This window comes from Haliotis rubra, unplaced genomic scaffold, assembly GCF_003918875.1.
Source record: "Haliotis rubra isolate DU_JTF1 unplaced genomic scaffold, ASM391887v1 Scf18, whole genome shotgun sequence".
NCBI lineage: Eukaryota > Metazoa > Mollusca > Gastropoda > Lepetellida > Haliotidae > Haliotis > Haliotis rubra.
Genome location: NW_025765780.1, coordinates 1,863,092 through 2,007,270, shown reverse-complemented (window position 1 = coordinate 2,007,270; position 144,179 = coordinate 1,863,092). Strand labels below are relative to the sequence as shown.

Genomic DNA, 144,179 nt, shown 5'->3' with positions numbered 1-144,179 from the left:
ATGGTTCCGTGCACACGTTACATCATTTCATGATGGAGAATGATTTGATCTCGTTTAAGGTGATGCTGCTAGCACCAGACCAAAATGATTTGCAAGACATGTTAGATTGCTGTCTATTGTGTATGTATTGTATGTGTGAATCATGGGGTTTCACTAATTATTTTTGGGTAGAAAATATTCATCCAGAACTTCTAAAGGAAACCGTCTCATTAAGAAAAAGGACCCAATCATACATGGTTTATGGGGAACGGGGGAGATATCCACTGAAAATTGAAATCAAGTCACGAATGAAACTCTTTTGTAGAAAAGTGATTTTACGAAGGGCTTCTAAAGTTTTTCTCTTTATTTACAAATTACTCTATAATGATGATCTGTAACGCATCTGGCTATAAATGGATTGCCTGTATTAAGGACACTTTTGACAAAATTGGGCTACATAGGCATATCCTAATAACAATAGCCTCAAAGCATTTGTTGAAAACAGACTGAAAGAAATTAATCTGCAGGCTATGATATCAAACACAGAAAATCTTTTAAAAAAATTCTGAGTTGAAATACAAAGCCTATCTCAGTTAAGTACTCTATAATAATGGGAGGGGGTTCTCAATTTCAGAACCTCAAACAACTACTTCCAGTTGAAACTGGGCGGTGGATTAAAACACTCCCAAATGAAATATTATGTACCCTTTGTAATTCAAACGATATTGGCGATGATTTTCACTTTCTCTTTATTTGCCCTACCTTGGTCCCAGGAAGGAAGAAATATACTAGAAAGAACTATTACTGTATAACCCGAATATTGACAAAATGAAGAAGCTTTTGTACTCAAATAAACTAGGAACGATTAGGAAATTAGCAATATTTTGCACAATAAGAATGTCCCATTTTGATAAATATATACACAATATATGTTCTGTATAAGTTTCCTTTAGTGATATATTGCCTTTGGTGTTCGTTTGTAATCTAACACTGCGTCAAGCAATATCCCGTCTATATGATGGCGGTCTATATTATAAGAGTCTTGACCAATCAGTGCAGTGGCTGTCATTATAAGCATCGTTCTAAGATGCCTAGCAGTTAGAACAATCGAAAAAACAATACTTTATCAGACAATAAAGGTATAGTTTTTTGATGACGTAACATTTGAATGACGTTATCCCGTCAATGCGCCATTCTAGTGTGCCCCCTGGTAATCGAACCATGTTACATTACGTCACAATGTAAGCGACGTCACGATGCATGTCAGTTGTCATCGCCTCGTACGGCCTCCTACAGTAAATTACTCCGTTGCATCCCGTTTTCTTGGTTTGCAGTTGCTTCACGCAGCTAACATCACTGGTGGAAACATTACGTTTATGTTTTACGGCGGTTAAAATGTGTCAATTCGACTCACATGTTTTCAGCGACACGGTAACGTTCGCAATGTTTACATTCCCACAATGCAATCGTGGAATGTCGCTTGACTACTCAGCTTCATCTGGATGTAGTGATCTAAACTTACGTTGGTAGTAGAAATGCGACGTTCATATTGCCCCATATGGTTTACGTTAATGACAGATGTAATTAAAACAATTCAGAGGAGATATTTAATCCGAACGTAAACCGTCATCAAACTGTTATCATTTGTTTTTTTTCTGGTAACTTTCGTCTTAACGTAGGGGGGCAGACACATCAATAGAACAGCGCGCCAGTTAGCCCTGTGCGAGGATGCTTAATTTATGTCACCGACACCGTCGTTTGTTTTCTGCCTTAAATTAATCGTAATTATCCTTAGAAAGTATTATATTTGGCATCTTAGAAAAGAAATACAGTTCGCTCTACCACCATGTATAGTGTAATAAAGCACAGTTTCGCCCTGAACTATTAGTGTTAATGTACGAGGACGCTTGCGTCAGTGGCTGTCATTATAAGCATCGTTCAAAACAAATGGGATACGTGAACGAGCCTGACCAACCAATCCTGTAACCCATGCCTTACGACAATCATGGGTTGCTGAAGACCAAACTCAGATCTTCACAGGGGGTGTCTTTGTCTGTCAATATCCCGATCGTAAATATTCTCTTCACTATTACTTTCTTCATGTCTTACTGCATTAGGTAATGTTAAAAAATGTTTTGTCAGCTGCATCAGTCAAACTATAGGAATATAATCATTATTAGTTGTAAAACGTTCATCAAGGTTGTTACGTAAGCAATCTCCACGAAAAAAGCAAACGATTCATCACACCATATGAGAAAATCTAAATTGGAGATGACGGTTCCTGTAAAAAGTCACCAAAAGCAGTAAAAAGACATCTTTTGAGTATTCTATTTGAACAGCAGAATAGCCTGAAACTATGTGTGTGTGTGTGGAATTAATGGCCATGGCTGAGGCGCTCTGTAAACGTTCCAAGGAGATGGAATACTTTATTATTAGGTGAACGCAGCAGATCAGTAATGTAATCGTCAACTCATGTTGTGTTCTAAACGGAACCTTGAAAAACGAATGCTTCAATCCATATACTATTTACTTATTAGCTGACAATATATGAACATCCTGATACCAAGTTGAATAGCTATAGATACATGGTTGAACATGCATATAAGCACTGTGTTTCCTTTGGTAGTCTGAAATGTCCCTATGCCTCGTGTGTTTTTTTATTAAAACACACCGTATGTTCACATGATGGTCTGTAACACAACAGTTGTCTTTGTAATAGTCTGTTACACAGCGAATGTTCCTAAGTGAGCCTGTAACACAACGTATGTTCCCCAGATGGCCTGTAACTCAACCCAATTTGTCTAGTAATAGTTCCTGTAATATATATATATAAAGAAAGTGATGAGAATACCGAGCGTACAGTAGTACATATATAAGAAGAAGTTTCTGAAATAATTACACAACACGGATCTTCTCCAACATAATAATTCAGACACATTGCGTTACCTATTTAACGATGGACACAATTCTTTGATGAAAAAGTTTTCTTTAGCTTTACGCTGCATGGCGTTAGCAGTATTCATTTTATAGAAAGGGAATATTTTAAATTTTATTTCCTTTCCTGCTGCGCAATTGTCAATGTGAGCGCTTAAGGGGATGCACCTTGTTTTGGGGTCCTTAATCTGTTGTTTATGGACGCGTATTCTGTCCCTCAAGCACTCCGTTTGTCCAATGTATTCTTTATGACACCCTTGGCATATAATAACATAAATAATATGTTTTGCGGAGCAGTCCATGTTAGAGCGTACATGAAATAATTGTTTCCTGTTTTTGAACTTTATACATGAAGTTTCAAGTATATATTCACAAGTTCCACAATTTCCCCGTTTACATTTTGAGACACTGAATTCTGTAGGTTTAATACATGAGTCGAATGTGGCACGTGTCAATATGTGTTTTAAGTTACGGCTTTGGCGTTTACTCTTTATCATTGTTACATGATAACAATGATAAAGAGTAAACGCCAAAGCCGTAACTTTTTTGTTCTCTTTCCATTTGTATTGGAGTTGTGCATATTCTCAAAAAGAATTGTGCATTTATCTCAAGTCATTTTTAAAATATATTGAATTTAACAAAGGTCGTATGTAATCATGCACTGTTGAACGAAGTATTAAAAAGGCGTAAGTGACACCCAGAAATCAGTTACGACCTTCTGCTGTTAGGTTTATGATTTAGCGGAAAAACGAGGTGTCGTAAGTGGTACATCCGACAAAGTAGGTGACATTATGTCAAATTTGAAGTTCCATGAAAGTACAGTATGAACAGGATGGACCTAATATTACATTTCATTGACCAAAGTATCCATGTTTTATTTTTGATTCATTTGCAATATCATACCGCCGAAACTACATCATCACGTGACCCTCGAGCCCAGGAAACACGCAATGTGTGAACTATGACAGAAATTAGGTATGTATACAGTCTACATGCAATGCAGGGACTTAAATAACTGAAATATAATGCTGTGTGTATGGTTGCTATTGCACATTTACACAAACATGTGGAATATAGTTTGATATTATTGTACAGTTTGTGAGGAAAGTTGTGATAAATAACAAGGTCGTAAGTGTAAGCCCTATGCTGATTCTCATATATCATTTCAGGGTCGTAACTGACACTTGCGACTCTTTGTCACCTGATTTGGTAGTCATATAACAGTTATTTCATCAATACATTTACACTAATAATTTCAACTTCTTTGTTGCAGGACAAAGCAAATGAAGAGTACGATATTCTAGGACACTGGTCTATGGGAAGAATTTAAATATTTTCCCAAACGGACGTTGTAGGAAACACATGAAAAACAAGTGGCTCTTGCTTTTTGTATTCAACAGATCTGAAAGATTTAAAGTAGGCATACAAACTGTTGAATGTAATTACAGTTACGTTTGTGCAGTCAAAAGGTTGTACGTTCGTCATCCTTATCGTTTTGGACGTACTGAGTGCTAATCCATAATAGGTGCTAGTTAACAGATCAAAACAATGGGTCGGCGACGAAATGGAAAACAGTTACGTGAGAAGGTTGAAACTAGTGTCATGGGTGAAGATGATATTTCAATGAATATTACTGATACCAATAACGGTGATACTGAAATGTCAAATGGCAATTGTGACGAAGCTAGTATCTGCATTCAGAATGAAAAAGTTGACGTCAACATTAGTGAAACTTCACCAGCCAATCTTCCACTACTGAATGACACTGTTGCTGCGAGTCATATTAATGAAGATGAGTTGTCAGATGATAGTTTTATTGAAGCACTTGTCTCAAGTTTTGAAGAAATTGAAAACAGTATTTCTCAGGCTCTTGCCCGTAGAGTACAGGAACCCAATGGAGAAGAGAAGTGTCTTGCCTGTGATGAGCAGCAGTTGGAAGACAGTGGAACACAGACGATTCTTACCAGTAAGGACCATCAGATGGATGAGAGTGCAGCAGAGAGGATTCTAACCTGTGAGGAACAGCAGGTGGATGACTGTAGAGCAGAGAGGATTCTTACCTGTGATGAGCAGCAGGTGGATGACAGTAGAGCAGAGAAGATTCTTACCTGTGACGAGCAGCAGGTGGATCACAGTAGAGCTGAGAAGATTCTTACCTGTGATGAGCAGCAGGTGGATGCCTGTAGAGCTGAGGAGATTCTTACCTCTAAGGATAAGACATTCAGTAAATATTGTATCCAAGTACACATGAGCATGCAGAGCGTCCTGATCTGACTGAGTCAGTTTCCAGTGCTTCATACCAAGGCTGGTAACATACCAAGCTTTTCTGAGCAGAGTAGAGAAGTGGATCAGCATTCTCTACCATTGGACAATCTGCAAATCCACACTTACTCCAGTCTCTCAAGCCATAGTCAGACATCTACATCAAAGAGTGACTTGATGAAAACCAATCCGTGTACTTTTGACATCAACCAGATCCCAGTTTCACATGTCATAGAAGTTTCCTCAAATAATGTTAATCTTCGGTCATCTGATGATGGAGATAACGCTTTTATCTGTCATTGTACACTGATGAAGCTAACCTCAAATAATGCTGACATCCAGTTTGACTCAGATGATGACATACCCCTGAGTCATCTGTTGTCCAATGCTCTATTTACATCCAACAATGATAGGTATCCTGTAACTTCCATAGAGTTATACAGCGGTACATCAACACATGAATACATGTTTCAATTCCGATCTTCTTGAATCTAGTACTTGTGATCAAACACTTCTTTCCAGCAAACTCACTTTGCTATCATCGTTTGATAACAGAACAGAAGGGGACACAACCGGCATTGTAAAATGAAATCACTCCAGGATATCAGTGACTCATATTCACAGGACGAGTATGAATCATTTGGTGATGAGTACAGACTACCAGATTCCTTATCTGATTCTACGGATGACAGTGACACAAATCTGAAAGAATACCTGAAGCGTAAACGCCAAAAGACATCCAAAACCAATACAAATCAAGTTTTGTCACAAGTAACTTCCGAAAACACAGAAAAACACTTTGATACAAATGATAGAGATGACGGGGGACCACAAACAGGCGATGAAGATCCTTAAAGGAAACTGATAAGACAAGGGCAAAACCCAACAGTGCAATAACATTAGTAAATTTTGATTTGCAGAAAGTTCTCATCACTCCCAAATCTACAGTTTCCGAGTTTTATTACAGTAGGAAACTTGCAACTTATAACTTATCTGTCTATGACATGGCGACGCACAATGTTAACTGCTACATGTGGGATGAAACTAACGACAAAAGAGGAAGTTGCGAGATTGCTTCTTGTCTGTTTGAATATAACAAAACCTTGGGACCTGTGGACGAACTTATCTACTACTCAGACTGGCCAACAAGGAAACATTCAGTTTTCGACAATGTTTTTGCTTTCAGTTGCAAATCTTCCAATCAAGATGATAAGACATAATTACTTTAAAAGAGGACATTCACAAATGGAAGGGGACTCTGAACATGATACCATAGAGAGGTACACAAAATATGCAGAATTGTACACCCCAATGAAATCGATGGCTGCTGTTCGAAATGCAGAGCAAAAACCTCCTCAATACAAAGTGATTGAGGTTGACTGCAGGAGTGTCTACAACTTCAAATCTATTGTTGATACTCTGGTGACAAACAGAAACAGAGCCACTGATTGAACCAAAGTTGAGTGGACAAGGGTTCACTCATTTCAGTACAGAAAGGATGAACCTGAGAAAGTTTTCTTCAAATATGATGAACACCGCTCTTTATCAATCAACAGAACCAATATCAGACATGCAACTGGACAACGTGCTAAATCCCTCAAAGGTGTTGAAGTTAGACCTTTGTATTCTGCAGCCATATCTATAAGCGATGCCAAGTAAAGAGATTTGTCAAACTTGTGTTCCAAAGGCCTTATTCCAGATAATTGCAGGCATTTCTACACATCACTGGCACATGGTGACCACAGCAAAGACAGACTTCCCGAGCCAGACGAAGAAGAGAGCTCTGATTCAGATATTTGAAATAAGTTGTTGATATAACTTCTGTTTCTCAGGAAATATGTTGTTGAAGTGCTGTTCTTTAATCATTTGTTTAATGTTTGAAAGAGTCTACCGTTATTTGAACAGAAAATCGTGTAACTTGATTTAATTGGTGTGAGTGAAACCATAACCATGTCCATGGCCAGTTTCCTTAACTGAGTATCAGTTTGCATATGGCTAGGTATTTTCCAGAAGAAAAAAGTATTTAGGATATTTTTTTGCTCATGGATATTGAGGTTGGGAAGTCTTCTCGTAATCATGCATTTATGTTCAGTTGTGATTGCTCTTTTTTAAAGTAATTGATGTTATAGATTGATATTGCTCAGTTGAGTAAAGATCCCTGCAAATACTAACCTGGAACTTGTTTTTCATCATAGGTTTGCAAAACATCAGCAAACATGCCTTCCGTTCATCAAATAAGCTTTACAATATTTAAAACCTACCAGAGAAGAGATTTATTTGCAATTACATCATTAAAAGTCATGCACAGAGATCCGCCAATATGGCGTGCAAACAGGAATGCAAATCTGGACGTATCTATGCGTATAGGGTAGATTATCATGGTCACCTGAAAGGACGTAAGTGCCATTTACAGTCTTAGCGTAGATTTCTACAAAGTATCAAAAGGCAGCATGTGTCACTTACGACCATTCTTTGGGCGAACTTCAAGACAAATGTCAGAAGAAGAAAGTAATTAAACATTAAAAAGTGAATAATTCATCTTAAAATGGACATACAATAAGGTACATAGTATTAAGATACTCCTTCCTTACGGCTTTGCTGATATGAAAAACGTCAAATCATCATCTCAAGAAGTACGTGTTTAAAACAGTTTTTCTTGATTATCTCAGAAGTTTAAAAAATTCAAAATCTGCAGATACAACCTTTTAATTCTGCGACGTCGATATATATATATATATATATATATATATATATATATATATATATCGGTTTCCACTTTCATTGTTTGTTCCAATCGTATGTCCGTGCACAAGTTTGAAACACCCTGCAATATCCCTCTGTCCCTCCTAGTTACAGTATACACTGGTAGCTTTACTGTTCCTCTTTAACAGGCTTTTAATTTCTAGCTTTATTGAACTTTAATATCATTATAAATTGTTCTCGTCACGAAAAGGCTGAAATATTGCCGATGTGACGATAAATATGACCTCACTCACTCCTAGTTACAGTATCGTAATAGTCTGTAACGCAGCATCTATGACCTGAATTGTCTGTATCACAATGTATGGGCTGTATTTGTCTGTAACACAGTATATCCGTTTAAGTACCTATAACAGTCAGTATCACGATACATGTCCCCGTGAACCTCAATATATCCAGTTTTAGGTTGCCAAACAACAAACGTTTAGCATTATATATGATGACAATAATGTGTGGCCACGTTTTCACTGGGAACATTCAAAACTGAAACAGACACTTTAAGTAAGTTCCTGCAGCACATTAAAGAACATCTATATCTTTACTACACAGCTGCACGCACTCTGTCTACACAGTCTTGGCGGTTTGGATTATATGGCCACCTGTGGCTAGGTTATTTGCTCCTGGTTAGAGCCATCATTCTGTCGGAGTATCAGTTTCGTCAGACGCTGCAATTTCGTTGACAGAGCCTCTCTTATTTCCACAGCGTTGTGAGAACACACACACGCCACTAAATACTATTATGTTTCAATTAATTTATATGTGACGTACGAGTCTGGTGTTTTTATACGAAACATATCTTGTGTATTGCAGTGAATCAATGCATGTAGATAAAACACACAGCATAATCAGACATAATAATATATCAAGCCATGTTCATTCCACTGCCTGAAGACGTACCTACAAATTACTGTCTTATGAGATTGTGCATTGTTGTTGGCCTGTTGCACTTTGTTGTTTTATTGCTGATATTCATGCATGGATATGACCGCAAATCTCTATTCAACTGTTTCCCCAATCATACGAATATCTTCCGCTTGTAGTCAGGAAATAACATGCAATATATTCTGGCATTTTTGATACTATCTCACTCCTCCTGTGCAGATTGAATCCTGCTTGCACAAGAGTTGTAGGGTTTGGGTGGCTTAATGTCTGTCTCATCATTTCATTGTTGAAACGTTTGATCTTCAGGTTCGCTTTTTAAATATTTTTTTTATTTTTCTGTTTCATGGTTATAGAATTATGTAGGAAGCTTCGTGCTCTTAGTGGCAGATTCACTTAGATGGCTTTAGGTCTTGTGAGTGGTGCTCGCTCATGTAGTTACCGTACGAATACGTTTAACACACACTCTACTCTCTCGCTTTCTCCCCCCCTCTCTCTCTCTCCTGGAGTGTATCTCTCTCTCTTTCCACATATCTCTTTCTCACATCAGATAATCTCTAACTGTCTCTCCCCAATTTAATCTCCTGGTAGAGAGGGGCACACTTTATAATGAACTGAAAAGCTGTCATTTATCAAACTCTCGGTCCAAACACACGATACATCATACAACATTGAAGATCAGCCATCTAATATTACGTGATAAGATAAACATTAAATTTTAACACAAACTGAAACTAGACACAACTACTACAGATCCAATTCACCTTTTTTTGCGGCGTTACGTTCGATTACGTTAAGTAGATTTATACCACGGCATGTTTTCCCTTTGGGTCAGTTACGTCTAATGACAATGACACAGGTGATGTGCGTAAAAGATAATAGCTCCCGGGGAATAGACGAAAAAACGTCGGATACCGTCAGACTATGGTCGTAATATTCCTTAATAGAATCACAGTTCATCATGCTTTCTGCACAACAAACCCCAACATGTAATGGGGAACAGCCATAGGCAGGATGCGTTGTCCTGCATGAAGGGTGAAGGCCGAAAGCCCACTCATGAAATGTTTGCAGTCTGGGTCATAGGTCATGGGTCAGAGACGGTGTTATGACGTGTATACGACGTGTGTACGACGGCAGAATGACGGGGATAATTGCATGAGTTCCTCTGAGAGTGGTCTGAGTAACGTAAACCATCGTGGAACATACACCGGCATGAACAGAACTCCCCAGAGTTATATTAAATTGCTTACAATGGTATGAGTTCGGTTCGAGGGAGATGATGACCAGTTGCCAATCTCTTACAGCAATCAGCGCTATGTGGCCATATGTGGAAAGGGGGAAGACTGAAGAACAGAATCACGATTTGCAACCGAATATTAGGAGATACATTCAAGTGTTCTGTATGTGGAAATATGGTTGCTAATTGCTGAAGTCCTTGTGACAGAAGACCACCAACTGTGTTTGTAGAACTCATTTCAACGACAGCCCAAGTTCATCATCTTTAATCATAGTTATTCAAACTTTGCCATCAACATTAATAGATTATAACAGCTTTGACCATTTGAGGGCACTGGATTACTTCAACGTGCTAGTTGCCAAGCTGATCGACAAGGCGGAAATTAGCTTCACGTTTTGCATTTGGGCAGTGTTAATTGACTGACGGAGAGGCTTCCGGAACCAAAGCCAAAGCAAAGTTCAACAGAAGCGTTGTATGCTGGTGATTTGTTGGAGAAGCACATCGTCTAGATGGAGCGATGATGGCCCAGCAAGTCTAAACATAAGTGCTTATCACACCAGGTTGCAGACATCTTGGTGACAGAATCACCACTGGTCTCGGAGGAAAACCGACCAACAAGCTCTCTAATGACATTTACTTGGGGCTGACAAGTTAACAATTAACGCAGCCGTATACACTCTGGCTATCCCTCGTGGACGAATGGAGATGTTATAGGAATATGTTCTCGGAAGTTGAGGTAGACATAACACTTCACAACAAACAAAGGGATTATTTTTGATCATCTTAAGAACTGGATTTGTGTGAACAATCAAAATAATATTTTAGGATATTCCACAAGACGGCCTCCCTCCTGTGTCGTGATCGATAATGAAAGCCGGCTTAAGTGACAAACTGATTTATGGCCGCTCAATGCACCATGGGATAATGGTTTGTTACATTCCACTTAACATGAGAGGTTTGTTTGTCTCATATACCAGTGTCCAGATCTGAATGAAAATTCCATGAAAATATCAGGTTTCTGTAAATTGTTCATATCAACGAGTGCAATCATCGTTTGCAATCATCGATAAAGCAATTATGATTTTAACGCACCAGTGATGAGCTCAGTCGTCTAGATTATGTAATATCCTTCGTTAATTCATCCTTGATAAATATTGCTCACGATGTACCCCTTGTGGAAAGGATGACTGGATGTTTTAGAGTCCATTTGGATACAAATAGCATTGGCTGTGTCCCCGGTCTAACTAGTGTATGTTTTTATACCGATACCATTCTGCACACATATCATGATATCCTGAGACTGGATATACACAAGCTGGGTACTAATACTTGACATTTGTCTAATACATTATGCATGATGCAATCTGTATAGACCCTTAGTGAATACCATCACGAATGCTATGAAACCATTGTAAAAGACGTAAACATTGGATTGCCACAGCAAATTCAACTATGTTGTCTCATGTGAATGGAGATATGATGTACATTTAATTTGCCAATTTCTCCTAAACCAAATTCTAAATGGCAGATTCATAGCAAGTCGCTTTATGAAACATGCACCATTAAGTAGGACCAAGACAATTATTTCCATGTGAAACTGAAATCTATATCTGCATCTAGGGCAACGATTCCTCTTGTGTGAACAACTGTATTAAGTACATAGTGTCGCCGTGTTCAGCGCAAGAGGACATCGAACAATAACATGATGTCAAAGATGGCTCTTCGTCTAGAATCCTGAACGCTGCGTAGATTAGGAATTAATCATCCATATGCTTCATTTGGCGTGTTGAACAGCACGAAGGCACTTGGAAACCTGAAGTAGGCCCAGCCAGCCAATTCATCTTTCAGTATAAAGTTCCATTAGAAAGACTTCGCTACTCTGTACAGCGTTTATCAGCCCATCTACACGGTGTTCGGAAACAATCGCGGCAAGATGGTGTTTGGCAAGGGCTATGAGTGGTGTCTCACTGGAATCTGGTAAGTATCTTTACTGCCTTTGCTTACGATAATTTCTCGTTCATATCATGTTTGGTCTAACACTGTTTGCATGCAGTATATATTACGATAAAGACGATATGGAAGAGCCTTTTCAGATAGCTGTTCATTTCGAGACTAACTGTCATAAAGCAGAATGTGTTGGTATTTTCCAATATTCCAATAGGCTCCTGTAAATTCATAGAAGATGATGGAGGCTGTTATCCACGTATGCCATCAACCCATCGTCATCAGGGATAACAGAGGGTTTTTCGAGCATTTACTGTTGCTATGACAACATTTCTTTTGTTTGAACAGATTAAAACGTTTCGATAATCATTGCTGAGAAATTGTCTTGTTTAGACTACTCAATGAGTTGGAATGGAATTTCCCTCTGGAATATATTAAAATTTTATAGTTGAAAATAATAAAAAAGGTTCAATGTTTGTGTTAGTCTATGCATACGGCCCATGTGTAATACGCGCTTATTAACTGGGCGTCCAGAAATAACACATGTATGTTATTATCGTTTACACGATAGTGGAGTGCTTGAAACAATTTATTTGGTATAAGCGCAATAGAATCTGACGTTTTACATCATCGACTTTTAAAGGAATGACGTAATGATTATAAGTAATAAATGACAACTGAAATACAGTTTCCCTCGTTTTTGAAAGCGTTGTTGTTATACGACCTGCATTAATCCATTTATGAAGAAACATCGGCCGGGAAATTACATTTTGACATGTTACATTAATAATTCAATAATTCATTCTTATGTCTACAATGTACTTCGTATCCGCGTCAAATTTAAAATAAATAAGGAAGGATGTAAAAATGGATAAAGCAGAGTGAGAGTTGGGGTCATCTTCACGTAAAGCCTACGACCGCAGACCTTTTCCACGTTGGAGGAACACGTAAGAATGCTATTGATCTTTAAAGCATCATTGGGGCGAATCTGTATTCGAACAACACGATCATAGGTTCCTGGAGTGTCCAAGTGAATTGTGGCAAGTTTGAAAATGTTGCAAGACATTATTTGTATCTCATACGACCCAAACCTCAGACGTCTTCAAGCACGGTCACGGAAACTTGCTGTTGTCTCATCGGAACTGTTTCCAAAATTGCCCAAATTTGTGATACATCTCTGCTCCGTAAGGGTTAAAAAACCACACCCCACACACACACACATATATAAATATTAAATATCTTAGGCTCATCTCTATTTTAAAAAAAATGATTGCCACATTTTCCCGATTGCCGTTTGCCAAAGGCGATTCCATGTTTTAAAACACTGAAGGTAGTACTAGCCTGACCTTGTATCTTTATCCGCATAAGAACCCGTGGAGTACTGTTTTAGCCACTGGCTTTATCCTGGCGAGAGGTCAACCCATTTATGCGACAAAAGTACGAATTAGGCATTTTCATGCACATATTTAGAAGCACGGTCAGTTGATACCGCTCAATATAAACTATCTCTATACCGATTTAGACGTCAGCCATGATAGTGTGGCTTCATGGAGCTTCTCTTCAGCACCGAAGACGCTCGTTATTCTTTGAGAGTCTTTGAAGAAATGTCACTTAATTAGAAGGAACTCCACTCGTCACAAATTTGAAATCCTATTGAAAACCATAAACCTGGTCTTGTGGCATGAATGTTGATGGTATTTTCAGATAAATTTTCTATTTTTCTACATCTAGAACTAAGGAACTCCGAAAAGGAATATAAGCCTCAATATCGAGAATATATGGCAGATGCATAATGAGCTGATATTTCAGGACGTTGACAATATGGATAGATATGACATTTGTAAAGGACCGGTCTGATCGATGGAGCTATGAATTAACCACATCTGTGCCTCATCTGTCACTGCTTTTAGCATGAACTCATTAGGGGCTCTTTCCGAAAAAAAATATGCTTTTCGAACAGTAGAGTAAAATACCAAACCTTTAAAAAATATCCAACTTCTTCCACAGCCTGGAGAAGGCAGTGCATAAGAGTATCGTTAAGGTTTTAATATCGGTTTCAAACGTGTTTTTAATCCGTGTTTCGATCTTCCTTAAGATGAAGGAATGCTTCATCCAGGAAAGAGAGAGTATCATAATATCATATATAATGAAAGCTAGCACCATGAAACGTACAGCTGAGGAAAATAAATTTAGATTGATAGAGTGTTACATTTTGGATTACACTTTGTTAGTTAGTACATGATTCTAGTAATCTTTGGGTTAAGTTCCCTCCAGGATTCGAACCCACACCCAGAGTCAGGTACCTAATCGCCAGCACACAAAGTCATCGCGGCTTCCACAAAAATGAAAGTCGCACAACTGGTAGTCTAGACTGCGGACTTTGTGTACCCCTCTGATATCTGATAAGTGTCAATTGGCACGGTTCAGAGGGATACACAAAGTCCGCAATACTAAGAAAGTGTAATCCCAATATAACATATGTTACATTTGACCACTTTATTAAATGGCATTGTGTATTTCATGATAGAGTCTTGTTATTTGAAGTAAGTTACTGGCTACTGTTATCAGTAGAAAGATACATCCAGAAGTTAAAACAATAAGATTCTGATTCTACTCCAAGTGTAATCAGAATGGACAATATCTTTCGAAACGCTGTGATGTTCGTGATGATATCATGATCTGAACAGCGGAACTGTAATATTTCAGTTCTATGACCATTGCATTTACACCTGATAGATATTCTTAGAACATCTTATCGCCTAAATACATCGATATCAATATGTTGTACAAAGTATTCATAAACTTCTGGACAAACCCATGTTGCTGATCATTCTAAAGATAGTCAAATCCGTTCGTTGACTTTGTGACTGACTGTCTAACAATAGTTTCCTCCGGTACTTTAAAATGTTTACAGTTCTTTTTAATTTTCATTACATTCTTCTCTTAAATTCTTCCCAATTCCAGGATTGTATTTTCCGTTGAATCAGAAATGTCCAACTTTCTCTCGTGTCGGAAACCTATGTGCAAGTGTTTGAGCTTCACGTGGATTGAGGTTTATCAAGATAATTTTCAGTCCGATATCAGTTTAAACAAAGGGACACCACAACAAGGTTTATACTCACCATTTTGGGTATACTATTTTGGGTATACTCTCACTTTGTGTGAGTTTGTGAGTTTGAAACTAAATTAGTGCCAGTGAACCGAGTGAGCTTCACGCTATAAACAGACGGCACCAATTGACAGTAAATTCTCACCCGTTCTGTTACTCACAAGGCCTATTAGAATACTAGGTGTCTCGAGTATGTGACATCTCAATAAGAACCCGTTCACATAATCACCAGCTACATCACTAATGAGATTATCAAAAGAGGAATCCTGAGAAGGTTTTAATGCCAATACCTAATAATGTAAGCAATTATAAATATATATTTTACTGCAGGTACCAAGCCTGTGTCCATTCTTTGTTCACTTGTACGTGTCTTAGTGGTGCTACCACGTAACTGACTGACGATATAGCGGTGTCAGCGGCATATGTTACTCATTTCATGACTTCATGTTTACGAGCGATGAAGTGCGAACTGTTCTATTACTGCATTCACTTTACGTGTGTGAAATGCACAATTCTGGGCGAAATACATGGCTATGTTGCCATGGTAAGTAACAGTCGCATTTGACACTGTCAGGCTACTGATTTCACAATGAACAGCATACAGGCACACTGTTTGTTCCAGCCAAGGCAATATCAAGTGTCTCTCTCGAGAGAGAACATTAATCGGAGAACGGGTCTATGCCTATGGACGTCAGTTTTTTTGGTTATTTTTCTTGCAAAGTTTAAGTTTGAACAATACTTGTGTAATTCTTCAAGATCTGATCTCCTTCTTTGGAATCGGTAAGCTCATACGACAAATCAAATAATGAGACAACTCTTCCATGGTGTAATATTGTTATCCTCGTACAAGACACCCAACCACAACGATGCCGTTCGACACATGTCACAGAACTTTCTTATCTTCCTCATATCACTTGATGTCATTAACTAGTGACTTATGACTTTGTCATCCACGTCATAAGGGTGTGATGTCATTAACTAGTGACTTATGACATTGTCATCCACGTCATTAAGATGTGATGCAATTAACTAGTGACTTATGACTTTGTCATCCACGTCATAAAGATGTGATGCCATTAACTAATGACTGATGACTTTGTCATCCACGTCATAAAGATGTGATATCATTAACTTGTGGCTTATGACTTTGTCATCAATGTCATAAAGATGTGATATTAACTAGTCACTCATGACTTTGTCATCCACTTCATAAAGATGTGATGTCATTAACTAGTGACTTATGACTTCATCATCCATGTCATAAGGATGTGATGTCATTAACTAGTGACTTATGACATTGTCATCCACGTCATAAACATGTGATGCAATTAACTAGTGACATGACTTTGTCATCCACGTCATAAACATGTGATGCCATTAACTAGTGACTTATGACTTCGCCATCCACGTCATAAACATGTGATGCCAGTAACTAGTGACTTATGACTTTTTCATCCACGTCATAAAGCTGTGATGCCAGTAACTAGTGACTTATGACTTTTTAATCCACGTCATAAACATGTGATGCCAGTAAGTAGTGACTTATGACTTCGCCATCCACGTCATAAACATGTGATGTCATTAACTAGTGACTTATGACTTTTTCATCCACGTCATAAACATGTGATATCATTAACTAGTGATTTATGACTTTGTCATCCACGTCATAAACATGTGATGCCAGTAAGTAGTGACTTATGACTTCGCTATCCACGTCATAAAGATGTGATGCCAGTAACTAGTGACTTATGACTTTGTCATCCACCATATAAACATGCCATTAACTAGTGACTTATGACTTTGTCATCCACGTCATAAATGTCATGTCATTAACTAGTGACTTATGACTTTGTCATCCACGTCATAAACATGTCATGTCATTAACTAGTGACTTATGACTTTGTCATCGACGTCATAATCATGTGATGCCATTAACTAGTGAATACATGCGATAAGTCCCTTTCCGTAATCAGAAGACATCTCTGTTGGAAGCAGTTACGTGGTGTAGGCAAAGTAAAGTTTCGGTTCGGTTCGAATACAACTAAAGTGTGACATCAGTAATTAGCAAAACAAGAGCAATGAACGAGGTAAGCTTATAGTCACAATCCACTGGTCAACTGTGTGGCCGTAATAGTTATATATCTGTGTACAGATGTTCATGAGGCTAAGGACTGTGATACAACAGAGCAATGCATACGGCTTCAAGAGTCAAAGGTTGTGTTATTTAAAACGCGGTTAGGTTCTTCATTGGGCAACATGCTTGTTATACATATGGCGTTATTTGATATGCGAAAAAGCTCGTTGGTCAAACGATTCATGCAATGATTCTTTAATAGGAAAATTGTGATACTGGAGGCCCTTGTCAGTCGGACCACTACAAACACGTCACGTGGAGCAGCCAGTCCTGTTCATAACGACAACACTATGCACTGACTCAGCCAAGTTCAAGTTTATTGTTGCTGTGAACAATTTTAAAGTCGTTATCCCAGTTGGTAGAAGGATTCTCACGATACTGAGATCTATTACAATAACCAAAGACGTCACCCGTGATTATATGATAAATTGCTCGTTATGAGTCTTGCAAGACAAAGGTAGCGAAGCTTACACCATGAGTCAACCTTACCCTTGGATGAACTGATATTCGTACAAGAAGAAGAACTCGTTCTTGAAAGGCTGGACATTTGGGAAGATTACTTACTGAGAATGTCTCTGAAGATCAGGGTTTTGAATCATTGTTAATTATTATTACAACAGTAGCTGATAAACTTTGCTTCATGTGTCTTGGTGACCTTTTCCATCAGTCTCATTTTGTTAGAATGAATTGAAAGAACAATATGAATAAGTATGGACTTTCTTTGACCGTTGATACAATACCATTTAAAGCCATGTATGGTTACAAAATGAATTAATCTTGTTAGCTTTCCAAAGATTTGTATTGGGCCGAAGTTAAAAGTATGTTTTTGGCAACAAACGTGGTTGAAAAGATATAGTCTCTTCAAAAGATTTGTATTTCGTATAATGTTTGCAAGGAATGTTAAATATTCAGTCTAGATAGGAAAACTGCTCGTATCCAGAACTATTTTTATTAATACATTGCTGCAATGCTCTAAGTTCAGCATTTCTGTATCTGTGATATCTTGACATTAAAACCCCATGGTTAATTTCTTAATAAACGGGTCTCCAGAAGCCATTCACTCAGATCCATACACGTGCAATCACCACAAGGACGCTGCAATTATACCTACAGCATGTACACAAAGAGTTTACATACCGCGTTGATCAGGAGCAGTAGCATGTACATTAATGTCCCATTACCTCAAAATATTGTTCTGGTTGTGTACACACATGAGCATGGATAAATCCGACAATTACTGGGCATCAGCTGCGTGTAATATGCCCTTCTATAAGACATCAGCTGTGTCTAATATGGCCTGTAAGCCCAATTATCACCCACTTTAACCATTGCCGATATCGCGTATCTTTCCATTAAAATTAGAATTGATACTCAGCATATTCAAACATTACAGAATGCCCTAATGATTGGATAAATATGTATCAATTATTATTGTTGCCAATGAATAATCTAAGCGGAAGAACATCAACGACTCAAAGATTGCTTACTTGACAAATCTCATGGCCCAAACAGATTATCATTAAACCGGGTCTAATACGTTATGAGGCATTATACCCCCTTCACACTTGAGGCGGAATGAGCTGGAATGCCGACGGAATGAAAATTCCTGGAGATTCCTGGAAATTCGAACTGCATTCTAAAACTTCTTACTCCATTCCGAATGCCCTCCAACTATTCGTGCCAGTCTTGTAACATGCCCGAATGTTTTGAACATGTTCAAAACTTTCGCGGTACATTCGAAGTGGAAAAATATCGAACAGCATTTGAAGTGCATTCTAACTGCATTCTAAGTATTCTGAACGCATTCGAGGGAGAATCGAAAAGGCAAGCCACTTCAAATCCTGCAAGAATGTCCCAAATGCGCCTTGAATGTACTTCGATTGCTGTTGTAATTTAGGTGGAATATTCCTGAAACGTATCGGAATATTTCGATTTCACTTGGAATACAGCTCGAATGTACATCGAATACACCTCGAATGCTGTCGGAACGTCTCGAATGCTCTTCAAATGAACCCTGGCGTCATGAGAAGACCGCCGAATCCCTTAAAACATAGCCACCTGTCACTGAAACTTCAGATATCATTCACATCTTCAAGCTGCGCAAGTTGTCTCAAGCCTCTTGGCACCACGCTGTGCTGCTCTTCTTCCTCATCCATAATACCATTGTGGAGATTAGGATAACGAGTCCTCATCAAGTTGTGCAGGCAGACACAGCATTCAATGATGTCCTTCACAACGGAAGACCTTGGCAGCATGGTGGCGAGGAGGATTTGCCAACTCTGGGCCATGATTCCAAATGCTTTTTCCACCAACCGTAGGCCCCTGCTGATCCTGTAGTTGTAGTTTCTCTCGTCTCTCTGGAGAGTCCTATGACCATACGGTTTCATCAAGAAGGCCCTTATTCCAAATGCATCATCTCCCAAAATAAAGCATGACGTACGCTCGTCATCTTGGGATAAGGTGAACGGATCAGAAAATCCTATGCTCCCGTCTTCAAGACAATCCTTGAGCTCCCAGTCGTTGAAGATCTGAGCATCAGATATACTTTCGTAAGCACCAACGTCCACCCAATGGAACTTAATTTCCATCCACAAGTGCCATTTGGACCACAAAGAAGAAGCCCTTGTAGTTGTGGTACAAGGAGCCGCTCTTGGCAGGTTTCCCAATGGCCACATGTTTGCCATCTAAAGCTCCTACGGCATGGGGAATATTCCACCTGTTTCTGAATACCTCTTCAGTGGGTGTCCATTCTTCTGGAGTGGTGGGGCAGATGATAACTTCATCCTTGTATTCCTCCACAATGACCTTCCTTACTTCTTGGATGATCAGGCTGATTGTGTTCCTTGCCACGCGGAAGCTGTACATGATGCTGGGATACCTATCACCTGAAGCCAGGAACCTCAATGTCATGACTAGCTTCAAGCCTGGAGGTAGCGCCTTTCTCATATATGTATCCGGCTTCTGTATTCTTGGTCCCACTTTCTGCACCAACATCAAACATCAAACATGGCAGGCTCCATCCTAAGGTAGTTGAAGAATGACTGCGTGTCCTCAACTCTGACCTCCTCCATCAGTCTTGTGTACATGTAATGTCATACAGCCTCCACCTTTCCTCTGGAATCTGGAATCTTCTCCACATCTCTTTCAATCAGGGCTTGCTAGGGGATAGCAATCTTGAGCAACGCAACATGAACCGGGTGGTCCATACTCTATGGGTGTTGGGCAGAGGTTGATGAATAGTCCAGATTCAACAGGTTTTTATACCCTATCACGGGACATTAAGGCATCATTCTTGATGCATTCCGGACATTCGTGTTACATTCTAAGTGCATTTGAAGGACATTTGAAATATTCGAGCTGCATTCTGTTTTAATTCCCCGATCCATATTCGGGGGTTATTCCAAGAGGGTTCTAAATGCATTCTATGTAAATTTGTACAGCATTCAAGGTACCTTCCAACTGAAATTCGACTCGTACGTCAGTCGAAATTCATTTTAAGTATTCTTAGTGTATTCTAACGGCATTCTAATTATTCATACTGTATTCCGATTCATGCGAGCTGCATTCGTTATCTAGTACATTTGGAATTAGTACGAATCATTCGAGGCGGGTTCGAAGTGCGTTCTAAGTATTCCAACAGCATTCTTACAAAGCTTGAAAAAATTGTTTATTTAGACATTCTCTCCCGGATGCGGTTCGAATTTTGGTAATATTTTTTTTCTGGCTGATTTCCCGTGATTCCTTTCAATTTGAAATAAGTGTGAAGGGCCCTTTAAGAAGATGTATTGTCGATAAAGACAGACTTCACTATCAAATGTTTACTTTTATGTGATGTTACAGTACAGGTGTCTGTAACCTTCTCAATCAGGGACCAGATGTAACTAATGTTATATTTAGGATGACACTTTCTCAGTAATGTACATATTCTAGTATTCTATTTTGTTTCAAACCCACCCCCTCAGAGTCAGGCACCTAATCACCAGCACACAAAGTCAGCCGTCTAACTCACTCAGCTACCGTCGCTTCCGTATTTCAAAGGACCAGATGGTTCATACACACAAAGTCGGGTTTGGATATTGTATTAAAAGCTGGGATGAAAGGAGTTATTTGGCTAATGTTGGGTGTGGATCTCTTCCACTGTCAGTTGAAAAAGGCCATACTCGCCAAGCCATCTATTATACTTTAAGTGAGAATATGTTTATATACGGCCTCAACCATACAAGGCCGGACATTAAAGATGAAACACATTTTATGATTGATTGTATATTGTACTCAGATCTCCGATATGAACTGTTTACTGCTGCAGTCTTAAGAAACTCTAGGTATAAAATGCTCGGAAATTAGTTCTTTTTGATACAATGTGATGTTGTGGAGTTTATAAGATTGATGTTTACAGAAGAGCCCTCACTTGATAATCCCTTCATTACTTATTACCTCTCACGCATTCTGTTTGCTGTAAACACGGATTGTACTCATCGAAATTCTGAGCATTTTATGACTGCCTCTGTCTATCACCGTTATTTATTTATGTTGTATTATAGTATGCTAATCTATGTCGATTGTGTCCATGTGTTTTATGGCTGGATACTACCGTTTATATAGTCGTACGATGATGACATACCAAGTAAAATCGAGATTGCTTAATGTGTTCATAAAACCATAAAAAACCTTCCTTATCATCAAAGATTTTTAGATGTGAAGCATGTGACGTCAGCCGTTTTCAGTACAAACCAGTGAAATGTACTTTCTGTTGTTCACCATGTAGATGTAACCACCAACACAAAACATTTCTCAATGAGTTGTTTCTTGCCATAGTTCCTGTGACTAAGACACTGCTTCATTTCACTTCTGTACTATATTGGTCAGTTAGCTATGATTACACATGGAAGTCGCGGTGGCTAAGCGGGTTAGGCGGCTGACTTTGTGTGCTGGCCATTTGGTGCCTGACTCTGAGGGTGTGGGTTCGATTCCTGGATGGGACTCAACCCAAAAAGTACTACAATTTGTACTTTACTAAGAAAGTGTAATCCCAAATATAACATATGTTGGTCAGTTAGCTGTCGATGATTGTTGTCAGTGGAGGTAAACCTCAATAGTTGGATGCTACATATATCGATGGGCTACATGTGTGACCACTGATTTGGTGATTAGGTACTCCGTTATCCTCTCTTTCTTAAATTGGGGCGGTCGGGTAGCCTAGTGGTTACAGCGTTCGCTCGTCACGCCAAAGACCCTGGTTCGAGTCCCCACATGGGTACAATTTGTGAAGCCCATTTCTGGTATCCCCCGCCGTGATATTGCTGGAATATTGCTAACAGCGGCGTAAAACCATACTCACTCACTCACTTTCTTAAATTGCCATGAAGTCAAACCTGAAAGTTATAGGCCAACTTGTAACACTGATAGATATAGTAAACATCCACTTTATCATAAGCATTAAGAAATACGAAAGTAACCTTGAATTGCAGACTAATTCATTCAAATTGCATGTTCTTGAAAGGTTTAACTTTGTTACATAATTCTATATTGGATTGAATATACTTTCTGTGAAATTGCATGAATTTATCGTAAATCGTTGACAACTGACAAAATATTATTTTCCTTTAAGCATGCATGTCATTGGATACATGAAACATATTGTCGTGTCGATTTCTGGGTTGAAAAGCTATAACCTAGAAATATGTACCAACAACATTCAGTGTGAAACCAGCACACAACAATAAATGTCATGTAAATAATATTTATTTTAAGAAAAATTACCATGTGCAAATCAATAGTAATTACTCCAAAATAATTATAATCCCAGTAACATCGGCAACAGAATCGCAGTACACAAAGTAGCCATGCAAAAATCAATGACATAAATTACAGTGTAAAACAAAATATAACAGCAGTGGTAATGTCAATAAAGTTCACCAGCAGCTTCAGTGGTTAAGTTTCTGAAAATAACCTAGACTGGAAATCCAGGCTGAAAAATAACACGATCTGGACACAACCGCTAGTCGTGATGGCATGTGAGACGCCATGGGGACGCCTACCCTTTATATGTGAAAAAGCTTCCCGAGATTTTGAAAAATAATTGATGTTATTCTCAAATCTTCCCTGTTATTATTGACTGCCAGTCTAAATATAGTAAGACACACTCTGCTGAACCTGAGCAAAAACAATGTAATAAATCTACAACTATTTCTCAACGAATTATACTTCCATAAAACAATACATTTAATATTTTTATAACATCGGTTATACTTAACTGTCCTTTATGACCCATATGTTGTTATACATCATTTTACTGTTCTTGTCCTTGTGTCTCTTTTGAAAATATTGAAGGATTATATGTGTAATTTATTTTGCAAGCACATGAGGACACTAAACACCGAAGAATACTGCAGGCTTTTTTATAGGAAATTCAAGAGTCAGACTTCAAGAACCGACACACCCACATCAACTGAAAACCGTGTTTATAGCTCTACCACTAGATCTGCGCATAGATTATAGCAAAGAGAGTCCAAACCTGCTCGTCCATGAAGAATACGTGGTAGTGATGCATCCCAATAGCAGTGCCTCTCTTCTGAGCCAATTACCATCATGGAAAGCTACAGTGCTTTCACTGTGAACATTTCACTCGTTTAGTAAATTGGAATTCTAGAGAGGATATCTACTGATGAAATAATACAAACGAATGGGAAAGTATGATGTAGGGAGATCTTCAAATGACATACAAACGCGGGAACCCATAAGAAGACGTGATAATAGGATACAACTAACAACTTGTCTTTGATTGGATGACTTTCCAGAGGAATAAGTGCAGATATACACAGGAAGACGACACAATTACATGAGTGAGTGAGTGAGTGAGTTAAAATTTATAGTCACTTTGGCAATATTTCAGCCATATCGTGACTAAAACAAGTTATAGATTAACAATATAATGGTAGATTATAAAATCCTGTCAACAAAGGACAGTAAAACAACTAGAACATCACAGATATAAATGTAAAACTAGCAATTAAATCTAAAACATTTTTACTATAACGGACAACACAATATGAAAATAGGCTATAGATCACCAACAACTGAGGGTAGATCACCATACCAGGGACCATGGGGACTTACAGTACCTTTGCTACCTGCATGGACCACACAATTACATGAAGTAATGAACAAACTCATTTGGAGGGGTTGCAATATTCTTACAGTGGACAGATTACTATTTAACTGGGTAGACTGTTTACATTCATTTTTAAGTGATTTTTGAATGGTGTTTTTCTTCCAGTGAACAGTTTTACACGAGATAACAATTTCGTTACAGCTGACAATTTACCATGTTCTAGCTTACACTGTTGCCATTTGTGCATTTTAACGGTAAAGCAATAGTAATAGCTAAATAGCTAAAATGGGGCGTTCCTGGTGATGGTACTGTTATAAGGATGTGTTTTGTTAATTATAATGTCACATTAACTAACTTTTAGTATTATGGGTCACAAAAGTTTAAGGTGCTGAGTGTGGACTTGAACTCACACCTTGTATTGAACTTAGGCTATGTAATTTTACCTGTTAAGAGTAAGCTGAAGAGGTAGTTCCCTCTAGTTTTATTTTTATTTTTTGGTTCCGGTGTCTTCGGTGGGATTCTGGAGGCTCTGAGAAGATGGTGGTGTGGCATAGCTTTTGTCAGCACACTCTAGAACTGTGTAATAGGTATATACGGGATGGTTGCTGATATGTATGAGGGAACAGCTTTGGATTTACCCTCACCTGTCTGCCAACATTGACGTTTCAAGATTGACCACTCAAAAGGCCTCGTTTTCATTGAACTTTCAACAGCTGTCAACAAACTTCAATTAGTATATCTAGAAGGATCAACACATTGGTGACCATAGACCGCTAGTTGATATTTTAGATTTGTGACCCAATCGTATTGCATTAGAAATCAGTACTGTCATTCATTGTAACCTTGTTTATCTTTTATTCAATATGTAATTGAATATTATAGACTCGTTTGTGTTTTAATTTTGCTGGCTTAAAGGGGACTCACAAGCCTTTTATCACCGCAATTTCTAAACCGACACAGTACAGTGAACAATGTGTAATTGTGTTACACTGGGGATACTGTAATGTTTACAGTGTTGTCACCGATAACACGTTGTGATGTTGGTACTGTAGGTAGTTAATGGTGTCATTACAGTTGTTGGTTCATGGTGTTGCTTCAGTGGACAATGTACAATGTTGTTAGAGATGCTGTGATGTTTTGGATGTGTACAGTTCAGGTGGTGTAATAAGTGACACGGTACAAGAGGGCGTTGCAGGTTATAATGTTGTTACTGCAGGTAGTGCATGATGGTGATAGTAGAGAGAGTAGGATTTTGTTTTGCATTGAGAGACGAGGTTACGTCGTGATTCACAATACTGTTACTGGGAATGTGACAGAGACCCGTGAGATATGTTACAGTTAGTACAACATTTATATGTTTCTGCAGTCATCTGTCCGTGATATCGTGGTCCCCTTGCAAAGCGGTTATAGTTGTGCTAGGTTGAGATACAGAAGGTTTAGCGTTTACTTATATTATCACAATAACAATCTAGAATGCATGGATGAATGCATGTATGAATAATGAAGAAAGTAGTTTGTAAATAATAAAATATATTGCTAAAAAATATGCATTTGTCAGGCGGACATTCCTATGGGAACGCTCCGTAATTTACAGAGTTGCAGCCCTTAGAGATACCAAAATGCAGGCTTGTATACCAACACTCGCCAAGACGAACATCCTTGTATTTTAGCACCATACCCATGCTTGTAAATGTCACTGATGTGGTAAACATCTTTGACCTGCAGCACTAGCACATGAAAACATGATAAATGCTAAAAGAATAACCATTAACATCCTGTTTTCCAGCACTGTAACCATTTGGCTCCTGCATGCAACTTATTTGCTGTAACAGATGCGTTTTAGTTTCCTTGATATCGATCGCGACCAGTGCAAACAGGGCACATTACTTTTCCAAAATTTAGGAATGACAGCTTAGCAGCCTCATAATTCGTATTCATCATCAGAAGCCCAGCGAAGCTTAATATGACCGGCCCACAAATGTGTTCGTGCATGTACGCCAATGGACAAATGTGTGTGGACGTTGAGTGGATTTTACTTGCGCTGGGTGCAGCTTCAATGCTAAGTGAAGCGTGATATTGTTCGGCCTGATGCTATCAGCTTACATATCTGTTGCATGATGCTTAATTGTGACAGATACGTGCGTCCATATCTTTCCATTGTAAATAATACTTGGGTTTGATCAGGCTTAAATAAAACCACTGATATCAATGGAAACATCTTAATGACCACGTACGGCCATGTTAACAAGTTTTAATAGTCGTGAAACAAACCCTAGTAGTTTGGAGGGGACAGTAAACCTATCTAGCATCTGTGGAAGCTACACAAATGTATCGTTGAATGCAACGATGTTGCACTTTACAGCAAAAAATGTGTCTAAAAAAAAAAGCGCTATGAATTGCTGTCCCGTTAATCATTCAGATGACAAAAATACCAAAGGCACAGTTGCCCAGTGATTGTTTTTAATGGTGAACATCAGGATAAAACAAATGATGCTCTCGATGTTGTTGCTGATGTAGCTGTTTATGGCTTCTGTTGAGTTGAGCACTACAGCAGATTAAACGAGACAACGACATCAGTAGAATACTCGGTGTTGATTGTTTTCGTTACACATTAAAAGTGGATAAAACACATGTTGATGCATTTTGTATGCGGTAGCTTTGCGATGAACTGATTATCAGCTGATAACATGAACAATGTTCCGACACTTTCACCAAACAGGAAGATTACATGTGGCAAAACAGCCACATAAAATATAACTGAGGTTCCACGACGGATAAATACTATCTTAATCTGTCATGATTATTGCTTCAACAAAGCAAGGGAGATTACTTGTGATTTACTCTGAGACCCCACCGTCCAGACAGGCTCCAAGTGGTTTGGCTAGCTGTAGAGTAGTGCTTTTCTATTGATTTGGCATAGGTGATCTAAACACAGAGTGGCATCTAAGGCTGTTGAATGGCGGTAGGGAGAGATATTACTCCTTTGATGAACATCTGAGAGATGATATTGGGTTTTCATCCAGTCTCATGAGAAGTATTTGAAGGCGGCACACCGTGGCATGATAGTACTGATACAGACATCTTCACGTGATGTTGAGTGAAGCTCCACGTTGATTAAATAGGCACGCTCTGTCGAATAGCTTCAATGTTTCAGGTTCAATAGGTTTGGTTGCAAGGTGTTTAACGCCGCACTAAGAAACATTTCAACTATATAACGATTGTGCGAAAAATATTTACAAGACAAGCTTGTGATTGACATCATGAGCACAGTTTCGTGCAGTTGGGATACGCTGCCATTCATCAAGGAAGTCAGCGAGTCTGACCTCCCGATTTAGTTAGTCATCGTAAAAGGTAACTACAAGACAAGCTAGTGATTGACATCATGAGCACCGATTCGTGCACTTGGGATACGCTGCCATGCATAAAGGAAGTCTGCGAGTCTGAAGACCCGATTCAGTGAGTCATCTTTTACGAAAAGCATTGTCTGCTGAAGATCAGTTCCAACCCGGATCTTCACAGGCATCCACAACGTACAATACACGACACGTTTTCATAGCCATAATAAAGCTATGCTTGAAGTTTTGCAATGTGATACTTCCGCATTTGAATGTGACATATAGCGAGACATAGCATACATATTTATGGGCAAATCAACATCGTCATGCATATTGTTTCAGAGTTGTATTTTGAAATGGAATATGGAATGTTGTTAATGTCTTTTACTTGATACCACGGACGTCAAAATATTAAATTCTTTCGCGATTAACCTGCTTCAAAGAAGGATGGTTCGTTCAATGTTGCGATGTGATGCACGATCGTGCTGATTCCGTGTCATGTAAAGGACATCAGGTTGTTTCTATAAAATACAATCCGTGTAGCAAAACCACATGAAATCTATTCTGAACAAAGTAGATCACAACTGAAAATATCAGACGATCATAGATGTACAAAAGGACGTTCATTTGTTGATGGATAAGAAGAGGCATCGGGAATGATAAGTGCATGAAAATACCCTAAACTACGTTCACTAGATGAATGCTCATAGCTCAAGCAATCAAAGCACATTATTACCCCCGATAGCCCAAGCTGCCTGTAAGGCGCTGGAGGGTTTATAGTCACATGACCTATTCCACCGGGTACCCATTTTCTGCTGGGGGAACAGAGGCAATTTTGAACAAGTCCTAGAAACTCTCAGGAGTCAATCTGCCAAACACGGTCACCCATCCAAGAACTCTCCTCGCCCCACGTTGCTTAACTTCAACTGATTGTAACCTGAGCTCTATGCACGGGACCACACACCTTCCATAGCACTACAATCAACAGAATATGTTGGCGGTGTATTGAAAGTGTGGACAAGGTCAGGTATACAAGACGGAGATTGTTAATATGTGGTGAATGTTTGAGCCGACTTGATCAATAATAGGTATTTCCCCCTACGACTGGTCAAACATTTGTTTATACGCCATGGTATAGTCTGAATCAATCTCTCAATGACAACCTGAAGGAGTCTCGACCAGTCCTCGTCAAAAACCTGGCCTTGAACGTCGGCGAACATGTCTCCCGATCGTGTCCCAGACGTGCTCTCTTTGGTCTACGGCCAGGACCCATTGCTGGTCATTGCCTGCCGGTGATGGTTGATTGCTTGGGGTAGTTAGGTACGATGTGTACAGGAAGGGTAAGAGCGTTAGCGTCTTAAATGACAACGTGGGACCAACATGGTGCGCGATCATGTCTCGGTATCGTAGTGCAGAGCCCCTTCTGTGGGTTTTATGCAGTATCATCCTTGTGTGCTCAGTGATCCCACTCCATATCATTACGAAATAATTCTCAAAGTGAGTGAGTTTAGTTTTACGCCGCACTCAGCAATATTCCAGCTATATGGTGGCGGTCTGTAAACAATCGAGTTTGAACCAGACAATCCAGTGATCAACAGTAGGAGCACCGATCTGCGCAATGGGGAACCGATGACATGTGTCAACCCCGTCAGCGAGCCTGACCAGCCGATCCCGTTAGTCGCCTCTTACGACAAGCATGGGTTACTGAAGATCAATATTCTAACCCGGACCTTCACGGGTAATTCTAAAAGCTGTCATATTACCTTACGTTGACGTTATCACGACGTTCGATGCATGTCCGGAAAGTCGGGGCGGTGGGGTAGCCTAGTGGTTAAAGCGTTCGCTGGTCAAGCCGAATACCCTGGTTCGATTCCCCACCTAGGTGCAATGTGTGGAGCCCATGCCCCGCTGTGATATTGCTAGTTTATTGCTACAAACGGCTTAAACCTAAACTCATTCACTCACTCTCCGGAAAGTGACCCATCTCCAAACAATATACAAGACCATTGCCCGAGTTCTATGCCAAAATACCATTGGTGTCTGGTTGGTATGAGTTGTTTTGTTAAAGCTGACGTAGCAAGTTGTCACAAAGGCTGTAGATTAGCTGCTTTCAGACGACGTCTCTGGTCGGTAAATGAGCAGCGATTTGACCGGCTGTCTGGGCTCCATTTTATAAACCGGACTTCTGATTAATGGAACCTGGAGCGTTGATGACCTGAGGCACCATGCTATGTCCGACATTAACATTTTGTCTACAGAACAATTGAAGATTGACCATACTGAAAACAGTGGGTACTTATTAACCACCTCCACACGTTAGAAGCATGTCAATAGCCCTTAGGGGTTTATCACGTTGCGGGCGACCCATTTACAATCTGACCACGAACCAAACCAAGCATGAAAGGCTTAGAGGTCAGGCGATAATGCTTATCAACAAAACGGACGGGTTAGTGGAACTTGACAACTTAAATATAGAAATAACTCCTTACTCGCGTGTTCAACGCAACGTCATGCTCCACGGCCAATGTGTTTATTGTGATGAGAGTTAGGTCTCGGACCATTCTATCTCTGGTAGTCCGTTTTCTGGCGACCTGTATTTGCATTTTATGACCCCCTACTTTTCTAGAGAGTATAGTTTGAAGTAGCAGCAGGGTACGCTATATTATCTTTTTAGTTTATTTACAGTCGATCTTGTTTTCGTAGGTTAACTCACAATCATATTATATTTGTTGTAAACACTCTGTATCTTGTTGTTTGTTCAACACTGTTAACAGATCAATGTTGGCTTGGCTCATTGAGATCGGCCAACAGCCATTCCTGCAGCTTTGACCAAAAACGGCGATGTGGAAGCATAGGGGGTGGGTGAGAGTGATATATTCTTGTCCACTGTCGCGATTTCGTGGATACAATGTGAGCTGCGAGTGGTATATGTACACCTCCTATGTGCTGTCATCAGTTCACCATAGCGATCCACAGACTCTGAGAAGGGTCAGCACAGCTTCACAAACGAGTGTGCAATTCTCTGACCAATTTCGAATATAGGTAGGAATAGTACCACCCACAAAATCATTCAAACAATGACAGATCTTGCACAAATACACAGACGATGGACGCCGAACATTTTAGGAGATTGTTTTTTCTACCACCACGATAAATGTTCATTATCAAAACCTTAAAACGCATTTGTAAGGTAAGTTCAGTTCTTGTAATCTGTAGTAAACGGACATTATGACGGTCTATTCAACAGTTACATACGTTGGATACTTATCGTATGTCTAACCGTGAAAATCCGGGCTAGTTAGTGGTCTTCAGTAACCCATGCTTGCCGTAAGAGGCGATTAACGGGATCAGACTTGGATGACACATGCCATCGTAGAACGATGCTCATGCTGTTGATCACTAGATTGTCTGGTCCAGACACGATTAATTACAGACCGCCGCCATATAGCTGGAATACTGCGGAGCGCGGCGTTAAACAACAAACCAACCAACCAACTCATCGTATATCAACTCAATATTTAATTCAGTCCCAATGCCTAATAAATTCAAAGTGGAATGTAAAGTAATGACGTTATCCCGTTTAATCTTCTATGTTGATAACTTGGCAGACAACAGTCAATTCAGCAGTAATGTCGGGAGCATCACCTGTTTGCATCAGAATTATTGGCGGGGTCGGTTTACGCCAGCCTATATTGTATGCGAGGGTTGCGTTTACGCCCTTCTTGAACCAGATGGTGTTGGTAACCTTCTCCCAAGTTCCAACACTGTACCTATACTGTAGTAGGGAATGCTGATGTTAGGGAAAGCTGATATCAATACCCGTCATGACGTCCATATCATGGCTGATATCCTGGAGTTAGTGAAAACAAAGCGCGTGATACTGCAATCCAATGTCTTCTCAGTGTAAGCACCAGGGGAAATATGCATATTATGTGGAATATAGATTCCACCTTGATTTAGCCTCAGTCATGTCATGACGATATAAACACGTTTATTAGATTATATTTGCTAGGCTGTGGGATAACAGTTAATCATGAAACTTAAAGTTTGTTAACGTATCGTGTACATGTCAGTTGTTGATACCATGTTGCAAGACTGTAGGATAACAGTTAATCATGAAACTTAAAGTTTGTTACCGTATCGTTTAAATGTCAGTTGTTGATACCATGTTGCAAGACTGTGGGATAACAGTTAATCATGAAACTTTGCTACCGTATCGTTTAAATGTCAGTGGCTCATACCGTGTTGCTAGACTGTGGGATAACAGTTAATTATGAACCTTTGTTACCGTATCGTTTAAATGTCAGTGGCTCATACCGTGTTGCTAGACTGTGGGATAACAGTTAATTATGAACCTTTGTTACCGTATCGTTTAAATGTCAGTGGCTCATACCGTGTTGTTATCAAGAATTGAGATTTCAAGTCACTCGAGGAGGTCGAGTGAGTAAGTGAGTTTAGTGTTACGCCGCATTTTAGCAATATTCCAGCAATATCACGGCCGGGGACACCTAACACGGGCTTCACACATTGTGCCGATGTGGAGATTCGAACCCGGGGTTTTGGAGGGACGAGCGAACGCTTTAACCACTAGGCCACCCCACTAGGCTACGCGGAGGTTAAATGGAAGAAATGCAAAGTTATTGACCCTCTGACAGTGAAATCACGGAAACCTGGTTTATTGCCTTGATTGTACTTTAGTTTTGAAAAACATAACAAGCATTTCGTGCTACCATTGGTGACCAAAGAGGAGGCATACATCCTGCTGCTTGGATTCAAACAGGAAGCATAGAAGTTACGATTTTCTCCAGTAATGAGGTCTGGTTTTAATTTACGCTAACTAAACTACGAAGGAATGGGTTTTTTAAATTTTTTATCTAATCCTCGCTGTGTTACTGTCCTTTCACAGCAAATACTGTGTTAGAAGATTGTGTGATATTGGGTTCTGAATACTTTCTGAACACAAATTCAGTTGCCATAAATTGAAGTATGTTTACACATTTCATGAGTTTAGAGATTAGCCAGAGCGCTTTGCCAACGTCATATATTACACAACGTGATGTCACGAACGATTAGTCTGGTGTTTGTTACCCGCATGTTTACGCGTGCTATCGGAGCAATACCCCAGCAATCGTCATTATTTGTGGATTGCTGTATCGATTATTCAGATTGCATAACAGGTTATTGACATGCAGTTAACTCGAAAACACGTGCCATCCAAACCCACCCATATAATGCAGTTTTCGGCATGTCGTAAACACCATGTGCAATGCACTGGCCGGGCAGGTGAAGAATTCTGTGCACAGATTTCTTCCGTGAGGCCTGAATCATGAAACGAGTGTTTACTCAGTGCCTTGGTGTTTTAAGGTATGTTCACGGTTTTTACGATATTTGATAAAGTGAAAATATTTAGCTTTTATTGTTTCTGAATGTGTAGAATGGTGCGAGTCTGTAAGTAATACACAGTGGATGTTATATATAGTTTTGGTTATCGTTGTTGATGAAATAGTTGCAGAATACCCTTTAGATATATAATAGTCCGTGTTGCTATTTATTTTATCTGGAATTTTGCATCGAGTATTTGTATCATTTTGTTGAAAAAGTTGAATCTCTGAATGAGTTACGGTGTTGATTTAAGTTTATTCGTTTAAGGCTCAAATAAATCAAATAAGTACATTTCGTAACATTTTTGAGTGGAGTGAGATACAGTCGCCACCTCCATCCATGAAATATCCTCGTATGTGCTCCAAATAATGCAATATCAAGATTCCCCATCTATCATAGACGTTTATCTCCAAGGTTTACAGCGGAAGGTAACATAATCTGTGTTAAATGACGATGTCACCTTGTGGCTATCCTAATGTATAACCAATATTTTCGTTATGACTGTCAAATCTTCACAGCATCACATTGTCCAGTTATTTCAGAGTCTACAAAGTCTACATGGAAATGATATGGTTTGGTTCATAATTATTGGGAATTTTTCATGTCAGTTAGAACTCCAAGGTTTATTCATGAGCTGCACTGATGATGAAATTCTGCTATCAGCCAAGGGAGGGAACTCTTCTTACCTTTCTAGACATGTCAGATTAGAGTTACCTCCCCTGTATTTTAAGCAGACGACATTTTCCAAAACAATGTCCAAAATGGCTGCTGAAGAGAATAGAAGGTTGATTTGTTGAGTTGAGTTGTACAATGGATGTATCACTGATGTGTCTACACTGTCAGAAAGAGCAGACACTCCTCTTTCAACTGTGTACAGGGCTGAGAAGAATATTGAGAGTGGAACTGGAATTGAGCACAGGAAAGGAGCAGGGATGCTGAAAAAATGGGAATTTGGAGATCGGGTCAGTCTTTGAATTTTGCCTTCCACTAATAAAAGAGAAAGAAGATCCACCATCAGATATGAGATGCTAATAGGGGGTCACCTTGTGTTTCTAAATCCACTATCAGACGAAGTTTATGTGATCTTGGATGGGAGAAAAGAGAGGAACGCCGACTCCAGACATGAAAGACAAGTATAAGGAAAACTGCGTTTTATGGTGTCAGCACCATAAAAGCTTTGATTGGAGCAACTTAATTTTCACTGATGATAGCTCGGTCTTAAGTACTAAAGCTCGGTCTAGGTGTGTCCTAATAATGTTAAGATGTGGACAAAATCTGATTCAGCACATGAGTACCACAGGCCGAAATACAGTCCCAAGATTCATGTGTGGGTGGAGTGTCGTTACTGGGAACGACTCCCTTGTGCGTATTTGAGGGAATTTTGACTAGTGAACAGTACACAGATATTCTTGAGAACTTTCTTCTTCCAAATGCATGAGTATTTTGTGTAGGAATGGTTGGACTTTGCAACAGGACAATGACACACAACACACAGCAAAGCACGCCAGACAGTGGTTCCGAGACAAAAACGTGATGTTGTTCCCATTTTACAGCTACAGTCCGGATCTGAATCCAATTGAGAACATTTGGTGGATCATGAAGGAGACTTCTAACCAAAAGGGTATCACCAAACCTAAGACAGGAAAAGAGAGGTATTGCGATATTGGGACAGTATTCCCCCATGACACTCCAAACTCTCTGACTGGGAGTATGCCTACCCATATTAGATTGTGCCTGTAATGTAACTGAGATCTCACAAAATATTAATTTCATACCTGCAGAAATCCATAGGGTATGTACAAGTATTGAATACCTAGTAATTTCAGATTTGACTCATTATTTGCTTTGTAGTAATGTTCATGGGATTCTCAAGAATTATAAACCGAACTGTATATAAGTGATTCTCGCTAATTTCACTTGTTGTGCATTTAACGCTTATTTTAGCCTCACACATCAGAAAACTTCATGGATAACAGCAATTGCCACCTCCACAGGTATCATTATGGTAACAAGGAATGCAATGTTCCCTAGTAACGTGCTATGCTACACGAACGTCCGTTGCGTTGCACGGCAGGAAACATTGATCGTAGTTGGTTCTTGGTTTGTCAGCATCGAGCTCGCAGGTTTTACCAAACTGCTATCACCTGCATGACATCGGGCTTGCATTTCATATCAAGTCGACCCACCCTGATATATTAAACAACCGAAAACTGTCACGAACGGCGTTTAACACAACCTCTCTGACGAATGTGGAAATAATGAAATAACACTAGATACAAGTATTTCTTGGACCAATGGTTAACATGTAAATACATAACGTCAGTGCCAGAGAATCCAGTCGTGACGATCCTCAGAAACAAGTTCTGCTTGGTGTATAGGAGCAAAATGACTGAAAAATATATGAAAGTCCGACTGAAAATCACTGTTGACACTAGTTGTTTGCGTTTTGACTTGACAACTTAAATATAGAAATAACTCCTTACTCGCGTGTTCAACGCAACGTCATGCTCCACGGCCAATGTGTTTATTGTGATGAGAGTTAGGTCTCGGACCATTCTATCTCTGGTAGTCCGTTTTCTGGCGACCTGTATTTGCATTTTATGACCCCCTACTTTTCTAGAGTATAGTTTGAAGTAGCAGCAGGGTACGCTATATTATCTTTTAGTTTATTTACAGTCGATCTTGTTTTCGTAGGTTAACTCACAATCATATTATATTTGTTGTAAACACTCTGTATCTTGTTGTTTGTTCAACACTGTTAACAGATCAATGTTGGCTTGGCTCATTGAGATCGGCCAACAGCCATTCCTGCAGCTTTGACGAAAAACGGCGATGTGGAAGCATAGGGGTGGGTGAGAGTGATATATTCTTTGTCCACTGTCGCGATTTCGTGGATACAATGTGAGCTGCGAGTGGTATATGTACACCTCCTATGTGCTGTCATCAGTTCACCATAGCGATCCACAGACTCTGAGAAGGGTCAGCACGAGCTTCACAAACGAGTGTGCGAATTCTCTGACCAATTTCGAATATAGGTAGGAATAGTACCACCCACAAAATCATTCAAACAATGACAGATCTTGCACAAATACACAGACGATGGACGCCGAACATTTTAGGAGATTGTTTTTTCTACCACCACGATAAATGTTCATTATCAAAACCTTAAAACGCATTTGTAAGGTAAGTTCAGTTCTTGTAATCTGTAGTAAACGGACATTATGACGGTCTATTCAACAGTTACATACGTTGGATACTTATCGTATGTCTAACCGTGAAAATCCGGGCTAGTTAGTGGTCTTCAGTAACCCATGCTTGCCGTAAGAGGCGATTAACGGGATCAGACTTGGATGACACATGCCATCGTAGAACGATGCTCATGCTGTTGATCACTAGATTGTCTGGTCCAGACACGATTATTTACAGACCGCCGCCATATGGCTGGAATACTGCGGAGCGCGGCGTTAAACAACAAACCAACCAACCAACTCATCGTATATCAACGATCAATGATTTTAATTCAGTCCCAATGCCTAATAAATTCAAAGTGGAATGTAAAGTAATGACGTTATCCCGTTTAATCTTCTGTGTTGATAACTTGGCAGACAAAGAGTCAATTCAGCAGTAATGTCAGGAGCATCACCTGTTTGCATCAGAATTATTGGCGGGGTCGGTTTACGCCAGCCTATATTGTATGCGAGGGTTGCGTTTACGCCCTTCTTGAACCAGATGGTGTTGGTAACCTTCTCCCCAAGTTCCAACACTGTACCTATACTGTAGTAGGGAATGCTGATGTTAGGAAAGCTGATATCAATACCCGTCATGACGTCCATATCATGGCTGATATCCTGGAGTTAGTGAAAACAAAGCGCGTGATACTGCAATCCAATGTCTTCTCAGTGTAAGCACCAGGGAAATATGCATATTATGTGGAATATAGATTCCACCTTGAGTTTAACCTCAGTCATGTCATGACGATATAAACACGTTTATTAGATTATATTTGCTAGGCTGTGGGATAACAGTTAATCATGAAACTTAAAGTTTGTTAACGTATCGTGTACATGTCAGTTGTTGATACCGTGTTGCAAGACTGTATGATAACAGTTAATCATGAAACTTAAAGTTTGTTACCGTATCGTTTAAATGTCAGTTGTTGATACCGTGTTGCAAGACTGTGGGATAACAGTTAATCATGAAACTTTGCTACCGTATCGTTTAAATGTCAGTGGATCATACCGTGTTGCTAGACTATGGGATAACAGTTAATTATGAACCTTTGTTACCGTATCGTTTAAATGTCAGTGGCTCATACCGTGTTGTTATCAAGAACTGAGATTTCAAGTCACTCGAGGAGGTCGAGTGAGTGAGTGAGTTTAGTGTTACGCCGCATTTTAGCAATATTCCAGCAATATCACGGCGGGGACACCTAACACGGGCTTCACACATTGTGCCGATGTGGAGATTCGAACCCGGGTTTTGGAGGGACGAGCGAACGCTTTAACCACTAGGCCACCCACTAGGCTACGCGGAGGTTGAATGGAAGAAATGCAAAGTTATTGACCCTCTGACGGTGAAATCACGGAAACCTGGTTTATTGCCTTGATTGTACTTTAGTTTTGAAAAAATAACAAGCATTTCGTGCTACCATTGGTGACCAAAGAGGAGGCATACATCCTGCTGCTTGGATTCAAACAGGAAGCATATAAGTTACGATTTTCTCAGTAATGAGGTCTGGTTTTAATTTACGCTAACTAAACTACGAAGGAATGGGTTTTTTAAATTTTTTATCTAATCCTCGCTGTGTTACTGTCCTTTCACAGCAAATACTGTGTTAGAAGATTGTGTGATATTGGGTTCTGAATACTTTCTGAACACAAATTCAGTTGCCATAAATTGAAGTATGTTTACACATTTCATGAGTTTAGAGATTAGCCAGAGCGCTTTGCCAACGTCATATATTACACAACGTGATGTCACGAACGATTAGTCTGGTGTTTGTTACCCGCATGTTTACGCGTGCTATCGGAGCAATACCCCAGCAATCGTCATTATTTGTGGATTGCTGTATCGATTATTCAGATTGCATAACAGGTTATTGACATGCAGTTAACTCGAAAACACGTGCCATCCATACCCACCCATATAATGCAGTTTTCGGCATGTCGTAAACACCATGTGCAATGCACTGGCCGGGCAGGTAAAGAATTCTGTGCACAGATTTCTTCCGTGAGGGGCTTGAATCATGAAACGAGTGTTTACTCAGTGCCTTGGTGTTTTAAGGTATGTTCACGGTTTTGCGATATTTGATAAAGTGAAAATATTTAGCTTTTATTGTTTCTGAATGTGTAGAATGGTGCGAGTCTGTAAGTAATACACAGTGTATGTTATATATAGTTTTGGTTATCGTTCTTGATGAAATAGTTGCAGAATACCCTTTTAGATATATAATAGTCCGTGTTGCTATTTATTTTATCTGGAATTTTGCATCGAGTATTTGTATCATTTTGTTGAAAAGTTGAATCTCTGAATGAGTTACGGTGTTGATTTAAGTTTATTCGTTTAAGGCTCAAATAAATCAAATAAGTACATTTCGTAACATTTTTGAGTGGAGTGAGATACAGTCGCCACCTCCATCCATGAAATATCCTCGTATGTGCTCCAAATAATGCAATGTCAAGATTCCCCATCTATCATAGACGTTTGTCTCCAAGGTTTACAGCGGAAGGTAACATAATCTGTGTTAAATGACGATGTCTCCTTGTGGCTATCCTAATGTATAACCAATATTTTCGTTATGACTGTCAAATCTTCACAGCATCACATTGTCCAGTTATTTCAGAGTCTACAAAGTCTACATGGAAATGATATGGTTTGGTTCATAATTATTGTGAATTTTCATGTCATTTAGAACTCCAAGGTTAATTCATGAGCTGCACTGATGATGAAATTCTGCTATCAGCCAAGGGAGGGAACTCTTCTTACCTTTCTAGACATGTCAGATTAGAGTTACCTCCCCTGTATTTTAAGCAGACGACATTTTCCAAAACAATGTCCAAAATGGCTGCTGAAGAGAATAGAAGGTTGATTTGTTGAGTTGAGTTGTACAATGGATGTATCACTGATGTGTCTACACTGTCAGAAAGAGCAGACACTCCTCTTTCAACTGTGTACAGGGCTGAGAAGAATATTGAGAGTGGAGCTGGAATTGAGCAGAGGAAAGGAGCAGGGATGCTGAAACAATTGGAATTTGGAGATCGGGTCAGTCTTTGAATTTTGCCTTCCACTAAGAAAAGAGAAAGAAGATCCACCATCAGATATGAGATGCTAAATAGGGGTCACCTTGTGTTTCTAAATCCACTATCAGACGAAGTTTATGTGATCTGGGATGGGAGAAAAGAGAAACGCCGACTCAGACATGAAAGACAAGTATAAGGAAAACTGTGTTTTATGGTGTCAGCACCATAAAAGCTTTGATTGGAACAACTTAATTTTCACTGATGATAGCTCGGTCTTAAAGTACTAAAGCTCAGTCTAGGTGTGTCCCTAATAATGTTAAGATGTGGACAAAATCTGATTCAGCACATGAGTACCACAGGCCGAAATACAGTCCCAAGATTCATGTGTGGGTGGAGTGTCGTTACTGGAACGACTCCTTTGTGCGTGTTTGAGGGAATTTTGACTAGTGAACAGTACACAGATATTCTTGAGAACTCTCTTCTTCCAAATGCATGAGTATTTTTGTAGGGAATGGTTGGACTTTGCAACAGGACAATGACACACAACACACAGCAAAGCACGCCAGACAGTGGTTCGAGACAAAACCGTGACGTTGTTCCCATTTTACAGCTACAGTCCGGATCTGAATCCCATTGAGAAAATTTGGTGGATCATGAAGGAGACTGTTAACCAAAAGGGTATCACCAAACCTAAGACAGGAAAAGAGAGGTGTATTGCGATATTGGGACAGTATTCCCCATGACACTCCAAACTCTCTGACTGGGAGTATGCCTACCCATATTAGATTGTGCCTGTAATGTAACTGAGATCTGACAAAATATTAATTTCATACCTGCAGAAATCCATAGGGTATGTACAAGTATTGAATACCTAGTAATTTCAGATTTGACTCATTATTTGCTTTGTAGTAATGTTCATGGGATTCTCAAGAATTATACACCGAACTGTATGTAAGTGATTCTCGCTAATTTCACTTGTTGTGCATTTAACGCTTATTTTAGCCTCACACATCAGAAAACTTCATGGATAACAGCAATTGCCACCTCCACAGGTATCATTATGGTAACAAGGAATGCAATGTTCCCTAGTAACGTGCTATGCTACACGAACGTCCGTTGCGTTGCACGGCAGGAAACATTGATCGTAGTTGGTTCTTGGTTTGTCAGCATCGAGCTCGCAGGTTTTACAAAACTGCTATCACCTGCATGACATCGGTGGAACTATAAATGACAATACAATATAAAAACAGGCTGTAGATTGCTAACGACTGAAACTTCATAACACATAACATATACATATAATCTTTTCTTGAAGGTCTATATGTTGAAGGGAACGCACGTTTTAGTGTTTCAGTGGGATCTTAATTATACACATTAAATCATGGAACAAAGAAGGATCATTGTATGCTTGGAATGAGTACACTTTGTCTTTGTGACGTGGCAGACTACACCAGCACGAGCCTTTCATCTGATGAGGCTCATTAGTAAACAATGTCTGATGGAGTCAATCTCGTAAATATTTCACCACAAAGGAGTCTGATCCCACTTTCATTATAACCGACAAATGTATACCCAGACTCTATTAATTATCATGTCAGCTCGTGTCAATGTGACATTTGAATCATTTGTCCATCAAGACATTTTCCCCGAATGCCAACAGTTGTCTAGATCAATCAGACAAATTATCGTCCTTTGATATGTTATAAAACTACATCAGGACAATGTGTAGCCGTATATGAACCGTTTGCATACTATATTTTTCTAGAATCATCTCTCGTGGTAGTCTCTGTCAGTTAGAAACTCTCATATTTCACCTGTGTAACATTGTTCCTTACACTTCTTAGAATATCATATATCTGATATTGTTATGAATATAATCAAATTCAGAAAGTGGCATTTGATGTCAACTAAAGGTCAGAACAATTATTTGTCAGTACGCTTTGAAGAGAACATAAGCTGTGTGAAACCGCTCTTTCTGTAATAACGCAGCTCCAACTGACTTTGAGATTGAATGGATCAGGTGGTTTGACTTGGTGAAGTGGTTGATAGGGCACTTCAACAGCATAGAACGTTGTTCATAATATGAATCACTGGTCTTGTCTGGTCCAGACTTGACTATTTACAGGCAACCGTAATATAGCTGGGTTATTAGTTTAATGAAATGGATGTACAGCAGCAAATAATTAAGTATATATTATTTTGCGAATTGTTTCAATATACGGAATCTGAATTTCTAAATTCTGGGGATGTTTAAACCAGTCACACTCTGTGAAACGTCATGAAAGTTTATTTCAAATCTAAGATTTTATCTCTCAAACTTGTTTTGACAACAGTCTTTATTCCCATATTTTCATTTTATGGAAGTATATTTTGAGAATTGGTGTCTTACTGGACGTTATAAAGAAGTTTCTTGACACAGTTTCAGCCTTCAGGGCAACTACTGCGAAATAATATATGCCACAAAACCACATTATTCTTTGCATTTCGCAAACTATGAGTGCATTAACTCTAGTGAAACTAGTGTTAAGTTTTCATATAAACTATCATGTAAATTAATTCAAGTATTACTATGAACATAGTCGTATTAGGAATGACCTTATGTGTATAAACTGGACACATTTGTGTCAAACTGGCCATAACAGCCGCAGTTCGCGACGCCACATTGATTTTAATGATGGTCAGGCGGTATAAACATCTACTAAAAGAATTCTTTGGAAAGGATGTCAATATTGAGAGTCATTTCCTGATCATGAATCGACCGTTCTACTACCCATATAACGATGTCCTGGTTATGGTGGCCATGTCTTAATAGTTTATTAACGACATATGGAAACCCCTTTCCTTGATCAACAGAGGGGGAGAGGACTCTCTTCTGCAGCTGTTCAGTGGTTTAGAGCTGTGTTATTGGCCCTCTACTGTAGGTGTAAGGTGTGGCAGGCCGTAAGTGGATCAGATATGGTGTCATGTTTGATCTGTTGGCGAAACGAAGTTGCGACATACAATTGTTTCAAGCGTTGGCACCTTCTGTTCCGGTACCACTTTCTACAATATTATTTCACGAAGTTATGGATTGGAGACACCAGTTTAACTCTTTCATTTGATATATTTCCGTCAGTCTAAAGTTAATCTTAATAAGAATTTTCGATATCTCACATGGGTACAATGTGTGAAGCCCGTTTCCGTGATATTGCTGGAATATTGCTTAAGCGGCGTAAAACCAAACTCGCTCAGTCACTCACTCACTTAATAAGCATTGTATGGACGTGTATGGTTACAAGGCAGGCATTGTTGCCACAACTAAAGAAAATTCGTACTGAATTGAAACCAATTGCCTTTTGATTTGTTCAAAGAAATTCGTCTGTCCCATTTGATCAAGTGGAGTGTCCAGCAAATGTCACAGGAGGTTTGGTACAATGGTGTCCTATTAGGCACATAGACTTCAAAATCACAATTTGCACTTCGTTTTGCTATATAGAAAATGAAACGTGCCAATGAACGTTGCTAACAGGTGCCATACCACCAATGACCACTAACTTACAAATTATGTCTTGTCTGCTCTGTTCGGCAAGGAGTGAGTGAGTTAATAGTTAACGTCACATCGGCAATATTTCAGCCATATCGTGACGAGAACATTTTACATTGAAATGGAATATGTGTATTTTATAAAACCTGTCATCGAAGGACAGTAAAACAACTAGAATGTCACAATTAGATTTAAAACTAGTGTGGAAGGTTAAAACTAATAGCACTATTAGGACAATACAAGATAAAAACAGGCTATAGATCGCCAACAACTGAAGGTAGATCCCCATACTAGGAACCATGGGGACTTACATTACTTTTGCTACCTACATGGAGCCCAGCTGGATTTACACCATCCCTTGAGCCGCTGGCAATTGTGGTCGAATTTAGCCATAAGTTAAAAGCACAGAAATACTACGTTTAAAAAATCTGGTAAGTTGAGATTGACTTGAAATGTTTCGGGACGTACGTACCCTCTCAGGAGGACAATAATTTTACGGGACTTTAACCCCCTTTGAGGGTACAGCCACTAACAGTCGGAGTTACTAATCTAAACTACCAATCATAAAATACAACTATCTACAGAACATATCATTCAAAATTCATCTATCAAATCAATTTCTTTAAAAAAAAACCCAATAATTAAATGAAAATTAACAGTATTAAAAATATCCTTAACTGTTTTCACAGTGAAGTATTTATCCCTTATGATGGTGTTCGGCAAGGACTCGAGAGTAGAATGAAACCCAGTCCGAATCACCATGTTCCTTGTGAGCAACAAATGTACATATACTTTACATAGTGCTGATATTTCATGAAAGGTTTCCCAATATACCTGTCACATGTGTATGACGCGTTCAGCCAATGCCTTTCCTCCTTTAAGCTGAGTTGATTAAGTCCTTAATACTGTGATATTAATTCGTCATGTGAATCGATCTGTTCCCTAACAGTTCGCCGTGGTTCGCACAGGTAACGAGTCTCTGTCGATTATTTCTAGCAATGGGGAATGTTAAAAGGCTTTGGTAAATTTGTTGTGGTTTCAGTAATTACAGCAGGAGGTAATGTACAAAAAATCTTCCAAGCCGTGCCAGAGCCTGTGGCATTGCAGCCCAACATTAACAGTAGTATTTACACCTCTAATGGACCACGACCACGGAATGTAATATCAATAAATGTGGTGAATATCCACCGGATTCCCGAACCTTAAAACGTTTAAACACCAAGTGGATCGATATCAAACCAATGGCGAGAATGTATTTACGTATGGATAATGGATGTTTCGTGGAAAGATATATTTTGTGACATTTTGCATTTATATCAATTTGCTGTTGAAGGTTTTGGTATTGCCATGCCAGTAAACCAGATTTGTTTGTGCGAGTAGAATTTGGTTTCATGGAATAAATACAAAACTGCTGAGTTTGCATTATTGGCGAGACTAGTCCATCGTTCAAGCACCGTGGTTTCAAAGGAACCCTACACGTTATTTCCCTCCTACCAAATTGCCTACCCACACCTGCAGGTGTCCGATTACTCCAGACACAAGAGCCATGTATCCGCGAAAATGTTAAGCGATTGGAATGGATGGTCAGTCTGAAGACCCTAAGGGTTCCTACTAAAAACCACAAACCTTCGGGCAGTGGAGACAAGAGGCAGCGCCGATCTTGAAAGGACAAGTCCATGATCACGATAGGCGGTCGACAGAACTTGTTAAGTGATTTATGAAACAGGACAGACTTAAGTAACTGAACCATTATTAATACTGATTAAGACTGACCGTCAACTCGTGGTAATGACTTTTGGCGATGTCCGTTCTTTGTGAATACGTGCATACTAATACTTTAACAAAGTTGAAGAATTTTCATAAATCTTCTTTATAGATTCATCTAATATCGATTATTGAAAAGTTATTATATTGACTAAAAAATGAAATGATGCATCAGATATCTCATCTTTCATCCGTACCACATTATAACTTTGTTTTTATATTTATTAAGTTTTTAAAATGTTTAAAGCTGTCAGATTTTGGTAACTTGGTGCAGGATAGACACGTGAATTGCGTAACTCATTTCAATAAATGGGCTCGATATGCAGCTGGTAAATTCCCGACTGTCACTGCCGAATGCTTTCATCAACATGCTGAAGTGAACCTGCTCCACTCAAACATTGATTAAGGAGAAATCAGAATAGCAATATTTCTGCTTCGAGTGCATTCTCGCCATCTGTTGTCCTCTAGCAAAACGTGATAACACCACAAGCCTCTTATTCGATTTTGGGAGGTGTAAACCTGATAAAATGGATGGGGTTCAACGCAGGCGTAATGGCGCATAATGAGCGGAGTTTTTAAAAAGGAGCATCTTACCCGCCTCGATCCCTGGCACCAACACTCCTGTAGACTTAAAGCAAGAGTTGAGTTAATTAACACCATGATGTATGTGCACGTAACCCTCTGAGAATGGCATGCGTTGAGAGATAAGAACAGAATGACACCGCCAGCTCTTAATTAGCCGACGCAAATAAGTCAAGGCGATTTCAGAAAGGTGCTTGTAACGACTCCATGGCCAGCCTGATATGATTATTGAATCTGTCATTGATCAGAATTACATGGAGATAGCAAGGTTTGAGGGAAACATGTCAAGTGGTCTCAGATTTCCTCTACACAGTGAATCTGCCTGTTCAACGTACCAGTGGTAAGTGACCTTCAATAATTCACAGTAGTATTTAATAATTGTGATGGAAGTTTCGTGTCCTGCGGAACAGGCGTTTCTATTTCAAAAAACAAAATGTGTTCTATGCTATCAGGTCCCAGTATGTCACGGTAATGGTTCTCTAAGAAATATTTTATTGCAATATAATTAAACAGAGGTAAAAACGCATGCGTAATGACAAAAAGGATATAATTAATGTGTGCTGTAAACGCATTATTTAAACACAGATTGTTATTATTCATCTGTAATGTTGATTACTCGAAATGAGTGGGTCATATATGTATTTAAGACCTATTGTTTTAGGAACAACTGAAAAATTATCATTTCCTGCCACGTACGCCCTATTACATTTGTTATGTGAGTTATCAATTTAATATCTGTTTCTGTAGTACAATTAATCACAGCTTAATGAAGGAAAGTTGACATGATTTCATCAGTTATTCAAAAATTCAAGAATTAGTTTAGCCGAAACATGCAGTGCACCATTGAGATATGTGTACCTATTTAGCTGGTATTGAAAATACCATTCTGTTTTTACAAATATTATATTGCTCTGAAATATTCGTTTGTGATTGACCTCCGAGACTGCGTCAGATAATATACGATTAAGACAAAGTGAGTGAGTGAGTGAGTTAAGATTAAAGTCACATCGGCAATATTTCAGCCATATCGTGATTAAAAAAAAAAGAAGAACCGCATTAACCAGAAATCTGTTGCGAATATGGTGTATTTTCAAACATGTGTAACTCGTCCACAAATAGACTGTAGTACATGAATTTTGCATCAGTTTAAAAGAACGAAATGTCTATACAACTAAGTGGATATTATTAGATAACGAAGACGTTGAGCGGCATGGTGACGACGTAACACGGGCCCGACGTCGGATCTCCTGGCCCTCAGTCCAACCTCTCTCAACCTGTTCCGTACAGTTTGATCGGATATCCTCCAAAGCCCAGGCGACCTGCAGCTGGCTGTTGTGCTCTCACCCGTGGCAGTACGATCACGTAAATGTAATACCCGGATGTACCGATCGTGGGCTACAGTGGTGATTCGAGGTCTGCCTGTACCGGGAGGGTCATTGGTTATGCCTGTTTGGTTGTAACGAGTTGTAAGTCGTGATATCGTGCTCAGACTAACATTCAGACGCCTGGCAACAGAAGATTGGCAATTTCCAGCGTGCATTCCTTCAATGGCGATGTTCCGTGTCGCAGCGTCAAGACGTGGCGTAAAGATTTGACCTTGAAACTCATTCAAAACGAATGCCGATTTCCGAAAGTAATCTGGATTTTTATAGCCAGACAGTCCATGCTCTTTGCTGCACAATTTCAACTGGAAGGTGATTTCTGTTGCGTTTTGGTGATGCCTTTTAAATCCTTGTGAGAAATCTCATCAAAATCAACATTTCCAGGTAAAGTCGATTTTTTACTTGTGCAATTGTGTAAAATCATGTTATCAACACTTTTGTTACATATTTTGACGGTTGTTTGAACACAATAGGTAATTAATATATTTAATAGATTACACAACAATGTAGCAATTATGAATGATATGATTCACATATGGTCACATTCATGAGCTATTGTAAGGTTTTATCACAACACGTTACTCGGGTAATACATATGGACCCATGAAAACGGGCTATGCTTTTTGCATGTACAAATGTATCAGTGAAACCCATCAAGCATTATGTGAACGTAATATGCCCTGAATCTGAACCTGTTGTCATTGCATTATTATATTATAAACTTTTCAACGACTAATATGTTTCAACTTTTAAAAACTGAGACTATTTATCTATTTATTGATTGGAATATATTATGGCTAGCGGTTTGCTTACAATTAAACACGAGCGTTAGATTAGGGCAATTTCCCAGCTGGTACATCCACGCGCTAAAGAACATTTTGCTCTCCCTGTTTGTCTACACGAGAGCGTGGGCGCCGTGTATGATATGAACATTGTCCGTTTTGTTTATAGAACAAGATGACATACATTTGTTGCTTAACCAATATATACATCTTCGGACACTGGTCACTGGGAAATCCATATGCGTACTGGTCAGTATGCTGGGTAATTGTTGTTTTGCTGGTCATCGGAACAAGCTACCTCAAATGCATCAATTACAGAGGTAGACATTTATAGAAAATGGAATTCACTTTGATAACTGCATGTGAGAGGCTTTGGGAGTAAAGTCATCTGCATCAAACTAGGCTTTCCCCTTTATACAGGAGCAGGTAAACGTGTGACTATTTTCCACTTTAAGCAGTGCTTTAAACAATGCCAAGTACAATATGTGACTTTAAAGTGCAAGCCAAAGTAAGATTATTTCAGCTTCCAAGCATAAATCTTTTACATCTTGGATGTGGATGTTTATGATAAGCTCAAAATGTTACAACAAATGAATGTGTTTTTCGGAACATATGTCTTGTGACATTAAAGTAATTTTGAACAGAACGGGGATGGTTCGTCGTCAAACAATACAAACACAATATTCCTCATTTTATCCACTTATCAAGGTTGTATATTTGAATGAAATTATTATTGAAAACTTTACAACAGCTTTGTGTCAGTTTCGTTGCACAGAAAGGGGACGATAATTTTTTCTCCATTATTCCAAAACATGAAAGGATTTGCCTCTGTTGCAATACTGATGTTGTGGAGGATGACTGCCTTTTCAAAAGTGTTTTTTCCTAACTGGAGTGCATCACGGGAATGATATCTAGCAAACTAATTGTTATTCATTCAGCTATGTTTAGATATAATTCGTTCATGTCGTCATCCAAAGTAAACGTAAGTAGAGACCTTGCTTTGTAATTTATCATGCCAATAACCTCAGTGTATAACCAAGCATTGTTCTGTATTTCTTACACTGTGTCTGTACTACACGTGTTGATGAACACATTTAGACAAGTTATATCCTATGAATTTGTGCGAAGGGCCTATTTTCAACAGGCTGACCTAATGTGATCTGTCTCTGGTCATCGGGCAAATTTCGTTCCATTGGTCAACGAGAACATGCTATTTTATATGATATTTCCGTGGCCAGCGGGTAATTTCTGTTTCCTTTGGTCACCAGGGACATAGCGTCAGTCTGGTCGGCAGAAACAATGGTTTCTTTGGCCACAGAAAACATGCAGGTCAACGGGTCAATTATGATTGACTCCATCCAACAATTATTGCCAATATCTCTCCCGCCTTACTCAACAAGAATAAAAGCGATCAACACAGGCGTCCTATTGAACACTGGAGGAAACAATACGATTTTGATTCCATTTAATTTCATATTTTCATTACATCTTGTTTTTACAATTCTGCATTTCTCATTCACGTTGGCGAAGCAAGTGATTTTGAGAATGTTTTCTTTATAAGCAAACGTAATGACGGCATCGTGTTTTAAGCTGTGAGCTTCGTTCGTTACAGAAATAGAACGGAAAATAAAACACCTCTTTTAGACACTTGTCGATGCTTACAGGAAGAAGTCGATGTGCAATATTTGTATAAACCTTGAGTGCCACTATAAATGGAAGATGATAGGTAATTAAATGTATTTACACGCACTCGCTTTGTGCGCGGATACAGATCAATCCCCTCCACCTGGATATGAGATCCTGCATATAACACTAACTAGACAATGTCTCTCACCCACGGGGGATTAGTCCCGTATCGTCTCCTTTAGAATAAGAATATTGTCAGTTAATATTGATAATTGCACGTTTCTTGGATACGCATTGAAACACAAGGGAATAGTGGTATTTTACCGCGTGTGATACTGTCGATGTGTATTGATGAATATTTCGTAAAGGTAGAGAAACAAGACCCTCACTCACACTTATTGACAAAGAGAAACTTGACATTGCGGAATGTTATATCAAACCACTATTCAGGAGGAAGTTCATGTTTTCGTTGCTTCCCCTAATACGTCTTTGATCTGCACTTATGAAATGTTTGTTAATATTTATATCCAATTATCAGATAGTCAATATATCCAATTAATCCAGCTCGTGTAATTACATGTCTGTGTGCAGGTGAGAGATACAAGTACAAAATGTACATATATTTGTCAGAGAATGTACGCGAACATATCAACCTATGTGATCCTTAAGAGGTCAGGCTTTTGGGAAATCTCTGCAATCACTAATACCTTAAAGAAACATGAACGGAACTGTTTACAGGTTATTGAAGGTTGCAGGACAGACTGTTTACGATTTCGTCGCTATATTACACCCATCTGTCCTCATGTAGTTCTTGTTTACAGAAGCATTGAAGAATGCTCGCATGTGTCACGTAGTGCAGAGTTTCATTATGACAGATGCTGTTCGCTAGGGGTCTAAACAAATGTACACAGCAGTCATTTTTAGCTGCTTCATGCGATAACTGCCAATATCCTTTTTGCGTCAATATTCGCATCAGATTATGTTACCTAGTAAAACATCACAGTGTAAGTTGTTTAGTTCACATGGTTGTTTTTGTTTATTCGTTGATCAGTGAGTGAGTGAGTGAGTGAGTTAATATTTAACGTCACATCGGCAATTTCGTGACGAGAACATATTTGACATTGAAATGTAATATATGTATATTATAAATACCTGTCTGCAAAGGACAGTAAAACAACTAGAATATCACAATTACAACTAAAACTAGTGTGGAAATTTAAAACTAATAGCACTCTTTGGACAATACAATATAAAAACTGGCTATAGATCGCCAACAACTGAAGGTAGATCACCATACCAGGGACTCGTTGATCAGCATCTATCACACGTTAGGTATCTTTAGCCAGCTATAGTCAGTAATTAACTAACGTTACATGGCACATAGTATTTCATGCAGACACTGACACATTTATTCAATACAACAATACCAGCTGGTAATAGTTGGCAAGACTAGATTACTGATAATCCTGACAACGAAGATCGTCTCTTGAATATACCTCATGATGTTGCATTTGGATAATTTAACGTCGTCATGTTCTGTCAACAATTCATATGTCAGAGACAAGATGTAGGTCTACATTTTACGGTATGAGTTCACAATCTGATTGGTATTAATCATAATTAAATAACACAAACCCATACATTAATTCTATGTTTACTTACACTTAGGTATGCAATATGAAATCATGGAATCCTCAATGAAATGTATTTTTTTATTACGTTTACTTCTTCAATGAAAAGAAAAGGGTTTAGCATGTTTGTTAGGATTATGAAAATTCGGTTGTTATAATATTCGACCTGTGTAAACTCTGACAATACCACGAATACTGCAAATTTTCACCACGATTATAATTAGTTCAAACGTTATTGGCCTGCAAATACCATATAACTGTATTCCTGTACCAATCAGATAGCTGTACGATCATATACTTCATATGCAATTCGCAAAAACTGTCCCAAGAAGCCAGCTGCAGGTAAAACAAATATCCCATCACTATGTGAGTGTTAGTCGGTTAATAGGAAAAATGCGGATGAACCTGTGCTTCAATTATTCAACCACACATACATTTGTAGAATGTATAATTGAAAGAGTCTGGCACGTGTCTCACTTTCCTTACCATTGGTCATCGTGGCGGACGCATTTCGCCAGTCATCGCCAGTCATTCAAAAGACTTAAAAAACGTATTGACATCATTCTGTTTATGTTCTTATATCATTCCTGATGTCCACTGGCGCGCCCTCTCAGATCTCTAGTCGATAAATGACTGTAAACCATTCATTTTGACAGCCATCTTGCATCACACAGTTGTTAGTGTTTGTTTCTTGCCCGATTTATATTTGTGTTTGAAAATGATAATCTTACATATGCAAATTTTACGTCATACACCAATCATCTTTCAAGTGTGATTACTGTTCTAACAACTATAGTCATAAGGAAGTGCAAAACATTCATTATTATCTTATCAACATTGATATATCTCCCAATTTTTTCAATCGTAAATTAAAGATGAAGTTCCCCTACTTTTTAGGAGTATATATTAAAACGATATACGGAAAAAAATCCGACAGTTAACCTGACATTGGTGAAAGTTGAACAGGTTTGAAGTCGTCAAAGTGTCAGATATCTGAAGTCCATGTTGACTGACTGACAGCTGCTGTTGGATATCTCACAACCAACAAGTGGACTCTTGTGTTGATGTATAGTGTATCGGTACCTATAGCGAGTGTTATTTGCATGTTTGCATTGCGACACATATATTGTCTGTCTACTTCCGGGTTGGCATGTTGTAGGTTCCAATCCCATATTCATTTCACATGTGCTCACCAAATGCATTTGATAAGATTTCATACGGAAATGTCTGCATATAAATACACCATGCCTTATAGAAAGTCGCCAAACGTAACAGATGTAGTATTTGGGATGATATATTTTTAGTAAAGTATGTAATTAGCCGAATCTACACTCTCAGATCGAGTCAACAAACCACCATCACACAAAAACACGATCTGCCCCTTTCAGTCACCAAGGCTACCACACAAAACTAAATCCGATCCCGGACCCCGGATCCCGTACCTTCTATACCCCTGTCACAATTGTAAATGGGCACCTCTCCCAAAACTTTGAATAGACAATAATCTTTAGAAAGCGTTCAAGAGTAACAAATGTCATATTTGGGATGAGTAGAGCACACATTCTAGCATATTGGGTAGTGTTACCTCACTCTGAGAGAGTGGTTACGGGTCTGGACGGGAGTAAACTCAATATGTGCTTGAAATCGCAAGTGTCATCCACAATACAATATTTATTACATTTGACCACTTTCTCTAAAGATGTTCGTTTTGTTTTTCTCGTTATATCCTTATACTACATTACACATGTCTATCAAATAGAGATCTAAAATGAGGCGCTACTGGTAATAGAGAAAGAATATTTCCATAGGTTTCGAGACCTATTGACACAATTGCCTGTATCTGGTCAGAAATACAATCTGGTAATGGACCAACCTTGCTTGAGTAAAACAACCATACTACTAAAGGGTAACCTTTCAATACCATTGTATGTTCTAATAGTTAGTTGCCCAACATAGATTCTTCCAATTCCACTTATTTCCTTTTGTTATAACAAAGCTATCGTTTTAGATTTATTAACTGGAAAATGAAAGTCGTGCACGCACGTTATGTGTTAATGCGAACTGATATAGAATCTACATCATGGTTTAATTATCCTGATAATTCGCCTCTATAAATCTTCAAACGGGAATGCTATTATCAGTCATTATGGGTTAATCGCCATCAGTGACTAATCATTCCAAACTAATTCACCCCGTCTCATGACGAGGGATTAATATTGACAAAGGGCTTTCATTATCGAGACTAACTACAATCTGTGATATATATAAATAAATAAACAAGGAAAGGTTCATAATCAAAAACTTATTTGGAACAGCATGACGCCATCACGTCAGTACTGAGTAGACAGATTAAGATCTTGGTAAACGTTGAAACGGTTTTAGCCATACAATATATTTCAGCACATCCTCTGCTGATAGTAGCATGCTGCTTTGAACAGTTTTGAAACTTGTTTTGGAGGGCGGAAGTGCATGTGGTTATATATTGCTGATAATAACACAACATGATATTGTAATCACTGTGTACGTCATCAAACCTGCACTCTATGAAAGTATTGTCAACTTTATGCTGACTTCGCCGGGTTGTGGTAATTGACATCCATTCATTAACTGTGAAGAAGAGAAACATATTATTGATCCTTGTTATATAATCTCTGATAATGCCCATAGATTGTACCTTCAAACACAAAATGTCTTACACACAAACTGCAAAACTTGATATTATTTTCGATGTATTTTTTTCTACGTTGCTTATGATATTTCATGAACCTATATTTATCGTCAAACACAAAACACAACAATCCAACGAATACTGATATTAGTATTGACATATTAACATAATGTTGTCAAAGTGGATGTTTCCGGTCGAAAATGTAACATCAGCAATATCAGTGACAAGAACTTTATATTGAAATGTTTGCTTTCACCAATGATTCATTGGAAGCGAATTCAAATGCATGTAAACGAACAACCCAGACAGTATTTAATTTCATGTACACCGACCGTGTACTTTTGTAGCTAAGCAAATACAAATAAAGGAAAACTTATTGAAAACCCAGTAAGACTGTTTAATATCAGGAACTTGGTGATTGTTTTCCCGTCTCAGTGGAAACAGTTATCGATTTCAGCCAAGCTACCGAGGGATCGTATTCAAACATTTACAACATACATTCTACCACAACGCCTTGAAAGTGGAAGATCTCCCTCATGTCATGGGCCAGGACGAGGCATAAGCACATATTCTGCCGACAATGTCACGTTTGAGATAAAACAGTTGGAAATTGGCATTTTCCGTCTGCACGAAATCTGATGGTGGTTCAATACTTAGTGCCGAGGTGTTGAAAAGAATATCCACCATCAAAAGCATCTAATTGCTACTAGAACTGAGATGGTTGGTTAAAGTTCAGTCACAAGGATAAATCCTGTTGAAGAGAGATGATAGTAAAATGTTTATGCATTCGAACGCCTGAGATGTTGTCTGTGAGGCTCAGAATGGTGCACATTGTAATTCGGCTTTTCAGTCGTTTTATCTTTAGATGACATAAATATCTCTTCTTCCTTAGAACTGACAAGGCGCCTGGCTCATCAGACTTAGGATGTTTGAACAAACCATGATGGTTCCTTTGGAGCGTCGACAACAATGGGACTTATTGAATACTATACTCAACATATATCTCTTTATTATCTGATATTGACTTGCTTCAAATGAACGCGGAAACTATAGTAGACATTGAAAAGCAAAATTGTGGTTGTGGAATAACATATGTAGACAGGGATGCCATAATGGTCTGAATCGATTCGCTGGACCTGATAGTAGGAGACGTGCCGTCTATTTATTCTGCAGTGTAACGAATTGATATAAAAAACTGTACTGCTTGGGTTGACTCAAAACACTATTTACCATTTGTTTATGTAAAACAATACACCTCGAGTGCAACAATAAACATAGTTTTAGGTAATAAATGATACCATCTTATCATTTCCATAAACAAAGACAATGTTTAAAATCATTTCTGGCGACAAGCATTTGTGTTTCTGCACAAGTCTGTGTTCTCATATGTACATATATATATATTGATTTTAATGTCATGGTCTTTTTCTGTTCCAAGGCAAAACGTTTTTTTACAAAGATTTGTTTCCTCTTGTTTAAATGGTCCGACCCAGTAAGTTCGACCTTCCGAAGGAACATACACTGTTTTACTATAGATACATGCCCCAAATAAGTGGGATCATACACATGTATCGAACTGAAATCAATGTAAGAATGTCTGAATAACCGAATTTCGGTAAGACGAAATGAAGCTCCAAGTACTGCTTAAAATATTTTTCTAAACTCATCGTGATAGCCAAGGAAATCCAAAATCGCAGTGCTTAAGTTTCACAATATGCTATTGTGATAAACAATAAATACGTAAAAAGCTAAATCACAAACTGAATAACCAAGACATGCGAAATGTGAGGTCACAATTCTGTCTTCGGTGCTTTCTGTGTGACATCCGATAACAATTGATGTCAGTGTTGCACATTTAATATTTAAGATTTCGCTTTATCAGTAAAGTACAGATTCTAGTATTTGTATTGAGTCCCATAACATATTTGAACCAACACACTCAGAGTCAGGCACCAAATCGCCAGCATATAAAGTCAGCCATCTAACCCACTCAGTCACCCCAGCTTCCACAAAAACTGAAAGTCGGACAACTGGTAGTCTAGTTCACGTACATTGTGTACCCCTCTCACATGTGTTAATTGGCACGGCTCCCTCGACCGAATGGTTTCATTTTGTCTTTCATTTTGTTGAAGCTGCGGTGGCTGAGTGGATTCGATGGCTGACTTTGTTGTTTGCGATTAGGTGCCTAACCCTGAGAGTGTGGGTTCGAATCCCAGATGGGATTCAAACTAACAAGAGTACTAGAATCTTTACTTCGAAAGCGTAATCCAAAATAGGACGTAAGTTAAGTTTGACCACTTTCTTAATGGCAGTGTATATTCATCAATGTCAGTGTTTTAGCACAGGATGTTAATGACATCAGTGTTTATTGATCATGTAATCAGGCACATGACGGATTTCACATACATTTCATTAAAACATTTCTTGAAACAACCGTAACATGCAGTCGAAACGCAAAGGTGGCAGCGCTGGCGTTAGTGTAAACAAACGAATGTACTTAAGTCTGAAAACGACCCGTGAAGATCCGGGTTCGATTGATCTTCAGTAACCCATGCTTATCGTAAAAGGCGAGAAACGGTATTGAGTGGTCAGGCTCGCTGACTTGGTTGCCATGGTATACCAGTTGCGCAGATCGATGCTCATGCTGTTGATCACTGGATTGTCTGGTTCAGATTCGATTATTTACAGACCACCGCCATATAGCTGGATTATAGCTGAGCGCGTCGTAAAAGTAAACTCACTCACTCACTAAGTGTGAAAACTATTAGAACGTGTATTCATTATATATATGCTTATTTCTCAGGTGAACGGCAAGATTGTCTATTTTGCTTGAAAAATGGTAGATGTTTGCGCTATGCATGATGAATTACAATTTACAAATTCTTAAATGCTTTAAAACAGAAATATTTGAAATTGATCAGCCTTTGTTGCAAGAGTCGATTAATCACAAACTTCTAAACGAACGCGTTTAGAGTCCATTTCATTTTCCAGATGCTTCTACTTCACGCGGCAGACATGATTACAACATGGGAGTTGTTTGAGAAAGGTTTCTGTGAACTAGCTCTTCTAAAACAGCTGCAGCAATTATTGAAAAACGTCTCTAATTCCGCTTGTTTCTGGATCGATCAAGAATCACTGTTCATTTCCTCAAAATGTGTTTTACTTCACGGCCTTCGTGTTTTCAGTACTCGTATACGCATGTTAGGTATTTTGACAATCTTCGATTTACAAAATGTGTTTTGGAAGGACAAATGTCTTCCCGGGCGGCTTTTATAAGAAATTCATCACACTATTTACAAATACAATGAGACACGTTAAACCACTTGACTGCGGCAGACAATATATTGACAAGTAAAACATTCAGAAAACAGAACAAAAACAACCTCGGGTGTGAATTTAATCCCACTGATTTTAATAGAAAATCTTGTTTTACGGTACATGCTTTACAAATGGTTGTTTTGTAACGTCATATGACTCGTTGGTTAACAGGACTGTGTAATTGAGTGAGTGGGGGCGGGGGACACCAGAAATGGGCTTCACACATGGTATCTATGTTGGGAATCGAACCAGGGTTTTCGGCGTGACGAGCGAACACTTTAACCTCTAGGCTACCCCACCGCCCTGATTGTGTAAGTGGAAGTGATGGTGTATTACGTCAACGTATATTTGCTAACACAGTAGTGAACCAAATACACTTTATTTGAAATGAAAGAATATACCTACAATGCTTAGGCAAACATAACAGTGGGTTTCTGACAGGTGTTCTACCATGACTTCAGTAAATACTGGAATGTGATTGGTTAATCAAAGTCATTCAGAGGTATATTATCACGCTATATACCTCTGATTTTCCAACACAGTATGTATTACATACACTTCACATACTCACCAGAAGTTTTCATCAGCTGCTTGATAACGGTGTTAGTACCTACACAGAAACGTCGCACTCATTGCAATAAAGAAATTGACTATCCATAGAACTTCGTTTTCCTTCATCTATACAACTTCCTCTCAAAGACGTTTTCATCTCATCTTAACATTTCATTGACAACATGTCAATAAAAAACGAACCCCAAAAGAATGCTACCCTCGGCGTCTTGCTGGATATACAATTTGGATGTTGTTTACATTTGCAGAACATGTATATTCATCTTTACCCTCCCTCTGCAGATTGCGTGAAGAAAGATAGTATTGTGTGTATGTCGTTATAAAATGAGCATGGAGCTCTTTTTGACGGAGATATCCCCCTCGCCTAGAGGAACTGTCAGGATTTGAACATTGTCCATACTTAACCAACTAAACACATGATTGAAAATACCTACAAATTTCGCACACCCATAGATGTCAGATGAATTTCTTGAATATGTTTTAGCTGTCCTCCACTATAAATTTGGAAGAATTAGAAGGGTGAGCTATTTTAATTGCGTTTGATACTGAATTCCCAATCATATTGCATCGTATGTATATAAATATCATTTATGAAGCAACAATTAACCTCCATTTCCCTCTTAGTATGTTCATGTTTAGCAAGCGTGTGGGTTATACTCTTCTAAATGAAGTAAATGTCGTAAGATTCCAAGTTTGTGACACCGATTATCAAGTACACTATAACGATCATGAATGTGTGGTAGGATTGTGTTTACACAGAATTTATCATCCAAAACAGTGTTCCACATGTTTGCACATAGACTTCCATTGCAACGTCATATTGTCTTACAAATAACCAGGTCGTTATTATAATGTCTGGTGTGTACACTTGATTAGCTACATGCTAATCAATGGCCACTATTTGCAAAGCACTTACATAGAAACGACAACGGATGTTGGAAAGAGAGATATATGGCATTACAATAAAGACAATCTGCTGACACTTTATGACTTGCTAAAGGGGATTCTCACATGCTGATGTTATCTCTCGGCAACAGCTTAGGTATGTGTAACGTATTGATTCCATTCCATAAGAGTGAGTGAGTGAGTTATTATTTAACGTCACATCGGCAATATTTCAGCTAATCGTGACGAGAACATTCCATAAGAACTAAAGGTTCCAGCTTTAGATAGGATCTTAATTACAGTCGCTGAGGAGATGACAAAAGTTCTCACACATCGGACGTCAGATGCGTATTGTGAAAGCATGAAATAAAAGAACAAATCGAAAATACACTTGTAATGTTTAAGAAATAAGTTCGAACTGAATGCAGAAAGATTAGAAATACCTTAAAGGATTTTTCCCACATAGAAAAAACATATCATATTCATTGCGATTCGCATACGTGACATCCCTTTTTCTGGTCGCATTGGTACCAAAAAGTCAATTTTAACTTAACATTCCTTGACATTCGAAATTCGAAAAACATGTACGTTCATTAGCTCGATATTTCTATTCTCATAGTGTCGATTTGGGTTGCATATCACGATATGAATATCATAGAAACCATTATGCTCATAGGATATATTCATTAAGTTTAATTATATGCAACGTTAGACACAAATGTTAATCGATCAAAGCAGATGGTACCACGTGATGAAATTCATGATGTTACAAGCACTTGGTTATAAGTAGAGTCATTGCCATTCCGGTCAATACTTGGGGACGTGTACACTGAATGCATTTCTATTGAAACTATAAGGAGCATGTTCATTGTCAAATGCTGAAAAACCATTATGTAGTCAAATCAGTAGATGTAAAACGTAGATGATATGAAACTGAATACTCAGAATGCACATCACATTGCAATGTAATGGATATAGACAAACATTGAGCAAATTATACTAGTTGGTTATGAATATTCAGAATGTTTATTGAAGTATTTGTTTGCAAACTGCCTCAGAGGTTATTCGATATGTTGTGCCTCAGAATAACATTTTTATAAATGTCACAGGTGCTTTCCACTCCCTTGCAGCTCGTTTGCCAGTTCATGTGACAGTAAGCATCTTGCATAACAGAATTAATCATATGTAACATGAAGATGGACTTTGTAATATCCACAGGTCGAGTATAAGTTGTGAGATCGAAAACATTAATAAATAGTGTTTAGAAACATGATATATTGTTTTCGCTGCAGAAGGTTAATTGTCATCCGACATTAGCATTTGAACTGAAACCATAGTAGTGACATGAATGACAGTAAGCATGACATCTTAGTTAGTGGACACTACGAAGAAGACCTGCTCAGGAGAGATCAAGATCACATAGCAATCAAGAAAAGCCAATAGGCTGTCTTCATTTGTTGGAGTGATAGTATGAAAATATGAACAATAAGAGGTTGTGTCCTATTATGATTTATTTAGGTGGTATGTGTTTGGTAGAAAGCTTGTAGAGATACGCTGTGTATGATGTCCTGGTCTCGCATTGTAAATGGCAAATGAAACTTCTTGCGCAATTTGTTACAGGGCACATTTTCGTCGTGCAGTTAAATGGCTAAAGCATGGACACCTATCCACATTGTCGATGTATTCGTAGATTAATGAACTCCCTGCAGATGAAGTTAAAAACTGCACACACACACACACACACACACACACACACACACACACACACACACACACACACACACACACACACACACACACACACACACACACACACACACACACACACACACACACACACACACACATAAAGAAATAATTTCTGCAGGTGTATAAGCAACAAGTACATAGATGAGACCATATATTTCTTCTTGTCAAAAAACATTTGATCTGCACGAGATCTATCGCCGTTCAACGACTCTTCAGGTGTACAATGAAAACTAAGTGTCGTCATAGGCGACGCACAACGACAGTATATATGTCGTCACCTTGCGTATGACGTTACAGTAAGTGACGACACTTACCTCTGTATGTAAAACATTTTTTCCTCCCTGAAGATAATAATAAAACATGTAGGAGTGAAATTGTCTCTGTATTGTTGCCACTGTAATTAAATATATCTCACTATATACCTTTGAACTTTGTAAAAAAGTTTCATATACTAGTATACGTGTGTAGCACCAGTTAACCACACAGTAACAGATGGTACTACGTTTTTGGCTTTGCGCACTTGTTGCCTGATTTTGTTTACGTGAGAGCTGTTTTTTCCACACACCTATATGTATTGATCCTACTGCAGCATTGCACAAACGTGTGAAATGCATATCTGGATTAACAGATGCCAGCTTGAGCTAACAGCTTCACAGTGTTAGATCTGATAATACTAACAGGATGCGTTTATACGTTATGGGGGCGGTGGGGTAGCCTAATGGTTAAAGCGTTGGCTCGTCACGCCGAAGACCCGGGTTCGAATCCCCACATGGGTACAATGTGTGAAGCCCATTTCTGGTGTCCCCCGCCGTGATGTTGCTGGAATATTGCTAAAAGCGGCGTGAAACCAAACTCAGTCATTCAGTCAGTCAGTTATACGTTATGAAACATACAGATCATGCTCAGCGCTTAAAGCTCAGCAGGTGTTAAAAGATAAACAACCAAAGCACCTTATATGCCCTTTCTTTAAGCAAATTATGAAACTATTGGGGAAATGAATAACTAGTTTGCGAATGCTTACAGTTACGATACATATACTCAGTGATTAAATATCTGACGTGCGACTCATGAAGTATTTGTACTGATTAAATGTGTCAATGTGTATATGCCCCAACACAAATACTTAAAGGGGCAATCTGTATTGAGTAGACAGGCCTGATGACTAAGTTGACTGTGTGTCATTGTAACCTGACGAGTGATTTTGATCATGATATCACTCACTTATTTGCGGTTTAGGCCGACCTCACACAGCAGAACTACCAATAATTGTATATATCAGTAAACACGCATACATAACAACAATTGGCATCTGACAGGTTTATGTCATACATGCGTCACGACAAAATGTCAATAGCCAACATACCTTTGAATATCTGGGTTAGAAATGTTCTTCAGTAACCAATGCTTGTCGTAAGAGGCGACTAACGGGATCGGGTGGTCAGGCTCGCTGACTTGGTTGACACATGTCAATGTATTCAAATCCGGTGCTCATGCTGTTGATCACTGGCATATAAGTGTGGCATGGAACAAACAAACTAATACTTAACAGTCAATCCGAATGAATGGACAACGAGCTATATGCGTACTAGTTGTTGTAAAATGAATTGATTACCATCCACGGGTAGAAAGCGATATTGAATCACAAACAGTTGACTTGTGTTTCGTGTTGATCGCGCCTTCGACAAGGGTTATGGCCTCAACAATGCATTGCCCGTAGACCGCACTAATTCTCAGACTAATTCTTCATCTCATAATATAACATATGCACGAGAAGCCCTTGCATAAGCTACCACTTTAGTGAGTGAGTGAGTGAGTGAGTGAGTGAGTGAGTAAGCATCACCATAGGCACCAATCGTGCTCCCTTCCTTGCAGATATGTTTCTTTACGCTCGTTGGTTAAATCAAAACAAGGTATTTTGGCTAAGATGTTGAGTGAGTGAGTGAGTGAGTGAGTTGGCGTTTACGCCGCTTTTATCAATATCCCAAGAATATCACAGCGTGGGACACCAGAAATGGACTTCAAACACTGTATCCATGTGGGGAATCAATCCCGGGCCTTCGACGTGACGATCCTGAGACGTTGAGCCTTAGCTTCAGGTATACCGATAATCGAAATCCGTTTAATTATCATCAAGTATCATCAAATAACACCAATTGCATAGATGGAGGCACATTACCAGACTCGATTACTTACAGACCGCCGCATATAGCTGTAATATTGCCTAGTGCGGCGTTAAACAACAACCAACCCCTTCCACTGATGCTTCCATCGGTGGGTCATCATACCATCACCATTTCCCGAACACGTGGTTTCATTGCTATTTGATAGGAATCCAAAATCTTATGCTATGTCATCGTACCGTGTCGATCACTGGAATATCTGGTCCAGACTCATTGCTATCATTGTTCACAGACCGCGTCGTACAGGTGTAATAATCCTAAATGTGCGTCAAAGAAACACAGACTCATGATAGGGTCAGAATTGTACAATCGACTGCTTTTAGCTCCGATTTCTTACGGATGTGGAAAGGGGTTTGTCGTTTCTATTTAAATAGTATAATTAATATATTGTAAGAAATCTTCAGTATGTTAATGGAAAGCAAATAAATCTTAACACCAAGCGATAGCCCGTCACGACATTAACAGCCTAACACCGTGCGGATAAATTGCTCCTTAAAAGACAAGCGTGTGGCTGCTGTCAATTTATCGGACTACTTTATTCTCATTGGTGGCACGAAATGAATCCAAATACAAACACATAGCTTGTGCTATTGACTAAACACCGAGTGATAGCGGCACGAGAGGTACGCTCTCACTGACACGGTAGCGTCAATACAAGTCCGGTATTGATGCGGTGAATACGTGGAGATGAATCAACACCATAGCTGGGTACCTTTCACCATCGGCTTCTCGAGACTATATATGGAGTAACTACCATCGATGCTACCAGTGGTTTTCCCCCAGGGTAAAGGGATGAAAAAGCTGGACCTAAGATATTTCCGGCTGTTTTCTGTCACGTTGGTTTATTAATGAGGAGGAGTGTGGACTTCGAGAAGTTATCAGTTCACCAACTGGTTTCCGGAAAGAGTTGGCATATGTCATTGAATCATGCACGAGTGTGATTAGATAATATCTCGAGAACCCTAATTGTCCGTCTTAATCGAAAAGTGACAATTCTGTCCATCATTCGTCAAACATATTTCTGTATCATCGTTGAGTATAGTTATACTCTGAACTGACCTCGTAAAGTACATCGTAGGACGTACACAGGTAGTCCAGCTTTAAAGTCACCACACTGCAATAAGTGAATGTCCATGGCTCCTGCCGTTTGAAGAAAACAGCCAGACTTTTGTACTGTGAGAAAATCCTTAAACTGCCACATGAGTGGACATATGGTGGCCTACTTGGGATCACCCCACCAACCATCATAGACCACAAGCCATTGATTGTGAACTTGCCGGTACGTCAACATGCACAAGGCGTCTCAGAGAGACATTGAAGGTGAGTCTTAGCACCAACAGATTCTTAACATAGATCAACATTTGGGACTCTGTGTCACTTTATTGAATGAAACTGACATTCAATGCACCCAGTGTTACTTCAGTTGCGTTGGTTAAGATGCCGTAAGAGGACATATATGGTCAGTTATTTGTCATCCTTATTGGTCAGAAATTTGTTTGACCACATGGTCTGCAGAAAGATAAAGCGATGGAATAATGTTTGTATCCTCTGGCGTAAACAAAGGTTCGTTCTTTTCTCGTGCTTAAAACTGCCTCCAGCACATATGCCGTGTACTTCTATATACAATGCCGCTTCCAAGTAGCAGTTTGTCGAGGATATAAGGCGTGGTCCGTACAACGTAACCTCGTCTCTGTGTTACTGTTGGAGGGTCAATCTGTATACAACGGTGTGTATATATTGCAGCAGGCAAGTGTTAAAAGCCTGGAATGACTGACTGACTGAGTTTGGGTTTTACGCCGCTTTTAGCAATATTCCAGCAACATCACGGCGGGGAACACCAGAAATAGGCTTCACTCATTGTACCCATGTGGAGATTCGAACCCGAGTCTTCGGCGTGACGAGCTAACGCTTTAACCACTAGGCTACCCCACCTCCCCGCAGCTTGGAATGAACCAGTTGTACTTGCCGTTTGTATAGGCATGACTCACAATACAGCAGAAGGTGAACTGAACCTTAGCGGTTCACTAAGTGACCTCGGGGCTTTTTTGTTGTTGAAAAGATGAGTAAAATATCATTTAGACATCGAATTGAATATTGAAAGCAGCATGTGTCGCCGAAAATACGTGGCGTTACAATACAGGTGAAGTGCAGCATGCATCGTGACGTAATCAATGCCAGCAAAAACTGACATGTAAAAAATACTAAATTGACTATTGTGATTTTGGAGCAGTTTACTTACATATTTTCAACTCAGATTTATCTGGGAATTTCAGCATCGACAACTTAGGCACCTAATTTTTCAATAACATTTCTGAAACATAATGGTTAGAATCGATGTTAGTTTGTGTCTTTGATCTGAAAGGGGTTAATGAAATCGATAGGAATGAATAGATTCACTTCAAGATTTACTCTTCCAGTAAACAAGCATGGAACTTCTTGATGTGTGCATACAAGGAATGTTGTTAGTTTTTCAGCTTATTTAAGCCGTAAGCTTATTTAGGTAAACAAACACACAGATGATCAATGATGAACACCGACGGGTATTGGATAATAGTCATGTGTATCGGCATGAACAGTGGTAATACATTGGAAGGGAATATTAAACATAACCCAAACTTCCATTATCATATCACAAACATGAAGTTAATGTCAGACATAACAAAACCATATTGATTTCCATGAAATGTGAACAGAAACTAATATAATTACAGCTATAGCAAATACCCGAATGACAATTGATGTCAAGATGAAGTTGCTTGTACAGTGATGTTCTGAATGTTTTAATTTAATGGGTTTTGGTTTGCGAACAGTACGGTCGGTGTATAACGCTAAACTTTAACATGCAATGGAGGCTTTTTAAAAAAAATTATAAAGATGAGTAAAATATCATTTGGACATATAATTGAACATTGAAAGCAGCATGTGTCGCCAAAAATACGTGGCGTTACAATACAGTTGAAGTGCAGCATGCATCGTGACAAATATGCATTACTATTGAACAGTTATACGTAAATAGTTTCCGTTCTTCCCTTCCAGTGTGCATGTGTTCATGAAGGTGAACGTGGTCATTAGCATCTGTTCCCAACAATCCTGTGGTCGGACAAGGTTCAGGCTCCATTTTTAAAGCTAGACTTAAAGTAATAACAGATCTCAACACTGTCTGATTAGTCCTAAATGGTGTGCGAAATAATCTCTGGCCCGCTATCCTGTGGCTAGTAAAATTCCAGTCGGGCCAGTAAATCTCCATAGTCACTGGCCCGACTGGCTAGTGAATTTTCATTGGGTCATATTTAGATATATCACTCTCTCCGACTTGTTAAGTTATAATACACATTTAAATCATGGAAGATTATAGTCTGATAAATGATGGTATTTTACCTTTTCCAATATTTTGATTAGTTTCTACATTCAAATTCCTGGCTAGTGAATTATTTTGTGGGCTAGTAACATTCAGGCTTAGCTAGCCCGACTGCCTTGCCAATTTTGGAAACTATTTCGAACACTGGTCCTACATCCAGGCCATCAGTTTCCAAATTTAATGTATGTACTAAATCGTGTATCAGTGTCAGATGTTGATCTTGAGTTTCTTAATACGATGCTTATTGTCTGTTGTGGTAAGACACATTCCATTATCTGAAGCTAAATCATTATTTACATGTTACTTCCCCCGGCTGTTACTAATATACATGGCAGTTTGTGGATATGGATCGGACACAACAATAACCAAATATTCATACGCTTCACCTATTCACGACAAATATACATCGCTAGTAACATATCCAGCCAGCTGTTCTACCAATCCAGGTGTCGCATGCCTCTGTTGGTTCTCCAGATATAAATAATATATCTGACAGATGTTCAAGGCTGATTTCTCGTACAGTCCCAGCAATGTACTCGCGTATATCATGATGATACTGATGGCGAAATGTCATCCTCCTTTGATGTAACTTTGCCCGTCTCAATACAGTCTTCCAAGATCCTCGTGTGTTAAGATCCACTTTAAAACCTTGTACCCTACGCTTCATAGTTGCATGCAATCTATCTATGCTACGCCTGAGATGTGAAGACACAAAGAGTTGATGTAACACACGTGTAGGGCGGTTCAATCGATGCGTCAATACACTTGTATAATGTGCGTGTGGCAGGTACGTCATTTCTGAGTATAACTGCAAGGTAAGAAAAGTCTATAGAAACGGTGTCTTAGTCAGGATATCATGTCTTGACAGACAGTATTGCACATATCAGATCAAAGGTAAACGCCATAGATTACGACATAAAGTGTAATTCGGGATTGTTTGCACCAAAAGTGAACTACATCAGATTTTCTTTGTAATGCGAACAGAGCGAGTCTTAGTCAATGAGTCGAATTGATCTTCAGTAACCCATGCTTGTTGTAAGAGGCGACTAAGGGGATCGGGTAGTCAGGCTGACACATGTTGGTTGACACATGTTACCGGTGCCCAATTGCGTAGATCGATATTCATGATGTTGATCATTGGATTATCTGTTCCAGACTCGCCGCCATATAACTGGAATATTGTTGAGTGTGGCGTAAAACTAAACTCACTCACTCACTCGCTCTTGAGTCATGATTTGATCATGTTTGATTTGAAAGTCTGTTCAATAAGTGCATAATACACAACTGCTAATGGCTTATAGACTAATCTTATCTTTGAAAATTTTTTTCGGCACAAACGTACACCTTTTCGCACATGGTAATGGCCATGCAGCTTGACATTTATGTTTTAGTCCAGACCTGAATATATTAAGTTACTATTGCACAAAATTACCCAGCCTCAGATTACTTTTTCAATAATTTCAGCATTTGCAAGAATGAGTGAGTGAGTGAGTGAGTTATTATTTAACGTCACATCGGCAATATCTCAGCCATATCGTGACGAAAACAATTTAAACAATTGCAAGAATGATGGATGGTCAAATAGATATTAAATAGACAGCGTTTGCTTTCAATTTCCAACTTCAATGCAAAACAAATTCAGTATCCTGCGAGAAGAAGTGGAAACTAATTATTTGAATTTTCATTGTGGTCAGCAGATATACATATTAGTACAGTGTGTAGCTTTACACACGTCTATCATATTGCCTGGGGTGTATGAAGCTGATGAAACTGTTAAATCATGAAATCAATCAAGTCAGAGATTACTTAACACAACCAGTAACAGTCACCATGATGCAATCAACTGATGCCTTCTCTTTACAATGTACGAAATATGGCTCACATGTTCATACAAAAGCGTTCACCTGGATACCGTTTAGTATGATAAAGAAAATGTAAACGTCTGCTCTTGTTAATTTACATTGTTCACGAGACTAAACGACCGACTGTACACATAAGAAAAATACAAATACATTCGATTCTCCAGGTGTTGCACGTTATGTTCACCATCTTTTCATTAAACCCTCTAACACAATAAGCGGCAAAATCCGTTGCGTAAACGAGTATCTGATCGCCATGTTTTACTAATTGTCCCATTAGTCCAGTGGCAAGGAAGCTACATAGCAATGACCCCACGCTGGTTACATAATTCTCCCTCTAATTAATTTAAAAAATCCATTGCATGCTACTAACTATCTCATTATGAGACTGCTTCGCAGTTACACGTTCACGCTGGTTTTATTACGGAACAGAATTCATGCCAATGAACATGTCAACGTAGAAATCTTTATGTGGAGGTGGTAATATTAATGATTAATGATTATTAATGATTTAGAAACGTGTGCAGTAACCAGTGAGGTTTTCAAGTAATGCCCATTGAAGTCGCTGACAGTGGACGGTTATTTAGAAACGTGTGCAGTAACCAATGAGGTTTTCAAGTAATGCCCATTGAAGTCGCTGACAGTGGACGGTTATTTAGAAACGTGTGCCAGGAACCAGTGAGGTTTTCAAGTAATGCCCATTGAAGTCGCTGACAGTGGACGGTTATTTAGAAACGTGTGCCAGTAACCAGTGAGGTTTTCAAGTAATGCCCATTGAAGTCGCTGACAGTGGACGGTTATTTAGAAACGTGTGCCAGTAACCAGTAAGGTTTTCAAGTAATGCCCATTGAAGTCGCTGACAGTGGACGGTTATGCTCGTTGAGGACCATACCAAGGATGACTGAACCCCACTCTAAACTAATGACAATAAACCTTTCACGAAATATATAATTTCTCATGATCCTTAATGAATTGTGGTTGTTAATTTGATGAAACCGTTTTATTGCCCAAAATGTATGCCGAGTGTTGTCAAAACAACAATCTCCAATTACCTTTGAGAGAACATTTTGCAGTATTAAAATCATAGAACACGTCTTCACCAGGTCATGCTGGTGAAAATTCTGAAATCTGTGTCATCTTTTCACGTCCGATTATTGCACGTTGACGAATGTCTTAAAACCTGATGACCATAATTACAAAACTCAGTAATATGTGTTAATGGTCTGTCCAGTGTTCTTCTTGTTTCAACACAATAGGATTTCACGTTCATGTCACGGCTCATTTCCTAGCTTGTGTATATTAGGGAAATGTTCGTCCTTCTAGGTTAATGGATTTCATTTTCCACCTCACGACTCCTTGGACGTTTTGATCAGTGCATGTTTTAACATTATCCGGATGGTTAGAATGTATACCTCTTTTCTGCATACATGCATATGTACATGGGGACGTGCACATTGACACCACTTAATGAAAAGCTGGACATATATTTTCACGTGAGAATGTAAATGTATAAAGTGTGCTCTGATGGGGGCTGGTAGGCCTTAACTCTGGCGTAATAAGATGCTAGTGGACATATACCACTAAACTATGAACAGCGTACAGAGTACAACAGAGTACAGAGTTGCATGTGATGTCGTGTGTGCCCTCTGGCCCAGATTTGATTGAACGGATGTCTGGACTTAATGATAACTTGTCTGTTATTAACTATTATTGATCTACACCGATGACTCGTGCAGGTCGCCATGTAAGGTAATTGATTTTGTATCCTTTGTGCTGCTCAACCATATCTCCATTGCAAGCTTGAGAATTGAGACCTGGCCTCCAATATGACCTCAAGCGATGGGGATTCATATAATGATCATATAACTGAATGGACCAGATTTATACATGAACTCTTGACCACGTTCTCTCCCTCAGTGAGCGAGTTCCTGATTCAGCTTAATACCTCTGTACACAGAAATGCAGTTATAGCACGGCTTGGTAGGTTCAGGATGGAAGAGATCTCTCCTAAATATGCCAAATGACAAAATGAAGTCACCGCATAGCAGGACATGAAACCGTCCTTTGTTAGTATAGTGCAACTGTTTACGTTCATATGTGGCAAAGATTATTCAAATAGATGTTTCCATCTGCATCTGACACGCTACCGTCGTCAACACGGCATATACATTTCCAGAGACGCGATGACTACGACAAAAGAAATTAGTGACATATTACAATTGGTATTTACTAAAAGTGATAAAAAGGCACAACAATTATGATTATATACAAATGCAAGAATGTTTCAATATCATTTGTCCACTTTCATACTAGTTCTCTAGAAGGTCATAAGTGTCTGGTAGTTCTGTAACTGCGAATTAAGATTAAGCAGTAATATTTTACTGAGGAGTCTTCAAAGGGCCTGTAAGACTCGCGAGACGCTACTTCCGGTACTAGGGTCATCCCGGGTCCCTTTGCCCACGCCAACGTGCGATATGCGAGACGAGGCACAGATATCAGGTATCAGATTTCCGGTGACAAGCGCATATTCAAGAACCGGTTCTGGTTCCAAATCGCGCGACCGCCGAATATGACTTTACAAGACCGGACCAAGTGTACGCTGTTGGTCACGGGGAGTACTAAGGTCTCGCGAAGTGCTGTGGCCTACTTACAAGTCCTATTGATGTAACGCATAGTGTGGATAACTGGAAACTTAACATGTACACCTTGCATTTTCAGGTTTGCTCTGAAAATGTCAAAGAGAAAGTTGTTTTACATCATCACAGAGAAAGTGGTTAGAAACTAGTTCTACCCTTATAATCCTACAATCAGTCAAGCCACAGAACCAATCTCCCCATTCCGGAACACCAAAACACCTAGTGACATACATAGAAAGTGCTTTGAAACATTTCTTTTGTCAACTATACATAAATTGTCTTCACATATGTGTCTATTATACACATGAAAGTACTAAGTATTGTTACTATGATATGAAATATTTGAAGATTATACAAAAAATTAAAAATCATCTATGACTTTTGACGTTTTGCAAAAAACTGTTTATGACGTTTACCATCCTCGGTTTTACAAAGAATCAGTGATAACACTTCATTGTCATGTCAATCATGTATTGGGCAAGCTATTATGACGGACCCCCACTGGAGGACCCGCTCCTGTCCGTCGTGTGGAGGCACGGACATGTCATCACAAATTAAGTTGTACCCCTGTTAACGTGGTTTAATGTTGAACGTTTGGAAATGAGATTCCAGAGCCATCATGATGGAAGCTGTCAGATGGACATTAATCATTTCCTATTGTGACATGCTTCTATGCATATTTTACGCTCAGTGGGGATGTCATATGTTTAGCCGTGCACCGTATCGTACTTGATTGATGGGAGATGGAGCACAGGGGTTTTAGTAATGATTCGTACATCAAGTGTGAAAGACGAGTGGCAGAGGTTGAAAGATTGAATGCAGTTGATAACGCCAGTCCTTAAATTAAGAAGTACTATATTCCCAAACACCCTAGACTGTGGGGAACGACACACTTTAGTTGTATTAAAAATAACCTCGGGAACAGTATTGCTGATTTATTCATACACAGTAATATAAACCCATTGTATCTTTACATTTCGTCAGTGGTGGGTTGACTTCAAACTTGCATTTTACTTCATCAAAATCAATATACACAATTGCGAATGACGAAAGCCCATTTCTCTGTGAGCATAATATTAAACGTTAGTCATAAGTGTCAAGTTTTTATTTCGGCCTTAAGCTGGATTTATTTCTTCCATCAATTTTGTAACTCTCTTATTGATCTGTTTGTCAGTTTATGAGTTTCTTGCACTGCAGAACTAATGATTGTTATAGTGTATGTGTCTCGTATGAGGCATATTCTACATGTGTGGGGCTGAGTGGTTGTCCCAGCGACCAAAGGTGCCGCAACCTGCACTGGAAATTGTTTTGAAGATGGGTCTGAAGTTGCTCAACCCTACTTCCAACCGCGATGTTGGTGCAGACGTCGAACGTTTAATCATTCCTCTATCACGCATACAGTTCATTAACCAATTACAGTCTTAAGGACTTATCGAGTCGTTTAATAGAAGGATCGTCAAAAGATCGTACATTATTAACGCAGGGCCACCTAACGGAAATAATTCCATATTAATGATTCAAGCATGTATGCCAGAAACCAGTGAGTTCTTCAAGTACAGATGACGCCGGAGCTACTGGCGTGCTGATGACATGCATGCTTTTACAGGATAATTACTTGGAAGACTTTCTAGAATCAAACCCGCCCTCTCCAAACAAGTGACCATAAAACCTTCAGTAAACATTAATTTCCGATCCTGATTGAATTTGTACGTGTTGTACTAGGAATCAACATCAGTCCGCTGCAGTCCTGTAGGGTTGATATAAATATAGAAACTTGATTTGTGGAATTCGTATGCATATAATTTCGTATGGCACAAATGAGACATTCGTCAAATTCCTTGAATTCTAAAACAAGCAGATATCGTTTGAAAAAGATAGGGAGTTCATTGTGAGTGAGTGAGTAAGTGAGTGAGTTAATATTTAAGACAATACAGTATAAAACACTGGCTATAGATCGCCACCAACTGAAGGTAGATCACCGTACTAGGAACCATGGGAGTTCATTGTGAAGGCCTTAAAGAAAATCATGATGTATAGACATTTACACATTTTAAACATATTTTATTCACAATGTGAAAAGGATGGGGGGACAAGTTCTTACAACTTATAAAACCCTTCTCCAAAGATATTTACAATAAATAATTACATCACAAGCAATTATTAGAAACAGAGACAGGGAAAGATTGACAGTTCAGGGGAAATGTTATAATACAAAAGATGTATAGAGAGAAGACTAGTGGAATCGTTTAGATTTGCATATATACTGATGTATATTTTTGAATATGATTTCGTTTTTATGATTTAGACATTTACATAAACCGAATGTAAGAGTAATTGTCACCTCAATTAACGTCAGGGGCGGTAGGGTAGCCTAGTGGTTGCAGCTTTCACTCGTCCCGCCAAAGAAGAGAGTTCGATTTCCCACATCGATGCAATGTGTGAAGCCCATTTGTGGTGTCCCCCGTCAGGTTATTGCTGGAGTATTGCAACAAGCTGTGTAAAATCACTACTCACTTACCCAGTCGACGTCATAATATCCGTCATAATGAAACTGCGGATTTCTCAAATGTAATAATTTTAATGGGTAACAGATATGTTAAAAAGGAATGTTCGATGCCAGAAGTGACATCACGTCAGAATCATGACACTCACTAACGTGGAATGGAAACTAATATCACAATGTACCTGTTTCGCAATCTTTACCCACAGGTACAATAGGTACACCAGACTTAATTTGAGTGAAAATAGTTAAATTCAATTGTGCCGTTTGCTTCCCGACCAGACGGCAACAGGTTTTCCTGCATTTCTTTGATCTCTGTCCAAGGACTTTGGGCATCATTGTTTTTAGTTATTTTCCCTTAACATCGCCAATGCTTAAGTACAGATCAAACAGTTCGATGATTAATGGTGCCAGATTAACATTTTATGACATTCTTTTATCACTAAATCTCTAGCGCTTGTTACGAGTTCCTGGTTTATGTCAGTATTTATAACAACACAGGCGAAATAACGTAGAATTAACATGCAGCGTTCGTTTTAAAGTAACTTAATGGAGCTCCATTTTACAAGAAACGATTGGAAAATAATTATTTATGCCCTTTGTAGTTTGTTTTCCAGAAATCAATACGGTTACAGACCTCAATAACCAACAGGGAAAAACTGGCAGGCTTTCTCGAGACAATATCACTATTGTCATTGTGAAGCTTGCAGAAGCTTAACATCTAGCATACATCCGTCCCAGTGTAACAGATAATAACAGTCATTCAATAATTGTCATGAAACACAAACTCCGAATCCTTTAGCGCTGTATGTTGAAACTATATGATCTTTTACTTTGCAACGTAGCCTTATCACTCAATGACACTTCAGAAATCAGTCCATGCTTAAACAGCATCATAACATGTTATTCTATTCCGTTCTGTTGTTACTTACATGTAACTACTGTCCAGGATACGGTAGCTTTGCATAACATATATGTAATCGTTTGGATTGAATCCAAAACATATCAGTTTTCATGAAATTTTTGTTACGTTACTGTGTTACTTCGACTCCAGAATAAACTTTCTGAAACGAAGAAGTTAACATCAAAGTTTTCCTCCTCAGCTAAGGAGTACCGAGACATGGAATTTGATTGATCACATACTCTAACATTGGTGCGGCTTAAGCGATGGTTTCGAACAGATTTCAACGACACTCTGAACCTATTTAACGCGCAAAAATGTCAAATTATCTGTGGGCAAGAGACTTAGTCCGAGAATCCTCTCCAACAATCTATCACCAATGATTAGGCTACCGTTTTAAAGTCTGTTTGAAATGCCTTTGGTCACCTTAAGGTCTGAGCAAATACCAATCAACCATCACCTTAAGACATTTATTCAATGTTTTCGATTTGCGGAAATGGAAAGATCATCCCCGGTAGTGAAATGTGCTCGATTTGTGTGTAAAAGTGGTCTGACAACGTGTCGCGGCACTCTTGGTTTACACACCCGTGTGTCTTTATCACGGACCGCTCTGAACGTGCACGTCACATTGCTGTGTAATATGTGCTCAGCGTTTGCATCAACGTCTGTTGCTGTAGGCCGATCCGTCTATTCAGATTGCATTGGGATGTAATATCCTGTCCTGGGATATTCACAAGACTGCCCTCAAGAATCTCACCGATTGCTCTGTGTAATATATCTCATCAGCTGTTTTAAATGGATTTTGTTTTGTTTTAGAAACAAATGAAAAAAATATTGAATATAAAGAGTAATACCTCGTTTGAACATGTGTGTAAAAGTGTGTCATGGTGTGTTTGATACATGTGTGTAAAAGTGTGTCATCGTGTGTTTGTTACATGTGATCAATCCTTGATGTTTCTATATGATCCCGTCTTTGTATCGCTAAGCGAAATGGAATGTGTTTGTGACGAAAACGTGTGGGAATCTGTTTGTGTGAATGTGTGTCCATCTTTGTATCAGCTATTGCAATGTTTCATATTTACCTCGACCAGGTAAGATGAATCTGTATTCGAGAGTGTGTTCCGAGCTACGTATCTCTCGTTCTCTCGTCACGCCGAAGACCCGGTTCGATTCTCCACATGGGTACAATGTGTGAAGACCATTTCTGGTGCTCCCGGCTGGAATATCACTAAAAGCGGCGTAAAGCTAAATTCACTCGTGAGCCACCATCGTTTGCTGTATAGTCACAGTAGACTATGTCGCCTCACCAGAGAGAAACGGATTGCTCTCAGGACGTATTGGAGAGTGGAATTCCTAATCTCCCTTCTGTAACACTCTCAGTATAGCCTTGCCAACTTGGATTGACAAAGGGTAAAGAAGTACAAAATGAACACAGCCAAGTCTACGTGTACGTAGCACAGTTACTTATTTCAACGTCCCTGGAGTATCCAGAACAACTCTGAAACAAGTGTTTAACTTGATACACACACTCGGTACATCCACACTGTTTGACCGACGCTAACCTGCGGGATCATTTCGAAGGCTAATTACTTATTTAGAATATTTTTCAGTTCTCGAAAATGTGATATGTTTGTTATTGTTTCCGGTACACACTTCAGAGCGCTTGTATCTGAATTAGTAACTTCAGACTTGATCACCAAACGGTAATGATAGTACCATGTGGGTATGTCTCAAACAAACCATTAGTATTAATTATTCAGTACCCTGAGACATATTGCAACTTCAGTTCTAATAATGTCACAGGTAATTGTTTCAGCACAGAAATAGCATCGTCTTAATGTGTTTCAGTTTCTTGGAAAGCAATTTTCACTAATGATTTTTACCACGACAACCTACTCAGTTGTGTTACTTAGGGTAGTATTTGCCCCAGGGATGCCTGTAAACGACAATATGAAATGAACGCACATAGTCTTTACATGTAGTGTTTACAACGAATGAGACTTAGGGTATTTGCCTTGTTAAAACTAATTAAAATCAATTTTGTTGACTCATACTGTCCTCACGAAAACATATTTACTTATATAATACTATATTCAGCAATGGAAGCAATTGTTAGTTATTATTAAAATTGTGTTGCCTTTCAAAAACGACATCTGAAGAAATACAACCTTTATGTATGTATTGTGTTCTGCACTCCTTCAAGCGTTGTCAGCGGTATATGAAGGCATATGAACAATGTATCATCTACCAGGAGTGTGTTCTTTGTCTTCGGGATTCCACATAACTGGTGTGTTTTCTGGTGTTAACAGCGTGATGCATACCACACACTAAACTCTGTCGTTGGGGGCAAGATTATCAGCACATAAAACTGGATACCTAAATAATCAAAGCATGAAAACTCTATAACCGTATGGAAACAAATGTTTCGTAAACATTACTCACTCCACGAGGGACAACTGTATGCTGTGTTCCATTTGCATATTTCATACGCTGTCGTGGGTTCTGATGGACAAACATTGATCTAGCATTTTAAGTTGTTGGCCCAGACGAAGTACAGCGATCCGATCGTCAGCATTCCGAAGATACTTATGTTTTGTTAGGCGTGGTATGTTCCCGCTTCTACTTTCATCTTATCAGGATCATACTGCGAAGAACAATATCACCTAGTATCACCGTAAAAGCTCGCGTATAATGCTCCTTTGGAGGTGTGATGCCAGCACTGAAGAAGTAACACGCTCATCACGAGGGAATGCCTGTGTTGTATGCCATTCCATAGATCTATGTACATAGTGATTATATTTAGATGTAAACACATACAATCACGCGTATCATTATAATAATATTGGAAACTGCAGGATATGGCTAGTTTTGCCAACAAAAATATGGTTTTGCAATAGCGTCAGCGACAATAAGAATACCAAGTGTTCTGTTCCTATCCTTGTATAGGAAATACGTTGTGAAAGCATTACCTTGAAGAGACACTCCTGCAATGTGTCTTCGTTACCTTGGTTGTGAATAGATAAATGTTAACTAGTAATTCTTCGGAACATCAGCACTGCAGATAACAACCTGATGATGGAGGAATCCAAGAAGTCAGGTTGATGACATGATAAGTTTCGTTCTCTTTACAAAGGGTATCAAAATGTCATGACATCATAACGAATATGCTTGGTGTAAGTTTGTTTGAGTAGAAAGAGTCATGGATTCTGACATTATGCCCTACGTTGTATACATAACAAACATGAAACAATGAGTGTCAGTGTTAACACGTCACTAGTTTCTATTTCTAGTGTGACTTTTCCATCTCATGTTGTAACAACGCACATACGCGTAGCATGGCCTTTTCGCCCCGCTAGCATAGATTATTATGATGTGTAGTGGGTTAACTACAAATGGTATCACGAGAAAGCGTTCCTCTTCCTGATGGGTTCCTAGAATGGTGATCTACCTACAGTTGTTGGCGATCTATAGCCCGTGTTTTATATTGTATTGTCTTCTTTAATTGGAATGTTTTAGCTTTGCTCGCTAGTTTTATATTATACCTGTGATTATCTAATATTTTTACTGTCCATCGTCGACAAGTTTTAATCTGCAAAATGGTTTCACTTTTTATTGTATAAATTGTTTTCGTCACGATATGTCTGAGATATTGCCGATGTGACTTTAAATATTAACTCACTCACTCACTCTTCCTGATGGATGGAACTGACTCATGTATCGAATAGACAGACAGAATATTTAGAGATAGTTTCTCTGGTTTCTTGTTAAACTGGAAATTAATGTTTAGTGTACCAAACTTTAAACTTTCAAACTAGATTGGATACGTCATACAGACATTCCTTGATTATTTCTTGTGGTGTAATTGTAATTGTCAGTTTGTGGTCTAAATACGTCATTCTTCCTGACTAAAAGTGTAAACTGCGTTCTCATGTGGGAGTCAAATCAGTAGAATGCACAATGTGGATGTGGATGGCAACCTTTCTACTGTCAATACACACCAGTGTAATGCCTACCACGAAGGAATGCCATGTCTCCCATAAATGAACACGTGTTAGATTTGACTGCACCTTTTTGCACCAGGCCACTTTAACCATTCCCGCCATTACTGAAGGTCACTCTTGAACTCGCTTGAGTTACGGATATCAACCTTTAATCACGTACACAAAGAAACACGCTAGGGCCTGAAGACGTCACTCCCCTGTCTTTAATGTGGGAGCCTATTTCAGGCTTTCATCTCCACGGGCTTCAGCATCCGATGATGCACATGATACAACAGAGAACACACCCTGAAACTTCTTGTACATGCACTTTGGTCTGATGCTAAGGGCTTAGTATGAACTTACAACAAATATTGCATTAGATAGCACGTTCTCCACATGGTATCGATACAGTAACGCATAAGGAACTAAATTGATCATGTATGCTTACACTGAAGCTCATCTCTGCCCTTCAGAATTGTACATGATTCTACTGATTAGGAATCCATATTCCTAATCCGATGATATACGTGTGTCATTGTGGTTACATTTCAAGGTAGTGAGTGAGTGAGTGAGTTAAAAATTATAGTCACATCGGCAAAATTTCAGCCATATTGTGACTTAAAAAGTTATACATTAACAATAAACACAATTACATTACATTTCAAGGGAAGTAATTTGATTACATTTGAGAAACATTGCTCATTTGATGCTGCTAATGATACATATGTTCACTTGCGCACAATAATGAATTGTTTCTTAAATAAATTATCCATTCGTGCTTTCCACACGTGTGCTTGTTGAAGGAAAAGACAAGCTTCGCACGATATAATGGTCAACGGTCAACGGTGACTACATGTCAGGGGGAAGCAATTTGATTACATTTGCAATACTTTGCTGATTTGAGTGAGTGAGTGAGTTAAAATTTATAGTCACATCGGCAATATTTTAGCCATATTGTGACTTAAAATAGTTGTAAATACATTATTAATGCACAAAGTTTAAAAAGCTGTCGACGAAGGACAGTAAAACCAACTAGTATATCACAGTAACAAGAAATAAAACTAGCATACATGTATATCACTAAAAGAGGATTTCAAATTAGGACAATACAATATAAAATAAGGCTGGGGATCGCCAACAGCTGAAGGTAGATCACCATTCTAGGGACCATTGGGACTTACAGCACTTTAGCTATCTGCAGGGACCCTAGCTTTGCTGATTTGAGGCTGCTGCTAATACATATGCTCATTTGCGCACAATAATGGATTGTTTCTTAAACAAATGATGAATTCGTGGTTTCCGCACGTGTGCCTGTTGAAGGGGAAGGACAACAAACTACGTAGGGTATAATTGTCGACGGACTACCTTCCAGGGCTGCCGATTAGCATCATACACATGGGAAATGCATTTCTGCTTCATGAACGTCCAGAAAATCCGCAGGTTTACGGTAAAGCCAACTGCGTTGTGCCGAGTACCAATTTACCAGATTAGCAGTGGCGGAGGGTCGATATGCATACCGACAAATAGGATAAGCAGGGATTTGATAGGTTAAGCTGAACAAAAAACAATTATTCCTCTTATAAGATGTGTACACACTAATGATTATTTTTGGCAACAATTCTGGCTGCACGGGAGAGGGAGTGTTGCAGTTCAGTCATGTGTATAAGGGGATGGTAATCTTTCTCATCCCATATAGAGAACGTACGGGGACTGAAAACGGGTTGGTTGGTTGTTGAACGCAGCAATACTCCCGGTATATTTCGGCGGTCTGTAACAGACAATCCAGTGATCTACAGCATGAGCATCCATCTACACAACTGGGATACGATGACATGTGTCAACCAGGTCAGCGAGCCTGAACACCCTATCCCATCTTGACTCCTATAGGCAAGCATGGGTTGCTGAAGATCAATTATAACCCGGATCTTCTCGGGTCGCTGAGAAATGGTAAGGGAGCTGGTATTAAACTTACCACTCAAGGTGGAACGTCGGTGATAAATCTATTGTGTTCATATTAAAAGTTTCTTGTATGAACGCATTGGCCTGCACATCTTCTCGTGAGCATGTCAAAATTTCTAAAAAGGATTAATAATCAGATTTCGTAAAAAAGTGATCCATTTCAATATTTATTAGGTTGTATGAACCTTACAAGACATGCAAGAACGATGAGCTGCTACATCAGCATTCTCTAATTGCGAAAAATGGTAACATGTATTATTCACAAGTGATGATTTATTCTGATGTTTAACCAGTTTGGGGAATTGTACAATCGAACAGTAGAGTCAGTGTTTATTGGAGAGTGCAAATATCTTGCCAATGACGAGATAAAACATGTGGAGATGTTATTGTGGTATTTTTGTTTGTTACATTTACATAATGCTACGGTTTGAAGGTCCAGGGGTAAGCGTCAGCTTTGGCTGTCGGTTAGCCCTTGCTCCTATGTTGACTGTGAAATGTTTAGATACATTGTTTATATACAGTGATTTAGCGTTCAGGTATTGTTAACCATGTTAATATAACCTTTCGTTTATCTTTCTGTCATCACAATCCCATTGTCGTTAATCACTTGAGATCACTTGATTTGACCCCTGAAAGCATAACATGCACACCGTGTTCTAGGATAGCCTCTTTAATATGATAATAATAAGATATGCACATAATAAAAGGAAATTGAGTTTCATCCAGCGATATGAAATCCCTAACACATATGCCAATCCCTGAGTAACATGTCGTGTAAATGAGGTACTCTGTTCCATGTTGATGCTCATACTTGTCATGTGGTATTTTCAGAGAGAGCCCTCAGTAGCCCTACTATACCAGCACATGGAACCAGTGATAAAGAGCGCTGTCATTACTGACGCTACGCTTGTATGGTTGTACAAACATTGCTTCATCCAGCAGTTTTAATGACTATAAACGTCAATAGACAGTACCACATGAAACACAATTTCACAATAAAAATGCTGTTCAGTGAGCATGAACGTTACATAAATTACTACAAGGGTTTTCACAGTCACTGTTAGTGGCATACACGTATTGATATTCGCCATGCAATTGAATACAAAACAACAAGCTTCGTTTCAGTCTATGTTTTTGCTGTATGTACAGAAGCTACTTTCAGGATTGAGTTTTGTTTATTTTGTCTGTAGGAAAACTGTTTGAAATCATAAAAGAAGTAATTGTTTGCATATTACCTTGAAACAAAATCCGCTCAATCCTGCTCAAGAACCAACTGTACATAAAAATGAACACGTGTGGTGATAGAACAAGGGAAATACTTTGTAAAATATACTAGTGGAAGATGAGAAAATAGCTTGTGAGTATGATTAGATGAAAAAGGATATACGTTATTTTGCACTGATAGTCACTGGAATTATTCATTTATATGATATTGTGAGGTCAGTTTACAAAAGCAACCTAGAAATATATGAAGGTTTCCATATGACATGTTGCATCTACCTTAACAGTTATTTGCAGAAAACAAACGGTAGGGTGAGAGACGTGCAGTTGTGTTGCGACTCTCAATGCCCTTCAGTCAGACATTACTCATCCGAGTGAGATTCCTGGACTGCTGTGAATGTCAGTCCCGCTATAATGTCAATACCACGATAAACCAGACAGCCCAAGGTAACCCTCCTACATTTAAGCAAGGCCTTGGACTCGTAGATTGCTCACTGATAACTGTCTGGTCAATTTCGAATAGATATTATCACCATTAACATGCCGATCATTGCTGACAATTGTTGCTCATTAGCGGCAGAGGTGCAGTGTTTTCAGTTGAACCATTTCTACGAGGTCCAACTGGTCTACCATGAAGATGGATGGACAGGAGAAGGCTATTTATCTTTTATAAAGATGTGAGGTCAACGTTGTAGATTTGGATCCATGTAGATCTTCACACATGCTTTCCTTCACGGCACCATGTCAAAAAGACTGCAACATTGTATCGCCACTATAATAAGGAGGGACTGTTGTAACCAATGCCAGAAACCTACATCCTCTACAGCAAGAGTAAATGACGCTTCGTGTCAAAATTTGATTTACAACTTACAACTTGCTAAACAAGCAGCTTCTGTTTTATCTTTAAAGTGTACGATTTGCAGAATCTGTATTTCTGTAGCTCATGTTACCTTCTACTTAGAGTAATCTACTCGTCTTTTAAATATCACACAGACGTGAACCAATTGTGATCAGAGAACTTTGGAATCTGGAATCTCTTTCATTGTTTATACAATGGGCCAGGAAGTTGTTTCAAGGAAAGATAATTATATACTTGTATATAAGGCTAAAAGTGTCTGCGCCGGGATAGCACTTTCAGTCGAGGGTTCGCTTAACGCTGCCATACGTTTATCGCGAAGTCAATGCTTACTGTTTGTGAAGTTTATAAACTCCACTCTAAAAACAACATTGTTTATAGTTTGCTTTCACGGTATACGACGTAAGGCGCATAGGAGTTTGTGCTGTTTTGTATTCATACATCTAGGAAGAATCACATCATATAGCGAAGTAGTGCGAATAGTTGCATAATTACTCATAGCGGTATAATCTTGTGCTCCATATAACTACATGGTAATGGGCAGATGGCAACAGGAATATACAAAAGGATGTGTGACAACATGAGATGGGTATTGATTACATGCAAACAAATAGAACAATAGCATTTCACTTGCCCAATGTTTTAAAGGAGATGTAACCGTGTTGTTAAAGCGTTCTCTAGCTATGTCGATGATCTGGGATCAATTCCTCAAATGGGTGTCATGTGTAAAACCTATTGTTGCTATCTACCTCTGTGATATTACTAGAATTACTCATATGATTAACGAAATACGTTATATACGACTTTATTCTAAAGTTGATAATGACAATGTATACATTGTCAAAAGGATGTATATATATTACCGTTATCAGCAGTATATATTTTTAAATTTTTTTTATTTATTTATTTATTTATTTATTTATTGGGGGTGTGCGGGGGCATAATTTAGCTTTTGTCATTAGAGTAAATTTACTATTTAATTATTTTCCACTGGTGAACAGAACACTGCCGTGAATAATTTCATGCAATCGCGTTATGTTGAGGTTAGTAACACGGTAGAAAAATGGTATTTTGTTTACTTTGATAATGGCACGAACAAAGTGAATGATCATTTTCCATAAGGTCTACACAGCTGACAGTCGAAAAAGGAATGAAAAGCTTCACACACACCCTGACACGTTCTTGTTACAATCCTTCCATTCAGTGACCTGTTACCCACAGGGCATCCAAGTTGTTTGTCTCTGAGACAAGCATGTGGTGCTAAGTGCCGCCGGTTGGAAAGGTCAACACAAATTGCACCATGATAACTCCGCGAATTCATAAGGTTAGTCAATTTTGTCATCGTTGATTAAAAGATCCTTGAGATGATTCCACCTATAAAAGACTTCATTACAGCTTTACAAGGAACATTGCATTAAGAGGGACTTTGAGAATTAAACCCCTTTCGACATCATGTGCTCATGTCTCCGAAACTATTGCAAAGTCTTCTACTTATCGTACGGGACTAAACGAATTGTGCAATCACTGCTCTTAGTCGTAAATTGATTTCTTGCCTGGGAGGTTTTTACGGCTTAATTTCTCAAATCGTTGCGTTTTACGCCTTCTGATTCCAGGGCCTGGCAGATTGTATAATCTTGGCCCGAGTTGAACTCGCAGACCTTTGCCTTAATTTTGATTTGTGGTTGCTCTTTCGTGTTTTATGCTACATCACTTGGATAAGAAAAACTATGAAGGTTGCTGCCTTTGTAGTTTCGGTCATCACAGTCGCAATAAACGTCGTGGAGAAGATATGTTCTGGATTCAGGCCTAGGATGAAAGGAATATATTGTCTTTAACAAAGACCGAAGTCTCCTGTCTTGTTTTATCCCAGGACCTTTGTACACGACATACGTCCATTTCATTGATTCAGTACACTCAAACAGTAACTATGTACTGGTATAGTGTATGGGCTATACTGACGTTCCAGTGTGAGTTTCACACAATGAAGATCAATGTAGTGTCCAACAACACATTTGCAAACCAATTCATTCATTCATTCATTCATTCATTCGAAGTGCGGGTTAGACTTGGTCTTCATCAACACATGCTTTTCCAAAGATGCCAATGATGGTTCTGGTGGTCAGGCTCCCTCACATGTCATCGGAGCCCAGTTGCGTAGATCGATGTCCATGCTGTTGATCACTATATTGTCTGGTCCTGACTCGATTATTTACAGACACTCGTCATATAGCTGGAATATTGCCAAGTGCGGCGTTAAACAACAAATAAGCAAACATTTATTCATCTTTGCAACAGGACAAATAATTGCATCAAGCATGTCGAATAGTATGTTCAATTTCCAAGAACTGGATGTAACAGTCACATAAAACACCTGCAACGGCGTGACACGTAATTTGCATTCACTCAGATAACACTAACGCCGTTCAGTTCCTGTTCACGACCGTTTAAGTGGGACATTAGATGAAGTATTGTCAAAGAGTCTTAAATAACATTTGAAACATTGATATGCTCTTCGAGTGATTATGTGTTCAGCTATAGCATTGGCACGGTTAAATTGTGATACGATCCTATGAGATACACCTCTCGCCGAAGGCTCCTTTAACTAACATTTCAATAACATTTATGTCTTAGCTCAATGCTGGTCAGGTAAGAAGGGTCTTCCAAAGCCGGTCTTCCTGCATCTAAACTATATGATACATGAATTTGACACTATTCATGCGTCCCGAGGTCCGTATCACGCTTACAGTCTCACGCATGGTAAGGAAACCTTGTGAATGCATCGCTCGTTAAGAGTTGCTGATCTGACAGAAACCTCACGGGAAATTACTCAATACACAGCTTGAGCTTCATTGCTGTCGTTCAACGATGGGAGATTACTAGCCAGCGGTTGACAGAAAAGTTGCTTGTTATCAACAGCACCCAAACAATCTAACAAATCTTCTCTACTACCTTAAGTTCCTTTCCGTGTTCTGGGCTGAACCTGTCTGACAGTTAACTTTGATGCTTAGTTATTGTGTCGATCTTTCATCTTTCTTGACCTGCATTTCGTCGATGCGCATGCGCATTATTACAGCGAGTATAGTATCAAGCCTAACGCCATAAACTTGTGTTTCGATATGAGAGGAACTTGAAGTTAGTTATCATTCCGAGGAGTGGGATGTACACGTTCATTATACACACAGCATCTCTGACGTAATGTCACACGTAGACAGCAAGGTAATCCGTGGAAAACGTAAGTATTAACAAGCTAATGAGTGTGAAGATTACGTACTTATTTTAAGAACTCGATGTATAAAAGGAATTGCTTTTTGAACTTCCATGAAAAACATCTTCTATGGAATACATCCTGATACTTTTAGTATATCAGCTGACGTAGAGTAATGGCAACTGCCGATGAAGTCACTCAAGTGAAATGCCCCTTACAATACAGAAAGCTTTTCCCTTGATTGAAGACCGTCACAAGCAAAAGAAAGATGTAATGTATTAGAACTGATTACCATGGCATTTTTTATCTTGGTTTCAACGTGAAGTTTAATCATAATGTTTGACATGTCGGAATGCCCAGAGGATGGTTTAAACAGTGTCATATATGTATGTTATACAAACAATACTGTGCTCTATGCCGTCCCATAAACATGAAGAAAGTTTGATTTCCGCAACCTTCCGAATTATTTTTTGGGGAAAAGAGCTTTTTTCTTTGGTGCAAGGAAGCTCAGAGAAAAAAACATCACATCAAATTTACCTCAAACAGGTGATCAACCTAATATACATGACATGTCTCTCTCTCTCTCTCTCTCTCTCTCTCTCTCTCTCTCTCTCTCTCTCTCTCTCTCTCTCTCTCTCTCTCTCTCTCCTCCCTCTCTCTCTCTATTTTACTGGTGCAACAAGTGGGTAGATGAAGTGTTTCATTTAAATGGAAATTACATGCAATGTTCAACTGTTCAGAGTGGATCATATGTCACTACGAGCTAGAAGTAAGTGACATTCGGTTTTGTTACGTTTCATATATTCTCTGAAGCCACATCTCGATTTCTACGTAGTTATTCTCAATCAAATATATCAAACATGTAACAGAGGTATGTGGTGTTGTATTATTTTATGATAGTATCAGTATAGAGAGAATATTGATTTTAAGGGCCATTACAGTAAAACAAAATAATGAACAAAAAAGCTGACAAACAGAAAACACTCCTGATTTGAATCAAGTTAAGAATAACAACATCTATCTTGGTCTAATAAAAGAAACCCCACGATCTGATTGACATCGCTTAGGTTCTGTTTTTTCGAAATTGTGATTTAAACGCCGCAGTTTTTTTTCGTAGCTAGCAAGGAAGTACTTTAAACATTTTACTCGATGACAGCTGAAAACAGTGAATTTGGTTTGGGAGAGTGAAGAAAGTGGGACATTAACGATTTCTTTGTGACAGTCTGGGAATACAATGTTTCCTTGTGTCAGGAACCGACACGTGTAAGTAGATCAAGCTGTCAGTGTGAGAATTCAGACTCCACCAAATTGAATGGACACAGGATACTCCATGAATAATTATGATTAGGCACCCCGTAGCCAGGGAGTTTATTTGGTAATGTCAATGCCAGTCGCAGCTCCTAGTCTGCTTGACGGCCTTCTTCGCTGACCACTCTCTAGGCCCGTATTATGATCTCAAGCGCAAGACAGCGTTCCATTAGAATGCAACTGAAACCGAGTTGTAATAGAAATGTGGCAGGCTCACTGTCAATGTGAATCTAGCAATGGGGCTAAATGGACTAAAACGTATACTTGTCACTTAAGGACATCATAGTTACATCTGTGAATAGTTCTTTACTGAATGGTAGGAAACAGAGCTCCTTCATCTTCTTCAACCGTCCGCAGGATCCTGTCCAACATATTCCTCATTGGACAAATATTTGGAATGTAGATAAGCGATCTTCTCAAGTGATGGTTGAATGTCGCTATAGTGTGTGAGTGAGTGAGTGAGTGAGTGAGTTAGAATTTAACGTCCCCCTCGGCAATATTTCAGCCACATAGTGACGAGAAATGTTTAACATAAACAATAAATTAAAGTGAATGTAGCTATAACTTATGACATAAGACATATGGTACTGTGTCTCAACGGTATTTCAAAGTAGCATATGGTGTTATGTAGCATCCTAAACAAGCGAAAGTGAGTGAGTGAGTGAGTTAACATTTAAAGTCACTTTGGCAATATTTCAGCTATATCGTGACTAAAACAACATATATATTAACAATAATTAAAGATAGTGTATAAAATCCTGTCAACGATGGACACTAAAACAGCTAGAATATCACAGATATAAATGTAAAACTAGTAATTAAATCTAAAACATTTTAACTATAGAGGACAACACAATATTAAAATAGGCTATAGATCACCAGCAACTGAAGGTAGTTCACCATGCTAGGGACCATGGCGAAAGCGAAAGAGGAATTGCATTCCTAGGTGCCTGTCAGTATTGAGACGACAACCAGTTTCCAATTACTTCGTATAGTTACATTTGGCAAGCTGGTAGTTGGCTTTCAACTATGTTCTAACAATATACCGATGGACGAGACAAACGTGATTGGTTGCATAAATTTAAATACCATTTTGCATCCCTGATCTTTTTAACATGTAACCCTGTCTCTTTTCTCGTGTAATTATTGGCAACAACAATCACCTGGGATATGGATTTTTAACTAAGGGTGCAGGAAATTCCAGTTGCTTCATGCTATCATCATTAAAATTCCGGACTCACCTGGTGAAATATGGAATACTCATCACAGCATTGGTGCTCAGCTGGGCTATGTCCATAGTACTGTCGGCATCAATCACTGGTCAAGCAGCACTGGTTTAATCAGTGTAACTGACTGCTACAACTCGGTACACATGAACACTCAGATTGTATTTTGTAAGACTCAGATTGTATTTTGTAACACTCAGATTGTATATTGCAACTCAAGCTGTAAACGTTCAATGTTTAAAGATAAGGATAACTGTTCATAGAAATATACTGAGGGAAACAAATAAGAGAACACCACTTCATGGCAGTGTTCCTATATTTATTCTCAGATTTCGCTATTCAAAGTTGGTGATGAAAAGTGGACAATATTAAAGGAACGCTTGACGTTTCATGTGTTCCTTTATTTGTTTCGCTCAGTTTATATTTAATAAATGTTAATACCATCTGTCTAAATCAGAGGAATCAGAACAATGTTCAAATATGCTACAGTTAGAACATTTCGATGTAAATGTTACTGCATCATCCATGGAAAAGAAAGTATACAGCAGTGTTACATATATTGTGGGCAATAATTAATCAATCGGGAAATGTTCTGATAGCGATGTATTTTATATGAATTACATATTTGTATTTTGGAACGTAAGATTGCTGCGTGTTGACGACTGTTACGTGTAGTAATTGTTGGTGAGGAAATACACAAACACTACCAGGGTGGGGGAGAGAGTGAGAGAGAGAGAGAGAGAGAGAGAGAGAGAGAGAGAGAGAGAGAGAGAGAGAGAGAGAGAGAGAGAGAGAGAGAGAGAGAGAGAGAGAGAGAGAGAGAGAGAGAGAGAGAGAGAGAGAGAGAGAGAGAGACAGAGAGAGACATACACACACATACATACATACATACATACATACATACATACAACAACTAAACTATCTGCGAACAGAAATAAGGTTCAGTGCTGCTAACGACGTCTTACATTTTTAACAGAAGGACCGCATTTCACTAGCTGTTGTATGAGTTTTCTGCTATGAGCCTTCAGGATATTCCTTTCACCTATGACACATGTCTTTAAGACCGCCTCCGTGGTGTAATGGTTAGAGCGTCCGCCCGGAGAGCGGAAGGTCAAGGGTTCGATCCCCGACCGCGTCATACCAACAGACGTTAAAATATGGTACTTGCTGGTCCCTGCCTGGCGCTCGGCATTAATGGGTACAACAAGGACTGGTCGGCTCGCAGTCAGTATAATGTGTCTGAGTGGGGTATTCATGCTTCACTGCGGCATGGTATCTCAGTGGGCTATAAAATCAGCTTAAGTCTGGGCTAGTACAAGCAGCCACACATACACATACACACGCATGCACGTCGTCATATGAGCGAAATATTCTCAAGAACGACGTTAAACCCAATTTCACCTCACCTCACATGTCTTTTAATATCACGCACAACCATGTTTCCAAAATCAAATATTGTTGGAAGTTGGTGTAGAAAAGCATCAGATGCATCTTCGTGTTTTATATCAAGTTGTTTCTGAACTATTCGTCAATGTCAGCGACAAGTCAATATTTGCAGTGTTTGTATATGATCATATGGATTACACATGCTACTGTTATGGCGTTCCCTTCCTGGATCTCCATCATGCTGCCGCGCCGATGTGCCGCTTCCCAATCAACGTTTGCGTACTTTCAACCCTAGACATAAAAAGCTGGCTCGGATTGATTTTTAAGTTCATTTATTATCCATACAGGGTACTTCCCCGGGGAAAGACTAATCTATATTCTCTGACCACAAAGAAGATATACCAGCAGAGGGTCGTGATGCTGAGTAGAAAGCCATGGCGCATTTCAAAGGAAAATGAACTCATTTCTAAAGCAATATATCATCGCTTGTGTGGCGATCTGGAGGCAAATAGCAGCCTTCCGAAGAATAGAGGCTAGCAGAGCATGCTACTGTAATCACAGATCTATTATGAAGGTATGAAGTGTACTGTAGACCTTGCCGTCTTCTGGGGGACTGACGTTATTGGTTAATGATACGTACGACTAGACGGAGGAGGAGTGGAGTGGAGTCATCACTTTATCCTTATTTGAGATGCATGTCCGTCAATAGGAACAGCGACCACGTATGGAAAAGCTAAATCAAATCGGTAGGTGATTTAGAATTCTCGTTTATGACTAAATACATGACAAACCAATAACTCCATGTCAAATTAACCAGGTAGGGAATGACATTATTATAGTCTCATTATAGTCATATCATGATGGAGTTGAATATTGCAATGTGTTAAAACGTCAAACGCGCATAAATATGTCTGAATACTTTTTGTTTTAAAAAACAAAAATAGTCATGAGCTTATTGGTATGTGTAATATAATTTTGTTGATGTATTACATCTTCCTCGATCGATCATGTAGCACTCGACAAAAGAACTGAACTGAACATTTATGACAATTTGAAGCTTAGCAATAACAAACATGCCTGGTGATGTCTATACAAGTACGTCGTTAATGAAGGTATGACTTTAATAGTGCTTCAAAATGTGGTGTCCAGTAAAAACAGGGAATGGCATTATTTCATGTTTTGATTAGACAGTAATGAATTCAACGCATATACAAGTATATTGTAAATATTACTTACAATTATAACGATTTCAGAAATCAATACAGAATGTTACGATGAGGACTGTCACGCTGTCAGTTCAACTGACAATCATGTTTAACAATAACATATTTGTGTTGCTAGTCCGAATGACTGGTTTCTAATGGAGTTAAACATCTATTCATGACAAAGTTCAGGTTATCCTATCGTTTTCATTTTTACTAAGGTCATCATATTTTGTAAAAATAACAAATCATCTGATACGAACACCAGAGCATGGACGGCGATAAAAACTGTGGAAATTCATTGGCTCAAGTCGTTTTGTATGGTACTGACATCAGATGTCGGGGTTCGTTAAAGACAAGATATAATAGTTCACGCGAATTACGATTTATGGAATACTATATGAGCCCAATAGCGTGTGATTGCTATAATGCCGTGCATGGCAATGAACACGATAGGCCAAAGTCATTAGCCGTCATAATACATTGTTGTATATATCCATGTTGTAATGGATACAGCTAGACAGGCCAAGTGAAGATGGCTTTTACAATGATCCTCACGTCCAAGGTTGTCGACTGTTTCCAGCTCATTAGGAGTGTGGGAAGGGGCTATTAGCGCCTTGTTTGAAGTCATAATTTTCTCGTTAACACGTGTACATGTTTACCTGTACATGCTGTCATAACAAAGGTCGAACAAACAAAGGTTGAAAGGTCGAACATGTCCGTTATATCTACAACACACTGATAGCTATACAGACTTCCCAGGGCCTGGCTGATTATCAGTTACGTAATGGACAACAGATGGTTCTAGAAACTCATTAAATTTGGACCTGTAAGGACTCGTCGTTTGGAGTGTAGGATTGTATTTGTAGATTCCTATTTCTCTTTACTGTTTCGTATAATGTGATATGTGGCACGGGTTTGGGTTGTCTGGAATTTTATCACTTTAATTAACACCTAACACCAGATCATATCTTTGCCAATCCCATCAACATCGCTACATCACCAACTTAAATATCAAACATCCATCAAACTCTCTCAAGTAAATAACTGTTGAAATACATACAGAATTTGATAAATATTAATCTATTGAAATATAAAACAAGTCCAAAATTCCCAAAAGATGAAGAAAAAAGTTGTTTCGTGAAACCGTTTTACTCGTGTTGTGAAACATACCATGTAGCATGTGAGAAAATGAGGAAATTACTATCGAATATAAACCGTCTGAAATGGATACAAACCCAAGCAATAACCAACAGCAAAAGTATCGTTTGTAATTCAGATATCAATTGCAAAAATAGTAAGCAAGTAATATAATCAAGACGCCATCTCAGATAAACAAAGAATGCAAACAATACGAGCCCAATGTCATTACCCCTCATGTATTCTGGACTTTCAGCTAAAACCTCCGACTGACCAGTGATTTACTGCAGCTACTATAGGCCGATAGGCTCGTACGTTTAACTTAATTAGATACTTCCCGCTGACTGGTGGATTGCATGAGAAGTGCCGGGGTATATTTGCTTCATTGTGTGCTTCATTCAGTTCCAGTTGGCAGGTGGTAAGTTGCCTCATGAATGCAGTAAATCTCACAGAGTAGCACATGCCTTTATTTACTTCTCAGTAGTTTGAGCGGCTGAGCCGCTGTGTTAATGTGATTTCGAAGCGTGAGACGTGATTCATAACACTGGTGGGATCTGGAGGAATTGGATTGAATTTCTGAAACAACACCTTTGTTCATGCTTAACTAATTGGCTCACAGAGGCCAGGGAGAATTAATTAAGGTTGTATGGATTCTTTTCCGCCGAATTTAAAAGGTGATGTTGTTGTAGGCATGACTGGTGACCATTTAAATTTGTTTGTTAAATATCCCCTGGAATTGGATCCCATTTGTATCTAGGACTTGTCGAAGGATGATGGTTGGTACCTCCCAAGAGTGGAACAGCTCAGCTGAAACAAGTTGGTGCACTGCATTAAGTGATTTAGAGTCCACACGTTGGTGCGAAAGATTGTTGTACTCATTCTCATGTCAATGTGTCTTCCATAGAATGCTTTTTTTTCAATGTCACCAGTCAATTTGACCTGGTTAGATAACTTACGCCACGAAGGACTTTAATTTAATTTTAGGAGAGTAGAAACTTCCCATTGTGATCTAAATCATTGCAATGAACGTGAATATATCGAATGAACATATTTTAATATTTTAGAGTAACTATTCAATACCCTGTTTTTGTAACTATTGATTTAGAAAAGTACCAGTGACCTTAAACCCGTATAAGACTATTTTTTAGTGTCAGGCTATTGGTGTCTGATCTAATGTACGCATCAAATGCATACCGGTACATTTAATGTACATATTTTAATCCTATACATGTAATTAGGCAGCACGTCTGTCTATTTTAAACTTAGGTCAGTGCCATTAACTCGGCATTACGCAATATTTTAGTGTCAGCTTCTTTTGATAGGAAGGAGCCTCGGGTTGCATACGTTTCCAACGGATATATATATATATATATATATATATATACTAAACCACAGAGTGAATAAGTAGAAAGTATTTCGCATTTCACACCACTATTTCAACATGTAGCAGCGACCAGTCAACCAGATATTGGCGTCATCATTGTTCCTGTGAGGAAAGTAGAATTTGGGGTTTTGAGTGGAATCAGTAGAATATCAACCCGCCCCGTTTCCACGCGGATATTATTACTCGAAGACGGAGTTCGTTTCTACGTATTACATGATAAAAATCTATATATGTTACATTGAAATTCAATGTTTCAAATCAGGAAATGTGTAAATTTCCTGGAATATTCAGAAACTTACAAATTTCTGATTTGAGGGCCTGAGTTTTGACACATTTGTTTATATGAAATTTTTGCTATCTCAAATAATATAGCTTCGATTTAAAGGACAAACAAAATAATCAATTTACACGAACTCATTTATTGTGGCAATTCAAGCTTGAATGACAATGGCTATTACACCTGTCCTGTTTTGTAACATCTACATTTGTTGGTTTTGCACTGCTTAGCATTTTGCGCACAATTGCACTTAGTGTATCCTTGACCACAACAGATTGATTCTTGTTGCACAGCTTGACGCAGTCCAATTTCTTTGTCAGTTTGAACATCAACCATGGACAAAAGTTTCTGAGCGCACAAGTCAAATTGACTTCTGCAGTAGCGTTCTTGCGGTTAGGAAAGGAAGTTTTCTGAAAATTTAAGGAAATGTATACATTTACTGAGTGAATCGGGAAATGTACACATTTCCTAAATATTCCAGAAAATGTACACATTTCCTGATTTGACACATTCACTGTAACATATCCATCCCTATTCTGAATCATACATTCCCTTCGATTGACAGTCAAAACCCTCTACGCTCTTCAACAAATAGTTGCATACAAATTATATTCGGTATAGTCAACGTATAACATAATCAATTTCACAAATTAACTGAAAAAATTGTCTGTGTTCTTTGATATTACAACGAATTCGAACATTTTGATATGATCACAATTTATACGTTGATCGATATTACATTCTGGCAGTAACAAAACATACGATAAGATCCTGAATAAAAAGTCATGTGTCTTCATCAAGAGAGGCTTGCCAAGTTTGTTGGCATCAATCTGATCTTCCCCAGTCCTTCTAAACGTTAAATTTACAAAGTAAAAACTATACCGTAAAGTAAATCTTATCTAATCCCATAATTTATGCAAGTTACTTTGTATCATTACATTTAATGTTTCAGGGAGGTCTGTGAGAAGGACCACAAACAGTACATGCAGAATAATAATGATAATAATAATGACAATACTTATACCGCGCAATACTCCACACCACAAAGGGGCATGATCAAAGCGCGCACAAACAGCACAACATTATTACCCCGGATAACACAAGCTGTCTCTTAGGCGCTACGAGGTTATGGTCACATGACTTATCCCACCGGGTACCCATTTTCTGCTGGGTGAACAAGGGCAATTTTGAACAAACTCACTTGCCTGAGGTGAGACTACATGTCAATGGGGAAATATGCGGCTCGGACATTACCGGTTTTAAGCAATAGTTAAATCCGTCCTCACAACACTGCTGAACTATGCGTTATTCACGGAACAAAAAGTTTGATATTTTTGAGTATATATTTTTGAAGTGAAGAAAAAGCATATTTTCTTTACAAATATCCCCAAATATCCATTATACGTATTTTGTAGTTCCCTATAGACAGAAGTCTGTGTTCTACTGTAATTTAAGATCAAAGTACTTGTTCAATTTAAGCACATGAAAGACCGCATCTGAACGCAAATATACATACAATGTATTCAGGAACCCATCATCGTCCTTTATGGAACGTACAATGCCGGTGCGCGTCTTGTCTCTCCCTGCTTGAAATATATATGATATGAAGCGAACGGTGAAGAATGGCCATTCGTCTTTTCTTGTTACCACTGACGCCATGTGATCAATAGCAGTCTATTTGTAGAAACTGGATCGTTACTGTTAGCACCCTAGGCATTGGTAAACATGGTTTTGTTTCATTCACAGATCAGCATGTCTGCAAGTGGACTTGTTTTTTAAATGAATGTCCCTGAATGAAATCGGAACCCTGTTAGAAAACGTAAATACTTTGCATAGGAACTTCATGGAACTTTACACTCCTTAATAGTTTTATGAAATATGCCAAACATGACGTTGGATCTGCAAATGAAAAGGGACAGTGTATAGTAGGATTTATACAGCCATGTAGAGTGAGTGAGTGATTTGGGTTTAACGTCACTTTGAATGGTAATAGTGTTATATCCCAACGTGCCAGCTCGATGTAAGGCGAAAGGCACAAACTGGTTGGCGTGTAGAATACGTGACTTTGGTAATTGGCGATCATACTTGTAGAGACACGTTTTTTGAATAACCTTGGTATCGATTTTGTCGTGAGTAATCAAGAATGCAAATGAGGTAACGTTTGTCAGCTCGTGTTAGATGTAATGTATGTGATATGCCCGTACATGCTAACACGCTGCTGACTGTGTTGACCTGAGTGTGGACCATCCGATTTTAATGATCATCTTCTGAGGTTCCAGGACGTAGATTATCATTTTTTTGTTTCTCGTGGAAGTATCAACATACCAAATTTCAAAAGAAACCATTTGCAGCCACTGACTTTTACCACGCTTTCGTAGCTCTATGAAAGCAGCTTTCTTTTCGAAATTACTGAAATCTATGTTACAAAAAAACAAAACAATTGGAAATTGTTTCTTCTTTCTATATATATCAAACAGACATCGTGGATGATGTTTTGGCAACATAAGGTCAATCACAGAGTGTATGTACCTAGGTCAGTACCTTGGCCTGAGGTTATGGATCACAGAAGGTGTTTTCATCAGTGAGATTCCTTCTTTGTTACACCCACTGCCAGTAATATTAAAGGTAAAACACGGCGTCAGCACAGTGATAGACAACGAGCTCCACGCCATCGGGTACGCAATCAGTCATGTGAAACAGCCTGACCAGCAGAATCACATACTGAAGGCGCATGTAAGCAGTCTATTGGTGGATATTCGTTGTTACCATTATACTCGATATATAATCCCAAATGCACACATTCATACTGATGAAGAAAACTGATTAGTTACTTATGCTGATATGAATAATCCCCTTCTCATGTTCTGTTCCTTAACACCCGTGAAGGTCCGGGTTAGAATGAACCTTCAGACACCCATGCTTGACGTAAAAGGCGACTAACCGGATCGGGTGGCCAGGCACGCTGACTTGGTTGACACGTGTCATCGGTTCCCAATTGCGCAGATCGATGCTCATGTTGTTGATCACTGGATTGTCTGGTCCAGACTCGATTATTTACAGACCGCCGGCATATAGCTGGATTATTGCTGAGTGCGGCGTAAAACTAAACTCAGGCACTCACTGTACCTTAACTGAAACAAGTTATACCTCATGTACTGATTTGGAATAAGGTTTCTTTTTATCACGATTTCAGAATGCATAAAATGAAACATGTAAACATATGCCTTACATTTGCGATTTCGCTTGTATGAATATGCAGCATTTCACGCAATAACGTTGCAACGTGTCCCGCTATAAACTGATATGATCTGTCAAAGTCATAAACACTACCAGTTCCACCTGCTTCCATCAGTGTATGTTTATATTGGCAAAGCATGCTAAACTGGACGCTGAGAAATTACCAAACAAGAAAGTCTACATGTTTTATCACATTACATTGGGTGTGATACGCTGGTGTCACCTCTTGAATCTTAGCAATCTCCTTCACCAAGAGCAATTTGATTACTGAAATTAGCGCCAGCAACATATTCCATCAGAATGACTATCATTTATCCTTCACCATGTTATGTAAAAAGCATTGGGCTGTGGGCTGATAATAATGTGTTTATTACCTACAGGTGCAAATCAGCTGGTACCACACATTTATGATAAAATATAATGGGTGGAAATACGAACGGAAAATACGTAATCTCTCCCACAAATATCTGTGGTAACTGCAGATACAACCTAACCGTATGTATTTTACTTTTAATTGAACACTTTATAATTTGCAATGCGTGGAATGTGATAATTTAAGAAAACCGAAACTAGAATTCTGACAAGCAAAACATACAGTTCCTTCACGCCACTCATATTTACCCGAATAATACCTTTCTGGATGGAACCTTTACCTGGTACTTGAATGATGAACGAGCAAGATTCGGCTTTTGACAAATAACTTAATATCGTCATAACTAACAATAACAACCAAACTAACACCATTCAACTCAATTCAATCTCCTTATATGTAATACTAGTGAATGAGTTGAATGGTGAGGTGAGGTGAAATTCGGTTTAACGTCGTACTTGAGAATATTTCGCTCATATGACGACGTGCATGCGTTTGTATGTGTAGGTGCGGCTGCTTGTACTAGCCCAGACTGAAGCTGGTTTTATAATTCTAGCCCACTGAGATACCATGCCGCAGTGAAGCATGAATACCCCACTCAGACAAATTATACTGACTGCGAGCCGACCAGTCCTTGTTGTACCCATTAATGCCGAGCGCCAGGGTGGGACCAACAAGTACCATATTTTAACGTCTTTTGGTATGACGCGGTCGGGGATCGAACCCGCGACCTTCCACTCTCCGGGCGGACGCTCTAACCACTACACCACGGAGGCGGTCTGAGTTGAAAGGCCGTTTGACAATGTCCCAGTCGCATCACACAGAAATTATCAATAGGAATAGCAAGTCTTTATGGAGGATCAACTTCTTTATTGTGCAATAGCGACGCTTCGGTATAAATACTTATACCCTTTTCAAATATGAGGTGGTCAATGGATACGGAAGTATATATACAGGGTACATGAGGGCTAACAAAGGCAATGGAAGATGACGTCGCTATTGTACAATGAAGAAGTTCATCATCCGTTAAAGTCTTCTCATTCCTATTGCTTACAACTCATAGAATGCCTCTCAAACAGGACTGACTGACTGAGTCTGGTTACACGCCGCTTTTAGCAATATTCCAGCAACATCACGGCGGGGGACACCAGAAATGGGCTTCACACATTGTACCCATGTGGGGAATCGAACCCGGGTTTTCACTCAAACAGGAATTATCAAAACGTAGTAATGCGACGATTCGAATGTTTGTGTTGGACATCCCCGTCACCTCTTAGCTGGATCAAGATACTTCTTTCCAATTACGTGTCAGCACAGGACAATAAATTGAAACATTTGTTAAATCGCTTGCCAGGTTTCGCGCTCACTTGTATAGTGTATAAAAAGTAAGTCCTTTAGGTATGTGTGTTTTACCCAATCCACCGTTTGTTGCTGAACAAGGAGGCTCCATGCTGAAAAACCCTTGTTTGATTCTCCAGATACTCGAGGTGGGACTGTTAAATATCAGGATTTCTGGATGTGACTGAAAAAATTACCAAAACAACAAAAAAGTGCAAGAAGGAAGGCGACCTGGAACGTCCTCCCTAGAATATATAACTGTCTTCCCGTCAGCTTAAAACTCTACTGATATTCACCAGGCCGATACTATTCAATATCCTTGTGTATGCATTCTCTCAGATGAGTACTAACAAGTCAAAAATTGCTCGATTGAGCGTATGCTTTACAGATTGCGTTGCTGAATGACATGGTCACCACATGTAATAAACTGGGACATGTCTTCAGCAAATTACGTTTACAACTCAACGGTCGCTACGTTTCAGAGATAATTATCACAAGGACCAATGCAAAGTTGACATTTCCCCGTGAACGTATTGCTGGCATTGAACCCGATTAATCTTCCAATCGAAAATCACCTACTATTATATTCGGTTGCTTATCCCGCCATCCTATCCTTCAGGAGAAATATCAGTCTGTGGCTACTCGTAAAATATCGGACTGTATTACGGATAAGGAATTAAAGGCATCTTTGCTTGATGAGTCGTCGAAGACCAGTGACCTACCCTGGCGTATTAAGGACTTCTCGTAAACCACGTGCTAAAAGTCAAGTTAAATACAAGAAAGATAATTCCTGAAGAACCAAAGGTTGTAAACATTCGTATGGCTAGTTTAGTATGGATATTTGTCAAGGAGATCGATCCTGTTTAGGTTGGAATCCCTTTTAATAGTATCTGGCTACGTTTTAGTTGCCTGGAAATATATCGGATCTTGTTTCCTTGTTGGCAACTGTCTATGTTCAACGGGCTTCGACTCAGATCAATAATTATGTTATTGAGTTTGGTTTTTCACCGCTTTCAGCAATATTCCAGCAATATCACCACTGATGGACTTCATACATTGATCCCAAATGGGGAATCGAACCCTGGCTTTCGGCATGACGAGCAAACAATTTCACAGCTTGGCTAACGTTTGATGACCACGTATGTGAGCTAGATACATATGTGAACATGTGTCCAATGTTTTCTGTAATGGCCAAATCAGATTTGAGAGATGACATGAACACTGGAAGTGTCCAGATATACTCCTTGATTTGCCATCGATCCAAATGAAACAATGTTTTGGAAGGTTTTCAAAGTTTTGTATGGTACAGTAATCTAAACTTCAATTCCTGTCTGACTAAAATGAATATGGTACGTATTGTGCACGCGATGGACTGCATCGACATTTCGGTGTTTATCGAGGTAACATTTGTCTACTTTATGTCTCGTTCACTTGATCTAATTAGTTAGACCCCGGAACGCTGGACCTAATGAACACATGATCTTTTTTTCTCGTGTTCACGACTTTATAATTGGCAGGTTAAGTAGCTGTACATCCAGATGAAGTACAATCTCGGTCAACAAACAGACATGTCGCTTCCATCGAAAAGTGCATTTGCCTTTGATGTGTACTTATAACTTTGTTGTCCCTAGTATGGTGATCTACCTTCAGTTGTTGGCGATCTCTAGCCATTTTTAATATTGTATTGTCCAAATAGTGCTATTAGTTTTAACTTTCTAAGCTAGTTTTAATTCCAATTGTGATATTCTAGTTGTTTTACTGTCCTTCGTCGGCAGGTTTCTTATAATATCTATATATATTCTATTTCAATGTCAAATGTTCTCGTCACGATATGGCTGAAATATTGCCGATGTGACGTTAAATAATAACTCACTCACTCACTATAACTTTGTTGTTGTGTTCCAGGTACCTTGAGAACAACATAAGATGCCAAGACAGCGACAGGGTCAAGATGGCGGGACAACCTGACATCAACGAAGATCTAGAGAGACTCTCTACAGCTTATGGCCGTTACCATGGATACGCCAGCCTATGTGTCTGTTTTTCTGGCATCATTACGAACATCTTCAACATCACCGTACTTACACGTAAGCACATGCGAACACCGGTCAACACCATCCTGACCGGTCTGGCAATAGCCGACATCATCACAATGTCCTCTTACGTGCCTTTTGCTATACACTTCTACTGTATATACCCAACAAGTTCCAGCACACCGGAGAAAAACAGCATTCATTGGATGACTTTTCTGTTGTTTCATATCAACCTGACCAATGTGACGCATACCATTTCAATATGGTTGTGTGTTAGTCTCTCTATCGTCAGATATATACATATCCGATCACCTAGTGGAGCAAGCGCCGCTCGGGTGCGGAGAATCAACCAATCCAAATATTTAGTACTTGCAGTCTACATGACGTCTACAATCGTCATGATTCCAAACTACCTGACTAATGAGATGAAGGAAAGTATAATCTCACACAACGAAACCAATAGTACGATCTTTGTTCTGAAAAGCCTACGACTTGGCAGCAACGATACGGAGCCGCTTGTGTTGGTCAACGTTTGGATGTACGCTGTGTTAGCTAAGCTTGTGCCATGTCTACTAATGTCCATATTTGGAGGCCTTCTTTTATACCAAATGCATTCAAAAATAAGATTACGGAAAAGCTTCCTGAAGTTCTCGGGTTCAAGCCATATCAAACTTCAAGAACATTCCCGAACCACGAAAATGTTGATATCGGTCATAGTACTGTTCCTCGTTACAGAGTTGCCCCAAGGGGTCCTCATCATCCTCAGTGCTACAAAGATGTCTTTTTTCGAGACTGTGTACCTGCCCCTTGGGGATGTTATGGACATTGTAGCCCTTATAAATAACTCCATTAATTTTGTGCTGTATTGTTCTATGAGTACCAAATTTCGTGAAACATTCCTGCGGTTATACTGCGGTTGTACAGTACAGAAGCAAGCCAGAAATGGACATGCCTTGCGGGAAAAAGCAGACACATATACTAACAATAATCAGTTATGACGTAGCCATTTCATGCTACTGTGCAATATGTGTGTGTGCCTTTGTGGAATGTCTTGTAATATAACTTAAATCATGGACATATGTGTTATAATGTAAGCGATGTGACATGATGTGGTTGTAATTAGCAACTGTCAGTGGATTTCGCACCCAGTACATTGTCCAAAGAAACGAAGAGGAATATAATTACTGCATGCTGCCTTTGGACAATACCTAATAAGACCACAGGGAACTGACTGACATGTACTTCCTGGAATTATGTCTAATGGTGTTTTGAACATTTTATCCAGGATTCAGCGATTACAGTTTAGAATAACGTTCAAGAAATTGTATCTGCTGAGGAAAACATAGATTACTCAACTAGCTGTTGGCCAAAGCAGTCATTTCCGAGACATGTTTTTCAAACTTTTGACCGTAAGCCCACAGTGGACTGATAGTTCAAATTTTCAATATATATGTTATTTCGTTCCTATAATTGTATAATGAAGAAATTGTTATATTTATTTATGTGGCCTGCAAAGCGTTTACATAATCAGCAGTTCATACTCCAGTGCCTCGCAAGAGTACATATAATAACTGATCATTGTTTGAGAAGAACTCGTACAGGTCACTTTAGGAGGGGATTTTGTTATCAAACTAGTTAACAGCTGCAGTATGTAGATGCATTTGACTGTATTTTCATGACTGGCAAACTAGTTTTGTCACGTCTGTCGATATTCCGCAACGGGTACGGGATTCATTTTCGTAATTGACTGAAATTAAAAGCTGTAATTTTCTTAAAAGCTAATGTGAAATATTTTTGTTGTAAATGAAGTAGTTATGTTGTTTCATGTTATGCCTTCAGTCATGACCTGCTCATTTCATTATGTTTGTAACCAATTCCACTTCTACAGGAAATAATACTGACACTGGTTGTGGCGGTAGAAACAAAGCGCTACAGTTAGCCTCTTGGTACGTCCTTGATACTTTGTAATTAGCTGGTGTTACTCTTTCGACCAGTGTGGATATATTTTGTACCAGTTTTCCAAACATAGGTTGGTCATATTTTTTTATTAATGAAAAAAGCATCTCCCCACATAATGAACGATGAGGTTTTTGAGATAACGTCGCAGATTGACATCGACCACGTCTTCCTGTATCCTGTTCAACCTATTGACGTTGCTCAATCCATCAATCACTATTTTCTTTGGTTTCTTAGTATCTACAGACCGAAGGGCATGATGCAGGGAGACCAAGATTCATCCATTGTCAGTGTTAGTGTGAAATGGTCGTGGGATCAAGGTCTTCCCGACTGGTAAACGTCAGAGACTGATGTTACGTTGACTGAACGATTGAACTTACAGCAACGTGATGCTCGCTAATGTTCACTTTAGTCATATTATCACTTAATAAGTCATATTATCACTTAATAAGTCATATTATCACTTAAGAAGTCATATTATCACATAGAAGTTACATAACCTCTTTAGAAGCCATATTATCAACCGGGGTTAACTCAGGGTTTATTCAGGCATTGTTAGCTATGCTGCAAATATATTTCTTATCCTTAACGCTCATGCCGAGGATCAACTGCCGAAGTAAGACAGATCCACCCAAACCGACAGCATCTAAGATCCTTCTGAAAAAAAACATTTATTGTGCTAATGTGTCGGTGAAGGTCATATATTATACATTGAGAACTGGTGAAACAGAGGTTCAACCGCTTTGTACAGTGGGTGCTATACGTCCAACATTCAACATTCAAAGCGTATTGACTTGTCAGTGCATTTGAGTGAATGACGAAATGAGCGATTAATACTATCACTTTGTATATTATACTTTACTGTCGTCACTTCCGCATCATTGTTGAGTTGCTATCACAAGTGTGTCTTGCTTAAATGCTTGAATATGAACAATTTTTTCACACGTTCTCTACCACCACCAGATTATGTTGTACAATGTATTAAACAATCTGCAATCATTGTCGGAGCTTAGTTTGTTTTATATGCATCCCGTTTGCCTTTTTGATGATTGGTTGTGCTCAGCACGGACCAACCGAAGGGTGGGATTGGTGATCGTAAAAAGACAAAGATGCAAGTATGTGTATCTGTTACATAACGTTAGCAAGCACATACTATGTGGTTCCGCAGCACAGGGTAGCTGGATGAATCAATATTCGACTATTGGGAAGCGTTATTGCACTGTATAGTAACTGATTTTATGTAAAAAATTTAGAAAGCTGTATTCGGACCAGGCAATTATTTAAAACTTTCGCAAGTGGAAAGTTAGGTCCCAAACGTAACTCATGGTGTATCTCAAGAAGATCTTCAAAGGAAACTACAACGCGAGAATCAGGAACAACGTCTTGATACTTTGATGTCTGCGACTGAACGTGAAAATACTGCGTACGTTTCCTCTAAAGTCAGAATTATTTCTAGGTTCAGCGAATCAATTTCCCGAGAGGCATAACCTGTAGGGCAACAAATATTTAATGGCAATGCAATGGTCATAAATGACCAAATATGTCACTGTGTTTCCAATTTCCCCTTCCTGAAGAATCCGCAGCGACACCTAATAATTGCCTCTGGTAACCGAAATATTTTCTTTGAAGACAGGTTACGATTTCCCTGCATGAGATAGCCAGGGCTTCTTCATAACGTGAGCACATTTCCTGCAAGATAGGCTTAAAAGCATGTCAAACATCCACAGGGAAGGTAAACAAATGTGTAAGTGCAGTTCTTTACGAATGTCCTTCAACATAACAAAAGGGTCGTCTTTCTACGTTTTGCAAGGTATGGAATCCACTCTTTCGTAAGACAAAACATTAAAATGTCAAACACAACGGACGTCATGCTTTAGCTCTTAAAGGTGGAATGGCCAAGTTAACGACTTTTTTTCACAAAAGAAGAATGCGAGGGCTTTCACACTAAAACGAGCCATCCTTTTGTTTGTTTGGATCACAGTAGTTTTAACAAAACGTCTTGTCAAGTCAATAGGAAAACGATAAGCACACATGAAAGCGAGAGCTTGAGAATGAGAATGTTAATGCTCAATACTTATAGAATGTTTAGTCTTCATCGGTATCACGTTTGGATTTAAAGTTACTAAAACGTCAACGAGTGAACGTTTTGTTACATTTGTGCAGTTTACACAAACTTAGATGTGCATCACTACCTTTCGGAAAGACTGTGAAGAACTCTCGGGTAGCTGGTCACTACGTTGGAACATTTACAACTGCCCTGATGAGTTTTCTCTGGAATCTAGAGGCAGAAATATCCAGCAAATGTAAACGTTTGCTTGATCTTTTTTCAGCAATACTGTTTATCAGTTTTATCTCCTTTTAAATCCCATTACGTGTCAAGATGATTATGTGACAAGTACGGCATGTGGAGACTGATGTGTGCTTAAGTGCTTCATGACATTTCCATAATGTTGGTCAAAGATGTAGAGGGTGATTTTAAGCCACAAGTCATTGTTCATCATTTTCACAACACCACTCAACTGATGAATCTGAACATTTCCTGTATTGCTGATGACACAGACCGAATGGCGGCGTGGAGGCCAAAATATTAAAATCCTTAACACTGGAACGAGGCGCTTTATCTTTTTAAAAAAACATATGTTGTCGGAGACTTCATTTCGATTTTGGGGTGAATTTATGAGACACAAATGTGATTATCTAGTTTTAAAATTACTTATGATAATGGATGTTTCATTCCACCACTGGTCGTAGAATAGATATAACACTTTAAGGTATAAACCCTGGCAAGACAATCATAACACAGTATGATTGTTTTCTCTTTGTTGAAACAGTATTACACCAAGTCCGTGACTGATGTGTCGTCGACAATTCAGTGCCAAGTCCCATCTGGCCAATGAGACGCGATTATCAACCATTGTTATGGGTTACGATGTTCTCGAAGAACGTGTTTGATTGACTTGTGCATTCTTCTCACAATTTCTCAATCAACTTGGATTCTGACTGGCACGTAACAGTATCACTGCGAGATTTACGGAAATAACGCAACCAAAATATGACAAATATGTCTCACATTCTTAAGCTTTCAAGTGTGAACTTTGCACGCTCAAAATAATTTACAAGAATTCTCCATGCTATGTAAATAAACACTGGAATGTAAACAGTGTAAATTCGTCCAAAATAGATATAGTTAACAATGACATAAATGTCAATCCAAGAGCCATATCTGTATGCTACAAGTGAGTGAGTGAGTAAATATTTTTAGACATATAAACGTTCATTACATAAACGCAGGATATAAAAATTACGGACAGTAAGACCTGGAATATTACGAATATAGATTTGTACAAGCATGTAAATATAAAACTATTGACAATACAATATATAACACGCTATAGATCGCCAACAACTGACGATAAATCACCATACCAATGACCATCGGGAAAACAAGAACATTTTACTAATTTCTGATCAAATAATAAATCAGGTTCCACTTCAGTATCGTAAAGCATTGCGCTATGCCTGAGAATTTAAATTTTCAATGGTGATGGCTTTCAAACCCTATTAATTTTCCTGGAACATTAATTTTCCGCTTCGTAAAAACAACATCAAACGGGTTTAGTGTTAGCAAGAGTTTCACTCAGATGCTTTTAAACATTTCCGTTTGGTGTGTATGTGATGGCGACGTGGAGGCTGAATTAACAGCTTCTCGGAGTAATACAGGTTATTGTGTGTAGGTGTATGCATCATACATAATGCATCAATATTAGACGTGTGGTTGCTTCAGACTTCTATCAGTCATTCCTGACAAAAAGGAAATAGGTTTCCTCTCAATAGTGCCCTGTGCGTTGTACATGCACACGGGAACACGAGACATTGGTTCTGCCGGACTTCGAGTAATCTCCCTACATGGCATTGGTAATGCACGCCTGTTTCATTGACGATTATATATTCAATCCAGTGATCAGCATCATAGTCACATACTAGAGTAAACACAAAACCACATTCAAAAGTTAATATAATTTATTAACTAAATCTACCTTACTTACAATAGTTCAAAGAGACTTGCATTCCCAACTTCATTCTCACATCACCTAACACACCCCCACTCTTTCCCCTACACACACAAGTACGCACATCATACCTCACCATTCACATATACTCACATACATTCACATCACAACTCACATCAACCCTCAAAATATCACAACACTACACATGTCGTTTTAAAGAAGCAAACCATTCATATCATTCCATTATATACATGGACGATGGAAGAATTAAACAACTTCATTGAAAGCATAAATCAATAATTATTGTATACTGTACAAATCACTGTCGATGTTGTTATCACCACATGTGGGATTTTCAGACAGTTCAGTTCTGTAGTGGTAGGTTAGGGGTCCTTCCCCTGCATGTAAATCTTTACACACTTCGGTGGCATGTCACTCTGATCCCTGCTGATCAGTCGGTACAGCCTTACTGGCGGGCCACGTCACTCTCCCCAGACACACAGATGTCAGTTCACATCACAGGCGGCATGTCAGGATCGATCCCTCACGATCGGCGGGACAGCCTTACGGGGTGTAACACCTACCCCGGACACTGGATACAAAAGGTACACCATGTTCTTGGTGACTTTACACATACACGATAACCTGTCACACCGGTACTCAAATATAAGATAAAACAGACATTGCACTACTTGTGATCTTGACAATACCTCCCCCCTTAGATAACTGTTTCGTACACGATCACATGAACTATGTACAACTGCCTGACTCTAAATCTAAGAGTATACATTTGTGAATACAATTCACAAGACATAAACCACTTATGATGGACATCGGCTCAGCAAATCAGCACCAACATTCTCAGAAACTTTCACCGCACGTATCAGGAATCGGTAAGGCTGCAATGCTAAGGTCCATCTCATGACTCGCCCATTTGTCAACTTAGCGTTACTCATTCATACAAGAGGCTGGTAATCAGTTTCTAACACAAACTCTCTCCCGTATAGATATCTCGTCAACTTTTGTACTGCCCACACTTTTGCCAAACTCGCTTTCTCAATAATGGAGTATGCTTTCTCTCTTTTCAGTAGCTTTCTACTCACAAACATTATGGGAATTTTTTCATTTTCATGCTCCTGCAATAATATTCCACCTATCCCTACATCAGAACATCTGTGCGAACTAAGAATGGTTTGTGTAAATCTGGAAGAAGTAAAATCGGAAAAGATGACAAATACTTCTTCAGAGCTTGGAAGGCAAGCTTGACATTCTGTCCATTCCACCTTTTTCGACTTACTTTTTTTGACACATCAGTGAGTGGTGCCGCAATTGCCTCGAAGTTAGGAATGAACTTCCGGTAATAACCAGTAAGTCCTATCAGAGCTCTTACCTGTTTCTTCGTCCCTGGTCTGGCCAGATTCAGATCTTGTCTAAATTGTGTGAATTTGGAGCTAACTGACCTTCCCAAACTGTGTGACCTTGGAATTCCAAATGTGTACATCCTATCTTTACCTTGGAAGGGCGTGCTGTCAAATGATGCTGCCTGAGATGATCAAACACCATTCTGAGACTTCTTTTGTGGTTCTCCCAGTCCTCTGTACCCTCAAAAATGTCATCAATATAATTATCAACATTCGGAATATCTTTTAGGACTTTCCTCATCAACCGGGAAAACACTGCCGGAGTATTCACAACCCCAAAAGGCATAACCTTCCATTGATACAACTCATCAGGGGTAATAAAGGCAGTGTATTCTTTGCTCCTTTCCTCCATGGGAATTTGCCAGTAAGCTTTGCTAATGTGATCAGGTATTTTGATCAGTTAATTTGTTAATGTTATCAGGAATTTTGATCAGGTATTTGCACTTACTCAACTTGCTGAATACAGCTTCAGTCATTGGAATAGGCTCCGGATCAAATACTGATATATGATTTAATTTCCTGAAATCTGTACAAAAACGGTAAGTCTCATCAGGTTTCTTCATCAGCACTACTGGAGCAGCATAAGGTGACTCTGATGGTTTTATCACATCCATCCTTAACATGGACTCCCGCATGTGATGTGGCAAAGGATAGGGCTTGGATCTTATTGGTTCAGTAGAGGTTAACTTGATCTTGTACTCTATAGAGTCTGTGAGCACATCTTGATATTCAGAGACTAACTCACTCACTTCCTGTTTCTGCTCTGGTGTCAAGTCTGGGGAAATGTCCACGTCCAAGTAAGTTTCCTTTGCAGTAAGAGGGATCGTCATGACATCCAAATGGTCTGAACCTGGGCTAACCCCATCCACTGCTTCTTGAACATCAATTAACCCTGCTCCTGCATACTGTAAGCTAGTGATACTTACATCACACAACATTGCGTTCACAGCTATTTCCCTGTCAACATACTTCTTCAATAAGTTTGCATGACCAGTTTTCAACTTATTCCTGACTCTCACTCGATAATTGCCAATACCAAACCGTTCCTCAATGGTGTAAGGACCTTTCCACTGTAGTAATAACTTGTTCTGATTGGTTGGCAACAATACCAATACCTTGTCTCCTGGGACCATCTTTCTATCTTTCGACTTGGCATTGTAATAGTTCTGATACCTTCCAGAAGCTTTCTTAAGTTCCTGGTGTGCTAAACGCATTGTATCTTCAATCCTGTTTTGAAGATATACTACATATTCATAAGTAGTCCTGACCTCATCATTTTTAATGTCCTTAGTCCACAGTTCACGTAAAATTTGTACTGGACCTCTAATCTTCCTGCCATACAATAAGTCAAAAGGTGCCAAACCGAGACTTTCTTGTGGTACCTCCCTATCAGCAAATAAAAGTGCAGGTATATATCTATCCCAATCTTGAGGCCGTTCAGCACTTAACCTTTTCAACATGGTTTTCAAAGTACCGTTGAATCGCTCAACTAAGCCATTACACATGGGGTGATATGGTGTAGTGGTCCACTGTTTCAATGAAAACAACCTGCTAACTTCCTACATTACTGCAGAGGTAAATTGGGAACCCATGTCTGTCAATATTTCCTGTGAGCCTAACGGATTTTACTGACCTTCCCCTTGAGAAGTAGTACGCTGACAAATATCACAGGATATGCAATACCGTCTCACATCTCCCTGTACACCAGGGCCCGGTTATCTTAACCGCCGGTTAACTCCTAACGGCCGGTTAAATCCTTAACCGGCCGTTAAGTAACCGAACGTTAAATATGCGTTGTTCAAAACATGGTTAGTCATGCCGTTAGCTAACGTCGCCGTCAAAGTTTAATAGTGTGGTTAACGTCACTGGTTAGCTTCCCACATATATCCCACAATTCCGTTTTCTGTTTACTTCCGGATTACCAAAAATGGAATGGCGAAATGTCGCCTGCACCCCAAGGAAAAAGAGAAGTCGAAATTTCTCTGCTGACGATGAGAATGTAATCCAGTCAATGGTTGAGACCAACTCTATAGTTTATCATAGGCATGCGAATGTCGTAGCGCTACGAACGCTTGTATTGGAACATAAGGTTCCAGACGTTTGCATATATATTTCATAAGACATATGATCCCAGCTCTGTGTGGGACTTACTTCAATTCCGACAACAGAAAAGACATTTTAATGAGAAACTATAGCACAGCTATAGATAAAATATGATGAATCCATGAAAATACATGTAATATTAATAGTAGAAGCATGTTTTCAGTGGATAGAATATTTACAAATATTACACACAGGAGTTACGCTTAGACGGCTACAGTCTTAATGAATCTTTGAATTCCCACAAGACCTATCGCTCACTTTTCACTCCTTAAAATGTGATGACTGTATGGCCAAGTCATTAAGATGCTATCAATATCATTTATTAATTATTTGCCAAGTCTGTCAAAAATTGTAATGTATGAACACACATTGCCAAATCTTTTAACATCAAACAATATAGATGTTGTGACAGTAATACCATTAGCTTTTATCTGAAATATGCATTCATTTAGTTCACTTCACAAGTGACTGCAGAAAATGCATAATTCTTTCTAATGACTTCAAGGTCGGAAAACATGTATCATATTTCATAAGTGTATTATAGAACGCTGTAGTAGATGAACATAATTTCCTCGATACTCATTGATCAGATGAACCTCCATTTAGTTCAATTCACAAGTGACTATAGAAAATGCATAGATAGTTTTTTTTCAATTTCTTCAAGGACGGAAAACATGTATTATATTTCATAAGTGTATTATAGAACGCTGCAACGATTCGGCAGAGAAATACTATTGTGCCATTGTATTCCTTACATAAAATACATCAGTGTATAACATCAGCATTCAGATATTGTTATAAAATAAGTTTAAAATTCAAAACATTATCGTGTAAAATGAGAAGAGATAGTGTTGTGTTCGCTGTGACAAAAAGGGTTTCGATATTCACATATAAAATTCAATCAAAGTGACTACGAAGTAGGCCTGCATATCACTCACAACTCACAACGTTTCGCGAAGGCCGGTATTGAGACGCCAATTACATCACATATATTTCATATTCAGCGGCGACAAATGCATCGCTGAATTCTAAGGCTGGGACGGGTACTGTTACGGTACTCGAATCCGGGTCGGGTACAGCTGGAATCAAGTCCTATTTCTAAGAATCGGGTATCCGGAAAGGGAGAGAGCTCTGTAATGACAAGGGCCGACAATAGCTTGTCTTTTTCGTTTTTGACGTAACACATTTACATCATTGAGTGAGTGAGTGAGTTTAGTTTTACGCCACACTCAGCAATTTTCCATCTATATGGCGGCGGTCTGTAAATAATCGAGTCTGGACGAGACAATCCAGTGATCAACAACATGAGCATCGATGTGTGCAATTGGGATACGATGGCATGTGTCAACCAAGTCAACGAGCCTGACCACCCGATCCGTTAGTCGCCTCTTACGACAAGCCTGGGTTACTTAAGATCAATATTCTAACCGGGAATTTCACGGGTTTTTACATCATTGGTATAGTCCGATTAATGGAGCATAGTCTTAATGACTGTAATTTATCTGTGCATGAGCAGTGAGTAGTTAAATTACAGTAGCAGCAGGAACGAAACGTTCGTTGTTATAACGAGGAGTGTAAGTAATGGTGTTACTCTCTATATTGGTTAAACAGAAGTAAATTAAATAGCTTGAGGTCAGTTTTAATGTCTTATTACCACTTTTTCAAGTTTTCTATAATAGTCTCTGTCAAATCGTGATTGAATTTTCAGAGGTTGACCCGAATGTATTTCTTACATTTCCGGGTACTCGATTCCGATTCGGGTAAGTACATGTGGGTGCTCGATTCCCTTTTTGCCTACTCGTCCCAGCCCTACTGACTTCCTCATACATTTTAGAATCTAATTACAACTGGTCTTTGTCACCAATACCAAGTGTCTAGACAAACTGAAACGAAAGATATTGGAGATTGAAACAAATGCTGTGCTCGAAAGACAACACCTGTTTGAAATGTAAACAAAGACAATTTCAGACTTTATACTGTGTAGCATTTTCTCAAATTTTCAGACACCCATTTGCATGGAAAGAGCATAGTAGCAAGAAATAGGAAATTAAAAATAGATGCGATACAGGAATGCGATGTGTTTATACGAAGCTGTCAAGTTTCTGTGCAGCGTTACGCCATGACTGACGCACAATCACGCAGAACGACAACGGTAATAATCGGCATTTCTGGCCGCTTCAACTCTTTCTTAAAATGAAAACGATAGAAACATGTAGCAATACACAGATAGTCAGATGCATTCTGATTCCTTACATCTCATATTTATGTACAAACGATCCCTGAATCAAGAGAAGGGTCCTCGCAAAACCCATGTCTGCCGCCATTTTTTTAAGAAATCTCAACGGTAGTGATGTCATACGTCAACATTGTTGTACATATTTGACAATTTCTCTGAGGTGAAGGTCGGTAGAATAAGAGTATACACAATCACCATATCCCGCCGTTTACACTTTCAGTATCATAATGTTGTCATTCGGATTTTGTTCATGAAACTAATTTAATTATCTACAGTTAGTCTTGTTCAATATCATATACGTGGGTATAGGGTGTACGTGTTTGATTCTTTGAAAGTGTTTTTTTGAATAATATTTACAGAAGAAATTCACACATTTAGTGTAAACATATATAAACCTTTACACAAGTGTTAAAAGATGAAACGTAGGCATCATGTTCTTGTACAACATGCATTTTAGTTCCTATGAAGTGCATAGTTACAGTTACGTATGTAACTCTTCGTCAGAATAATTTCCAGTATCGAAGTCCAGTCCACGATACACCCTATCCTTTCTTTGCTGAACTGGCCTCATGAAAGCAGTGTTAGCCATGAAAGTCATTTGCGATGTTAACCACACTGTTAAAAAGTTAGCGGCGGTCCTTAGGTGTGTTGCACTTTACGTCACGTTAACAACCTGTTTAAAGTTAACAGAGTTTTGAACGACAAGATAACCCTCTGTTATTAGTTAACGGTCGGCTAAATGTACTTAACGGCTGGTTAAAAGAAAACCGAGTTTTGAACAACCGGGCTCAGGCCAATAAAACTGTGAGGTCACTCTATCCAATGTCTTCTTGCTACCCATATGACCACCCATCAATGTCTCATGAAGCACTCTCAAAACATCCTTTCTCAAACTTATGGGTACAACTGCTTGTACAACTGGTTTACTGTTATAGACTTTAGCAGAAACATGCCTCCTGTACAACAAGCCATGATCAATGAAGTAACCAGACGTACCATGAGTCGTGTTTCTGACCTTGTTCTCTTCCGCCAATTTCTCACTTTATTCAAACTCTCATCCTGCCTCTACATTTCCACAAACTCATTTCTACTCAAAGAAACACCAACTGACTCCATAGTTTTCATGGGGATTTTACCTTCCTCTCTCACTCTTTTCTGACCTCTAGTTTCTATTGCTAGCACTGGTTCTATGGTTTCTGGAAAGGGATTATCAGGGGCTCTAACTCCAGGAATATTACCCAAAATCAAATCCCACAAAGCAGTCTCGAAACAAGCTACTTTAACAGTACCTCTGTAGAAGGGAGTATCAATAGTAATCCAGGCTACCGGAATTACAACTGCTCTACTATCTGCCATTACACATGTCTGGGTATCTGAAGTAAAATACTGTTCATCAACTAAAGCTTTCCTCACAATAACTCCACTACAACCAGTATCTCGTAATACCTGCACGGCATGATCAAACACTTTACCTTGACACATAGGCATTGTTCCACACATCCCACACATTGTCCCTGAAGTTACCTTCCCCTCATTATCACCTGAGATGATTTTATCCTTCTCTACATGTGCGTCTACCTGAGCTTCATTTATCAGACCATCCTGTACCATATCAACAGACTCCTCTTGGTAAATACTAGCAACCTTCATACCTTTTGTATGAGGTTTAGAACATCGAGAGGCTATGTGACCCATCTCCACACAAGCTTAACATTTCCTCTGATTTATAGGAACAAACCTAGTAGGTTCTCTTTTGTCATCTGTGGTCTTGACTTTTCTTCTGTCCTCATAACCTTTCTCTTTAATTCTGTCTTGGTGAACATATTTGTTACAAATGATTCTGGAACTTACTAAATCCTGTGCCTCGCGCTTCAACAAACTGTTCAGCAAGTTGAGCCATTTCCATAGCTGTCTTAGGCTTCCTCTCCCTCAGAAATATGCTCAATCTCTCCCTGTACTATTGAGAATCTGTTCCCTAAGTAGGAGATCTCTCACTCCGTCATAGGTTTTCTCAAGGCCACTTAACTCTATCCACTTGGTGAAATAATTCTCGATTCACACTACAAACTGAGAAAACGTCTCACCTGTTTCAATCTTAGCTGTCCTGAAACGTTGATGGAATCCATCCTCAGTCATGTCATACCTCTTCAAAAGAGCAGTCTTCAACTCCTCATATTTCTCCGCATCATTTTGATCTAACCGAGAATAGACTTCACTTCATAGACCTTACCTTTCAATAGTGTACTCAGATAAGTTGCCCACTGTGACTCTGGCCATGCTTGTGTCTTAGCTATTCGCTCGAACCTTTGCAAATAGGCATCAATGTTATCTTTCTGATCTCCAAAAGAAGGCATTTTAGGCATTATGGGCTTACATGGGAGAGAAGGGATACTGTTCTCTGGAGCCTCACTCATACTATTTTCTTTCTGTAGTTTCTCCAATTCTACTCTTTCAGTCATTTCTAACTGGGCTTTTTCTTTCTCCAACTCCACCTGTAGCCTCACCTTCTCTTTCTCTGCTTCTATCCTAGCCTTCTCTACCTCCATTCTCTCCTTTTCTTTCTCTCTCTCCAGCTTAGCCTTTTCCAACTCTTGCTCAAACTTTTTAGCTTCCCTTACATTCGCTCTCTCCTCTCTTTCTCGTTCCGCCTGCTCTTTAGCTAGCTGTATGTCAATCTGTTCTTTCACAGACAGCTGTAAATCCTTTCCCGTATAACCCAAACTTTCACCAAAATCTGCAATTTTATGTAAATCCATGGTGACAAACCAGCCGGCAATCACAAGTAAAAACAAAACTCCCTCTAAAATTTGATTTCCCATGTACCAATCCTTTACACTTCCTTAAAAAGGATACACTACTGCACACTTCCTTGCTGAGTTAACACAGGGGCTCGTAAACCTTAAAGCATACCGACGGCCAAAACATGGTTAAAGGCTGAGAAAGGCTGAATAGGTCTCAAGTCCACCATACTATCACCTACGTCAAAACAATTTTTACTCCAGATGTGACGGAAACGTTTACATCCCACCGCTGCCACCAAAATGTCACATACTAGAGTAAACACAAAACCAGATACAAAAGTTAATATAATTTATTAACTAAATCTACCTTACTTACAATAGTTCAAAGAGACTTGCATTCCCAACTTCATTCTCACATCACCAAACACACCCACACTCTTTCCCCTACACACGCAAGTACGCACATCATACCTCACCATTCACATATACTCACATACATTCACATCACAAGTCACATCAACCCTCAAAATATCACAACACTACAAATGTCTTTTTAAAGAAACAAACCATTCATATCATTCCATTATATGCATGGACGATGGAAGAATTAAACAACTTCATTGAAAGCACAAATCAATAATTATTGTATACTGTACAAATCACTGTCGATGTTGTTATCACCACATGTGGGATTTTCAGACAGTTCAGTTCTGTAGTGGTAGGTTAGGGGTCCTTCCCCTGCATGTAAATCTTTACACACTTCGGTTGCATGTCACTCTGATCCCTGCTGATCAGTCGGTACAGCCTTACATGCGGGGCACGTCACTCTCCCCAGACACACAGATGTCAGGTCACATCACAGGCGGCATGTCAGGATCGATCCCTCACGATCGGCGGGACAGCCTTACGGGGTGTAACACCTACCCCGGACACTGGATACAAAAGGTACACCATGTACTTGGTGACTTTACACATACACGATATCCGCCGTGATGTTGCTGGAATATTGCTAAAAGCGGCGTAAAACCAAACTCAGTCAGTCATACACGATATATATATTTCACACACATGATGTGTTTACAGGGCTGTTTTACAGTCACTTGATACACAATACTACCACTATACATTACACATGAATGCTGACTGAATATTATTACGCCAGTATACTAGCTTAGGGACATTCCCAAATGCTTTCATATAAATCACAATTCCATCATATTACTAACCTCAACAATACTATTACATATATTTCACCTAAGTTAAGGTTACATATTTTAAGGTGAAATGCCATCAAATCTCAATACATATACAAACAATTCATTGACCTATTCTCACTAAGACATAACATAAAATTATAACACTCACACCAGTTGAATATACAGGAAAAACAGCCAACCTGACACACACATACACTGTCCAACTGGTTGCCAACTCACAACTTTCAAATCAGTCTTTATATACACCCCAAGATGCTTGGTTGACCCCCAAGCTTACTACCCAGATACATACAATGGTCTCTCATACTGCACACCTTCAACACAACAATCGCTCACTGCTTACATCACTGCTCGTGCTCGCAAGTCCTCACTCCAAACCTGCCACGAAGGTACTCAAATATAAGATAAAACAGACATTACACTACTTGTGATCTTGACAATCATGAGCATCGATCTACGCAATTCGGATACGATAACATGTGTCAACCAAGTCAGCGAGTCTGACCACCCGATCCCGTTAGTCGCCTCTTACGACAAGCATTTGTTGCTGAAGACCTATTCTAACCCGGATCTTCACGGGTCGATATTTATAAATATATATTCCTGACGAAAGCAGAATATATATTTGCTCATTTGTTATATTTGTTTGTTATATATAATTTGGGTATTTGCCTGTAGTGCAACAATGCATCCAACGATACTACTGCAATATACAGGACTTCTTTGCACCTCTTATTACCAGCATGCTTGGCACAATCCCCAATCTTGTTTTTGAGAGATGATTATGGTCGAGCTTTACAAGGAGAAAGTCTTTTCTTGCCAGCGCATTTGAAACAATGAATAATATTATTGTCGTTCTTTGCTGCGCACTGCACGGGTATTCAGTGATGACAGATGCACATGAACATATTTCTGATTCCACAATCAGACTACTGTCTTTTTACAGGAATAGATGTAACTTATGACTATCAAAATGCAAAAATGAATAGATTGGAATGGCCAAAAACGTACACGACACTAACGGCAACTCAAGCAAATACATTTATAGCCTCTATTTCCAACATCGTATGCTGTACAGAAGAGCTATGCGAATATTATTTGTACCTATCCCAAGCAAAGATTTCTGAGAAGTTATATTTGATAACCCAATAATAGGTTGCCTTTTCTGATAACGATTGGCAAAGAGGCAGTTGTGGCTTTTTATAGGCCAGTGTTATATCATGCATAGAACGGTCTGCTGTCTGGACAGCCGTGTACACATGTATCTAAGGGCAGACTGACATGTGTCCACCGTTTCACAGTCCACCATACGCACGCATCATTTTGGAATATTCTCAGGGTATCTTGAAAGAGTACTATAACGAGAGCTTGTTGCAATTCTCATACAGCTACAACTGTGTACACATAGAAATATTGTCGTGAGCATGAACTATTTCTGAACATCGCCCCCTTGTTGTTTAATAGAGTGCTCCATTTTTTTCCGGGACAATTAGATGGTGAAATCCTTAACTGTCAACACGCCCTACGCTGCATCAATCAATTCTATCAACATTCCCGTGCAGCAGCCATTGCAACATGATTGGTAGAAATGAAACGCTTCCCTGACTGAAGAGAACGTCATATCGAAGTTTTCCGCGAGTCTTCTCTTTGACAGACGCGCATGATTTTCAATAAATCGGCATGATATTCATCACTCATAGTTTTTCCGTCCTCTATAATCGATGTGTGTTATGCTCCAAAGAAGGATGTCATTAACTTTGCTAAATTATGGTTCCTTTAATCCGTTTGGGTTTGGAAGATCTGAAGTGTTTCCACTCGATGTTTGCTTGCCGGATCATAGTAACGACTCCAGGTCGCATCGATAGTCACTGGCCTAAACTGGAAACCATCTGGGCTGCTATTACATCTGTAATCAAAGCATCAAAGACGATGGCCTTCATTTCATCCGATGGCATTCTGGAAACCTATCGGTTACAAACCTTTGACATATGTAGATTTTTATCACAGAGTGTGTCATTTGATCCACAACTCACGGAGTGTACCACGCCTGTTGCTAAGGACAAGGTTGTAAACGATATCTGTGTTTTCCTTTGCGATGCCGTTCAATCTCTCTCATGCTGGAGATACTTCCCCCTACGTTTAACTGTTGAATATGATGAGGCAGCTTCCGCTCCAACGGCATGAAACCAGTCATCAATTTTCTGTGGTTATTGACCTCTGTGCTAAAAGAACGACGCTCCATATTCCCCATGCCAATGCTGAAGAGTAGGTTACCGCAGAATCGAAGTCAGTTATCAGTAATTCAAGGGACTAAAGCCCGCCAAATTGTGCAAGATATCTAGGAAACCCATGTAACATGTTTCAATATTGCAGCTCAATACATGATCGGTAGGCTTGCTTTAATAAAATTAAAATCTTCATATTAGCTACATATACAACACCTCCTGTGTATTTCTATACATGTAATATCGTGCATGTCGTGAACAGCTGTACCGTTCGACGTGTTAAGGAAATCTTGCTATGTTAGGTGCTAGTTTATATCACATAAACAAGTGTCCTGACTAAACACACACACACGCACTCACACACTCTGTCTATCTAACATATATATGTATATATTTCTATCTAACATGATATATTTTGGAAAGATATATTTCAACGCACTAATGCCCTGACGTACACTGCACTCCTTTATACCAGATACCATATAGTAAATCATAATCTATTATATGGTGTCAAGACTTAAAAGCCGTGGAAGACTTAAAAATAACTCAACAATTTTCAAAGTTCAGTATAGTTTTACTTACAGAAACATGAACCAACGAACTATTTCAACGGTACTATATACAGCAATATGTCCTAATTTGACATAACACGACACGGTCCTTATGTGACCACCGAAACCACCATATGGTCCAACTGAAGTCCTTATTTGACTTCTTACAATTATGCCCTGATTTGGCACTATAAGAGACAGTCGCCGACAGTGTGGCTGCTCTATCGAAAAACAAAACGTGGTTCACGCACGGCTATCCACCGTTTTTCAAGTGGTGCGTTCATGCGAATGTTTGGGTTAGTTCGGACCTTCTGTCCATATGGTCTCTGTTTAAACAATCCACCAAACTAGTGCCCTAGTATCTATCATCCATCGCATTTCCAATGGCATGTCAATACATAGGTCGTTACCGCCACTTTGCATAACGCAAAGATTTCTTCATTCTTCAGATTAACCCCGTGTACAGAATATACAACAACGTGTGGACACTGAATATACGAACGAAAACACGTCAAGTCCAGTGAAGGATAAGAAGATGATTCGACAGTGGCAATACGTTATGTGAGAGATGCATTTGCTCCAGATCATCTGGAAAGACAAAATCTTTCTCACATATCTGTTGTCTTTTCTTTTCTTGTTGTTTAGACTTTTCCCCAGAAAATAATCTGACATATGGCTTAATTTGCTAGTGGTGAGGATCAACAATGATTAACATGTTGCTACATCGAAAGTCGTAGGAGATGACTAACGGGCTCGTGTGGTCAGGCTCGCTGATTTAGTTGGCATATGTCATCGTACCCCTTTTGAGTAGATCGATGCTCATACTGTTCATCACTGGATTGTCTGGTCCAGATTCGATTATTTAAAAACCTCCGTCATATAGCTGGGATATTGCTGAGTGCGGCGTAAAGCATCAACCAGCCAAAGCAACACTTCGAAGGTTGTGACAGATAAATCATAAAATTAATGTAACCATTGCAAAGGTTTGTTATGTGTAACCATCGTGGACGTGCACAGCTAGCGCCGTCAGTAGAGGTTAATGATAAGACAGTGACGTTCTGAGGCATAACACCTTATCTCCGTTATCTAGAACACGGCCTGCACTTCACGTGTCCACGGGAACCTTACTCAAGTCTTCTTACACACCGAGATCTGCGAGTCAAGATGATAATGAAGACTGGTGTAATATTGTTCGTCTTCTGTCTCTGGTCCTTAGGTAAGCATACCCATCACAATGTCAGAATATTTGGCACCGGCGAAAACAAGGAATATTAACAAACTGTGTATCTATACTATCTGACCTCAACCGCCAGCGTACACATGCTGCGCCTGACGGGACTTTGTACCTACCAAATATAATAGGATATTCATAACTGAGATGTGATCTTTGTGTTTGACAGAGCCGGTCTGATGCACATGGCAGATGTTACATAATGCTTACCTGTACGTGGTAACTCAGTTATGTAACTATTGTACATAACAGACCTATTTACAGGCCTGGCACCATTTGTCACTATGACGAAGGTCATGACGACCCAGTCAACGAATATGTCTATGAAATACTGTTTTGATTAAAAACAGCTCACGAATATGACATATTCAAAGACGCCTTGTAACAATTCTAAAATATGTAAATATTCACGAATGCACAGTTGTCAAAGTTACCATATGCGTAGGAGACGGTTAAATTGTAACATGTCACCGATGCCGTTTGAAAACGACGTTGTGAAATTATGGAAGAGGAGTATGAATTATTAGTTTGTGGCAAAAACAAGAGGGACACAATTCAAATCAAATGTTACATCCATTTTACAAGACATCATTAAAGTAAAACATTTTTTGTCGAGACAGTGTATTATTCTGTGCGTGACATGAGTACGTGTTTTGCAAAGGCATTCTTCCTCTCTACATTATGAATGGTTTTAATTCACATGGATTTCACTGCAGGGATATGTCAAGTTCCCATGGGGGAATTGCCAACCAAGGTCACTGCGTTTGTTCGACATGCTGCCAACTTTGCCGCCAACGAAATAAACTCTCATGCTACCTCAACACAATGGTTTACGCTAACCAACATTCAGAATGCAACAATAGAGGTAAATTGATGGAAGGATGGCTCTATTTAAAACAAATAATTTACAAAAACGATTTAGTAGAAGAGATTCTTGACTTATTTGCTTGACAACCAAAACAACTTCTCCATTCCCACCCCCATACCACAACCACAAACACTCACCTCCATGTACCTACCCCGTCAAAGACACACCAACACAAATATACACGTTGGGAACCACCCTATCAGAAAACCGATGAATACAACAAAAATCTGCGTCACAGCGGGTCACATCACGCTTTCTACTGATCTGGGTCACATCAAGCTTTCTACTGATCTGGGTCACATCAAGCTTTCCTCTTGAATAAGGAAGACTCCAAGTTACAAAACTTGAACACTGTTTGAAGCACACACGGAGTTGGTAGTTACGCGTACATTGTTATGTTTAAAAATATTAATATAATATGTACATATAGTCATATTAATACTTATCCTTTGTACTTTGTGATTATCATCTGGTTTGTATATGTTTCACCCTGCAGGCGGTGATGGGGATAATGTACCGTATGGACATCACTCTTCAAGAGTCGTCCTGCAAGAACCTCCCCGCTAACAACAACGCTACTCCCTCAAACTGTCGACCCAAGGAGAGAGCATTGGTAACACTTGTTCATACTGTAGTTGAAAGGACAGTCAAATAGTTTTAATGGTAGATGTGGGGATCTTTTCTCAGCGTGGTGTATTTGAAAGAATTGCCTTGAATTTGTGAAGGCACTCAGATAACAATGTTGTCGCGAAATGCTTGACATTCCTTGGAGATTTGATGGCTAAATCATGAACACAATTTGAATCGGAGTTATTTTAGTCACACGAAATGATCACATTGCATGCAGCCGATATTGACCTGTCACTTAACATGATTATAGCGGTTGCTGAAATTAAACTTTCTATTCAAGTTCTAATGAAAAATATAAAAACAAAAACAAAACATTCCTCTCAACGGTAAATAGTAATTTCCTTACTTCAAACCAATCAAAATCGAAACTTCCTTCCTTTTCGTTTGTTTGTTTAACGCCGCACTCTTGCTATTTTTCAGTATTTGATATTATAGTTCAGTTACAAGAGACTAATTATAAATAACTTCCAGTGGGAAATGCGTTACTGGGAGGAAAGGTAAACTACAATAACCTTTTAAAGGAAGAGGTCTTTCATCGGCTTACTTCAACAAAACGATCTGGCGAAGTAATAAATCCAAAACCTGAGTCTGCTTATTACTAAGCGATATTGGTTCCCATTGTGGCCTTGCCTGCTTACGTCATACATAACCTGGTAACGGTAAATGGGCCACCTGAGTGAAAGCTTTGAACAACCCGTCTTTATTGTCAATTCTGGTTGTGAGATATCAAGATGAATTTATCCGATGATGTTCGTTAATATCGTAATTTGCTGTCAACAGTTGTCTACCTTAGTCACACTTGGATACAAATATTCTTTCACAGATTTGCCATGAGTATGATCCTTGCTTTCGGCACTCTATACGTGCTCACGTCGTTCGAAGAAATGGTAAAGGTCTCAGACGTGTAGTTTTACGCTTGAAGTTTATTGTAGTTAGACTCGGTGATGAACCGCATCTGTAATATGATAGTGTTCCAGATTGATTGAACGCATTATCACAGTCTTTTCATGTTGTGTAAATATATAGGGGCATGGCTGGCGGTGTGGTGTGCAGTGAAAATATGCTGAAACACATATGTATTGATTCAGGTGAACGGGTTGATATTGAAAGCATTCCTCAAACACAGCCCACGTCGGTTAGTGCTAGAGCAGTTTATGAAGATCTGGGTTGTAATTGGTCTTCAGCAACCCATACTTGTGATTTGCAACTAACGGGGCAGGGTGGTCGTGGTCGCTGACTTGGTTGATGCTGTCATCGCATCGGCGTCGATAGGTCGATGTGCGTGGTCTTAATCACTGGATTGTCTGGTCCAGACCTGCTTACAGAATGCCGTCATATAGTTGGAATGTTACTGCGTTCTTCGTTAAAAAACAAACAAAGCAAACATACAAACAAAACAAACTGCACTGAGCAACTGAAGACCACAGATAAGGTCTGAATAGAAAAATCCTTGACGTAACTTGTTTACGTCTGTCGGTAATTGTTCGAGTGATAATAGCTTCCAGACAAAACAAACCGCTTTCTCATTATCTTTAACTTTGTGATCTTCAGACGAAGTTTTGCCATGTTGAGGTGTTGGATGATCCAGGCACTACACCACGCTACTCACTGAAGGTTCAGCACTGTGGGACATAGCGCCCTGTAACAGTGCCATCCGTGCAGGGAGACGGTGTGATCCATCATCGAGGTAACCTTGTCGGAATTGCGCAATCCAAGGAATAAATATGTCAATAGGCACTCGAGTTCTAGGATCTCTGAATGGGACCGAATAGTCCCCACAGAACGTGCCCGCGAGGATATGGTACATGTTCTTGGAAGTTCCAGCATGTTGTAATGAGAGAGCCAATTGAAGGCTCGGTTCGAATACAGGCGTTAAACCAACCCTGTGTACAAGGCTACGTAGATACTCAGGATATTGTAACAGACACCGTTAGAGGTGAGAGATACATGTAAACATATGGTACCACCTGCCTTACATGTGTATAACACATGCATAGTAGAAGTCTACATGTGTGCTAACAAAGACTATGTGGCAACCAAATCACAAAGGGATATTGTGCAGGTTTTCCGTAGGAACAAGTCCTTCCTCGTGACTAAAAACGAGTTGAAACCCCGTTTCTGTCAGTTAACTGAACGGCGGGACTATCTAAGCCCATTGAAGTCACCATCGAAGTCAGTCAGCTTCTATTTTATTCCCCATGTCCCCATTCCCCATATCCTATGTAATTTCAAGAATTTGTAATGGTATTTTACCTTTTTAGGTCGTGTGGAATGTCATTGAAATGCGAAATGTTGCTTCCTCGTTGTGTTCGCTGCTCAAAGTATCTGGACATATTTTATTGCCGCTTCCAAAGTCTCGTCATTCGATATGAAGTCAGCATCAGACACACTCATACACCAGCAGTGGCGTGTGTATCACACCCATTAGAAACTGGTAGTTCGAAACCCCTTCCGTAGAAATCACATATGCTATAAGTGAATTTAGCATTTACCATGAGAGGGAATGATGTACGAGTTATGTTAAACGGCACAGTGGCCTCTTTCTTAAGAATGGAGGAGTGAGTGAGTGAGTTAATATTTAACGTCACATCGGCAATATTTCAGCCATATTGTGACGACAAAAAGTTATGTACTAAGAATAAACATATGTATACTTATTTAAAAACCTGCCAGCGAAGGACAGTATAACGACTAGAATATGACAATTCGATTAAAACTAGTTTGAATTTAGTGTAAAATGTTAAATCATTTCAAAACATCACAATATAAAATCGGGCTATAGATCGCCAACAACTGAAGGTAGATCACCATACTAGGGATCATGGAGACTTACATTACTTTTACTACATGCATGAGCCAAAGAATGGATGAACCCTTATCAGTACTGATATACCCTGTGGAGATCACACCAAACTATGTGTTCGTTTTCAATGTCACAAGCAGATGTTGGCCATTTGGAGTCAGGGGTTGAATAAACGTACCTACAGCACTGCCAAATATCGTAGTTGTATAACCTTGACAAGTTCATGACCAACTCTGTACAAGACAAGCATGGTACATGGCACTGGATCGTCGAGTCCATCACTTGATTGTGTAGTCCATCACTGGATTGACTGGTCAGGAGCAGAACTTCTTGGAGGGACATCTTAGAAGTTGTAAAGATGAAGGAAAACCAGGTTATATGGATATTCAAGTTACTCCTTTTTTTGCAATCAGTGCGACGTTTCGGTGTAGGTACTAACACCGTTATCAAGCAGTACAACTTGATAACGGTGTTAGCATCTACACCCAAACCGAGCGCTTCTGCGTTGGGTTAGGCAACAAATATATTCTTATCATTCTTTATTGCAAACTATGCCAGACTGTATTCCTCTTTCAGCGAACACCGCATGCCCTCGGTTTCGGATTCGTTTATATCATTTTCATAGCTATTTTACCTCAAACACCAAATGATTAATTTGTTTTGTATTTTACACGTACAAGACAATTTGTCAACATGCATGTCTATATATCAGATATTGATTACGTGTAAAGCTTGTGATGAAGTTGGAAGTAATCAAGACGGTAAAACGTTTGCTTGTCACGCAAGGACTCGGGTTCGATTACAAACATTCTCTGTTCGCATATTCCTGGAATGTTGTTAAAGCGATGTAAAACAACACGCAGTCATTGACTATAAAGCTTGCATGATATCCTAGGAAGTATGGCCAATATCTGGTACGCAGAGATTCCTGTAAAAATATGCGTCTCATAACTATTCATGTCAGTACAAAAGACGGACAAAGTATACAGATGGTTGTTATCTTTTAAGACCCATCATGTACAACCGGAAGAAAACTCACGTTGTAATTACAGGAATGACGTCCAACTAGTACGTGTTCAGATCAATAGAGTCATCTGCATATCGTTTATGTTATTATATTTGCATTTGTTGTGGCTAGTGTGTTAAACGACAGCGAGATAACAGCCTTGTAATGCGGTGTTCTGCGTCAGCCAATGTGTAGCGCGGAAATGAAATTTTGGAATGGGTGATAGATTTCGAATTCGAAGTGAATAAATGTATGTTGCACCCAACGGCTTTCTAGTTTCCAAGAATGAATTAGTGTGTGTATTCGGTGTCTTGGTGATGACTGGATAGTGTCTTAAATGAAAGCGAAAATTTAAGGAATCACATTCACTTAGTGCCTGCTGAATGCATTGTCATATCAGTTTGAAGCCGTCTGTGAGCCATCCATTTGGAGCCATCTTTATTCAGTTTGTCACATCCATTTGGAGCCATCTTTATTCACATCCATTTGGAGCCATCTTTATTCAGTTTGTCACATCCATTTGGAGCCATCTTTATTCAGTTTGTCACATCCATTTGGAGCCATCTTTATTCAGTTTGTCACATCCATTTGGAGCCATCTTTATTCAGTTTGTCACACCCATTTGGAGCCATCTTTATTCAGTTTGTTACATCCAATTGGAGCCATCTTTATTCAGTTTGTCACATCCATTTGGAGCCATCTTTATTCAGTTTGTCACATCCATTTGGAGCCATCTTTATTCAGTTTGTCACATCCATTTGGAGCCATCTTTATTCAGTTTGTCACATCCATTTGGAGCCATCTTTATTCAGTTTGTCACACCCATTTGGAGCCATCTTTATTCAGTTTGTCACATCCATTTGGAGCCATCTTTATTCAGTTTGTCACATCCATTTTATTCAGTTTGTCAGCCATTTGGAGCCTTTATTCAGTTTGTCACACCCATTTGGAGCCATCTTTATTCAGTTTGTTACATCCAATTGGAGCCATCTTTATTCAGTTTGTCACATCGATTTGGAGCCATCTTTATTCAGTTTGTCACACCCATTTGGAGCCATCTTTATTCAGTTTGTCACATCCATTTGGAGCCATCTTTATTCAGTTTGTCACATCCAATTGGAGCCATCTTTATTCAGTTTGTCACACCCATTTGGAGCCATCTTTATTCAGTTTGTCACATCCATTTGGAGCCATCTTTATTCAGTTTATCACATCCATTTGGAGCCATCTTTATTCAGTTTGTCACATCCATTTGGAGCCATCTTTATTCAGTTTGTCACATCCAATTGGAGCCATCTTTATTCAGTTTGTCACACCCATTTGGAGCCATCTTTATTCAGTTTGTCACACCCATTTGGAGCCATCTTTATTCAGTTTGTCACATCCATTTGGAGCCATCTTTATTCAGTTTGTCACACCCATTTGGAGCCATCTTTATTCAGTTTGTCACATCCAATTGGAGCCATCTTTATTCAGTTTGTCACACCCATTTGGAGCCATCTTTATTCAGTTTGTCACATCCATTTGGAGCCATCTTTATTCACATCCAATTGGAGCCATCTTTATTCAGTTTGTCACATCCATTTGGAGCCATCTTTATTCAGTTTGTCACACCCATTTGGAGCCATCTTTATTCAGTTTGTTACATCCAATTGGAGCCATCACCGTTCCGTCCTCACTCATGTTTATGTTGGAATAACGCAGTGGCATGTTTTGTAACAGGGTGGTATACAGTACAGTTTCTGCATTGGTTGTCAAGGTTCTCAAACATGAACGTAGAGAAATTATTTTAGATTTGTAATATCATAATTTTTCAAATTGTAAACTAAATATATTCAGGACGCATGTATTAGTGGCGGAGGTTACATGAAAATATTACCAAAAATACGGCAGTAATCTAATTATTCAGTCATAGGAGTATTTTCAGTAGACTCTACTTTCAAAAACACACAATGTTGCCCAGGCATGTAAATTAGATCACAGGCACACAATACAAACATAACTGGAAGTAGGATACCTCTCTGTTTACACACAAGACAAGAGTGGTCAGTTTACTGTACTGCCCAGCAGTCGACTGAGGCGCCTGGAAAAGGTAGGTCAGTGTTCTGCTTCCAGGCCGTTGAAATATATATTCAGATGAACAGAGTCACTGACAACATTTGTACTGTTCCTCTCAAAACTCGGACAAATGATACTCTTTGAAACAAAGGTTTTCAACAATTTTTGTCACGAATCGTGACGAAGATGTGTATAATTAAATCTCCGTCTTCAAAAACATATAGGGCATTTTGTCTAAAATGAACGGCAAACAGTCTTCTGGGATCAATATGTGAGATGCTGTATTTCCTCCTGCTGTGAATCTGTGTTGAATGTAAGTGTAGGACATTCAAGAAACTGAAGCATAGACAATCAATTAAATCGGCTGTTACTCATTATCACTTGGGAGCTAATTAACTTAACGCTCTGAAAAGCGAGTAGCCTCGGCATGGGTAATTAGGGAGAAATGAGCGCTGAGATACAACCCCACACATCTTTCTCTTGGACAATTCAGATCAGTCGAACACGCCTCAATAAAGCAGACTCGTACAGAAAGAAACGTTTCTTGGGCTGAAAAAAGAATTGCCTGATTCCAACTAAAGGTCCTTGACCAACGGAGTAACTTGCGTCGTAAGAACAAAAATGTACTTGACATAAAGAAAGCAATCCAGAGAAAAGTGGTAATCCATGGAATACCAGAAATAAGGGGTATCAAATACGAAAATACCCAAAAAATCTAGCCAATAAGTTTAGTTGATTGCCACTAGAGGTTAATCAGTATAAGATCAAAATCGCCTCTTAAACACATTCGCGAAACTAAATCTCGACACGAGAAGTCAGTGACTGTCAACATTTAGTGATCAATTGTGATGATAAGAACGTGATGTATGTACCGAATTATAGAACGGAACATAAGCTACTTAAAGGTACCAATAAAGATTTACAGCCTGATATGTAGAGATCACACGGTGGCAAAACTGACCTAAATGCACTTGGAATATTTACACAACACCAGGCCGTTACTGTTACTGAAAATCCTCCAGTCATGAAAATACTCACATGCCCATACGGAACGACCACAACGATGCATGATAGAAATATGCAGTTTCATGGGAAAATTAGAAGATAAAGCTACTCTGTTAGCGTGAGGTTTTAAATTAAACATTTAGCGGTCTTAAATCAACGATAAAGGACCGCAAAATTGAAAACAGAATAGCTTTTATCTTCATTCTAGCACGACTAATAAGCGTTTTAAAACCGAACTGTTTGGCGCGCAATAACATAAGGCGCGAAGGGGCCTTTTTCCTGGAAATCGTCCCGTTGATGGACAGGTTGTGTAATGAACAAAATAAGACATTTTCAACAACATAAATGCTTTATTTCAGGAACCAGTATGCTTGTATTTGCTCGCCAAGTTTAGTCGCCGCTAACTTTATTCACGGAAATAATTGTTGATAACCACCCTACTATTCCCAATTTGGAAAAGACCAGACATGCCACGTTTTATGTGGGATACATGGGAAGTGTAAGGACTGGGCATTACGGCCGGGACGGAAGCGGTCAGGTTAGGACGTGAGGGCCGACGTGTGTTGTCGACGTCAACACACAGATATCTGGACCCGGTTTGAATATACTGATGCTTTTGCGCCGCTGACGGATGTTCCAGCTTCGTAGTTTCTTCACTGGGATTAGGGTGACACCAAAGATGCTGCCGAGATAGAAATTGCCGATGTCCGACATGTTTGTTTACAAACAATAGGGTCAACGAGTTCGTTGTATTCATACACGGTGAATCGGTTACTTTAATTAGCGGTCTTAAACTGCCATTTAAAGGTCACATGCAACCAAAAAATCAAACATAATTAAAACACAATAATCACTTATTCATGACATATAATATACATTGCTGGTTATGAAAAAACATATAAACAAAATTATAAGCGTACAATCGCAAATCAAGTCAGTCAGAGCGGGTGGGTGTGCACTCAAGTGTAACGGCTGGTTCATTTGCAGAAGCCCTCACGGCTCATTGTGTGTGTATATATAGAGATGTTGGGTTTTGCAAATACATGCTCATTTTTTGTGTATAACATTTTGCAATCAACAAACATCATAACATGTCATGTGTTCAAGTATCACACCTGCCTGTCTGTGTAATTACATAATGTGACAGAGACCGAACTCGGGCCATAAATCAATGCGTTTTGTTTATGGTGTATAGCCTGATTGGTGTTAAGTTCAAATTGCATGTGGTCAGTGATCGCAGTTGTGTATTGAATATTGTCATTAGCAGACAGGCAGGCAGACACACAGGTGTCAATAAAACAAGACATTGAGTTTTGTCTGTGACAACAACATATCTATATCACAGTTAGAAATTCTGTCAACGCTAAATAATGACATTGCTTTTAAGTATCGAACTGAGAAAGTGACTCAGTAAGAAGAACGTGTGGTGAAATAGACAAATGAAATTATATATAAACAGTTTATTTACTGTCATAACATATAAAAAGCTCGCGCCTGTGAGATATCAACAAAACATTAGGAAGATAGCTCACACCAAAGCTATCACCGAGTATTCACCGGACAGCCCGCTTCCAAGTTGCGCGAACCTATTTCACTGCGCATGTGCTATGAGCGCAGCCCAGCTGTTGAAACCCGTTTTCCCCAGAAAAGTCGGGGGAAAATTAGTGAATCGTTTGAACTCCGATTTCGCGCGTTTTTTTTCATCGCGTTATTTTTCAACTTTATAAGTTGAATTTGCATTTTTGATGATTTGTTTCGGTAAGTCCATACCGAAAGGTATCAGAATCTGCAAAGTTGTGTTTTACGTTGCATGTGACCTTTAAGTACGGTTTTGATGAGCTCTCAGCCAATCAGAATCGAGCATCACACAATAAAAAAGAATCGTGATGATGACCATCGGACTGCGGTAAGAGGGGAAGGCGTTACGGTCGAAGCCTTGTTTTGCGACCGGTGACACTAATTATCCCTAATCAGGCCCGGTTCGTCTTAATAACATGTCAGTTACTAAACATCCTCCAACAGATAATTCACTTCTACACAACATGTCCTTTGAAATATAACCTACACAAGACCATTTACCAATACACAATATCTCACTCACAGTAACACGTATCAGGCCACTTACCAATAAATAAAAGCGACACAACCCTTTCATTGTACAACTAAATCTATGACTATGTGTTTATGAATCATGATTAAAATAGTGATGATACAAGTTGTTCGCGAAAAGGTGAGTGTACCCCGCCAGTGGCACAAGTCACCAACACATGCAAAGGCTGCTTAGTTGGTGAAAAAATCGGAAACGTATGGTACAAGTGAAAATGGGGAACTACATTGGACATCGTTTTTGCTACTGATGCGTCAACTTTTGACATTTCCTCCAAGTTTACCATACAACATTGTGAAAGTTTTTCTGAGATCTTGAATGTTGTAACTACTGAACAGCAAAAGAAACGCAAGTTTCGAAAAAATGAAATCTCATGAAGGTAAGCGTTCATGTTTATGGAACGTTCATGGTAAAGTGACGTAACGATCCCAGATGAGATGATGTCATGCAATTTGACGTCCATACGTAATATTCGCACAAACACACCAACAGTGTAGCAAAACCATAATTTTAGCACGTGCATCGACGGTTATGGATGAAAAGCATGCATTTCACTCTGAGGTATCCTTTATAAAGGTTTGTGTCAAAAAACAGTTCAGTATTGACGCTAGGAGGTGTACACGCCACACAAACGATGCCTAGACTAACGACTAAGCAGAGAGGAATGGCCATTGGAAAGTTGCACGGAGGTACCACTGCAACCGTTGTAGCTAGACAATTGGGCTGTCATCTTACCACCATTACACGACTTGCTCAACGTCATCAGCAAAGCGGGTTGCTGCTGATCGTCCCCGTACCGGACGGCAACGACTGACAACTCATGCGCAAGATCGGTTCATCCGGGTCACTCATCTAAGGAACCGAACTCAAGCAGCAACAGTAACAGCAGCCTTTGTTCTTGGGTCAAGGGGAGCAGTGCCAAGCGATAGGATTAGGCGTCGTCTTTGGACATACGTGGGGCCAATTTTGGCACGTCAACAACGCCAGCGACGTTTGCAGCCCTCACACAGCAAGGGTGTCGATGGATTATCTGGCTCAGGACAACATTAACGTCTCTTTCCCCGGATATGGCTCCCATTGAACATTCTTGGACGAAATTGGACGGAGGATTGCTGCAGGTAGACAGCCACTCACACTTGCACAGTTGGAATAGAGATTGGTGTTTAAGCGGAACCAGTTGCCTCAGGGATTCTTTCAAACTCTAGTGAACTCAATGAGGCGACGTTGCACGGCTCAAGGTGGCTATACGCGCTACTAAAGAGACTGTCACTTTTCGCGTTCAGGGGTATCTCCATTTGACGGACTGTGATCAATTTGAACTTATTGCAATTCAATGTCAACAACAACTTTTAGCTGTTACATTGACAGTGTTTTCTATAGAATATATGATTAGACATAATTTGGGTTGTCTTCTATTCAAGAACTTGACAAAAAAGCCAGACTTGCGTTTCTTTTGCTGTTCAGTATATTATCGAACATCTGAGCAAGAGTCGAATTACGCCTTTGAAATCTTTACAAAAATTACAACATATCGCATACCTCCAACGTGCAACGTGAATCATCTTAACGTGCATGTAAAGGTTGCTCGCGTATCCAATGTGAGCTTGCAACAAGATCAAGTAGGGAACGATCCTGGTGTTGTCATGCTGTTGTGTCGGAGTCGTTTCATGTTCCGTATTCAACTACCGACGTCTTGTGGAGCAAACATCGCATCATGGAACGTTGAACATATTGTTTGGTATGCATCTGTGCATGGTGCAAGAATCCACCACGTAATTCTGCTGCACAGTCAGATGTCGTTCTTCAATGTGTGTGCAAGGACCTGAATGAATGAACTGTGTGATACTGTAGGCTTTCCAAAATGATTTGTGACTGTACCCTCAAAGGGGGTTGAAGTAGCGTAAAATTATTGCCCTCCTGAGAGGGTACGTAAGTCCCCAAACATTCAAAGGAAATTTAAATTTGCCAGCTGTTTTAAATGTGGTAATTTTGTCATTTTAATTTTGGCTAAGTTTGACTTCAATCGCCAGCGGCTGAAGGGATGATATAAATCCAACTAGGGTCCATGCAGGTAGCAAAAGTACTGTAAGTCCCCAAGGTCCCTAGTTTGGTGATCTACCTTCAGTTGTTAGCGATTTATAGCCAGTTTTTATATTGTATTGTCCACATAGTGCTATTAGTTTTAATTTTCCACACTAGTTTTAGTTGTAATTGGGATATTCTAGTTGTTTTACTGTCCTTCGTCGACAGGTTTTTATAATATACATCTATTCTATTTCAATGTCACATATGTTCTCGTCACGATATGGCTGAAATATTGCCGATGTGACGTTAAATAATAACTCACTCACTCACTCACTCCAAAATGATTTGTTTGTTTGTTGTTTAACGCCGCAATATCCCAGTTAAATAACAGTGGTCTGTATTATAATCGAGTGTGGACCGGACAGTTCAGTGATCGACACCATGTGCATCGATGGACGCCCATGCTGCCATGTGTCAACAATGCCATGTGTCAACCACGTCAAGAGTCCTGTCCGCCCGATCCCATTAGTCCTCTTGTACGACAAGCATGGGTTGCTGGAAACCAATTCTAACTCGGATCTTCGAGTTAATTAGAGGCAACACATTGTCATTGTCCCTTATAATTTTTATAGCGCTTTACGTCAGAATAATTTGTAAGTGTGTTTGTTTGTGTTTATTCAGCAGAAATGTTACAAGACAGTGGTCTGAAAGTAAACGAACTTGACCATATAATCCAGTGATTGCATTGACATCTGGATCATCGATCAACACAATTGGGATGCGATGACATACATCAACTGAATACAAGAAGCCTTATCACCCGATCCCTTTAGTCGATTAATACAAGAAGCATCGCTTGCTGAAGACCATTTCTATCCCGGAGCTACATTATCTAAGCTTTACCACGGCATGTAAAATTTATTTTTTGGATTTTAATTTAATTTCAGTAATACTTTTTTCAACGAAACTAAAGTAGAATCAAGGTCAATAAACAAACTTGCCCAGATAAAGCACTCTATAACTCACTGGTTCATCAGCCTAACATATGGCACACTGTTTGTAATCTAGTTTGTATTACTTCAGCTGCACGTTCTTATGTTCCCTGTCAGGACAACATCGTTTAGGGATGCGGATGAGTCGAGAGTTCTCCCCGTCAGCGTAGCGGTAATACGGTACTTAACCAATAACAATAATGGCTCAATCACTATGTCATCTGACAAACAGATACAGCGTCTGTGTGATGGAAGAACTCATTCCGTTGTGTCATTCCTGGTCTTCCTCCCCGGGAACTCAACACTTAGTCTGTCACTCGCGTTGAAGAGCTGTCAATCACAATAACATGTTTGCACTCATGGCTATGTCAGTCTAAAGCACAGTGTGTCCACACAGGAAGCCTTAGTAAGAAACATTCCTCATTAAGATAGTCGTTAGCAATCTGTTCGAGGATGGCGGGAACAAATAAACGAGAGCTGATTTTGATTTTGACAGCCTGAAAAAAAATGGAAAAGCTAAAGTAAGAAACGGACAGTGACGAAAAAGGTGTGTACGGACACACTCCACTCCCACTGGTTTAATCATAGTGGTGTTATTTGTCGCTTGAATGACAGAAAACATGTTATTTATCCCCCAATCGGGATGTCATTGATGGGCAGATTTTTAAAGCTGCTATACAGAAATTGTATTAACTATTCCCTGACATTTAATGTCACATTAACGTCAACATAACGTGATGGACGGTGTGAAGATGATCCAAGAGAACACGTGAGAACCAGCTGTTTTCAAAGGTAGAGTGCACCTCGTTTTATCGCCCGTGAAAGAGATAGTTCATAAACCCGGATTCCGAAATTAGTGAAAAAAGTATGTATTGCCTGTGGCATTAATAAGAGGTACTGTACACATTGAGATTTTTTGGGTAAAAGTCTAGGTGAGCTAATATCTTCAGTAACAGTGTTTCAGAGTGATTTCAATATGCCAGTGACAGTTACTACAAATAAATTTACAACAAACCTCTTCAGTCACATAGCACTATCTATAAAGATATTTCAGAGAAATGACAGAAATTAAACTATATTCGGCAAAAACAACAGAAGATCTTCGAACATGTGTCGTGATAAAAAAAGCTGATAGATAGTAATGAGACATACGTGTATCGATATTGTACTTTCTATGCAAATACAGGAACCACGTGGACAACAAGAACATGGGAGTATATGTTCAGTTTGGCGCCACTGTAAACACAATATAAATGAGATTTGGAGTATACTTGCTTGTATGGAATGGACATGATCACAGCCAATATACCGTGCGTCTCTCATCGGCTGCAACAAAAGACCACATACAACCTCTGCCAGAGCTACGTCATTCTATGTCATTCTCCCCCGTAACCTGGTTCCTCGTGCCACGTCTGTTTCCACGAGAGTGTTCTCATCTCACGATCGCGGAGGTTTGAGACGTGCCAGGAGAGCGAACTGGTCAAGACAAAACTTTGAAGTTACTTACCCGCTGAAAGAGACAGGCACTGCGTGTTATACACGACCATGTTTAATCCTTAGGTTCTGTTTTTGGATGGACACCTACTTGTACACCAACCCCCATCAATGATAACGGATACTTAGAGGTTTCTTGTGCATGAGAAGGTCGAGATGGTAGTTGGTGGTTCACGCTAACGGGTCCTTATTTGTGAACAATGATCGTGACCCTTGCTGGAGTATCGCTGAGCCATTCTTTGCTGGCCTTGCCACAAACTAATGACACCGATACAATGACGAGCCATCTGTTCTTTCTGAAAACGAAATGCACCATGTTTGCCGCGCATGCATACCCAGTTGTAGCTTATAAATTCATTTTAAAGACAGTTTTAGAGACTGCTCTACTCTAAATGGGTTGTCTGATTCAGACTCGATTACTCGAAGATCAAGCTGTAGTAACACAGCTGGAATATTGCTGAAAGGGGCGTTCAAGCCATACCAATTCTCCCCACTATTGTATTGAAGCTTCATTCTAGCCTTTAATAAAAGGATCATTATATTAAAATTAATAACAAAATGTACGTGTCTGAAATACATTTTGAAACTATAGTCATGATAAAACGAATAATCATATTTCAACATTTGCCCACATAGATGTTGATAATTAACAGAAACGACTATTGACTGAAAGTTTCTACAACATTAAGTCTGCAAATAGGGTCATAGTCATTATTCGAGACACAAGGTCTGGCATAAACAGAACTTGCATTAATTGATGCTAACCAGTGCAGGCAAACACGAAGAGAAATGGCTGAATAACATTTCCGATGAAATCATCTTACCATTTACAGTCTGGACATGGAACCAGTGTTTTGAATCAATTTAGAGTCGAAAAGATTTGTAGACAGTAGAGTATTCTTGCTGTCTAAATGCTAAATTTCGACGATTCATCTAGTACTGAGGTGAAACACATATGTGCATGATTTGCCTCAAGAACACTGAGCAGGACAGTATAATGTTTGCAATGAGAATTTCAAATAATTATCTTAAAAGATACCGTTATCCTTTGGGATCTATCATGATTAAAACAGATAAGCGTAACAACTTTGTTAGAATATATTTACACCTCCAGAGCAAAACCCAACCTTCCGTCGGAACGATGTATGTACTTTCATGTAATGTACTTTGTCTGTTAGTGATAATTGCTGAATTAGTAATAGCACTTTACCACGTTTTACACTTAGCCCAAATCAGACTGCATAATGATGTCGAGGATGCTTGTGCTTTGTCGGGAACGGCATTTGTTTTCATATTTAAAGGCAAGTGTTCTCGAGGGACACTAAGCAGTCCCTCTGCGTTCTCGTGTGGATGTGAGGGAGAGTCCTGTCTCTGTCAGTCTCACCAAGTGTGTTCTCTGATACGGTCAACATCTCCACTCCATACATGAACGATATGACGTGCACGTTGGTATGAAAAATGACTTTCAGATAATCTAACGTTTCCCGGGATGCAGGGGCACGTTTGCCATTGATACGGTGACCGGAATCTGATCTTGCGATTGAAAACGGCATGATGAGGCAATCCAACATCTAATGGAACCGAAGTGAAAGACCGTGTAATTAATAACAATTACCCTATAATCAATAGTGCGTGATGACCCAAGTTTATATTTAGTGAAGCTTAGTTGGCCAAACGTTTGTTTGGTACTCCGAACGACTGTTACCTACACCAGTGTCAATATATAGTCCCGCTTCTTTATTTCCCGTCGTGGTGTATTATGATGGTTTGTGTTCATTTACACATTTAAAATTCTAAATATTAATTGGTTTTCCTGCTATTGATTACTGTCTTATTAATAACTGTTACTCAATGACCTGTACTTTCATTTTGAGCAAAAGCTAACACGAAGAAATTTTGGTCAGGTTGGTAGTCTTATCTTAACATGACACTATCGAAATGTTGACCTTGTGAACAATGTAACAAAATATAACCATATAATGAAACTAAGTATGTGTACTTGCTAAAAGCATCGACCGTGCTTTATTATTATTATCATTATTAATAACTGTTTCGTCATTTGAATTACATATTTGTTTATTTGCAAGGCAGAGGCGTAATAAATACACTAGGTCATTAATAAAAGCCTTGAAGTTGTTCCAAGAAAGGTCAGCCAAAGATTTGCCTGACTGAGCTTGACGTTACATCTTGCAGTTGTGATCTCGACGATGTCCAGGTGAAGTATACTATTCATACTATTTTTATCAATGATGAACCAGAACCGACCTGTGAACATTATACTACTTGTCGTCCCTTCTGACCCTCAGATGCTACATTAAGTGAAGCATGATTGATAGAGACATGGAAGCAAACCACATTACGTTGCGGCTGGAAATTGTACCCCTAAACTGGTTGCACATGAGTCTGGAACTAAGTGCTTTTCATATAGTAATTATACGAACCGATGTCGATTCTACTGGATATGGTTGACGCGACGTCACAGGTGGGCGATCGGTACCTGGCAAGTCATGAGTGTTCCTGAGTGGCAACTGAGAGATGATGATGACGAATGGTTCGTTTGTAGCATACCCACAGCGTGGACGTTAATTAATCAAATCATAGCAATGCAGGTACACAAAGGTGTTCTAAAAACAACTGACAGCTAAACCTTATTTATGTAGTGTGAACATAAAAACGTTTGAGAAAAGAACGAAAACATCAAAAGTGATGGCCTTGCATTATTAACATATGTTAACTGATAAGTCCAAATATATAGCTGCTGCCGAATGCCGTTGAAACTTGTCACCACAACGCTCGATATTTTACTAGCACTTCAATCATTTGCTTCCACTAAAAATTACTCCAAAGAAATTTACGACATCTTGCTTTGTGTCATAAAATTATTTATAGTACTAAGAAATTATCAGTAACCCCAGCCGTGCAAAAATACAAGACTATCCAAATAGTCCAATAAGCAAATTGGGAGCATGGAGACACAATGATATTATGAAAATTATACTACCATTTGATCTGAACACATTCACCATTATTGCTTTTAGTCCAGAACAACTGTTGTGATTTAGGGCTACAGAGAACAGTGGGAAACCGTATACGACTCCCACTTGGCAGGGTATCAACCCAATGTGTGTGTGGAATACTTGCCTTTACGAAAAGTAGCAGGATTAATTGTCAAAAGCAACCTGGGTACGTTGTACGAGGGAGTGTGGATTTATTACATGTGGATTGCATGTGAAACCAGATTGTGCGTTAAATGTAACAGCAAACGGTGCAGACACTAATTCTCTCCTTCAGCTCTAGGTAAGGGGAAACCATTCAAACATACCCTGAGAAGCCAATGCCAGTTGCAAGAGGTTTAGGCTTCAAAGTAAAAAATAAGGGAAAGTCTCAAGGGAAAGTTACTGATGCAAGTGTTTTGACAACATATGGCAAATAAAGCATGGAAATGCTAACATCATAAATATTGTTGATGTTAAACGAACAGAGTTGTGAGATATAAAATCCTTGGGTTTGCCATCTCAGGCTCCCTAGCTTTTATATAACTAAGGAACATTCAACTCTCCCTTTACTCAAGGCTAGCCCCAAATGTTCCATATCTAGGCCTGACAGTATCTTTAGCTCACATGGAACAAAAGGTTGTCCTTATTGGTCAAGGAGAGCACAGTGATTCTAACATCAACAGGAATGTCACCGAGGCAGTCATGTCTCCAACATGTGCCTCAGATGATGCTGACATGAAGACTTTTAGCAGCACTTCCTCACCGAATCATCTATCCACAACCATCGGTCACCTTGTGTTTTTGCTTTGTTGTTTAACTCCACACTCAGCAGTATGGCGGCGGTCTGTAAATAATCGTGTTTGGACCAGACAATCCAGTGATCGTCAGCACGAGCATCGATCTACACAATTAGGGTACGATGACATGTGTCAGCCAATTCAGCGAGCCTGACCACCCGATCCCGTTAGTCGCCTCTTACGACAAGCATGGGTTGCTGAAGACCAATTCTAACCCGGATCTTCACGGATGCGATCGCCTTGTGAAAGGGGCCTGTGTACACGTGGATGTGCAGATGCAGAACTAACGTTTACGTACTGATAGTTGTCAATTTTCTCTGCGAAATAAGTCATCACAATATTCTTTCTTGATAGTAATTTTTTCGATAGAAAAGTATTTCTTTTCTTGTAACTTGGTGCGAGGTAAACGGACGGGGAAACCTTTGTTACAAATGTTAAAATGAATATATTTTTTGTTTTAAAGTTTTAAGTTTGAAAGTGAAGTCCTTGTGATTTTTAGAAATTATTGTTATTGTTATTAGACAAAATGATGTATCCGACAGTATATCTCTGTTATATCCCAGTTATCAAACTGATTGTTTTAATCCAAATGGAGAATTGACATAAATATTGTTTTTTGTCAGTTGCAAGTATTGTACAGAATACATAATGGTTTTCTGAAAGTGCATGTGGTGTAATTACACTTTTAAAACAATTCTGCTAAACAACTTATATATCTTTCTCCCAGGGATTTATGACTGTTTACTTTGAAGCGACGCGGGAAAGAATTGAATCTTTTCACCTTCAGGCCATAAAGATTCCCTTAAATGCATGATAGTGCGTTTGATGTAAGAATATTGCGTCTGATGCCGAGAGTCTCCATGTTTTGCGTAAATACATGTAAATCTGTATGGCTTTAGTCTCCTTGCCTTGTCTCATTATCATGAGACTGTGGAAGATCTACCATTATTTTTGCTCTTTAACGTCGAATATTGTGTTTGTTCCCGTGGCAACTGCTCACGTCACGTTTATGGTTAGCTTGTATAGTCCAAAGATTATATAAGTTATTATATAGATTATGATAGTATATGAAGCTAAATTCAATAGTTCGAAAGACTTTGACGAAAAGGACATGTAGTTCCGTGTATTTTTTATGTCAAACACTAGATAATAGTCGAGTGATCCTTTAGTTTCAATATGGATTCAATATTAGTGACACTTTGACAAAGTGAAACTCAGTGTGTGATTATGTGCAACACTATTATCTATCGTTAAAAAATCAGTGGCAAAATACTCAGAAGAATATATATTAAGAATACATGTTACCTTCTACTTTCTCAAAAACGCATGCAACCTAAAAAACTTTGTGCTGCAAATCAATAATTATCTTATGCTGGTAAAATTTGGATGAGGAGATCAAGTTCATGCGTATGATTGATACACCATGTTAATGAAAACGCAAACAGTGTTCATATGCTTCATCATCATTCTGTTCCACAATTCCAAAACTCTGTGTGTGTCGATCCCTCACTATGCAGAACAATTCCGACACAGGTAATCCTCCATGTGGTGCATAGCGTACCATAGAGACTGTCGCCATTCGCATTGTAATTGATCTTTTGCTCTGAAGAAAAACCATAAATGATATTTTGTTAGACAATTCCTTACGTCAAGCATCACTGCTGATGATCGACCAACATATTTGGCGGCTGACTTTCTAGGAGCTTGTGGACTAAATCCGATTCTGGACCTGTCACTGTCAATGCAGTGATTACAGTAAAGTGTCACTTCGCACGTTCAGGATAAGTACAGCAATTTGCCCTTTGTCTATGCACGGTCTTTTCTTGCTGCCAAAGATGTTGTCTCCCAGCAACGATGTCCTCTTGGAGAAATGACTGTTTTGCAATAGACTGTTAACTAATGAAAGTGGCGAATTTGTCGCCGGTAGAAGAGCTAAATTCGGCTTCATTTCCGTCTGATAATATAGTTTGGAGACATGCGTTTGACAACATCATTCTAATTCATATGGTGTAGAAAGTTATTGGCTTTGTAATTAGAAATGTAATTTGTTCCACATTTAGGGGGAAGATGAGCTTTTAAAGACAGTATAATATTTTGAAATAAAATAACAGCCATTCACACATATCGTGTGGAAACCCACTTTCCATTTAGAAAATGTTTAGCACGTGTTTCGGAAATAAAGGGCAATCAACATTTACAAAATTGAGGGTGCAGAGAAGCTTAACCTCACTCTTTTTGTTCTTCTGCAGGAATTTAAAACATTTCAAGAACGTGGGAGGTTTGGTTCTTGCAAATTCATTTCTACTCCAGAATTCATAGTACCTATAATTATTCTAACACATCATGGCCAAGCCACACATTTCTTTTAACACGTTATTGTCTCATTGACTGAGTGGTGGAGATGATAAAATATATCCAGGTTTCGTTCAGTTTCCAAATACTACAAATCATACCTCGACATATTTTCATTTGCCAAGAGTATGTTTGATGAAAATGGGCAAGACTCACAAACTATTTTGTGAATTCATCCTCTTCTCAGCTGGAAACACATTGGGAAATGTAGAAAATCAATATTAATTTTCAAGATGTGTAATATTGTCTCAGATGAGTAAATTGTTTTTGTATTTTTCAATGAATATGATGCTCATTCAAAGCGTTCAGAAAACATCTCCTGATGTATGATGCTATGATGCCAACTACATCATTTTCATTTAACTCATTTCTTACTTAAGCTTGTTTGACTGTTGATATGTTAATTAAGGCAAGTTGAGATAACATTTACTGTGAGCCGGGTTATAACCTTATCCAGTATCAAGCGGTTATCATATAGTGTGTTTTCTGACGATAGTCCAGTTGAAATACACAAAAGACCCGTTGGCATATTATTGGGATGCTCAGGAACATATGACATCATGTGTATTTCAGGTGTATAACGGTTCTTCTCCTGCTAAAATGAGTAACTTCCAATCGTAGTATTTTGTCCTATTATGCATACTTACGCTATCTGCAATGGAAGTGTATCTCTGTATACATCTCCATGTTCCAATGTCACCGTCGTGAGGTGCATACGAAATCAAATTGTTAGCAGTCATGATGTCCAGGTAAGGGTGCTGCTTTTGTTATCTTTAATCATTGGACGTTAAGCACAGAAAACATTAATCCTATTACATTTGTTCGATTTGCGAAGTGACGCTAAGATTAGATGATGATTTGAACTATCTCAGGCAGTCACGGTCATAAGTCTATGACACTATCACATACAGGAACTGAGGGTAATATTGCTGATTACTGAACAGTCAGCTAAGTCTTGAAACCATCATAATGCTATGAAATATAAAAAAATACCTTTCCAAATCAAACTACATGTTGACAGAAGATTGTATATTATGCTTCCTCTGTTTAATTTTAGTTTAGCTGACGCATTGTTTATTCACGTCCTTGTCAAACAAACCTGAAACTCGTATGTGATAAGTGCATCTAAATGCCTGGCCGCGAGTTTTTGTTATGTAGATGCACAAATAAAATTGAATTTTTACGCATCGGGGTCTCGCGATGATACAGCATCTGAACAAAAAGTGGACGATTATGCTGCTGTACCAACAATCATGGTGTTTACGCATCTTTAGAATTACAGTTTTTTATCCTTTTACATAGAGGTTGTGGAGCGAGGGAACATATGATTCATTGCTTGATTGAAAAAGATGTCTGCTGAAGTCGCTGGCTCCACTTTGTACAGGAATACACATGAACAGCATGTTTATGTATGTATATGTGTGGGCAGGTAACACATTTTGCTGCCCAGAGTTTGATCTAGTTCATAACATAACGTACTGTGTTATATAACACGATTTGTGGAGTTTTCTGTGTGGTGAATACTTACAATATTTCAACTTTCGAAAACAGTAAGGACATGTGAGTTTAAAAGGTAACCTAGTAACATGTTTATGTTTTTGTTAATTGTCCGCGTGTTCCACAAAATCAATGTTTGGCATGGAAACTGCCCGTTTCGCACACACAAGCAGGGAATAGTAAATATTAATCTGGTGTTATCCGTCTTTTATTAATCATCTATTAAGAATGAAAACTGTGTTGTTGGTTTGTTCTTTAACACCGCACTTACCAATATTCCAGCTATATGGTGGCGGTCTGCAAATAATCGAGTCTGGACCAGACAATCCAATGATCAACAACATGAAAATCGATCTTCACAATTTGGACGCGATGACATGAGTCAACCAGCGAGCCTGACCACCCGATCCCATTAGTCGCCTCTTACGACAACATGGGTTGCTGAAGACCAATTCTAACCCGGATCTTCAGGCGATAATAGTATTTTTCGAATGTTTGTCCAGGATAACACACATCGGTAACTCATTATAAAGGATATATGCAATACCGAAACACATGATAATAAACATTTCTTTGACAAGTGTCGTTATTACAATATTTCCGATATGCTATATATAATATATATTTTCACTCATCGAAGTAACTCGCAACAAAATTTACTGGCTACCAAGTTAACTATCTACCACATTACTAATACTTGACAAAACTAGTACAAAACTCCGTGTCTGATACAGGTCCTCGTGATTCACAAACATAAAATGGGATACATACAACAAGGAAACACATAAGTTAAAGTTTCTCTGTCATGTTTTATTACTAAACACGTTATATTATGAGTGAGTGAGTGAGTGAGTGAGTGAGTGAGTTAAAATTTAAGTCACTTTGGCAATATTTCAGTTAATACTTTAGAATTTTATTTTATAAAAATCCGTCACCAAAGGACAGTAAAACAACTAATATATCACAGTAAGAGATTTAAAACTAGCACGTAACTTAAAATTAGATATAATGTAGGACATTCCAACATAAAAATGGGCTATAGATCGCCAGCCACCGAAGGTAGATCACCATACCAGGGACCGTTATATTATGACGTATTGTTACACATCGAAGTAACATGCTGAGTATTAATATTTGAGGAGTTCGTATAACTCTCACTTCTTTGTACAGGTCGGTCTTTGTTTCTACTGCCATACAATGTTCTGTTTGTTTTCTTCTTGTTCTTGCTTAAAGCTGCACTCAGCAATATTAAGAATATAAGACGGCAGTCTTCAAATAGTCGCGCCTGATTATACAATCCAGTGACTGAAGTCATGGACATCTATCTGCAGGAGGGAGTTAGTGAGGCAGTGAATATGGTTTTACGCCGCTTTTAGCAATATTCTAGCAATATCGCGGCGGGAGACACTAGAAATGGGCTTCGAACCCGGGTCTTGGGCTTGACGAGCGAACGCTTTAACGACTAGTCTACCCCAACGCCCCCGATCTGCAGGAATGAGATATAATGACATTCACCACCGAAATCAGAAAGCGCGACTGCACGATCACGAAAACATACGTTACAGAAGACCACATCTCAACATTATGTCCGTTATAACACAGCATGCAAGGTTTTTAGGAAATATACGGGGACACAAAACCAGTCGTTTATCACGTTGGTGAAAACCGTATTAACGCATCTGTTGACGTTGGTGGCAAGGTGAAATAAATTTGAAAAGCTAGAGCAAGAAACGGAGATTGCCAAATCAAGTACGGACGGGAACACTCCAGTCGTAATGGTACTATTTGTCACTTGGTGACAGAAATGTGTTATCTATAACTTTCCATTGACGTTTAATTGACGGGCAGATTTTCTGAAGGTGTTGCACAGTAATGAAAATAGATATTCCTTGACATCCGGTGTCATATAAACGTCAGCATACAATGACAAACGATGTGTGGAGGATGATCCAAGAGAACATGCTTAGAACCAGCTGTTGTGGAATGTTTCAGGAGAGAAATTCAAACATATCTTTTTTAAAACAGGGTCCTTTGGGACCTATCTGGATTACAAGAAGAGTACCGAAATAACTTTGTTGGCTTAAATTTCCACTCAAGAGCAAAACCAACCCTCCGTCAGAACGACGCATGTACTGTGATGCACGATGGCGATCGGTGATAATTGCTGAATCAGTATTAACACTTTACTACCTTATATACTCAACTCAAATCAGACTGCATAATGTTGTCGAGGATGCTTGTGCTTTGTCGCGTACGGCGTTTGTTTTCATATTTAAAGGCAAGTGTTCTCGAGAGACACTCAGATGTCCCTCTGTATGGATGTGTGGGAGATTCTTGTCTCTCTCAGTCTCACGAAGAGGGCTCTCTGATACGGTCAACATTTCCACTCCACACATGAACCATATGACAAGTGACTTTCAGACCATCTAATGTTTTGCGGGAGGCAGGGACACGTGTACTGTTTATACGGTGACCAGAATCTGACCATGCTTTTGAAATACGAGTGAATAGTGAGTG

General features: G+C 39.1%; 2 protein-coding genes across 2 annotated transcripts; both read left to right on the top strand.

Moving 5' to 3' along the window:
* The first annotated feature begins 62,574 nt into the window (after positions 1–62,574).
* LOC124273362 (G-protein coupled receptor dmsr-1-like) lies at positions 62,575–102,298 on the top strand. Its single transcript, XM_046708599.1, has 2 exons — positions 62,575–63,285; positions 99,214–102,298. The coding sequence occupies exon 2, from the start codon at positions 99,260–99,262 to the stop codon at positions 100,337–100,339; it is 1,080 nt and encodes a 359-aa protein (XP_046564555.1). The 5' UTR covers positions 62,575–63,285; positions 99,214–99,259; the 3' UTR covers positions 100,340–102,298.
* Positions 102,299–118,884: 16,586 nt separating this feature from the next.
* Positions 118,885–122,267, top strand: LOC124273336. The gene is made up of 4 exons (XM_046708574.1): positions 118,885–119,017; positions 119,749–119,897; positions 120,397–120,513; positions 122,082–122,267. Exons 1-4 carry the CDS (start codon positions 118,966–118,968, stop codon positions 122,163–122,165), a joined length of 402 nt encoding a protein of 133 aa, XP_046564530.1. The 5' UTR covers positions 118,885–118,965; the 3' UTR covers positions 122,166–122,267.
* Positions 122,268–144,179: the final 21,912 nt, after the last annotated feature.

What these genes read in the sequence shown, in the direction of transcription:
- LOC124273362 (XM_046708599.1), top strand. Translation starts at nt 99,260, where the DNA reads ATGGCGGGACAACCTGACATCAACGAAGATCTAGAGAGACTCTCTACA.
- LOC124273336 (XM_046708574.1), top strand. Translation starts at nt 118,966, where the DNA reads ATGATAATGAAGACTGGTGTAATATTGTTCGTCTTCTGTCTCTGGTCC. An exon ending in CTTCTGTCTCTGGTCCTTAG is followed by an intron (nt 119,018 to 119,748) that starts GTAAGCATACCC and finishes ATTTCACTGCAG; the next exon opens with GGATATGTCAAGTTCCCATG. An exon ending in GACCCAAGGAGAGAGCATTG is followed by an intron (nt 120,514 to 122,081) that starts GTAACACTTGTT and finishes TGTGATCTTCAG; the next exon opens with ACGAAGTTTTGCCATGTTGA.